The sequence below is a fragment of the Eptesicus fuscus genome, chromosome 16 (assembly GCF_027574615.1).
Source record: "Eptesicus fuscus isolate TK198812 chromosome 16, DD_ASM_mEF_20220401, whole genome shotgun sequence".
NCBI classification, from domain to species: Eukaryota; Metazoa; Chordata; class Mammalia; order Chiroptera; family Vespertilionidae; genus Eptesicus; species Eptesicus fuscus.
In genome coordinates, this window is record NC_072488.1 from 67,460,562 (window position 1) to 67,604,740 (window position 144,179).

General features: G+C 45.6%; 1 protein-coding gene and 1 long non-coding RNA gene across 2 annotated transcripts; both read left to right on the top strand.

Moving 5' to 3' along the window:
• Positions 1-17,873: 17,873 nt before the first annotated feature.
• SLC9A4 (solute carrier family 9 member A4) lies at positions 17,874-97,239 on the top strand. Its single transcript, XM_008153426.3, has 12 exons — positions 17,874-18,129; positions 23,127-23,590; positions 41,126-41,385; positions 43,037-43,254; positions 45,516-45,718; positions 46,569-46,655; positions 49,851-49,921; positions 51,163-51,324; positions 59,265-59,361; positions 87,188-87,319; positions 88,047-88,134; positions 96,893-97,239. The coding sequence occupies exons 1-12, from the start codon at positions 17,874-17,876 to the stop codon at positions 97,237-97,239; spliced, it is 2,385 nt and encodes a 794-aa protein (XP_008151648.3).
• Positions 97,240-132,437: 35,198 nt separating this feature from the next.
• On the top strand, positions 132,438-133,543 carry LOC129151811 (uncharacterized). The gene is made up of 3 exons (XR_008558455.1): positions 132,438-132,522; positions 133,235-133,311; positions 133,514-133,543. It is a non-coding gene; the product is annotated as an uncharacterized LOC129151811 (long non-coding RNA).
• Positions 133,544-144,179: the final 10,636 nt, after the last annotated feature.

Sequence of the window (144,179 nt, forward strand, 5' to 3'; positions counted from 1 at the left end):
TTAACTCAATTGGATCAAAGACATAAATATAAGACCCAAAACAATAAATTACATAGATGAGAGAATAGGTAAACTTATGGATCTGGGTCATAGAGAACATTTTATGGACTTGACTCCAAGAGACAAAAATCAATAAATGGAACAATAACAAACTAAAAAGCTCTGCACAACGAAAGAAATCCACAAGAAAACAAAGAGGCAGCTGACCAAATAGGAGATGATATTTGCAAACAATGGCTCCAACAAAGGTTTAATTTCCAAATTATATAAACAACTCATAAAATTCAACACCAGACAAACAACCCAATTTAAAAAATGGGCAGAGGACCTGACCAGACACCTCTCCCAAGAAGACATACAAACAGCCAATACCAGTAGATGTATGAGAAGATATTCAACCTCACTGGCAATTAGGGAAATGCAAATCAGAACTACGAAGCAGCTGAGGGTTGGGAGGTCTTTAAGACAGGCCCAAGATCACACAACTTCGTTTCTCTGCTCTACAAAACCCCTGTTTCCTGATGGAAGTTATCACAGTAGACTTGTAAGACCATGTCTTGTTCCAAAGCTCACATTCATGTTCACCACACCACCTGGGTGCCTGTCCTCTCCTCCTGAACTAGGGCATCTCCCAGAGTTGACTGCACCCTCCAGCTGCCCTCTCTGTTTCTTTCTTAGAAGTAGAAGATTTTGGGGAGCAAGAACAGAGCTCAGCTTTTCTGTCCCGAAAAACAGGGTCAAAGCTCTTGACTTCCCTCCAACTTGGGATGCAGGCTTTCAATTTAGGGGTATGCCGTGCCAGAACTCAATCCAAGGCCATCCAGCATAATTGCTAGCTATGGGCTTGGAAAGCAAATCATGTTTCTGGACAGCACTGACCAATTCTCTATCGCTGCTTTCTTTTTCTTCTTCTTTCTAAAAAAGGAATAGAAATTTGAGTCTCTATAAAGTAACAAGAGTTCAGGGACAAGCAACAGATACTTGTGTCCCAGAAGTGCTGCACAAACACTTTTCGGTAAAGTTGATTACCGCCACACGCTGTGGGAAGGAAGGAAAGATGTGCTGATCATTTTGTTTAAAACTGTTCTGAGGGTGACTGATTCATTATGCGCTGGCAAAGGAGAGTCAGCTGTGCTCTTGTCTCTGTCAGAGCTTTTCTAAGACAAAAGTTGCCTTGGGAACCTGAAGTCAAAAAGGGAAGAAAACAAAACCCCCAACTCAGTTTCCAGCTGTGTGCAGATGAAGCCCTGGATGGTGGGAGAGCCCCCTGTTGGGTGTACCCCCTCAATTAGTCTCATGAGGGTGGACTGGATATCGGTCATTCCTTCCCACACTGGAGGAGATGGGTTTCGAAGAGCAGATGACAAGGATCACAAGGATTTGAGGGGTCTGGCACCAAAGAGGGTCAGAACAGACCAGGTTTCTATTGCCAATATCATTTTCTGGATAATTAGACCAAAAGCTTCAGGTAAATCAGTAGCTTGCTACTGCCCTAAAATTCCAGAGTAATTCCTCTAAATCAGTAATTCCTCAAACTTTTTAAACAGGGGGCCAGTTCACTGTCCCTCAGATCATTGGAGGGCCGGACTATAGTTTAAAAAAAAAAAAAAACTATGAACAAATTTCTATGCACACTGCACATATCTTATTTTGAAGTAAAAAAACAAAATGGCAAAAACACCCGCATGTGGCCCGCGGGCCATAGTTTGAGGACGCCTACTCTAAATCCCTGCTTTGCAGGTGAAGGTTAGTTCTATTCTTCCCTTCACCTTGCAAATCTCTTTTTCTGTGAACAACTATAAACAGGCGAGTGTCCACCATCCTGTGGCGCCTGGAGACCTCAGTAATTGATCTTTCTCAAGGAATTAAGTTAACCAATAACTATAATTTGGATCTTATGACAATGTAGGCACATCAAGAAGAACTTGATTCAAATAAGCTATGAGGATCTAAGTAAAAGGCTCCTTCTTATCTATTGCCCTGACTCTTCCTCAATGTCTGCATCTTCTTGGTTCTAATCTGGGAACCCTGCACAACCCGAAGTGTGTTCTTGAAACTTCATATTCTCTTCCTGGCACAATATCCCCTCCTTTCTGTCATGCCCAGAACACATGGCAGTTAATGCTTTGTGTTTGTTGAACGAATGAAGAAAGCCCTCTTCATCATCATTCTGTCTCTCCCCCTTTTCTTAAACACATTTTTACTTAGTGATTCTTATGTGCCAGGAACTAAGCACTTTAAGAATATAAAATTATTTCATATTCAAAACACTTTTATGTTTATTACTTTCCCTACATTACAGGTAAAGAAACCAAGGCTGGGAAAGGTTACGTACCTGTCCCAAGGTCACACCGCCAGTAAATGGTAGAGCTGGGTTTGAACCCAGGTCTTCTGACTCTGGAACCTGTATTCTTAACCACCTTATGGTATTGTCTCACTGAGAATATTTCTCAGGATACAGCTTTTCCACCAGGATTTACTAGCTTGTCTTCCTTAATTTTGACCCTTTGAAGGAAATGGGTTTGCTGTGAAACTTGAAGAAGGAGTTTAATGTTCCCTTATTGAGGAAATCAGGTTGTGGCACAGCTGATGCCAGTGGGGAAACATTTTATTTCAGCATCTGTCAATCCTGGCAGCCCCTGCTCCAGGCCCTGTCCTGGGCACGGCCAGCTTGAAGATGAGCATGACGACTGCTGCTTTGAGGAGCTCACTGTCTGGTGGGAGGAGACAGGTTAACATAAATCTGAGGAGAAACTCTCTTCTGAGTGAAAAAAAAAAATGCGAGTACATCTTTCTGAGTGTTAACAAACCAGAATGCATCACTCAGAGGAAGGGCAGTGAGAGACAGGAGATAGAATTGGACAGGCACCCAGGTAGTGTGGTTTCAGGCCAAAGGAGCTGCGTTCATGCTGATGCAGATTTGAGGCTTCTTTCAGAAGAAAGATTGGAAGATGGAGGCAAAGTAGGTGGATCATGCTTGCAATGCCTCCCAGAACCAAACTGGAAATTACAACTAAATTGGGGAACCATCACCCTAAGTTCCCAAATGTAGACTATCTGAAATGGAGACTTTTAGCCACAGACTGGCAGGAGCCACCCTGATACTGCTTCGGACACCTCTCTGAGGGCCAGGGCCTCGTGGGCACCATCGGACATTGGCTTGCACCAGAGAACCTCCCTGGAGGACCAGAAGCAGCACACCAAGGGGCCGGCTCTGGACAACCTCAGGGCAGGATCAAACAAGCTTCACAGCAGCATATCCAAGGGGAGGTCACAGCAGGCACTAAACTCTGCTGAGGCAAACGCCACCTTTTCTTTTTATTATTTCCTTTATTTTTTCTTTTCTATTTTTTTTGTTTGTTTTTCTTTTTTCTTCTCTCTTTTATCTCATATTTATTTCCTTTCCTAATTGCATTTTTTCTTTCCTTGTTCTTTTTTTTTCCATTTTCTTTTCCTAATTCTTTATTTTTTCCTTGCTTTTCTTTCATATTCATTTTTCCTCTTTTTTACTTAATATTTTTTCTTCTGTCTTTATTATTCTTTTGTTTATTTTTTTGTTTATTTTTTGTTTTTATTTTTGTTGTTGGTGATGTTTTTGTTTTCTTTTGTTTCATTCTATCAACACCTGTAAAACAGTTGTCACATGATTGGGGTTGAGCCTCATAGTCAGTCAGCCAGCCTGAGGGCCAATCCAACCCACAAATGAGTCAATAGCAATCAAGATGCAATTACAACAGGAGGGCCCACATAACCCACACAGGGACATTTCTAGAGCACCCAGCTCAGGAGATCAAGGAGGCTGCACTGTTGTATCGAATTAAGGCGTCTTGTATCCCATCGAATGAGATACAAGATGCCTTAATGAGCCAGTTAATTAGGAGTCACTTATTCGTGCATTGCCCAGAGGGAGGTGTCTTTTCCAAATCTCTGAGCAACCCATACAGGAAGTTTTTCTGTATTTATATTTTTCAAGCCTCTTTGTTTGCAGATATTACAAATGGCTCTGTGTGAGTTATTGTTACAGACAGTTATAACCTTGAATATATAATGAGTTTGTACTTGGCATAAGAATATGGGAATTAATATCAGTATCAGTGTATCAGCCCCTTTAGATGGCTAGCTTGCAAGGTCAGACAGTTAAGTTTATCTTTTCTATTATCCAAGATAAAAACAAAGTTATTTTATAGTCTAAAAATAACAGAGTTGACCTACAGAATAAGAGACTGTCTAGAATAACAGAGTAGTTCAAACAGCAGGTTCAAACAGCAGTTTTTCCAAAGGAGGGACCACTATGCTTCATTTCCCACTGGTTTTATGTAAATGAGTCAAATCATTGACTCTTGTGGGTTGCTGTTGGGTAGGAAGTCATACCGGCTCCTGAGGATCATAAGCTTGATAGAATTAATTTTCTGTTGAATAAAGTTAGTAAACCAGTTTATAAGACAGGGGCCCGGAATGAGGGCCAGGAGTACATGTGAGAGAGTCTCAGCTTTAGTGGGTCTGATGAAGAATTCTGGATTCTCTATTCTGCCGGTGCTGCCTTAAGCCAGGTGTAATGAAGCCATGTCGGGATCCCGTTGACCTTGACTGCCATAGGGGTGGTCAAGATGACAGTGTGTGATCTCTCCAGGTAGGAGTCAGTCCTTGGGTGGTAATTTTTTTTACCCAAACAGAGTCACCAGGGTGGAAGGGATGAACCAGATCAGAAGTTGGTACAGGCAGAGTGTCTTGGCTGTGCTTCTGGATTGCTTCCTGGGTGGACTGTAAAACCTGTAAGAACTTGAGTAAAGATTGGTTATGGATTTCAGCTTTTCTAGATTGGGTTTCTGTGTAAGCTGGTGAGGTGGGTAGGTCAGGGTCTGGAAGAGTCACTAGAATCTATCGAGGCCCCACTGGTTTTAGGGCAGCCTCCTGGGCTGCTTCATCTGCAGCCTAGTTCCCGCTTGCTTCTGGTGAGTTCCCTTGTCTCACATACGTAGAGGTGGAAAGACTTAGTTACATCTGGTAGTGCCAGTTGGCCCATCGTCCTTGTTCTGCTCATGTCTGTCTAACTGCCTAAGATATTACCTCAAGGATCCTGGCTCTGAATTCTTTCAGGGAAAATAGAAGTTGGATTTCTTCTGCAATTAGTTCCTGCTGAAGGTGGATGGAGTTTTCTTTCAGAGCCAAGAGATCCTTGCTGTCTGTCAGAGGGATAATGAGGCCCTGGGCACAGAAGGAGGTGGGCTTGTGACCTGGCAGAGACAAACTGTAACAAATGGTCTGGTGGAAGGGAAAGAAAACATTTCAGTTTTAATAACTTCTATTGAAATAGAATTTTTCTCCTCAAAATTACCTCTATGTTTATCAAAAGAGCCAGATCAATATCAATTTATTTATTGTATTCAATTTGGCCTGATTGTTTGCATAAACAAGAATGGTAACTGACTACCTTTGCCAGAATTTCATGATTGAATCTTAATGTGCCCCGTAGGGCCAGGAAGCCAAGCCATCCAGCTGCTGTCAGGCCTGCCTGTAGTACCTGCTGAGTTAGGTGAATCCTCACCTGCAGCGACTCCACCTGGGCCCACGCCCTAGGCTTTAAGGCCCATCTCAGCAGCCCTCCTATTCGTTGCAGCCCAGAGTGTGTGGGGTTCCGCAGGGATGCAGAGGCGCCCTTATTGCTCCCCTTCTACTCTGACAAACTGCTGTAATGGTAGGGCCTGGGCCTGATGCTTCAGTGCCAGCTATTTTCAGGGCTACCAAGCAAGATACCAGGCTTTCTCCTATTGGCTTCAAGTCTTCAGAGCTCAGAAGGGCTCTTTAAAACATGATACTCCAGTCAAAGTTTCTGGTCAATAAAACCATTATTGGAAACTGGTCTTATTGAATCTATGCAAAGAAATGTATTGCCATGATTTATTAAACATTGCCAAATTTTGGAGGAATTATATAAGGAGAAAAATATACTGACCTGCTTTAAAATCTTCTGATTTTCCTTACCAGTCCTTTTTATGGATTCTTCAGAGTAATATTTTCTATAACAAAACAGTAACTGTCTTTAAATGGTAAGAAGAAATTCAAAATGTGTCTATATTCAAATAGACCAGGGGTCCTCAAACTTTTTAAACAGGGAGCCAGTTCACTGTCCCTCGGAGAGAAGGAGGGGAGTCGGAGAGTGCGGCGCACATTCCACAATGCGCACTGCGGGCCTGGGACAAGTTGGCTGCTAAGCAGGAAAGGCAGCGGCAGCAAAAACACCCGGCGGGCCGGATAAATGTCCTCGGCGGGCCGCATGTGGCCCGCGGGCCGTAGTTTGAAGACCCCTGAAATAGACAGTTACAACTGACCCTGTAATAGGGTTCCCCCTACTTGTCTTGTCCTTAAATTACATATGGTCTCTGGGAGGGGTGACTCACCCTCTCAGAACGGACTAAGGGAGCTTTATCCCTTCACAGGGTCTCACATGTCACAGAACCTCACCAGGTCTGTAATTCCTGTGACAGAGGGCTGGTACTTTCCATTCCCATCTGCTCCAAACAGGCCTCCCCCACTTTCCTAAAGTTGAGGTTTGTGCCAACCCTGACATGGGCATGGTCACACAGGCCTGCAAGGCAGTATACAGGCTGCCAGCTGTCTCTCAATAGAGACCAAAACCTGATGGGTGTTTTTCTTTGCCCATTTGGGCACCTGCCCTTTTAGCAACTGCATTCAAAACTGCAAGAGAATTAAAGATTAATATAACATATTAACATAATGAAGTACAATATTGGCACTGTGGCCACTTCAGGCAGCCAAATTTTCTGCTACCATATATGACACATGGTAGGGCCATACAAACAACTCAGGGAGGTGACTAAAGTCCATTTTTACCTTTCTACACAAAGCAAAATTGTCCTCATCTCTCTGGAGTCATGTCCATGAAGACGCAGGCCTCATCTAAGTCTATTATACAGTTTTCTATTATACTGTCAGGGATGTGCGTGGTGGCCAGTGCTTCCTTCTAGTCACAAACACAGTCTGTCCAATTTCCCTAAAGTGTATTCTGGCACGGGAGAAAGTTGTTTTGCTGTACACAGGCAGCTTAACCCCTACACAACTGGGCCTGGACCTCTGCCCAGCAAACTGCAGTCTGTAAGTTCAATATGCAGCCTCCGGGCCTCCTAACCCAGTGGTCGGCAAACTCCTTAGTCAACAGAGCCAAATATCAACAGTACAACGATTGAAATTTCTTTTGAGAGCCGAAAACCGACTTCTGCGCTTGGGCCACGAAGTTTCAATCGCACTGTACGTGCGTGCCCGCAAGTGGTATTTTGTGGAAGAGCCACACTCAAGGGGCCAAAGAGCCGCATGTGGCTCGCGAGCCGCAGTTTGTCGACCACTGTCCTAACCCAACTGGGGTCTCGGCCAGTCCCTCAGTCAGACTCCTCTTCTCTAAGAGCGTCTGAAAATCCTGAAGGCTCTCTGGTCTATGGAAAGTGCCTCCCCTTTACCCTCTCCTGTTAACCCTGTTTATCAGTTACAGGGCCTTGCCATCCCTGTCTCTCATCACTGCTTGGTTCCTAGTGGCGAGCCAAACACAGATGGGGCTACAGGGAGAGACGGTTTGCACATAGCAAGGCACTCCTGCAGTGGTGGCTTGGGCTTCAGGCCCTTGCCTACTCACCCGTCCTCTTTCCTGGCAGAGACTGCGGCCTTGATCTAGCACAACTCAGATAAGTGAGAAACCAAGGATGCAGCAGAGCGGCTTGCAGCCAGCAAAATCAACAAAAACTTATGTCTCCCTGCTGTCCCCACTGACGCCTCTCTGCATTAACCATTTACTCTGTAAGAACAGGGCATCCGCCTTCCCACCTCCTAACCAGGTGTCTTGGCTCACCCCTTAGTCTAAGGGGTTAAATCTTTTAGCTTCTCTGAGAGAGTTCAAGGCACTGGAAGGGGACAACATCCCCTCCTCTTCCAGCAGCAACAGGTACTGAACCCTTTCAGTACATTTGCAAATGGGAAGCTTTACAAGCTTTATTTCCGGTTACTTTCACAGATCCCAGGGTCTATTGCTTGTCTCCCTTTCCTATTGTGAGTCAGAGGAAGACAATTCCTATAGAGAGGAGAAATAGAAACAGTGGGAATTTCAGAGAAAACTACAGGCTGTCACTGTAGTAGTCCTCCCTCCCGGGGGCTAGGGTCCGACCTGTGGAGAAAAATGACTCTTAGTCAGACGGGAAAGATAGATGATGAGGATAAGGGTGTGTAGGGAGATTTCTTGCGGATCAAAATCCTGGAAGGTCCCCTGAAGGAAATGGTTTTCAATGCAATCACAGATACCACCAGGGGAGTAAGAAGGGGGGTGGAACCTATGTCTTCTAGGAGGGCCCTAATAAATGACTGAAAACCGCAAGTCAAACAAAACACACAACCACAAAGACAACGGACTGCACAAGATGCACAACCAGGGTTTATGGGGTCCATAGATAGCTGTTTATAATAATACTAGTTGGATTCCCTTCTCTTCAATGTCCCACAATTTATTTTGCTAGGCTTGGAGCCAGAAACCTCCTATTTCAGTTTTAGTTCCACCTTGGGTGGCTCGCATGGGACTATGATGTCACAGGCAGGGGCAGGGGCCTGTAAATCTCTCGGCCCTGTGGGAGTTTTTGGCAAGCCCTTCACCTGGAAGTCTCTGTCCACCAAAAGAGATAAGAAAAGCCATAAATAACAAGTTCTTTGTTCTTTGAAATTTACTACTTTGTTGCAAATAGTTAACTTAAAAAGACTTTTCTCTTGCTTTTCTTACAAGCAATCTCAGAACCAAGCAATCTTGGAACCTAGCCAGTCTTTGTTTTCTCTGGGTGAAACCCTTTCACAAATTTATAGCTTTAAATCTACCCCAGAACTTCAAAATTTCAAGTTAATACAGCAAATTCACAACTCAGGGAAGAGCAACCGATAGACAGAAATTCTTATTAGCTAAGTGGGCTGATTCCCTCAGTAAAAGAGCAAACATCCCTGAGAAAAATAACTCTCAGCAGCGCTGCTTGAGACTTTTGCAGATTATCATGGGTTCAGCCTATAATAAATCAAACATTTTAGCCAGATGAATCAACAGAAGTGCTGAATAAATCAAAGTAGCTTTCGCTTTTACACAGGCTCTTACACTTATATTTATAGACCAGTTAATGAACAGATAATTTTTCCAAGACAGACAAATATCCGTACTCACACTTTCTCAGTAGACTAGCCTGAATGGGAGCTGAGCAAATAATTGAAACAATGCCCAACTCTCCAAATGGACATGGGGGCACTCCCGGCACCCACGCCCCAAAATTCTTGGCCAACGCCTCAGTGAGAACCTACAGGAGGAGTTAAGACTGCGTCCAGTCCCCTTTCTTGGTAACAAAGTGGCTAGTTCCAAACAGCAGACAGCAAAATGAACTCAAAATTTCTTAATCGAATTTGAATTCACTCACCTCCAGAGGGTTTTTCTGATGACTCCAAAAGAATGCAGAGGCATGTCAGGTCTCCCTTGTCTGGCTGTCATACACAGAGAAGTGTCTCTGGAGCCTTGGAACTTCATCAGGTGGCACCTCCCCTAGAGATCCTCAGGGCCTGGCAGCCAGGCAGGGGAGGCCTCCATCCCAGGTGTCCGAGACTAGGTGTGGGTAGGCATCTGTTTCTGATCTCACTGGTGCCTCCAAATGTTGTATTATAAATCATCCAATGAGATATAAGATGCCTTAATGAGCCAATTAATTAGGAGTCAATTATTCGCGTGAGGCCCAGAGGGAGGTGTCTTTTCCAAATCTCTGAGCAACCCATACAGGAAGTTTTTCCATATTTATACTTTTCAAGCCTCTTTGTTTGCAGATATTACAAAGATCTTTGTGTGAGTTATTGTTACAGACAGTTGTAACCTTGAATACATAATGAGTTAGTACTTGGCATAAGAATATGGGAATTAATATCAGTATCAGTGTATCAGCCCCTTTAGATGGCTAGCTTGCAAGGTCAGACAGTTATTTTTTCTATTATTCAAGATAAAAAACAAAGTTATTTTACAGTCTAAAAATAACGAAGTTGACCTACAGAATAAGAGACTGTCTAGGAATAACATAGTAGTTCAAACAGCAGTTTTTCCAAAGGAGGGATCCCTATGCTTCAGCACCACTGAGTCCCGGAGCACACCTACTACATAAGGCCACAGGATACACAGTCTGGGAGTCACAGCACTTCCATCTAACACACAGAAACAAACACAAAGAGACAGCTAAAATGGAGATGTAAAGAAACAAGCCCCAAATGAAAGAACAGGAAGAATCTCTAGAAAAATATTTAAATAAAATAGAGGTAAGAAATTTATCAGATATAGCCCTTTGAATGCCATAAGCGGACACAAGCAGATGACCTCCCCCACACGCCAAGCGTGTCTATAGCCGCAAACCTTGCATGTAAACTCTGGTCGCCCAATTTTAAAATCAGACTTGTTAGTGACATCTCTGGGTTTGTAAAAGAAAATTAGGGTAACTTAAATTCATAAATATTCGAGCACATATGGAAGAAATGGGGATGGTTTCCATTTTGGACACATGGCAGTTAACTGATTAAAGCTCAAAGTAATGGTTGAAAGGATGCTCAAGGAACTTAGTGAGAACTGCAAGGAACTTGTAGGAACTTAATGGAAATAACAACTGCCTGAAAAACACACACATAAAAACCATAAATAACAACCGGTTGGAAATGAAGAATACCATATCTGACATCAAGACTACACTGGAAGGAATTTAAAAGTAGGTTGGATGAAACAGAGGATAAAATCAGTGATTTGGAAGCAAGGTGGGAAAAAAAGCAATTAGTGCAGGAAAAAAAGAATTAAAACAAATGAGGATAGTTTAAGCGAACTTTGGGACAACATGAAATATAACATCCACATCGTAGGGTGCTAGAAAGAGAAGAAATTGAGCAAAGGATAGAGAACCTGTTTGAAGAAATAATGGCAGAAAACTTGCCTAAAATAGTGAAGGAAAATGTCACACAAGTTCAAGATGCACAGAGAACCCCAATCAAGATGAACACAAAGAGACACACACCAAGACACATCATAATTTAAATGGCAAAGTTTAAAGACAAAAAGTGAATCTTAAAGGCAGCAAGAGAGAAATAGTTAGTTACATACAAGGGAGCTCCCAGAAGTCTAGCAGCTGATTTCTCAACAGAACCACTTCAGGCCAGAAGGGATTGGCATGAAGTATTTAAAGTAATGAAAAACAAGGACATGAAACCAAGATTACTCTATCCAGTGAGGCTATTGCTTAAAATTGAAGGCAAAATAAAAAGTTTCTTAGACAAAAAAAGACTAAAGAAGTTCATTACCATTAAACTACCATTGCAAGAAATGTTAATGGACTGCTTTAGGAAGAAAAAGAAATATATACAGAGAAGAACATAGGCATAAATAAAAAATGGCAATAAGTACCTATCAATAGTAACCTTAAATGTAAATGCTCCAAACAAAAGACACAGGGTAGCAGAATGGATAAGAAAACATGACCCATGTATATGTTGTCTACCAGAGACCCATCTAAGAACAAAGATTCAGACAGGCTGAAAGTAAAGGGGTAGAAAAGAATTTCATGCAAATGGAAACAGAAAAGAAGCTCAGGTAGCAATACTTATATGTGACAAAATAGACTTTAAAACAAAAGCCATAATGAGAGACAAATAAGGTCACTATATAATACTAAAGGAATCTATCCAACAAGAGGATATAACCCTGCAAAACATACATGCACCAATAAAGGAGCACTTAAATATATAAAGAAAAATCTTGGTGGACTTTAAGGGAGAGATTGACTGCAATACCATCATAGTAGGGGACTTTAACATGCACTGTCATCAATGGATAGATCTTTCAGATAAAAAAAAAAATTACAAGGAAACAGAAACTTTAAATGACATGCTATATCAGATAGATTTAATTGATATTTACAGAATATTTCACCCCAAAGCAGCAAAATATACATTCTTATCAAGTGCACATGGAACATTCTCAAAGATAGACTATATGTACAGACACGAAACAAATCTTAACAAATTCAAGAAATTGAAATCGTATCAAGCATCTCGAATCACAATGGCATGAAACTAGAGATCAACTACAATTAAAAAAGCTCAAAATCATCCAAACATATAGAGGCTAAATAGCATGTTATTAAACAATGAATGGGTTACCAATGAGAGCAAGGAAGATATCAAAAATTACCTGGAAAAAAAGATGAAAATGAACATAGAGCAACACAAAATCTATGGGACATAGTGAAAGCAGTCCTGAAGGGAAGTTTATAGCGTTACAGGCATACCTCAAGAAGAAAAAAAAAAAAATCTCAAATAAATATCTAACCCTAGACCTAAAAGAACAACAAGAAAAGCCCATAGAAATAGAAGGAAGGAAATAATAAACATCAGAGCAGAAATGACTGGCACAGAGACTAAAAAAAATAAAATAAAATACAAAATATCAATGAAATCAAGAGCTGTTTTTTTGAATAGATAAACAAGATTGATGAACCATTAGCCAGACTCAAAAAGAAACAAAGAGAGAAGATCCAAATAAATAAAATCAGAAACAAAAGTGGAGCAGTAACAACTGACACCACAGAAATACAAAGTTTTGTAAGAAAAGACTATATTGGTAAACAGCTACATGCCAACAAGCTGGACTATCTGGAGGGAATAGACAAATTCCTAAAATAAAATACAATCTCCCAATCAGGAAGACTCAGAAAATTTGAATAGGCCAGTAGCAACTGAGGAAATAGAAGCAGTAATCAAAAAACTCCCAGCAAACAAAAGCTCAGGTCTGGATGGCTTCAAAGAGGGGGGGGCGGGGGGGGAGGGTACCAAACATTCAAAGAAGAACTAACACCTATACTCCTCAAACAATTCCAAAAAATCCAAGAGGAAGTAACACTTTCAAGATTTTTTTTATGAAGCCAGCATTATCCTAATTCCAGAACTAGATAAAGATACTACAAAGAAAGAGAATTACAGGCCAATTTCTCTGATGAACATAGATGCTAAAATCCTCAACAAATATTAGCAAATTATATCCAGCAATATATTAAAAAGATCATACACGATGACCAAGTAGGATTTATTCCAGGATACAAGACTGGTACATTATTCTCAAATCAATAAACATCATACATCACATAAACAAATTGAATGACAAAAATTACATGATCATATCAATAGATGCAGAAAAAGCATTTGACAAAATCCAACACCCCCTTTTGATAAAAACTCTCAACAAAGTGGGAATAAAGGGATCATATCACAACATGATAAAGGCCATATATGACAAACCTACAGAAAACCTCATACTCAATGGGCAAAAGCTAAAACCATTTCCCATAATAACAGAAACAAGACAGGATGGCCACTTTCACCACTCTTATTCAACATAGTACTGGAAGTATTAGCCATAGCGTTCAGACAAGAAATAATAGGCATCCAAGTTGGAAAGGAGGAAGTAAAACATCATTATTCACAGATGACATGATATTGTACATAGAAAACCCTAAGTACTCCACCAAAAAATTACTAGATTTAATAAATAAATATGGCAATGTAGCAGGATACAAAATTAACACCCAGAAATCAATAGCATTTTATACATCAATAATGAATTCTCAGAAAGAGAAACTAAACAAACAATCCCATTTAACCACTGAAAATAAAAATTAAAATACTTAGAAATAAACTTAACCAAGGAGGTAAAAGACCTGTATTTGGAAAACTATAGAACATTGAAAAAAGAGATAGAAGAAGATATGAAGTAGAAGAATATACCGTGTTCATGGATTGGTAGAATCCACATCATTAAAATGTCCATACTACCCAAAGCAATCTACAAGATTCAATGCAATCCCTATTAAAATACCAACAGCATATTTCACAGATTTAGAACAAATGTTCCAGAAATTTATATGGAACCAAAAGAGAGCCCAAAGAGCTGCAGCAATCTTGAGAAAGAAGAACAAAGTTGGAGAAATCACAATACCACATATTAAGTTATAGTACACCTTGAAAGTTATACTACAAAGCCACTATAATCAAGAGCCTGTTACTGGCACTAGAACAGACAGAGATCAATGGAACAGAACAGAGAACCCATTATGCTCAATTAATATTTGACAAAGGAGGCAAGAGCATACAATGGTGTCAAGACAGTCTCTTCAATAAATGGTATTGGGAAAATTGGACAGATACATGCAAAAAATGAAACTAGACCACCAACTTACACCATACACAAGAGTAAACACAAAATGGATAAAGGACTTAAATGTTAGTCATAAAATTATGCAAATCCTAGAAGAAACCATAGGTAGCAAAATCTGAGACATTTCTCATAGTATGTTTAGAGATACAGCTCCTAGGGCAAAGGAAACTAAGGAGGAAATACACACATGGGACTACATCAAAATAAAGAGCTTCTGCACAGTAGTTTGCTTTCTTCCATTTCTTTCATTTGTGACATATTTCATTGTCTCTGCATTTTGGCTGCTTCCCTGTATTTGTTTCTATGTATTGGGTAGAGCTGCTAAGTCTCCTTGAGTTGGTAGAGTGGCCTTGTGTAGTAGGTGTCCTATTGGGTCCAGTGGCTCAGCCTCCCCAGTCACCTGATCTGGGAGCTCTAGATGCTCCCCTTTGTGGACTGTGAGCACAGTCTTGTTGTAGTTGAGCTTTGATTGCTGTTGGTGTCACTGGAAGGAATTGACCTCCAGGCCAACTGGCTGTGAGGATCAGCTGCGACTACAGTGGGAGAGCTGCTGTACAGGAGACACCCTTATGGAGAAGGACTTGCTTCAGTGGAGCTTTGGTGCTCACTGAGTCAGCCCCTTGAGTGTGTCGCTTATGGATGTGTAGAGTTGTAACCTGCTATGGTCTGACACTGACCACTGGGTACACTGGCTCTTGGGTCTCCAGGGAGGTGCAAAGTCAGCCACAGCTGGAGCCACCCAGCAAGAGCTACAGAGAGATCTGCAGATTCCTCCTCTTTGTATCAGGTTTGGAAGTGCCCAGATGAGGTCCAGCTATGAAGCAAGGCAGGCTGGTGCTGGTGCCAGATCTTGGACCTTTTATTGATAGGTTTGGGGCTCCCTGACCCAGCTACAGCTTATTTGAAAGATTTTAGCCTGAGCAAGGACAGGCCATTTATATGCAAAAGCCACTGCAGGCAGCTTGGGTGGGGTTGTAAATTTGATGAGGCAGGGTCTTAGGGAATCACAAGGGCAGAGCAAAAAGAAATGGCTGCCAGTCAGCCCTGCAACCAGGGAGGTCCCAGCATAGGAACAATGATCCCTATGAGCACTTCCCTCTGGGAGAAAGCTGCCCCCAAAGTTCCTGCCCCAATGCCAGATAATCCAGTTCCTCCTCATATGTATCTGGGTCCCTCAGAGCCTCGCCCTGGTGCTGGAGCTCAGAGGAAGCAGGACCTTGTAAGTTCAGTTGGTGGTGCCGGCCTTTTAAGAGGAGCAGCTGGGTCTCCAGCAGCCTCTGTGTCACTGAGCCCCAATCTGCACTGGTGTTTACAGCCCATAGTTCTTACTGCCCATAGGCACTTCTCTTCCTAGCTCTGGGACCCTGGGATGGGGGTCTGGTGTGGAGCTGGGACCCCCTGCTCCTCTGGGCAGCCTCCACAGAGATGATCACCCTCCCTATTAAAAAGGCAGCACACGTGGGTGCTGGGCCAGCCCATTACACGCCTCCACACTTCCGCACCTCCTGCCGGTCTCAATGTGCTTTCTTCTTTACTTCTCTAGTTGTAGGACTTCCAGCCAGCCAGCTTTCCAGCGGTTCTGGATGATGATTGTTCTGTATTTTAGTTGTAATTTTGATGTGGTTGTGGGAGGCAGCGAGTACAAGTGTTTACCTATATAAAGGATCTTCAAATCTCTCATGAGTTCTTTATACTTCCAGCATATAAATCCCTTATCAGATATATGATTTATTGTTTTTCTATTAGGTGGGTGTGTTTTTTACTTCCTTGATAACATAGTTTAGAGCAAAAGTTTTTTATTTTGATTTATCTATTTTTCCTTTTATTGTTTGTGGTTTTGTTGTTTATCAGAAAGGCTTTGCCTAATCCATTTGTGAGCATTTAATTCTACTTTCTTACCAAGAAGTTGCAACTAGATACTAGCCCTCTTTAACCCTTTCTGCCTCAATTTTCCAATGATTTTTATTGAGTTTGTTGAGGGAGAATTGTCTGCACTCACTAGAGTAAACTAAGAAAAGAAATATAAACCATCCTGCAGTTTGATATGAAGAGTGTTGAGGTAGTGACAGTGAATAGTAATTCTCGTTTTCTATTGAGCACTCTTTTTCTTAAATATGTTTTCATTGATATTATAGAGAGAGAAAGGGAGAGGGGGAGGGAGAGAGAGATAGAAACATCAATGAGAGAGAAGCATCATCAATCAGCTGCCTCCTGCATGTCCCCTCCTGGGGATCAAGCCTGCCACCTGGGCATGTGCCCTGACCCGGGATTCAAATTGGGGACCTCTTGGCTCCTGGGTTGATGCTCAACCACTGAGCCATGCCAGCTGGGCTGTTGAGCAGAGCACTCTGTCATTGCCACAGAATTCTTATTTCTCATATAGAATAAGAAATGTTCTTGAAAATAATAAATTTTAACATTAAATGCCAGATAGTGTATATTTGTTACCTCATTTACACTCCTAGTCACTGCATCAGGCAGCTATTATTATCCTCCCCTTCTCATATGAGGACACTTTGGCATGGTCCCCTGGCTTGATGTAGAGCTAGGAGTGGACCCACAGGATCCATCTCAGCATCCTTTCATACACTCTGCTGTGCTCCTTTTTTTAAACAAATATAATAACAAAATTCTTTACCCTGAACATTCAGATGTGCCAGGGAGTTTCTCAAAAAGTAGATTTTTACATGTAGTTTGGAGCTTGTTCTTCAGCTTATTGCTTTTTTTCCTTTTTTTTTTTTTTTGTGCTATGTAAAGTTTACAGAGAACTAGAACTTTTTTTCTTTGAATTACTGCTCAAATCCAGTAATGAGTCATACCTCCGCCTTTTCCTCCTCATTATAGAGACCATCTGAGCCGGGTGCCAGGACATTATAGAGACCATCTGACCCGGGTGCCAGGACCTTCCTGGTCTATACTGGGCCTGGCATGAATGGATAGCTTTCCTTACTCTCAGAGGGGCCCTGGTTCAGATGCTGGTCACAGGGCTGCCTGAGAGGTTTGTCATTGAAATGCCAAGGGGCCTATGGTGGCTGCCCACTAGGTGTCAGCAGTGTAACCCCCAGCGAGCACTCAGGAAAGTCCAATCAGGGAGAATAATTAGTGTCGATCAGAGCTACCTGCAGCCTTGCCACTCAGCACCGGCGACAGAAAGAGCCAGGAGGAGAGAAGGGGCAGGTGCGAGGCAGCAGCCCTCGCCCGAAGCTGGGAGAGGAGGGCCCCTCCTGGTAGAAGGACCCCAGCGATGTCTGAAAGGAGCCCGTGGCATCCTTTTCAATTTTGATTCCCAGGACCAAACCCGTGTGCCGTGCAGTGAGAGAGCTTTGAGCAAAGAGAGATTTTTCCCTTCACAGATGCGCTTCTCACAGTCAGGTAAAGGCCACACAGGTGCTCCCAGCGGGAACAAAGCTGCTGAATGACTGCGTGCCAGGCAGAAGCTGAGCTGCCTGGACGGAATCTCACCAAGGCCATTGGAGCGCATCTGCACTCGGGACTCGAGGCCGCACTCGGACCCTTGCTGGGCCTGTGGACTGTGCGCGCGTCCTTCTGACCGGCGGAGCCCTGTGCTCAGGACCCTGGAGGCAGGGCCCACAGTGCGAGGGGCAGGAGGAGGCCCAGCATGGGTTTCCAGGCACCGGGGCCACTTAGTGCTTGGCACTGGCTGCTGCTGCTAGTGGCCCTCAAGGGTTCGGAAGCAACGTCTGATTTGAACAAACCCACCAATCCCCCGGCCCAGCAGGAGCCTGGGGCTGGGTTCGCTGCTTCGGGCCCAGCGCTGGCCGAGAAGATCACTGTCTTTGCACTGGACTATGACTACGTGCAAGTCCCCTATGAAGTCACCCTCTGGATCCTTCTCGCTTCCCTCGCAAAAATAGGTGAGTCCCCAAACCCGGGCTGTGCGCGTTTCCCGCATGAGATGCTGCGTGTGGACGCGCCTGGGATGGGCGCCGGGTGGGTCTGACTGTGCTGCTGTCACGTCAGCTCTGCCCTGGTCCCGGGGCACCAGCTCTCCATGCAGCCGCTGGTGGAATGTAAAGGTGGACCTTCGGTCCTGGGTTGTTTTGATTTCTTCTCATTTCAGTGTGACAACCATGTGGCATTAGTTGGCGTGCAACAATCTCAAGGTTCTGTGCTTTAAAAATCACTAGAGAGTGAAGCACGCAGGTCCCAGGACGATGGCCAATGGGAATTTCACAAATCACATAAAGATTCTTCTGTAAAATATTCTCCCTTCATTCTTGGCCATGTAGCCAGGGGCTTCATCAATGGCTCCCACTGTGAAATCTGTAAAAGTGGGCTGTGCTCCTTGCAAATTGGCAGAGAGCAACTCTTAGGTCCCTCGGTGATGGGAAATGGGGATACAGGAGATTTTATCTGTCAATAGAATGTAGATTTACACATGAGCCAAGTGAAGCCAGTGGGGCACCCACACTTTCCTTTGTGAAATAAAGTGAATTCAAGTTGATGGATTAAATTCTAACCAAGGTTCTTTGTACCAAACCCAATGTAATGTTTTACACTCTGTGACCATTTATTTCCAAATGCCACCCCCTTTCTCCTTAAAACCAGCTCCTTAGAGCCAAGGCCAGGTGGCTCCGTTGGTTGAAGCATTATCCCAACACCAAAAGGTTGTGGGTTCAATTCTGGTCAGGGCACACGCCTAGGCTGCAGGTTCTATCTCCAATCAAGGCAAGCATGGGAGGCACCTGATTAATGTTTCTCTCTCACATCTCTCTCTCTCTCTCTCCCTCTCTCTGTCTTACTTCCTCTCTCTCTCTCTCAAATCCTCAGGTGAGGATTAAAAAATTTTTTTAAATAAAACCAGCTTATTCGAAAGTGGAAAACTGATACAATTATTTCAATTACTTTGTATAACATACCCTTTGCCACGGTTATGAAATTTGTCATTTGAATAGATAAATTGCTTTGTTAGAAACTATGGTGCCCATTTACATTAACCTCTAGGCTGGGTGGGAAATGGGTTGAGCCATGAGATCTGCCAGGTAATTCCTTGGCATCAGGACTGTGGGTTCTGTCTTCTCCTGACCCCCGGGGGTGTTGGGGTGCAGTGTATTAGTCAGATGCTCCTTCATAACTGCCATTCATTTTGAGCTAGTGAGGTATGGAGATTAAATGGATTGTTACCTTGAAGAACTCCTGTGTGATTTGTCAAATGGTTAAGTTATACAAAGGGTCTCACATCATCTCTAAGAAGTGCTCACATAAGAACAGGCTCAGCGTGGAGCTGAGGGCCCAGCACCTCTCAGGCAGCCACATGGACTGAGAACATCCAGGGGGTCTCAGTGGGTTTTAAATGTTCCTTTGTACACACGGGAGGGGTGCTCCCGCCCGCCCCTCCCCGGCACAGGAATGCTGAGGCTGTTCTGGGTCATGAACTAGATCTGCCGTGACTGGCTAGTAACTGTCTTTCTAAGCACCAGCTTGTTCATCTGTGAAACTATTTTTAAAACCCTTTTTTGGTGCAAATAAGGATTTTCTAATATAAAAGAGGCTTATGTTCTATGTCAGTAAACATCGAAATGCAGAAAGGATGTATTTTATCTTGATTTGATATTGGCATAAAACATAGATTGCTCTTTAGAGGTAGCATATGTGCCCAGACTCTCTATGTCTAGAAGTCTGGAGTGTTGTAGTGGTTTAAATGTTCTTGATTTTCAAATTGATATAATTCAACATACTTTAGGAAAAGAAAATAGCTTAAGTAGGTTTTCAGATGGATCATGCGCATTCAAGTACAATTTCATATTTGCTAGTCTTTCCAAATTCAAGCCAATTACTGGGCTTGTAGGTTTATATATGGTGGGCGGGGGCGGGGGCGGGGGGGGGGGGGGGGCGGGGGGAGCGTGGAGGAAGACATAAAACTTTAAGAAAACAAACCTATACAGACTTTTTTAGATTCCACATTATGAAATTTTAGTTAAGATACAATTAATAATCATTATTAGTATTCATTATTTCATTTATCATCCTAGCAAGCACACTCATTGAGCTCTGTGCAATGTGTGGAAATGACCATGGTCCCTGGCCGCAGGGACTGCGCTTCATGGGGAAGACGGGGGGTCTAACGCTGCCTGGCAGGCCTCTGCCAGGAAACATCAGACTCTCCCCAGTCCTTCTGATTTCAGTGTTTATTTATTTATTTAAACATGTCTTTACTGATTTTAGAGAAGATGAAGGGAGACGGAGAGAGAGGAACATCAATGAGAGAGAGAAACATTGATTGGCTGCCTCCTGCATACCCCCTCCTGGCGATGGAGACTGCAACCCAGGCATGTGCCCTGACAGGGAATCGAACTGGCAACCTCCTGGTGCCCCCCAGAGAACACCCAACCAACTGGGCCACACTGGCCAAGACTCCCCAATCCTTTGTAAAACACCAACTATGCACGTCGTAAAGTATGATATTACAGAACAAAGATAATACAAAGTCACCTCAGACTTGTTTATCTTTTATTCAGTTCCACTTCTTGTAAGTTTATAGAAGGATGTCCTGAATCCCTGGGCAGAATGGAATGGAGAACTCTCTTTGGCTTGTAGGTAGGACATTGTTATTTAAGTTTCAGTCACTGAAGCTAAAAACTCTCAAGTGACTGACTCTATTGTTGTCATGAAGGGGAGGAAGCTCTGGAGTGATGGACAGGCAGCACCGCCTTCTGGGCCCTGCGTGCAGGCGCCTCTCCCGGGCTGGGCAGGTGCACGCGCTGAAGGTAGGGCATGCTGCATCCATCTCAGGACACTGGAGTGCAGAAAGCAGGGCCGAACTGGGGAGACAGAGGGCCTAATAACACTGCATAGGGACTCTTCCACCTCTCTCACATTTAAAAAGTTCAATGTGGTTGAAATAAGCACTACAAGAAGAAGAAGAGGAAGGGGAGGGGGAGGGAAGAGGAGGAGAAAGTTCTCTTCAGAAACAGAGAGAGCAGGATCTTAGAAGGAGACCTTACGCTGGTTTTGAAGCCAGTGGACTAAGTGTGTGGTCTGGGATAATGTCTCTTGATGCTAATAATGTGCCCTTGTATGAACCAGCCTGCTATAGTGAATGGAGAAGTTCAAAGATATGGTCAGGGAAATGCACATGCTCCTTGGATGGCTGACCCTAAAATATTCCTAAGGAGACATTCAATGGCACCCCATGGTCTATGGGAGAAAAGCTACACTCCTTAACCTTGAATTCAAGGCCCCCATTATTTGGCTCAAAATCATCAGAGCATCTTTTTCCTATGCTCTTCCCAATTCCAAATTTGCCCCAGCCAGGTGGGTGCCCTCAATGAATCAAACATATCTGGCTGGGCCATTCCTATCTTTCTATTTTTCTCTTGGCATTCTCTCAGCCTGAAATATCTTCCATTTTGTCTATGTGAGTCATAAGCATTCTCCAACAGCCTGTTCAACTTCTACTTACCATGTAAAAGCTTTTCTCACAAACATGCAGCCTGCCCACCCATTCCCTTATACACGTGATTTTCCCAGCAGGCGGCGGGCCACTGTGCCGTAGACACCTGGAGGAGCGCATTGGCAGATGTCAAGATGTCTGCCATTCTGCCTCAGGCTGAGAAGCTTGGAGTTTAGTAGGGGAGATAAGCATGCACACAAAAATAGTGGGAAGGGATCATTGTTGTCAGACTGGTATGTATGAAATTTTATAATAATTCAGGGGAAGACATATTATTTCTTTTTAGAAGAGATCAGGAAAAGCTTAACCTCAAAGATTGAGCAGGACCAGAAAATTTTAACAAAGGACAATTCAGGCAGCAGCAACAGGGTGAGAAGATGCGAGGGGCGGCAGGTGCAAAAGTGTGTGGCTGGCTGTGGGACGGTGATTCCGAGAGAGCCCCAGGGTGACGTGCTACGCCTGGCTGCCCATCCTGTCTGCTGCCCATTGCATCCTGTCTCAATGTGTATTTAGTTGTACACTTACACATTTTGTTGTTGTTTTCTTATTATTTGTTAATGTCTTATTTCTAAAATGTTGTCAACGGTTGGAATTGTAGAAAACATGTTAGGCCCTCCGCCTCCCAGTACTTCCCCGTGGGTGGTTAGCAGGGATGCTTAACAAAAACCCTCAGTTTCAAACCCATGAGATGTGTGTGTACCCTCACATACCAGGTGGGGAATGGGGCCATCAGATACACGTGGTGTAGGGAAGTCCCCTGGCGGCAGGAGGGGGTGAGCGGGGGTTTGAGGGTGAGAAAGAAGGTCAGGAGGATAAGGCAGTAATTAGAAGAAGGAAGGGGCAGTCCTGAGCAGAGGTGGTGGCTGTGGGATTGGAGGGAAGGGGATGGACTGCAGGGGCAGCTGAAGAGAGACGTTACTGATGAAATAGGCAGCTGATTAAATAAAGGGGCAAAAGCAATGGGGGGTCATGAGAATGGGACTTGATTTCCCCTTAAGTGACTGAGTGGATGGCAATGTCCTTGATTAAATAAGGGGAATAAAGGACTTACATTTGTTTCTTTGTTTGGAGGAGAGGGAGGTGAGATGAGGTCAGTTTGGAACAAGCTGAGGGTCAGGCGACAGAAAAGACTCTGCATGAGCCTTGAAGGCAGTTTTGCATGAGCACAAACGGGCCCACCCGCTTCTCTCCTCTTCTCTCCAGTGCTCAGTCCTGTCAAATGGGGGAGCAGGAAGGACGAAGGGGCGACTGCTGCACAGAACACTGATTCCGCAGCCCGTGCTGGGCTGGCATGTGAAGCACGTGGTCCTGTGTAAGCCCCCACCGCGCCCAGGTCCTGCCGCACAGAGAGCGCGGCCAGCTGGCGCCGGCGCCATCTGCGTGGCTGTAGAGCCCTTGCGCACCGTCTCCTGGGGTCTCGGTAGCAAGCAGCTAACTGTGGCCTCTGCTCTTCCCCAGGCTTCCACCTCCACCACAGGCTGCCAGGCCTCATGCCGGAAAGCTGCCTGCTCATCATTGTGGGGGCTCTGGTGGGGGCCATCATTTTTGGCACTGACCACAAATCGCCTCCGGTCATGGACTCCAACATCTACTTCCTGTACCTCCTCCCTCCCATTGTCCTGGAGGGCGGCTACTTCATGCCCACCCGGCCCTTCTTTGAGAACATCGGCTCCATCCTGTGGTGGGCAGGCCTGGGGGCCCTGGTCAACGCCGTGGGCATCGGCCTCTCCCTCTACCTCATCTGCCAGATCAAGGCCTTTGGCCTCAGCGATGTCAACCTGCTTCAGAACCTGCTGTTCGGCAGCCTGATCTCCGCCGTGGACCCGGTGGCGGTGCTGGCTGTGTTCGAGGAGGCGCGCGTGAACGAGCCGCTGTACATGATGATCTTCGGGGAGGCCCTTCTCAATGACGGCATCAGTGTGGTGAGGTGGCCGGGCATGTCCCCGGGAGCGGGGCTCTGGTGTGCAGGCACCAGGAGACTGAGTCCAGGGCTAATGGAGAGGGCTGAGCAGGCCAGAGACTGAGTCCAGGGCTAAAGGAGAGGGCTGAGCAGGCCAGGAGACTGAGTCCAGGGCTAAAGGAGAGGGCTGAGCAGGCCAGGAGACTGAGTCCAGGGCTAATGGAGAGGGCTGAGCAGGCCAGGAGACTGAGTCCAGGGCTAAAGGAGAGGGCTGAGCAGGCCAGGAGACTGAGTCCAGGGCTAATGGAGAGGGCTGAGCAGGCCAGGAGACTGAGTCCAGGGCTAATGGAGAGGGCTGAGCAGGCCAGGAGACTGAGTCCAGGGCTAATGGAGAGGGCTGAGCAGGCCAGGAGACTGAGTCCAGGGCTAATGGAGAGGGCTGAGCAGGCCAGGAGACTGAGTCCAGGGCTAATGGAGAGGGCTGAGCAGGCCAGGAGACTGAGTCCAGGGCTAAAGGAGAGGGCTGAGCAGGCCAGAGACTGAGTCCAGGGCTAAAGGAGAGGGCTGAGCAGGCCAGAGACTGAGTCCAGGGCTAAAGGAGAGGGCTGAGCAGGCCAGAGACTGAGTCCAGGGCTAAAGGAGAGGGCTGAGCAGGCCAGAGACTGAGTCCAGGGCTAATGGAGAGGGCTGAGCAGGCCAGAGACTGAGTCCAGGGCTAATGGAGAGGGCTGAGCAGGCCAGGAGACTGAGTCCAGGGCTAAAGGAGAGGGCTGAGCAGGCCAGAGACTGAGTCCAGGGCTAATGGAGAGGGCTGAGCAGGCCAGAGACTGAGTCCAGGGCTAATGGAGAGGGCTGAGCAGGCCAGGAGACTGAGTCCAGGGCTAATGGAGAGGGCTGAGCAGGCCAGGAGACTGAGTCCAGGGCTAAAGGAGAGGGCTGAGCAGGCCAGAGACTGAGTCCAGGGCTAAAGGAGAGGGCTGAGCAGGCCAGAGACTGAGTCCAGGGCTAAAGGAGAGGGCTGAGCAGGCCAGAGACTGAGTCCAGGGCTAAAGGAGAGGGCTGAGCAGGCCAGAGACTGAGTCCAGGGCTAATGGAGAGGGCTGAGCAGGCCAGAGACTGAGTCCAGGGCTAATGGAGAGGGCTGAGCAGGCCAGGAGACTGAGTCCAGGGCTAAAGGAGAGGGCTGAGGAGGCCAGAGACTGAGTCCAGGGCTAAAGGAGAGGGCTGAGCAGGCCAGAGACTGAGTCCAGGGCTAATGGAGAGGGCTGAGCAGGCCAGAGACTGAGTCCAGGGCTAATGGAGAGGGCTGAGCAGGCCAGGAGACTGAGTCCAGGGCTAATGGAGAGGGCTGAGCAGGCCAGGAGACTGAGTCCAGGGCTAATGGAGAGGGCTGAGCAGGCCAGAGTCTGAGTCCAGGGCTAATGGAGAGGGCTGAGCAGGCCAGAGACTGAGTCCAGGGCTAATGGAGAGGGCTGAGCAGGCCAGAGACTGAGTCCAGGGCTAAAGGAGAGGGCTGAGCAGGCCAGGAGACTGAGTCCAGGGCTAATGGAGAGGGCTGAGCAGGCCAGGAGACTGAGTCCAGGGCTAAAGGAGAGGGCTGAGCAGGCCAGAGACTGAGTCCAGGGCTAATGGAGAGGGCTGAGCAGGCCAGAGACTGAGTCCAGGGCTAATGGAGAGGGCTGAGCAGGCCAGAGACTGAGTCCAGGGCTAATGGAGAGGGCTGAGCAGGCCAGGAGACTGAGTCCAGGGCTAAAGGAGAGGGCTGAGCAGGCCAGGAGACTGAGTCCAGGGCTAATGGAGAGGGCTGAGCAGGCCAGAGTCTGAGTCCAGGGCTAATGGAGAGGGCTGAGCAGGCCAGAGACTGAGTCCAGGGCTAAAGGAGAGGGCTGAGCAGGCCAGAGACTGAGTCCAGGACTAAGGGGGAGGGCTGAGCAGGCCAGAGACTGAGTCCAGGGCTAATGGAGAGGGCTGAGCAGGCCAGAGACTGAGTCCAGGGCTAAAGGAGAGGGCTGAGCAGGCCAGAGACTGAGTCCAGGGCTAAAGGAGAGGGCTGAGCAGGCCAGAGACTGAGTCCAGGGCTAAAGGAGAGGGCTGAGCAGGCCAGAGACTGAGTCCAGGGCTAATGGAGAGGGCTGAGCAGGCCAGAGACTGAGTCCAGGGCTAATGGAGAGGGCTGAGCAGGCCAGGAGACTGAGTCCAGGGCTAAAGGAGAGGGCTGAGCAGGCCAGAGACTGAGTCCAGGGCTAATGGAGAGGGCTGAGCAGGCCAGAGACTGAGTCCAGGGCTAATGGAGAGGGCTGAGCAGGCCAGAGACTGAGTCCAGGGCTAATGGAGAGGGCTGAGCAGGCCAGGAGACTGAGTCCATGGCTAAAGGAGAGGGCTGAGCAGGCCAGGAGACTGAGTCCAGGGCTAATGGAGAGGGCTGAGCAGGCCAGAGACTGAGTCCAGGGCTAATGGAGAGGGCTGAGCAGGCCAGGAGACTGAGTCCAGGGCTAAAGGAGAGGGCTGAGCAGGCCAGAGACTGAGTCCAGGGCTAAAGGAGAGGGCTGAGCAGGCCAGGAGACTGAGTCCAGGGCTAAAGGAGAGGGCTGAGCAGGCCAGAGACTGAGTCCAGGGCTAAAGGAGAGGGCTGAGCAGGCCAGAGACTGAGTCCAGGGCTAATGGAGAGGGCTGAGCAGGCCAGAGACTGAGTCCAGGGCTAAAGGAGAGGGCTGAGCAGGCCAGGAGACTGAGTCCAGGGCTAATGGAGAGGGCTGAGCAGGCCAGAGTCTGAGTCCAGGGCTAATGGAGAGGGCTGAGCAGGCCAGAGACTGAGTCCAGGGCTAATGGAGAGGGCTGAGCAGGCCAGAGACTGAGTCCAGGGCTAAAGGAGAGGGCTGAGCAGGCCAGGAGACTGAGTCCAGGGCTAAAGGAGAGGGCTGAGCAGGCCAGAGACTGAGTCCAGGGCTAATGGAGAGGGCTGAGCAGGCCAGAGACTGAGTCCAGGGCTAATGGAGAGGGCTGAGCAGGCCAGGAGACTGAGTCCAGGGCTAATGGAGAGGGCTGAGCAGGCCAGGAGACTGAGTCCAGGGCTAAAGGAGAGGGCTGAGCAGGCCAGAGACTGAGTCCAGGGCTAATGGAGAGGGCTGAGCAGGCCAGAGACTGAGTCCAGGGCTAATGGAGAGGGCTGAGCAGGCCAGAGACTGAGTCCAGGGCTAATGGAGAGGGCTGAGCAGGCCAGGAGACTGAGTCCAGGGCTAATGGAGAGGGCTGAGCAGGCCTGAGCCCGGGCAGGGCAGAGATTGGCTTTGGCCAGTGCGGGTTGCCCAAGTTTAGGTGACATTCCTTAGGATGACTGCTCACTAACACTGCTTGCCATTCAATTCCCAACTAGCTTCTTTTTCATTTTTTAATATCGTTTTATTGATTTCAGAGAGGAAGGGAGAGGGAGAGATAGAAACATCAATGATGAGAGAGAATCATTGATCAGCTGCCTCCTGCACGCCCCCCACTGGGGATCCAGCCTGCAGTCCAGGCATGTGCCCTTGACCAGAAATCAAACTATGACCTCCTGGTTCATACAGGTTGGGCCCAACTAGCTTCTTTAAAGAGTGGAAAAGGAGAGAGAACAAATCGTTCTGTAGTTAAACTCAGTGTATCACTGTGCTAACAGAAACTTGCTAAAGGCTTTTCCGGGATTGCTCACTGCAGGCTCACCGCAGGCTCTGTGTGCTAAGTACCTTGTCATGCTGCATGCGATGTGCCAGTGAATGAGAGAGGTGACAGAGGGCCGTGAAACGTGCCCCTTACGTGACAGTGAGGACTGCAGGCGTTCGGGAAATGTGAGAGCAGGGTTTTGCTGAGGAGCCCTTGGAGAGGAGCCAGAAGGACTGAGACTAGCTCAGACATCAAGGCCCAGAGATGCCCGTGGCTGCAGGTGCTAGAATGTTCCGGACTAGCCCTCCCATTGCTCAGTCTCTTACGTTACTGCAAACTTTCACCGGTTATTAGTCTGAGATTTTTGTGTATACTTTGATACACTTCTCTTATTTTGAAATTTGTAGCACATCACATAAGTAAAACTAGAATGATTTTCAGTGTGAAAGTCAAACCATACAAATTATACAGCTAAAGGCACCAAGCCTCCAGTGCCCTCTTCTCGCCCTGGATGAGACAACCCAATACACATGTAGACATATGTTATCTTACATACATTGGGTAAGATCACGTTATATTTTTGCTTTTGCAGGTTCTAGGAAGTGCCATCTCTGGGGTAAAAAGTAGGTACATTAAAAAAAAATTTAAGATGCTGCTGTTTTAATCACCACTTCTTTGTCTGATTGATGACGGAGGGACCCACTCCTGTCAGGGAATGACAGGTAATCCTGGCCAGATGAGCTCAATAAAGTCTAGGGAGGAGGGTAGGCACACACTCAGGGCCATGGGCCATACACATGGGGCCAAAGCACACACACAGGGCCACGGGCACACACGCAGGGCCACGGGCACACACACAGGGCCACAGTGGGGTGTGAGAGGCAGGCTGAGTAGTGCTGAGAGGAGGCTGCCTCCTGGCTCCCATGGACGATGAGGTTTGTTGTTTGAAGAAGTCCACCGGCTAACGGGGGCTGGAACCCACTACACAGGGAGATGCAGGAGCTGTGCCTGGTCCCCTCTATAGGAAGGTTATTGCTGGGGGACCTCATCCACAGGGTCAGAGCGGGGAGGGCCTTGCGGTTACCCACTGGAGACCCTCCGTGTTTTAGCACGTGTCAAGGTAGAATGCAATATTAGCTCTTACACCATGGCTGCAAATGTTTTTCAGAAGGTAGAGACCTTACGTTTCTGCAGACAGGGCACTGAGCATGTTTGCTGGCATCGCATCAACAAGGGGCATGTTTTCTTCGTGTTTCCCAGCCTGACGAGCAGAGGGAGCTCTGCCGGCGTTCACCCGTGGCACGTGGCAGTATCTTTCCAGTGGTTGTGGGTGATGGTTTCTCATGCTGAAAATTGGAAGCTTTACTCTTTGGGGGTTGCCATATTTAAAACAATACAGGACACCCAATTAAATTTGAATTTCATAGAAACTACAGATAATTTTTATAAGTATATTGCAAATGTTGAGTGTTGTCGATTTTTCTTGGGGACCGTTTATTGTTTTTATATTTAACTAGAGGCCTGTTGCATGAAAATTCATGCACTGGAGGGGGCGTCCCTTAGCCAAGCCTGCCCCCTCTCACAGTCTAGGAGCCCTCAGGGGCAGGAGTCTACCCGGCAATCAGGGGAAGGCAACACTCCCATCACCCCTCTGCTGCTGCCACTGCCAGCAGCACAAGCCTCAACTGGCCCTGGTTACCTGAGCCTCGGGCAGCCGTGGGTGGCTGGGAAGACACCATCTGAGGCTTGCCTGTGCCTCAGGCCAGCCCTGGGCAGCTGAGGGGCTAAGGGGACTGGGGGACTCTGAAGGCAGGCATGCAGAGTGACCAGACACCCCTGGTGGTGGGCCCAGCCATACCACACCACCTGCCACCCTGGCGGGGCTGAGGGGACTGGACGCCACCATCTTGTGGCTGTGGGCGCTGCCATCTTTGAGGGTGTGGCAGTTAATTAACATATCCCCTCCTTATTGGCTGTGGGTGCCACCATCTTTGTGAGGGTGTGATGGTCAATTAGCATATTCCTTCTTTATTAGATAGGATTTGTAAGAACTCATTAAATTATTTGCATTTTAAACTCCTCAATATTGCATAAAAATCAAGCATTTCCTCACATTCTGTTATTTTTTAAAATTATGGTATCCATTATTCTATACAAGGTTTAAATTTTTATAAGGTCAAATCTAACTGAAGCATTCCTTCATTGCCTTGGGGTTCTTACCTTCCTTAGGATTGTGCCTAGCCAAAAGACAGGCAGCCATACTGTTTTCTATTTCCCCTTTACAATTCCTTATTCAGTCACCCGTCACATAGCATTTTATCCTGAGGACTTACTTCCCAAAACTAGAAAGTGTGGGGGAACGGAAGCTCTTGAGAAGTAGCCCGAGCTTTGGGGGTGGATTCCGCGGGGAAGGAGGCGCGCCGTGAAGTGGGAAGGGAATTTATTTATTCATAAGCACGATCTTTAGCCGATGAACAGAGTACCAGAGTCGCCAGCCTGCGCCCACTTTCCCGCTGGACAAGGTCCCTGAGAGCCCAGGTGTCGGGAAGTTGCTAGGGAGCTGGGGCTCCAGGCGCCCACAGATGTGCCCTTTGCCCAGTGCGGCCCTGGGCCCTCAGCATGACTCCTTGGAGGGCCCGCCCACCCAGACCTGCGGCCCAGGCTCTCAGGGAGGGAACTTGGGGTCTGTGTGTGCAGCAGGCCCTGGGGTGCTGGCTCGCCTGGAGAGCCACTGCTCTGGCTGAGTGAGGTCTGTGTGGAAGGAGGACCTCCTTGGAGGGGCACTGAGTCTCTGAGCCGCTCCGCGCCTTCTCCCTCGGCTATTTTCACATTTCCGTCTTGTTACAATGGAGTGAGTGTCCTCCACTGGGACTTTGCTGCGAGGCCTGGTGTGTTCATTTCATAGTGAGTCTCCCAGATGTCCTCGTCTGTCACTGACGTCTAAGCTCTTCGGGCGCCTAGTTCGCTGGAACCCCCTCCACGGGCAACCCCCTGAGTGACAGCCTCAGGCCGCACTGGGCTGCCATGGAGTAACTTCTCATCTCAGCCTTCCCTCATAAGGGGGGCTCCCTGCGCCCCAGTGGACGGGGCCTGCACGCTGGTGCTGAGAAGGAGCCCCTGTCACCGCAGGGGAGCCTTTGCCTCCGTGGCCGGTGCCGCCCTGGGCGCCAGCCTCCCTTGGGATCAACACGGACAGCCAGTCGCAGCTGGGCTTCCGTTGCTTTGTTTTTCTAGCAACATCTGTTTGACTTTCCAAAGTTTAATTGCTTCCACTTGGACATTTTTTAAATGACAATTTACTAGCAAAGTGCCCAGGGCACTGCCCTGACCTCCAGGGCCGCCGTCCTGGCTCAGAGATTGCCCACGCACCACTGGGGTGCCCTCGGTCGCCCACAGCACAGGGATGTGCAGCGTGCGCCGGCCGGCGTTCCTGCGGGTCGAGCAGCCAGGGCAGATTAGAAAGCAGCTAATGTGGGCGCAGCCGGTAGTAATGTGGCCCAGCTGCCTGGTGAGCGAAGGCCGGCCTCGCCCTTCCACGGGGAGGGAGCCTTCCCAGGCCGCGGTCACAGCAGGCCCTTCCGCAGTCTGAGTCACCCGGGGCGGCCTGTGATTGTGGTTCCATGCGACAAGGCTCAGATGTGTGTGCACTAAGAGCTGCCTTCTCACCGCGGAGAAGGGGCTCCGGCAGAACTGCCATCATCTTAACAAATCGGACCCTCCGGCCTCTCCTCCCGCTGACTTCTCCCTCCTGCTCAGTGTTTTGTTTGACTCTTATCACCAGAACTTACTCTTAATTGTGGGCGAAGGGAGCAGAGACGAACCCATTGCTTACAAATAGGTAGTGTCTCCAGCTGACGGCATGGCACGAGCACAGCGGGAAGGAAGGAGCCTTAGCTCCTGGCCTGTCAGGTCACCTTCACACCGGTTATTATATTGAATCTTTACATGTTACTCTGAGGATGAATCTTACCCGCATTTCACAGATGGAGAAAGCAAAGTAAGTTAAAATACACTGAATGAGGACAAACTTCCAGCCAGTGACAGACAGCACGGCGCTCTGGGCCGCCTGGTCCCAATCTCTTCCTTTCGTCCCTGCCTTTGACTTTCCACTCAGGGCCCTGGCGGGGGGCGGGGGAGGGGGGGGAACAGCCAGTGGTGCTGACAGGGAGGTGGGGCTCACATCCACTTGGTGCAGCAGAACTCTGTCCACGGCAGAACTGCCTGGCTTGGCCACATCCAGTGTGTTGGCCCTGGAAAGACGCTGAGTCTCTGCCTTTCTGTGAAAGCGACATGCTGATATAAGCTAGCTCACAGAGCCCCTGGGACCCACACTGAGCTCTCCGCACAGGGAGAGGCCAGGCCCAGCAGCGTGACTGCTCCGGGCCAGCTCGCGGACTGGCATGGTGGCCGGCGTTCTCTTCACAGCACCTGCTGTTCACTGTGGAGCCACATCGTTCATGGGGCAGACTGTCCTCAAGCTCCTTCTTGGTTTTCCTGGATCCGGCTGCTGAATAAGCCACAGAGGATCTGTAAAGCCCCTCCCTCTCCCCTCGCTCACTCACTCTCTGACAGTCCAAAGGGCCCAGTGGGCCGGCTGAGATCTGGCGCGGCACCCGGGCTGCAGAGACTCTCCCTCCCGCCCGCAGTCCATTCTCTAGGAAGGGGGTGAGAGAGAGTCTGGAGGGGCACGAACTGCCAGGCCTGGGGCAGAGAAGTCACTTAATGTATCACATGTGACTTCCGTGTGGCTCCGTGTCCAGCACACACTGAAGAGCTGCCCTCGCTCTTTCCCGCCAGCAGTGAGAGGGCGGCTCCGAGCAGAGACCGAGTAACCTTTGGTTTGGTTTGGTTCTTTCTTTCTTTCTTTCTTTCTTTCTTTCTTTCTTTCTTTCTTTCTTTCTTCCTTTCTTCCTTTCTTCCTTTCTTCCTTTCTTCCTTTCTTCCTTCCTTCCTTCCTTCCTTCCTTCCTTCCTTTCTTCCTTCCTTCCTTCCTTCCTTCTTTCTTTCTTTCCTTTCTTTCTTTCTTTCTTTCTTTCTTTCTTCCTTTCTTCCTTCCTTCCTTCCTTCCTTTCTTTCTTTCTTTCTTTCTTTCTTTCTTTCTTTCTTTCTTTCTTTCTTCCTTTCTTCCTTTCTTCCTTTCTTCCTTCCTTTCTTCCTTCCTTCCTTCCTTTCTTTCTTTCTTTCTTTCTTTCTTTCTTTCTTTCTTTCTTTCTTTCTTTCTTTGTTTTTGTGTTTTGTTAATCCTCACCCCAGGATACTTTTCCATTGATTCTTAGAGAGTGCGGAAAGGAGGGGGAGAGACAGCGAGAAACATCCATGTAGAGAGACAAATGGATTGGTTGCCTCCACATGTGCCCTGACCAGGGCCGGAGTTCAAGCCACAACCGGTACATGCCCTTGACCGGAATCGAACCCGGGACCCTTCAGTCCGCAGGCTGACACTCTATCCGCTGAGCCACACCAGCCAGCGCGAGCCTTACCCTCTGTCCGACTTGCCCTCCAAGATGCATGCTTATTGCTGCGCTGGATCCCAAGTCCCAGCCCCTTATGCTGGAGTGTCTTCACTCTCCTCTGCTCTGCCCTCCCCACCCCTTCAGCAGCCTCTGGCCGCCTGGCTGCCAGTGGAGCCTGGGCTTCCTCTCCAGCAGCTCCCCATCGCCACGGGCCGCGTGTAGCACTGAGCGCTGCTGAGGAGTCCCGGTGGCAGGGACGGCTGTAGGAGACAGAGCCGCAAGCAGCAGAGGCCCCAGAGGCTGCTGGCCTCGAGAGTGACACTCCGCTTGAGAGTGGATTGGCCAGAGCAGCCGTGAGCGGGGCTGTTTCCTCCTGAGAGTTAAGTGCCTCCCCTGAACTTCAAATTGCCCGAGCCTACACGCTGGGGTGGGGTGGCGGTGGGGCGGGTGGGGTGGGGGTTGCGGTGGGGTGGGTGTGGGGGTACAGAGAGCGCAGCGTCCTCCCTTCCCACCCGGCGGGGCGCCGTCTGCCCTGGCACTGCGCTGGGCGCTGGGCATGTAAAGGCGAATGCGCTGGTCAGCCGCAGGCAGTGGCTGTGACGAGGGCCAGGCCTGGGCCCTGGAAGCGGTGAGGACAGGTGACGGTGCCGCCCAGGGGGCGATGGGCACAGCTCGCCAGGGAAGCTGCCTGCGACCCGAGGAGCATGGAAGGCCACTTGGGGTGAGCCTCCTTCAGAACCCTCTGTGGCTCGCCTGTCCCTCCTCCGCGGGGTCCTGGCGGCAGTGGCGGCCCCCAGTGCAGTGAGGCGGCCCAGAGCCGGCGAGGCTCAGCCTCAGTGCCTCCTGGCTGCGACCTGCAGCTGTGGCTTTCGGGTCACACCCCTCCCCTCCCCCCTGTCTGGGTCTCGGTCCCGTTCTGGGGGGACGTAGCTGTGAGAGGGTGGACGTACGTCTTTACCCTGAGGCGCTTAAACAGCAGCTGGAGCGTGAGCATGTGGTGGCTGGGCTGCCGCCCCGGCCTGGGGGCTCCGCCTCCCTCCAGCCACTGCAGCCCCCCCTCCCGTTCGCCCAGCAGCTGGCTCCGGCCCGGCCCTCCCGTGGGCAGCGCTGTGCACGCACCTGGCCACGTGTGAGGGGGCGCAGGCAGCGTCTCCTTTCCTCTCGTGGCCTCTCGTCTTACTGGGGCTCCCGGGGTCGGAGGTGAGATGCTCCGGCCCCTCTGTGATGGAACGTTCTTCCAGCCAGGACGGTGAGGAGCTCGGTGTCTAGGAGGGCTTGAACCCCCAACTGTGTGACCTGGAGCAAGCGCTCCACCCTTTTGTGCCTCAGTTTCTCTAACCTCGGAGGGTCGTTTGGAGGAGGGTGTGCACTGAGACTCAGGCGCCTGGCGGCCTCCGGCCGGGAGAGGCAGGACCCAGAACCAGGCAACCCGCTGGCGTCTGCTGCAAAGTGGGACCGAGCCCGAAACCCAGGCCAGGGCCGCGCAGCCTCGCCAGCTTCGCCCTGTGCCGGGAGGGCCCCACCGGCCGCTTCTGACCCACGGGGGGCCGGCAGGTGTCTGCCCACCCAGCCCAGGACCCAGACCTTTTCCTGCGCACCTGCAGCAGCCACAGCTTTCCGGGCTTTGCCGGTGTGCTGCCCCCGCCACACCTGCCATTGGCAGTGAGCTGTGGTGCTGGCTGTTCGGGTCTGTGGTGGGGAGGGGCCGTGTTATGAGTTTGTGGGTCTAAGTCTGTGTGCATGTGAGTGTGTGAGTGAGTGTGTGTGTATGTGTGTACGCCTGATACACACACACGAATAGCTTGGGATGCTGTGGGTCAGGCAGGAGGTGGGAGGAGCTGGGAGGAGCGTGGGCAGAAGGCAGCCAGTGTTGGCAGGTCCCACGAACAAGGGAGTTGGCGGCAATGAGCCCCACCTGCCCGGAGGGGCAGACCTGACTGCCAGCCTGCCCAGCTGGGAAGGTGGTGACCCCGTCCCCACACGCCTGGGTGTCCGCTGCAGACCCCCTCCCCAGCCTGCACAGGGCTCCACGCCATTCACCCCCAGAGGCCTGCGGAGGCCACGGGCCAGCCACCGCGGCACTAGGACCCTCACAGTGGGTTCGTAGGCACGTGTTTGGGCCATGTTCTCCCGGCGGAGGAAACAGACGACTGAGATGGGAATGACACAGACAGCTTTCCCAGCCGCTGCAGCTCCCGGGGCGCTGAGAGCTCACCTAGTCGCACGTGCAGGACGGGAGGGAGAGCCTGCGGGTTTGGAGGCCCTCTTCAGGAAGCCAGGCGCAGCCCTGGAGGTGGATTTGAAAAAACACACTTACGGAGAAAAGCCAACTCTCTTCAGGCTTTAGGGAATCGTCAACATGAGAACAAAGCATGTGGAAGCTGCTCTGTGGGCGCGGGCCGCCTGCGCTGCCCCAGCCGAGGGCCTCGCAGGGCCCCGGGCACACCCCGCCTTGGCGGAGCCACACCTCCGAACGTCTCACTTTTCTCTTTTCTCTGTAAGTTCTTCCTCCCTTACAGTCACCCAGGACCTACTTCTGGATCTTCTTAAGGTCCTTTCAAGCCACAGAGCTCTCCTGGGAGGGCACGTGCAGGAAAGCCCACAACCTCAGGCAAGGCTTGCGCAGTCAGGGGCTGTCAGCAGCCTGCCCTCCCCACAGCACGTGTGCACACCTTCTCAGGGCGTGGTGGGCCCTGCTATGGAAAAAATACGCTCCGAATTATGTGAAAAGCCCCATAATCTGGCTGTTTGGGGAGAGCTACTTGACAGATAGCTTTTCTACAGCTTCCTGTGAGGACGTAATGAAATTTACCCAGCAGAACCTGCTACCCCACCCGCTCTGTACCATCAGGGCCAGGTTATGGGTCAGAGGCAGAGCCATCGTTCTGGCCCCGGCTGCGGTTGTCTGTGTCACTCCTGACCAACCAGGACCAGCAATGGGTCATCAGTGAGTTTTAAACTCACAGCATGGGAGGAAACAGAGATCATGAAGTCCAACTCCTTCAGATTGGAGATAAAGTTCAGTCCAGTTTGATTGAGCCTGAGCTCAAAGTGTTTATTTGAGGCCCGGTGCATGAAATTCAAGCACAGGCAGGGTCCCTAGGCCTGGCCAGCAATCAGGGCCGATCAGGGCCTTCTGGCTGCCAGCAGGGGCCTCCCTTCGTTCCTCACAGCCCCCTGGTGGTCAGTAGTGAGCAGTCGAATTCCCGAGGGGACAATTTGCATATTAGCCTTTCATAATCTTCAGCTCAACTCCTCCCTGGAGGTCAGGGGTAGGGGGCGGGGCGGGATCAAAATTCACATCCTTCTAAATCCCATAACTGGGTACTCTGGCAACCAGCCCCCATCCTGAAGCTATCACCTCATTAGCATAAGCTTAGGTAAGGTTGCCCTCATTATGGATAGCAACAGGTCCTCTCACCTGTCACTCAGGAAGTCACAAGCTCTGCCTGGCTGGTAGCTCCTTGGTCGGAGTGTTGTCAGTACACCGAAGGGTGGGGGATTCCATTCCCAGGTGGGGCACATACCCAGGTTTCAGGGTGGATCCCTGGTTGAGGTGCATATGGATGCAACTAATCAATGTTTTTCTCTCTTTCTCTTCCTCTCTCTAAAATCAATGGAAAACATATCATTAGATGGGGATTTTTTTTAAATGGCTTTTAGGGGTGGAGCGTGGGGGGAGGGGCAGTGTGGCAGGGGCGGGAGGGAAGGACTGCGCCCTCCCCCACCCTTTGCCTGATACCTCAGGCTGTTTCTGAGTTGAATCCTTTATATGAAAACAAACCAGTAATAAGAAGTAAACTTCAACCGTGTTTGTGTCTGTGTCAGGAGACAAAGACAAAACATATATATCACACACACACACACACACACACATATACACTGAGTGGCCAGATTATGATCTCTGAACGCATAATAATCTGGCCACTCAGTGTGTGTGTGTGTGTGTGTGTGTGTGTGTGTGTGTGTGTGTATATATATATATATATATATATATATATATATATATATACATATATATTAGAGGATTAGAGGCCCAGTGCATGAATTCATGCATGGGTGGGTCCGGCCAGCCTGGCCAGGGGGAGGGGACATGGGTGGTTTGCCGGCCTGCCTGCTGGTCGAAATCCTGGTCGAGGGGACAATTTGCATATTAGCCTTTTATTACATAGGATATACACTGAGTGGCCAGATTATTACGTGTTCAGAGATCATAATAACCTGGCCACTCAGTGTATATATCTTATTACATCACCATATCGCACCCCACACCGAGTAAAGAGGGCCAGTGATCTGGGTCCCATTCGTGCTGTGGACTGGTTTGAGATTTAGCCTTGGCTACCTTGCCCTCCACTGTGTGAAAATACATGCACATCACTGTACGTCAAAATGAGTCCAAAGAAAATCTTCACAACGATGACAGCCAGAGCCTGGTAATCTGAAAGATAAGAATTGGTTTGTATGTAGTCAATACGCATTGTGTCTATAAATGTGGTCTTGTGCATTAGATGCACCGCTTTAACTTCTGAAACTGCTGTGGCATCTTCCGGGCAGGCACCGTGGCATCCAGGGACAGGGCTGACCTGAATGGCTTTCCCAGGCTCTGAACAGACTGGGTCGCTACTTCTAACCTGGAGAGCCATGCAAAGGAGTTTTTGTGTGGCAACAACATGCAAATCTTTGAGTCTCAGTTGAATTCCCTGCGTTTTCTCTGAGTTTGAGAGTCAAATAAATTCCCAGGCCCCACCTGGGTGCATCCAGTCCCGCCTTGTCAGGTCAGTGGAAGCGTCTGGCGCCTCCACTTGGCTTAGCTCATTGGAATATGAGCACAGCACCCAGGGCCTCCAGACCCGTGTGTGGGTTGCTCTGAGGTCAGGCAAAAAGTGGAATTGGACTAAACAAACTCACAGAGTTGTGATACAACCACTAAGTGTCGTTTGGCTTTGTCACAATTTCTTTTTCTTAAAACGGGGCTTCATTTTGCTTAAATAAAGTAGACCCGTATTATACCAGTTTGCAAAACATGGTTGATACGTAAACAGATTGTTGACCCCATTTCCTTGAGGTTTAGCCTCTTCCCCATCTGATTGTTGTCTTTGCTGTGGAATAAGAAGCAAAGGCTACAAGGTGAACTGTGAGCCCAGGCTCTGGGCCTGGCCTTCCCTCTCAGAGCTCCTGCTTCACTTCTCCCTGCCTCAGAGCGGCCTCTCTGCAGAGGTTCGGTGCCAGTTCTGGACTCGCCAGTGGCATGACCGCAACCAGCAGATCGCCGCAACTTCACAGAAATGTGAACTAAGTAGAGAAATGAGAAGCATTGGGAGTAGGCATCACATGGGCTAGGGATTTTCTGGGGAGTGGGGTCAGTGAGAAAGTGTAGCCAGTGGGGTCCAATCAGGGAAGAGAAAACCACAAGTAGGCTAAACAGCATATGTGAACACTAATGAACAAAACAAACTTAGAAACAGACTCATAGAGACAGGCAGCAGCTGACACCTGCTAGAAGGGAGGGGTGGGGAGCTGGTGAGAAAGGTGAAGGGATTAAGCAAAAAAAAAAAAAAAAAAAATCTCAGAGACACAGACAACAGTATTGTGGTTACTAGAGGGAGAGGTGAGGGGAGGTAGGAGAGGGTAAAGGGGGATAAATGGTGATGGAAGGAGACTTGACTTTGGATGGTGAACACACAACACAATATACAACATATTGTAGAATTGTACACCTGAAATCTATATAATTTTATTAACAAACTAGAGGCCTGGTGCACAAAATTTGTGCACTGAGGGGAGGTGCCTCAGCCCACCCTGGCCCCTCTCACAGTCCAGGAGCCCTCAGGGGATGTCCTACTGATGGCTTAGGCCCGCTGCCTTCGGGCCTAAGCCATCAGTAGGCCTCCCTCTGCAGGAGGCAATCTGGCTGATCAGGGGAAGGCGCCACCCCCATCACCCCACTGCTGCTGCCACTGCTGGCCGTTGCAGCTGCCAAGGTGTTTTCATAAACACAGACTCCAGTCCCTTCACCATGAAAAAATGACAACTTTCTTTAGGCATTTTTAAGATGTCTCTTTCATAGGATATGACATTTCGTTCTTTCTTTTTTTTTTTTTTATCCTCACCTGAGGATATGTTTCCATTGATTTTTAGAGAGTAGAGAAGAGAGAGGGAAAGACAGAGAGAAACATCAATGTGAGAGGGACACTTTGATTGGTTGCCTCCTGCATGAGCCCTGACCTGGGCCCCGGCCAGGGAGGAGCCTGCAACCTAGGTCCATGCCCTTGATCAGAATCTAACCCAGACCCTACAGTCGGCAGGCTGAGGCTCTATCCACTGAGCCAAACCTGCTAGGGCAGGATATGACATTTCTTAGCCCCTCCAGCAGTGGACCTTCGTTTATTCCTCCAGGAGTGAGGTGGAAAAGCCCTAGATCACCTTCTTGGATTCTTATTAGGCAAGTTACCAAGAACACTGCGAGTAGCATACAGGGAGCTTAGCCAATGAGTGGTCATAAAAGGTGTTCCCTCTGCAGCTCACATGCAGAGGTAGAACTGCTGGCGAGGGCCTGCCCTTGGCTGCGAACGGGCTCTCTCCCTTTCCCTCTCCCTCTCCCTCTGGTCCACTCTCTCTAAAAAGCAGTGAAAAAAATATCCTCTGATGAGTATTAAAAAACAAAACACAGAATAACAGGCCTCCTCCTTGGAGATGCTGAATATGTAGGCCTGAAAGAGAATTCTTGGCTCTGTGATGATCCTTACATGAATTTTATTAACAATATTTGGAAAATTAGCCTAAGCCACACCAATGATTCAAGTTTGTGCTTTTCTGTGTTCCAGGGAAGAATCAAATGATCTTTTGTTTTATTGTGTCAAAACAAAATTTTGCATGTGTTAAATACATAATTCTTATTCAAATACATACTAGCAGATGCAAAAGTTCTGTTTAACTCAGTGAAGGGACTGGCAGGATGATAATGCTGTTCAAATGAGATTGCCAAAGATGAAAGCCTGAAGTAAAACTGCTAAATTAGATACAATCTGGCTAATGTCCTATAGGACAATAAAACCATCACTTTTTGAATTGGTTTGTCTTCTAGACAGAAATTAGTTGCATCTTTAAAAGCCTAAAAATTCTTTTCATCTTCTCACTTTGCTGATCATTATATGTAACTTCCCAGGGCTGTAAAATGTCAAAATATATGGAACTTATTTAATTGTAAATAGTGTGTCAGAGTTATGTGTTTCCTAGAAAAGGAAATGATCATTCTGTGGGCCTCTAATGCCCCAATTATACTGAAAGGACTTGCTGTCAATGTTTTACTCCGGGCCTGCAATCGGCCAGCCCTTGCCTCTCAGGGACTGTTATTGGCCGCGGAGGCTGTGGGCCAGCCCCCCGTCCCTGTCTGAGTCCGCTCAGGGCCTCACATGCACGCACAACCTCCTCCTGTCCGATTGTGACCCATTACGGTGTCCAGGCCTAATTTGCATATTATCTCTCTCTCTCTCTCTCTCTCTCTCTCTCTCTCTCTATATATATATATATATATATATATATAGATAGATACATGATATAGATATGACCCTAATAAATTCAATGAAAATTTAAAAAACTGCATTAAAGGAAAGCCTATAAGATATAAGGGACTCCCTGTGGTAGCCTCAGGCTGAGAGATGGCCTGCAAAGAAGGACAGAGTTAGAAGGGGTTTCAGTCTCGCTGGACAAGGCGTGGATGGGGCACTGGGCCCGGAGAAGCTGCGGGTTAGCCGGGCTGGAGCTGGTGAGGAGTTGCTGGGCAGACGATAGACCACCCTCCCAGGGGCGGACAGGAGCAGTCAGCGGAGCACCTACCTGCAGGGGATCCTGCTCTCGGGAGGGGAAGGCAGGCAGACAGAGAAGGGCTGCTCGAGGGCACCCCTGGCCACCGCCCACTGCACAGGCCTGCTTGAGCGATCACCAGGCAAACTATGTGAAGTTGCAGAGGGACCACTTTCAGGGCTCGTGGCTCTGGTAGGATCCACACGAAGTCCTCCTTCCCGCACGCTGACTCTCCCAGGCTGTGACGAAGTTGCGGGAAGCCCCTTCCTCCTCCATGTCCCTCTGCTGAGAGAGCTCCACATGGTGCTCACGTTAAAGAAGAAACGCTTATAGGAGTTTCATGGTTGGCTGTAGAGCCTGTATTGAAGGGTGCATTTGGAGCTGAGAGGAGATAAACTGGTAATGACAGGGAACTGAGCAAGAAACTGGCACATAGTAGGTGCTCAGTGATTGAAAGCTGTGAATATGATAGTTATTCAGAAAAACTGGATACATTTAAATTAGTTGGAATATGTTTAAAATTAAGCAGCTGTGTTCATCTTAATTGTCATGTCATTTGTTGTTGTGAATTATTTAACTAGACACAAAGTTAAGAATCTGTGTGTGAAATAGTGCTCATCTCTAATTCATGTTTCTTTTCTTTTCTTGATTTTCTGTTTGCCCAGGTCTTATACAATATACTAATCGCCTTCACAAAGATGCACAAGTTTGAAAGCATAGAGCCTGTCGACATTTTGGCTGGATGTGCCCGATTCATTATTGTGGGGGTTGGGGGAGTCTTTTTCGGCATTATTTTTGGATTTGTTTCTGCGTTTATCACACGTTTCACTCAGAATATCTCTGCAATTGAACCGCTCATCGTCTTCATGTTCAGCTATTTGTCTTACTTATCTGCTGAGACCCTCTATCTCTCTGGCATCCTGGCGTGAGTATAACTAAGGACCAACTCTCATAGCAATAAAAGAGCATTTAGACCCACGTCCTGTGGACCAGCCTCTGGTGAAGCTGGGCTGATGATGTTAATTCTCAGAGGTGTGGCAGGATTCGGGTTTATCAGGCACACGTGAAATCTGATGCAGGTCCTTTGCCAAATACTCTTTCCAGCATTTGTGTGTGCTCTCTTCTCGTGATCGCCTGAGGAGAGCACAGCAAGTACAAGGTCACTTAAAAATAATCAGAAAAGCTGCTGCTGACAAAATCTGGGAGACAGTACTTTTTTTCTTTGAAAAATTCACTCTTTGAGTTAAGGGGAAGCATGCCATGTGGGACTGTCTTCTGCTATCGGGCTCTGCCTTCTGCATTTTCTTCAAACCGCATCGCAGCTCCAGGACCTTCAGGGCAGAGTGAAACCAGGCTGATGGGATAATACTGGAAATCCAGGTCTCTTTTTTCTTAATGAAAAACATCGTGTAAACATTTATTCTTGTGTCGGTCTTGGAATGAGGCTTCTCAAGGTGGCCCTTACACCTGGTCATGTTGTTTTCTCTCTGACATTATTCTCATACTAGTAGCCCAGTGCACGAAATTTGTGCATGGGGGGAGGGGAGGGGTTCCCTCAGCCCAGCCTGCAACCTCTCCAATTGGGAACCCCTTGGGGGATGTCCAACCACAATCTGGGACCGCTGGCTCCTAACCACTCACCTGCCTGCCTGCCTGAGCGCCCCTAACTTCCTCTGCCTGCCTGCCTGACCACCCCTAACTGCCCTCTCCTGCTGGCCTGACCTCACCCCCAACTGCCTCTGCCTGCCTGATCACCCCTAACTGCCCTCCCTTGCCGGCCTGATCTCGCCCCCAACTGCCCTCCCCTGCTGACCTGATCACCCCTACCAGCCTCTGCCTTGGCCCCCACCACCATGGCTTTGTCTGAAAGGAAGTCGGACATCTGGAAGATGGCCGGTCGACCGGTCTAATTAGCATATTACCCTTTTATTAGTATAGATGAAGCTACTTGGGCAGCAATAGTTAATTTTATTGTACAGAGATAACTACTTTAATTAAATATAACAGTGTTCCAGCTAGGAACGCCTATTTCCCACCTTAAAAACTATCAGAACTACTAAGACAAGGCAAAGTTCTCTTTACCCACACCCTTCCTAAGTGGATCTAGACCAGAAATATTTTAAATGAAAACTTTCTCATTAAATTATTGGAAGAAATGCTGCTCAGGGGCAGACACTGGGGGACCATGTTGAATGACTCTTCCTAGGGAACCGCCGTGGATTTATTTGGGTTAAAAAGGCAGAGTGAAGTAGAGAGTGAGGGGATCGGCAGAGTTCTAGGAAGGGAGGGCAAGATAGAAAGAGCTGGGCTTCCAGTGTGGCATGAACTGCCTGCCATTGTGCTGTGGGAAGGCCACGGCCTTCTCCTCCCACCACATTCAAGTCCCGCAAACCCCTAGGGAAGAAGAAGAGGCAGAAAGAGAATCTGTGGAAAGGCTGCAGCCAGAGAGAGGATGGAGACGTTTTCTCGGGATAAATACAGGGGTTGTGTGTCTGTGGCATCAGCAATAGGTGAAGGTGGGTTTGTGGGGAGGGGCAAGCCCTCTGCTTCTCGCTGAGACTCGGCTCCTCCTGCAGCATCACGGCCTGTGCAGTGACAATGAAAAAGTACGTGGAAGAAAACGTGTCCCAGACGTCCTACACGACCATCAAGTACTTCATGAAGATGCTGAGCAGTGTCAGCGAGACCCTGATCTTCATCTTCATGGGCGTGTCCACCGTGGGGAAGAACCACGAGTGGAACTGGGCCTTCGTCGGCTTCACGCTGGCCTTCTGCCTCATCTGGAGAGCCATCAGTAAGGGGCTGGGGGCCCAGGAGCCCCGCCTGCTGTTTCTATGTTCCCTTATCCCTTCCTGAGTGCCCGAGCACAGCCTGAGGTGATGCCAACTGGTTCTACTGGTTCGGGGAGTATGGGCACCTTGTGGCCTGGAATGCTGTTTACTCCTTCACTCAGTTCAAAGTCCTTAGTGGCTGATAAGGCTCTGCCCGGAGCAAGAAGCATTATTTGTTAATTGGAGGAAGAACTTCCACATCTCACATTAAATATAGCAGCGCCTTTCTCCCTGCTCCGCACAGCTGCTGTTGCTTTGCCCTCTTGCACCTGAGTCAGATATAGACGCAAGCTGGGAGCTGAGGGCATTTACGCTTTTGTCACAGGAAAAGTGAGATGTCACAAATTGTGACCTATGTAAGGCAAGTACTGTTAAAAATGTTTTCCTAAATAACACCGATGCTTTCAGCTGAGGGGTGAGTCTGATGTACAGAAATCAAGGACCAGGAATGAATCTTTACTTATAAAAAGTGCTTGGTATTAAGTAATAAAGACAACTCTATACATGATGTAACTGGCACCACCCCTATAAAATATGCCTAACTTAAAAAGTGAGATGTTTTGACTAATGGCTGCTGATTTATTTTGTTTTATGTTTCTGGAGCTAGAAAAACATTAAGCGCTGAACTACAATGTAGGTGTTGACTTTTGACTAGAAGCAATTATATTTTAAAATGATTTGACTAATATTTAAAGCATTTTTAAATGATTTTGATCAATATTATCAAGCCAATTACTCAAGGGGAAATTAGGAGAAATGGCTGAGAACTTATTAAGCATTAAATTAATTTAGGATAGGTTTTAGGATCTTGAAAGGAATAAGAATGAAGAAATATTAAAATATTCATAAAACTTACTCTGAACATGTGTGTCTCAAGAGGAAAAAATTTAAGGAGACTTTGATAGAAATGTGTAATCCCACATCAAATCCTGGCACTATTACTAAACTGCTATTCGACTTTGGACAGATATTTAACTACTCCAAATATTCCTCCTCAACCACAAACTGTGGGTGTGGACAGCTTTGCAAGTCCCCTGTCAGTGTTCATGCTGTAGGAATGCAGCGTTAGGAAAGCTAACAGGAGAGAAGTGACATGATTGAGCTCTGGCCCAGCCAGCAATACCAACCATCAGGGGGTGACACTGGGGCCCCTTCAACACCACTGACCTTGGCAACCACCCAGCCGACTCCCTCCTCTGACAGTGAGGGCAGAGCCAGGATGCCCTTCTCCCACCCCCAGCCTGGCTCATTGCAATTCATACTAGTTCACACTCATGGAGGTACATAACACATAGGCCCTGCTCTATAATTACTTATAGCTATGACATTAACTTCAACCCACAGCCCCCTTCTGCTGGAAATACGATTAGTACCTTCCTTAAGCAGATGCGACATCGAGGACATGACACAATTAAGAGCCTTGCCCGAAGTCTCATGATTCATAAGAATGCGGAGGAGCCAGGACAAACAACAGGAAGTGAAAAAGGGAATGTGACTGTCTGGAGCTACCAGTGTGCCTGTAATCAAAGGTTGGGTGCCATGAAGTCTGGTGATTAGAAGTCACATGACGATGCTGAGAGCTGGAGTGTTAGTGCAGGGACCTCTCGCACCAGGAACCACTGCACTGATGGCAGTAGGTCACGGGGTCACCTGCTGGAGGTGGAAAATCAATGTGGTAGAAAGTACCTCTGTTTTAAATAAGTTCTCCCGCCCTTCACCCTCCACTTACAGCAAGAACCCTCCTCTTGAATTCTTGCCAACATCCTTTTTTGTTTGCATAGAATCTCAAGAAGAACCAAACCAACCACAACAGATGTGCTCACCCTGTAGAGACCACAGTCACAGAGAAGACTCCTTTTACACTGAAAATTACACACCTTCTTTGGTTACTCAGTGAGAACATGAGATGATAGAAATGTTTTATTCCCCAGACAATACTCTGGCTTTATCTTGTTTTGAAAGGCAGAGCAAAACCATGAGCATAGATTAGCAAGTCTAGGTCATGTATCATATCAAAAAGTATAAAAATGTTATGACGTTAACTGCACACACTCAGAGGACTCTAGGAAACTACTGATCTGGAGCACTGCTGTGCGGGACGGGTGTCACGGGTAGAAGGAATGAGGGTGCCAGCTTTGAAGGCACCGGCACGACGTGGTTCTGTAGCATTGTACCTCCAGTCGCTCACGACCCTCTGCTCTAACACATGTCTCCCCCTTTGCAGGCGTATTTGCTCTCTTCTACGTCTGTAACCACTTCCGGACTTTCCCCTTCTCCACCAAGGACCAGTGCATCATATTCTACAGCGGCGTTCGAGGAGCTGGGAGCTTTTCTCTTGCATTTTTGCTGCCCCTGTCTCTGTTTCCTAGGAAGAACATGTTCGTCACTGCTACTTTAGTAGTTATATATTTCACTGTATTTATTCAGGTTGGTAGATTTTATTCTTATTTGAAATAAGTAGATTCTTTCAGGATTATGCATTAAATTACTATAATACCAAAAAAGTACACTTTATTTGATTCTCAGACATGATTTTCTATCTCTATATCTTCTGTTTATTATTTTTAGAAATTAGATAATATATCCAAACTAAATTCCCAAATATTTCTTTTTTTTTAAATATATTTTATTGATTTTTTACAGAGAGGAAGAGAGAGGAATAGAGAGTTAGAAACATCGATGAGAGAGAAACATCGATCAGCTGCCTCCTACACACCCCCTACTGGGGATGTGCCCGCAACCAAGGTACATGCCCTTGACCGGAATCGAACCTGGGACCCCCAAGTCCGCAGGCCGACGCTCTATCCACTGAGCCAAACCGGTTTCGGCCCCAAATATTTCTAAATCATGTTTGTGGTATCCTTCAACCTCTAAAATATGTTGGTTTTTAACCAGTAAAATATTCATCAAAATATTCCTGGGTAACAGGTGAATTATAGCTACTCTATGGTGTGTTGCTAAAAATGATATTCCAATTAATACTCAATAGCACAAATTTTTATTTTAGCTCGAGCTACTTTTCAGCAAAGTAATAAGAGGTTATTTGAAGGGAGGAAACTAAACTCCTGCTTTAAAAATAGTGGCATAATGCCTATTTTTATTACATAATTTAAAAGAATTAAATAATAACTAAAGAGTGAAGCATTTAGCCAATAGAAGCTAGTAAAAAACAAAGACATAAAAATTGGGAGTTCTAGCAGCTTCATTAATAGACTTGTTCTCTATTATGACAATCTTCACTACAACAAAACCCTTTATTTTCTTACTTATGCTCTAGGGAATCACAATTGGCCCTCTGGTCAGATATCTGGATGTTAAAAAAACAAATAAAAAAGAATCCATCAATGAAGAGCTTCACATCCGTGTAAGTTAATTCTGTCATAATTAGTAAGTTAGTGAAATGCGTTCCACTTGCCGCCTCTGGGAGTAACCTAGGGCTTTGATGAAACGTGTGTGCATTCCCTAGACATAGCCTCTTTCCTCTCAGCTCTATCAAGAGTGGCGTACTAACTCCCTATCGCTGCTGTGAGAAGTCACTACAAACTCAGTGGTTTTAAAAAAAAAACACAGTTATTATCTTATATTTCTGGAAGTCAGTAATTCAAAATGGCTCTCGATGGGCTAAAATCAAGATGTTGTAGGGCTGCATTCCTTTCTGGAGGTTTTAGGGAAGAACCTATTTCCCTGCCTTGTCCAGCTTCTAGAAGCTGCTGGCATTCGTTGGCTTCCTGGACCCCTTCCTCTTCGTAGCTAGTGGTGGCCGGGCAGGGCTTTCTCATGCTGTGTCACTCCAATACTGACTCTGCTGCCTTCCCCTTCCATATTAAAGACTTTCATGATTATATTGGGCCATGTGGATAATTTAGGATATTCTATCTTAAAGTCAGCTTACTGGCAACCCTAAATCCATCTGCTCTTAATTCATCTTTGCATATGTAGTAATGTGCTCACAGCCTCTGGGGATTGAGACATGACATCTTTGGAGACCATTATTCTGCCTACCACAGTCTGTCCTCTGCCCTACAAAGGTTCATGTCTATTCCACATGCAAAATACATTAGCTCTATCCCAACATCCTAAAAGTTTCAATACATTATTTTAACTCAAAGACCAAAAATCTTATCTAAATCTTATCAGTTTAGAAGTCCCAAAGATGATCATCACAGTCATCTAAATCAGGCATGGATGGAGCCCTGGGTATAATCCATCCTGAGGCCAAATTCCTCTCCAGTTCTGAACCTGTGACACTCAAGAAGTAAGTTATCTGCTTCCAAAACACACTGGTGGGAAAGTCATAAGATAACAGCTGTAGATATTCATTTTCAAAAGGGAGGAGAAATGGAAGGAAAAAAGGAGTCACCCGTCCCAAGCATATCTCTCAGTTCACCTGGGAAAACTATTTGGTTTCAAAGCCTGAGAACAATCTTCTGTGATTCTTTGTTCTACCTTCTTGGTTTTAAACTCCACCCTCTGAGTCATACTCCTTTTTTCATCCAAGGTGGCCTGTTTGGAGCTCATTAATTTGATCAGCCTGTTTCTTGCCTGTAGAGTTTCGGGGATCTCAAAGCCTTCTTTATTTTGTCTTTCCTCTCTCCCTTTTGGTCCAAGCTGGCAGTGTTTCTGAGGAGAAAAGCAGAAGCAGTAGGAAATATATATTAAGACCTTTGTTACAAGGAATTGGCTTGTCTACTGTGGGGACTGGCTAGGCATGTCCAAAATCTATAAATAGGTCATTAAGTTCTAAAGCTGGGAAACTGCTGTGTCACTCCAATACTGACTCTTCTGTCTTCCTCTTCCCTAGTAAAGACTTCCATGATTACACTGGGCATGAGCTACAGCTTCTGTGCTCAAGTAACAACCTCAGCTCTACTCTTCAGTCCTTGCAACTGATCAAATCAGGCCCCTCCACATTTTCTAGAGTGCTCTCCTTTACTTAAAGTAGCTGGCTCTGGACGTTAATCACATCTGCAAAATGCCTTCGCTACAATGTCGAGATGGTGTTAGCAATAACTGGGGACTTGCCTAGATAACGGCACTTCAGAAAACTATCACTGTGGCTAATGTGGAGAGTTGTCCTACTTGACTGTAAAGTCCTTGTTCCAGTGGCACCTGGTCCTCTGCTCTTCCTGGTGTTGGATTAGAAAGGGGTGAAGGATTCTACCTCCCCCGCAAATGGCTCCGTGGTGGAGTTCGTTGAAAATATCCACGTCTGACAAAGAGGAGAGTGAAGTTGAGCATGGCTTCTACCTGTTTATTTTATTGAAGTTCTATACAATCGTGAAGGAATGTCATTCTATGTGGCTCCAGGGAATAAAAATGAGAATGGGTATATGGAAGATATAGGGAAAGAGACTTCAGCTCCGTTAATAAAGAGCTCTCTGACTTGTTTCTTACATGGCACACCCAAAGCTAAATGGGGGTGTGCAAGCAATGATTGGGAACATGTGGCATAGATATTGTACAGGAGGTCGGAGGTCTGAGGGGATGATTGACTCAGGTAAATTTTAGGTTTCTTTCATCCTTGTGAATTCATGATGCTAAAGCTGGAGAAACTGCTGAAATCATTCAAAATCAGCCCTGAATTTCATGGCCAAAGTCACCTGAGGAAATAAAGCAATTAAATTTCAGAAAACCCAAAATAAAAATTTTCAAATTCATTAAAAAATATTCAATAGATGAGGATAAGGAGTATTTTAAAATAAGTAATGGTTTAACCTAATTTAAAAAATTTTGTTTCTATCTTTATCCCCTATGCTCATTATTTTGAGAAATTAGAGATTATATAGCTAAGACAATAGAAATTGGATATTTTCTTCTTATTTATTTTTCTCAAAAAAGTTATAATTATTAATAGAATATCCATCAATTAAATATTTCAGAATTAATTTAGTATTTTAATCTATTTTGCAAAGAAATTTTAGAAGCTACTATGAACCTTAGTGATCACAAATTTAAATTATATCAAGACTAATTTATAAATGTTTAAGAGATTATCCTTTCTCCCTAAATTCCTATGAACAATTTTTATAAATCAAATGTAGTATAATTGGCTTGGATGATGAAATGTAAATACTGAGACAAAATGTTAGATAAAAGAATAGAGACATGGGTAAATTTTATTGTTATATGTTTTTATAATAAATATTTGTAGTATTATATTTTAGAAACTGCATAAATTGGATATTATTATCTTTTCTTTTGCAATGAAATTAGAAGTAACAATTATTTACTAGGCTTTATATCCATGTGATTTCAATAATGAGATATTTCCTAGATCACCCTAGAAAAATATGATTCAAAGGAAATGGCAGGTAACCTGTTTTCATTGCAAGTTTGTGCATTATTAATGAACTTTTTTCAGCAGAGTCTTTCAATCACGAAATGAAGTTAAATCACTATGAAAAGAATGACACGTTTCAGTGGCATGAACAGAGTGAGAGAAGAGGCTAAGCTCCGAGAAATTAAGGCCTCCTTTGTGCCCGGGTGCACCAGCGTTCCCTGTGTGTCTTTTAGCGTTAACCTTTCACCAACAATCATTTTCTTGCATTTGGTTTGGCAGCTGATGGATCACTTGAAGGCGGGAATTGAAGATGTGTGTGGGCAATGGAGCCACTACCAAGTGCGAGACAAGTAAGGAGACAGGGTTTCACTCTCTAGAAAGGATGTTGATGGCATGGGAACCTCCAAAGGTTACACTGAAGCTGAGCATAAAGCTAGAAGGAATCTAGAGGAAGGGACCAGAAAGACTAAGGGTCTGGGAGCCAGGCCGTACAAGAAGCAGGGGAAGTAGACTGACTCTCAGACGTCCAGGTCCGGAGTGTAGGGCGGTAACAATGTCATGGAGCAATGTTTAGAATTAAATAATAGATTCTGTGTAAGATGTCTCAAATGCATTTCAGCACCCATTGTGGAATTTAGTCTCAGGTTTAAGAGTGAAATTGGGGCTAGAGGTAAAGGTTGTGAGTTGCCAGAGTGTTTGGTCACCAAAGCCATGGGCGTGGGTGAGGTCACCACAGAGGATGAGGAGGGGAAGCTGGCTGAGGACAGGACTCAGAGCCTCTGAGAAAGCAAAAGGGTGGAGGAGACTCCATGGAAGGGAAGCTGGTGTCCAGGAGGAGGCGGAGGGCACGGAGGAAAGGCCCAGTGCGCGCGGAGCCACGTGGCAAGTGGCAAGGGGAATGGCAGCAGGTAGAGCAGGCAGACCAGTTACTTCTGGAGTATAAAGTGATTGGAAGCGCCCAGCATTCCTACTCCAAACAATGGCCGGCTCCGAACATCAGCACACACGCAGGTCAGTCTGATGAGCCTGCCAGAGGTCCATATGACCGCCAGCCGCCAAGAGCGGCTCGAGCAGGTTCTCCGTCATGCGAGGTGTGTGTGGGCTTTCCCCTCCCCGCCCTCTCAGTTGGCAGGATCGAAAGTGACCTTCAGCACAATGGGCAGAAGGACTGCAACCACAAGGCCATTGAAACTGACCAGGTTTGGGGTGGAGAGTCCAGGATTGCTGTAGGACAGCTGCCACTGCTGCGAGCTATTAGAGTGAAACACTTGCTCAAAAGCCCCAAGCCCTCATTTCTTCTCTTACAATCGGAGCTGAGCGAGGCTGGCCCCCTGCTCCCCACTTATGCACACTTTTTGTCCTGATTGCTTGTCCCTTCCTTTTGTTTCATTGATTCTTCCTTTATTTTAAAAAATGCATTAATTCTATGATTATAAATTTTTTAAAACATGTGTTCAGTGGCTATGAATTCCAGGCTCTGTCCTGGAGTTTCTCAGACTAAAGTTAAGTAGTAATTTGTTTAAGAAAAATACATAGTTACATAACATGCACAGAAAATAAACATTTCCAAAATGTTGGTTTTCATTTTTAGGTTTAAGAAGTTTGATCATAAATATTTACGGAAAATCCTAATCAGAGAGAACCTGCCGAGATCCAGCATCGTTTCCTTGTACAAGAAGCTGGAAGTGAAGCAAGCTCTGGAGATGGCAGAGACCGGGGCTCTAAGCGCCTCAGCCTTCGCCAGGCCCCATCCGTAAGTGCTAGCTGCGCTCTGATCTAGATTAGTTTTTCAGATGTAAAATGTTTTTCAATTACAGTTTACTTTAAATATTATGGGTATTAGTTTCAGGTGTACAGCAGAGTGGTTAGACAATCATATACTTTACAAAGTACCCACCTGACACCATGCATAGATATTATAATACTAGAGGCCCGGTGCATGAAATTCGTGCGCTTGCAGGGCGGGGGGGATCCCTCAGCCTGGCCTGCACCCTCTTACAGTCCAGGAGCCCTGGGGGGATGTCTGACTGACAGCTTAGTGGGCCTAAGCCATCAGTCAGACATCCTTAGCATTGCCATGGAGGCGGGAGAGGCTCCCACCACTGCTGCTGTGCTCGCCAGCTGTGAGCCCAGCTTCTGGCTGAGCAGCGCTCCCCCTGTTGGAGTGCACTGACCACCAGGGGCAGCTCCTGTGTTGAGTGTCTGCCCCCTGGTAGTCAGCACACATCATAGTGACTGGTCATTCCACCATTCAGTCATATGCATATTAGCCTTTTATTATATAGGATACTCTGTAGATGAGGCCTCTAGAACCATGAGAAATGCAAAAAGTTCACTGTTAACTCATTTTCGAATTGCCCCCACTTAAAATCAAATTGCACCCCCTTCCCCACGGGGGCATGTGCTGCACCTTGGGAACCAATGGGCTTGACACTTTTCCTCTCTGAGCTTCATTTCTGAATACATACGCATATACCATGGGAATTGTAATCTCTTCTCTGCCTACCTCACTGGTTGTCATGAGGAGGTTCTGAGCTAGTAAACCTAGAAATGTTTCATCAAGTAAGTGCTGTCTAAATGGGAAGGGGTTGTTATTTTTAAGCCCACGGGTACCCTCGCAGGTGCTGATTAGGGGAGGAGGGCATGATTGTCTCCTGGGACTGTAGCTATGGAAGCTTTGCACAGGGTTCTGCAGGCCTCGGAGGGGCGGGCTCTGGCCAGCAGCCCTGTAGTGGTGGTCTTTCCTGGAGGCGCTGGCAGGGGGCAGGGCATTAGGGGGTGTAAGAGGGTGGCGAGGCTGAAGGGGAGGTAACTGTCAAACCTTCCCGCTTGGCGCAATTGTTTAAATTGTACGTGGCTGTTTTATAGCTGTACCTATGCAGTGTGGGGCTCCAATCTCCTGGAGCGGGGTGGGGGCCGGGCCAAGGCAGAGACAGGTGGGCTAGGGGGGCAGGTTTAGCCGTGCCCCCAGCGAGGTTCAGCGTGCTTCCGCTGCAGAGACAGCACTGCTGCTGTCAGGCGGGGGGGTGGGGGAGGGTCTGACCCTGGGGGGCCACTCAGTCCTGCCTCCACACAGGTCTGGAGTTATAGGGAGGAGAGATGTGCCCGGCCCCACTGGAGGGGGCCCGGCAGCGGCAGACCACAGGCCCCAGGTGCCTCGGGGGTGCTGAAGAGTCGTCGCTGGTGTGCTATTGTTGTGGCAGGGGTGGTGGGGGAAGAGATTGGGAGTCGGAGGTGTGGGCTGCAGCTCCCCCCAAGGCTGGGTCTTCTCCCTGTCCGGTCAGCCTCCCCATCTCCCTAGGGGTGCGGGGGCTAAGGTAGGGTGTCCATGCAGGGGGATTGGAAGAGCTTCCCATGGCCGCTTCATCTTCCTTCTTTGCAGTCCGGGCTCCTGTCAGGCGCTCTCCTCAGACCCCCAGGAACTTGGCTCCAGCCACCCACCCCCTGCTGCAGGTGCATCCTCCTGCTGGTCTGTCAATATGTAAATTGGTCGTTACTGTGACACCATTAGGACCAATTAGCATATTACCTCTTTATATAGAGAGATTGTTGGCTATATTCCCTGTGCTGTACTTTACATCCCTGTGACTATTCTGTTACTACTAATTTGTACTTTTTAATCCTTTACCTTTTTCACCAGCCCCCCAGCCCCCTCCCCTCTGGCAACACTGATGTAGATGTTCAAGGTCAGGACTCGCAGGGGCACTGACTTGTTGCTTTACGGATGGGTAATCCTGGGCGTGAAAAGGTACACATATGAGGGAGGAATTGTGAAAAATAGACCATCTTGCTATTTTGTAGCTTGGCCATGACCAACCTGTTTCATCTAATTCCTGAAACTACTTTCCAGCAAAGGTTGCCTTCTTTGGAAGGGAGGGGCACGTGAATATTTAGAATTCTAGCATATTTTACAAGACTTTCTATTTCTCTTTCTAATTAGAAGTCTCTACCCTCTGACCCCTATTCACCTGATTCTGCTAATCCTGCCATTGCATTCCTCCCATGAGTCATTTTCCTTCCTCTCTTGTATGAAGTCAGCATTCTGAGGTACTAACTTGGATTTTGGGATGAGTGGGGCTAGCAAGAGGCATGATGGTTGGGAGATTATTTTAAAAGAAAGCTGTTTGTCATTGTGTCTAAGGCAAAAAAAAAAAAAAAAATCCGAGTGAGATTGTGAGATTTGCCTTGAGTCTGTGTGAGACTAGCTTGGAATAGGATTGGGAGGGGACAGGCTTCCTGTGGACCCGGGGCCTTAGGGAGTTGGTGGAGAGGCAGTGTGTGTGTGGAGGGCAGACCTACAGAAGTCCAGTATTATAAGATGATTCCTTTGGAGGCGTGGTGCTTCCATTGGAGCATCAGGAAACCAATTATCCTAAGAGCTGGCTCAATATATTTTTTATTGATTTCAGAGAGGAAGGGAGAGGGGGAGAGAGATAGAAACATCAGTGATGAGAAAGAATCATTGATCAGCTGCCTCCTGCACACCCCACCCTGGGGATCGAGCCTGCAACCCAGGTATGTGCCCTACAACCTCCTGGTTCATAGGTTGACGCTCAACCACTGAGCCACGCCAACTGGGTTCAATATTTTTTAAAGCTGTTTTAACTCTCTAACATTTAACAAGAGCCCCTTCAATATCACAAGAATGAATTCACCACCACCCTCCGATGCCCAGTTTTCTTCTAAGAAATGCCTTCTGGTTTGAGCAAATTAATCAGAACGTCTACTTAGAGTGCGGAACACCAGCCCCTCACCTGATCTACTCAGTTGGTAAGGACACTGGATCATGAGCTTTACTAATGTCCTCACATTGAGAGAAGAGCTAAGAATAGATGTTAATAAGATTGTCACCACGTCCGAGTGTTATTTCTCACCCCTAGTGAGTGGGCAGCACCTGGACTCGCTCCCATGGCCTTGCGTGAGCCCCGGGTCAGCAGGAAGCCGCCTGCCCATTTGTCAGTGGGACTGTTTTGAGGCTGATTAGTTTGTGTCAGTGCTGCCCATTGCATGGCTTCGAGGAAACTCAGGAAGCTAATAGAGGAAGTGCTAGCAAGTGTGTGCATTGGCAGCCATGCTGAGCCATGTGAGAGCCTGAAGCAGAAAGAACATTCAGTACTAGCAATCCTGTCCTTATTTAAGAGGTTGATACTTGATTCATCATGGATTCTTTGCATTGACCTTTATTTCCTAACGAACTGCATTCAAATCCCATCAGCTTGATTGCTGAGCTTCGGTGTGGAGGCAGGTGAAGGGAGGGGCACCCTCTTACCAGAGGCGAGTGCCTCCTGGGCCTTACTTTGGGCCCAGCCCTGTTCCTCAGGCACCTGTTATGTGAAAGCAGACGCAGTCCTGCCCTCATGGAGCTGTGTCATGACATTCATACAGAAGGTTATATTAATAAAGTCAAAGGTCACACACTGATAATCCTAAAGCCTGGGAGCTATGCGAGTATAGAGGTACAACTCACCTGGGTCCCAGCTCCGACCTGCTCACTGGAGGGAGGATGGGCGCTAACTCGGTGCACAGCAGGCGGGCTGGACAGGCTCTGGCAGGTTAGGCCTGGGGACTTCCTCATGTGGTTTGCTTACTAGTTAGGTGAGCACTTGGTCTAGGAATGCTTATCTCAGTGACAATCAGTCTATCCTGAGCTAAAGCTTAACCTGAATCTCTGTCTTACATGGCACTGGCATAAACAGTTGCCCCCACTTCTGGCCTGAAGGAATTCTAAGCCAGCTTTATTGGGGGGGGGGGGGGATGTCAGGGGGAGCTTCTGTTAAGGTTTTTATTTTTTTCAGACAGGTTTAAAACCTTGACTCAAGATTGATAAGAAAGCCTTCTAGGTGAGAGACAAATGTTTCCATCTATTGCCCAAATGGTGGAGAGGCTTTTTAAACTCATATTTCATTCAAGTTTAGTAGTTAAGTTGCATTTATTTGATCTCATCGGAAATATGTCGGACACCATGCAAAAAGGAATTCCGCTCCTAAGATCAAAGCAGCTAATTTCTTAATAAACAAACCTTCATACAATAATAGGAAAAAAGTGAGCTACATTCAGCTCACTTTTTATTATTCTGTATAAAATGAAAACAGCAAAATGCACATGTATTTTTTTTAGAAGTTAAGCGATTGTTCCTCAAGAGGCTTAGATTTGCGAACTGGGGCTCCAGGGGCACCTCCCCGAAGCTGTCCACAGCACGCTGCACTCAGTTGGTTCCAGGGCTTTCTCTGGTTTTACGTGAACCTCAGAACAGCCCCATGGAATAGGTAGAGTATGTCCTTGAATTATTATTTTAATGGGAGGCATCTCATTTTACCAGCAAGTAGTAAGCTCTTAGAAATACCAGAGAATAGAGGTTCAAATTGATTAAAACTGTGGAAGCTTTAAAAAATATTTGCTTAATATTTTAGAGCTATTGAAATATTTATAAATTTATAGGCATAACAAACTACAACTCTACAACTTAAAAATGTTATATTTTAAAATTTCCAAATAATTTTAATGTCATTTATAAAAGGTATAAAATTATTGTAGTTTAAATGCTTTTTATTTGATCACATGTTGACAGGCATGAGTTTAGCTGTATGCATTCTTATGCCAGAGACTCTGGAATGAAGACCCAATGCCATTTTCATTCTATAATGGAGCCTTGTTGAGGGAGTCAGGCCTGCTCCCTCACTCTTCACCCCTCCAGTGTGGGGACCTTCCTGAAGGCCATCCCAATGGTGTAATGGGAGAGACAGACACGGGCAGCCCACTCACAGGAGGCTGTTGGGCACATTGTTCGCTCAGTGAGCATGGCCTTCAGTATCTTAACATATTTCCCAGGGATTTCGTGTAGAAAGCTATTAAGAGGATGGATTCTTCTACATGAACCAGGGTATAACATTTTATTTGGGGGAATTAATATTATGGCATGAATATAACATCTACCAGATTTTATGTCTATATTACTTAGAATTGAAGCCTCTTTTTACATTATTCTGGCATTTTAAAAAGTTAGGAGAAATGTCAACGTTTTATTTGAATACATTTAGATTCATACTTTCCCATTCAATTTTTGTTTGTTTGTTAATCCTCACCCAAGGATATGTTTTATTTTTAGAGAGAGCGGAAGGGAAGAGAGAGAGAAACATTGATGTGAGAGAGAGAGACACGTGGATTGGTCGCCTCCCGCACATGCCCTGACCAGGGCCGGGACCAAGCCTGCAACCAAGGTACATGCCCTTGACAAGAATCAAATCCGAGACCCTTCAGTCCACAGGCCGATGCTCTATCCACCTAGCAAAACCAGCCAGGGCCCATTTGATTTTAATAGCCATGAAATTTCCATAGAACTTTTATTTAAGGTGACAGAGCTTTCTTTTATTGATAATGAATGAAGGTTCAACTGACAAAGATCTTTCAGTTCACAACTTTTCTTTTTTTGACCAAGAAATTATTAACATTTCATTTCTCTAAGGATTGTATCTCTCCTGTGCTCGTGAGGTTAGTATTTCAGGGGTGATTCTGCTAACCGAGTGGCTTGTGGGAAACTCCCAGTGTCACCTGCCCCTGTTAGCAGCTCATCTGCACAGCTTTGCGGCGCAGCTTCATGTGGATGAGTGAGAGGAGTGAGAGAGGACGCCCTGAGGGCCTGTGCCGTACATCCAGCGGCAGCCTGAACGCACTTTTAATTACGCTTGGCCCTTCCTAACGTGGTCAGTTGTAAACCAAGGAGTGTGCCAAGTTAGATCCACTGCTATCTGACAGTTTAACTTTAACGTTTCCTTTACCAATGGTGTTTTCCATTTGGTTGTTTTATGATGCATACAGAAAATGGAATTGTTTGATTAGCTGTTTTTTCTGCTTAGCAATAGATTACTTCCACCATAATATAGGCATGTGTTCAGATTGTTGGAACGTGTGGGTGTATCTAAATCAGAATAAATTTTATTTGAAGGACATTTAAACAGTTAAGTTGAAATGTCTTTACGATAATGTTCAGTTCTCCAAGGGTGGTAACTGCATATCAATAGTGTTGACAGTTGTAGTGCTAAGCTATGGAGACTCTGGTTCAGCGATTCTGTAGAAAGAGCATTAGTTAGTGTGCAGACAGCATTGCTAAGCCCACCCTAGCATACTGTGATGGCCAGTAGTCACATCTTTAACACTCTTACCAATTGAAAATTAATTACAGGACATCCTTGCTATTTATGGCTATACTAGAGGCCCGGTGCACGGATTCATGTACCGGTGGGGTCCCTCAGCCTGGTCTGAGCCCTCTCACAATCCGGGACCCCATGGGGGATGTCAGACTGACAGTTTAGGCCCAATCCCTACAGGCCAGGCTGAGGAACCCCACCAGTGTAAGAATCCATGCACTGGGCCTCTAGCATGCATATAAGATCTTTGGTTAATCTTTTCCCACCCTCCCCTCTCCCCTTCCCTCTGAGATTCATCAGTCTGTTCCATGTTTCCATGCCTGTGCATTGAGTGTCTGCCCCTTGGTGGTCAGTATGCATCATATCTACCGGTCAAACGGTCGCTTAGGCTTTTATATAGATAGATAGCTACCAATGCTTGGGGAAATTGTTTAAAAGTGGCCTGTTTGGAAACTAGTAACTACTCATCTCTGTGATCAATTACCCTAAGACTTGCTTTGCAAGCAGCTGTTAGCACATTCAGAAGAGCTGCAGCCAGAGAGAGAAAAAAGAAGTCAAAACTCTGTAAGGGTTTATACCAAGTGTTAAGGTAATAGTATTAAAACAGGAAGAAATAGTAATAAAAGATGGGTTTAATTTCCTTAGTGCTCTCTTTTTCATTCTTTTGTTCTGTAGTGAACATACATTACTCGTGCAATAGTAATAGAAATTACCTCCCCTAAATTCAAATGACTGAAATCAGATACATTTCTCAATGTGATGCCATGACTTGGAAATCCTCAGAGGACAATTGTGCATTGAGGCTGACCTGAGCATGACTTGGTTTTTGAGCCCTCTCCGGGGGGTGCTGGGGGGACTCAGGATGAAGGAAACTGTGGGGAGCTGGTCTGTGCAGAGGCAGTGAGCAGTCAACTGTTTCTAGAATCTCACTGAGTCCCAGTGTCTCAGAACTGGGCTGGCTTTTTCATGATGAAAACGTCCCAATTCTCCTTGTAAAATATGATACTAGTTTCTTACAAGGTCCTTTAACTGGAGATAAAATTCCTAAAGGAGCAGTCCCTCGGTAGAGGGACTCATAAAGGCACACATAACACGGTCATGCTCTTAGCTTAGTGCTGCTGAAAGGTGGCGTGTGGAGAGCGCTGCCAGGAGCGTGGCTCACGCCCACAACAAGCACAAGGCAGGTCAAGAACAGCCTTGACTGGGGAGTCTTATTGCTGTTGAATCGAACAGTAAAATATTTGGTTTGCATTTTATAGTATTTTTACATTTTTTATTTTCCAATAATTGACTTTGTATTTTACAAACATGTTTGATCATAGCAGATACGAAGGGAATAAAATGAGTTGTATTTTCAACATAAAAGCTAAAAGGCATAGAAACTATATTTTCAAAGTGTGAGTCAAGACATGCGATGCCCTCTCTCTCACGGCTTGGGCAGCAGCGGAGGGCTGATGAGAAGCTTCTGGAGCTCCCACGAGCCCGTGATGCTTTCAGGCTCCCTTCCAAGGTGGGGAAATAATGCCTGCCTTTCTCCAATGGCTCCCAGGGCCCAGCAGACACAGGGAACCAAGAGGCTTTCCCCTGAAGACGTGGCGTCCATGAGGGACCTTCTGACACGCAACATGTACCAAGTTCGGCAGAGGGTGAGTAGGGCCGCCCGGCTGCTCCTGCTGGCGTCCGGGAGCCAACCTCCGGCCGCCCCGCCAGGCCATCCACTCTAAGCAGCCTCTCTGCTGGACCATTGCCCCCTGCTTGTTGTGGAGAACAGAGCGCTAATTGTTAAGTTTCTGCTGCAGAGTTGGATCTGTGGCAGGAGAAGAAATGAAAAGCCAGTGGCTGGCCGCAGGAGTCAGGCCCCTCCCACCCGAGGGCAAGTGTGGGGCCCGGGCCGCCACAGACAGGACGGCCTGAGTTGGCCACCTCCAGCTGAGCGACTGTAAGGGAGCTCAGGAGGCTGAGAGGGTTTGACAAGAAAGCTGGAAGCCTCTACCTTGAAACGGAGCTGTGTTGGGCGTGTGGCTTCCCAGTTTGGGAAAAGGGTGTGGAGTCCCCCGCACTTGGGAACGGTCCCCGGTGCACAGGAAGGCCAGTTCTGAGTCAGGGGGTGGGCTCTCCGAGAATCTGACTTGGTCCAAGGACAGGCAAACCTGCGTCCTCTCATAGGGGTTTAAGTTTGAGGTTTCAATTGAACTTCCCAAGTCTGAGGATGATTATAAGCGAGTTGTTCATGAGGGCCTTGGTTTTTGTGACTATGTCAACAGTTAGTCTTGATGGGACCGAAAAAACCGTCTAGTAGAAAATAGGGAGTTGTTGGCCCGACTGTGGAAGGTCACAAAACAAACACATGAGCCCGGCCCTCTGCCTGCTGCCCGCGCTCCTCCCACGTGGGCTGTGTGTTCACAGGGCGCGGGCATGAGGGCTCTGGCTGCCTGTGGGGCAGTGGCTGCGGGCACGGTGTCCTGGTGGTCTCTGCACCTGCTGGAGGAACACAGCTGAGCAGCCCCCTAGCTCGCTCAGGGCACATGCGGCAGCTCCCACTCCTTCCAAGTGAAACTGTTTCCGTCCGAGTATCACATTCTGCCTTCGCTCAATAGTTAAGAACGTACCGGTTTAAAGAACATGGGCTACCTTGTGCTCAGCCTTTCCCCAGGTTGATGAAGGTTGAATTTAGGGAAAGCTCCGGAAATAGAGACAGAGACCCTGGGTCTCCAGCCCAGTCTCCATGGAGGCTAGCTGCCAGTCTCCCTTTGTTTCCGTGTGTGGTCACCCAGGGGCCTCCTGCCGGTCCCGTGTCCTACAGGCATCTCCCTCTAAGCTGTGGCTTCCTTGTTGTCCCCAAATAAGCAGCTCGGCGTGGAAAGTCACATGGGGAGACCACAAATAATAACCACAGGGCGTTCCAAGCCTCCAAGGGGGCTTTTGCCTCCACTTTTGCTACTTTGAGAGAGTGGAACTTCCTGTCCTTCCTAGGTCATGTGACTCCTCACCTCCTCCACGGTCCTCTTGCTCTCTTGGAGGAAATAGAGCTCTAAAGATGCCACCAGAACAGCCATTTGACTGCTTTGTTCCTAGTGGGCAATCTACAGTTTTGAGGATTGTCACAAAAGGTGACATCTGTAGCCCTCTAGCCTGGGTGATAGGTCACCAGGCCCCTCACAGGTGCTGGGACATTGCTCAGTCCCCTTCTTGGAAGAGGCCACCTTGGCAGTCAGGAGTCACGTCTGGGCAGGGCCGGATGAGCACAGGGCTGGACTCTGGAGGATCGTAGTTCGGGGATCTGAAAGCAGGCCCTGCGAGGTCTGTTCTCCCTGGGAGCGCTCTGGCTACTCCCGTTTGAAGCTATACGCTCAGCACATCTAGTGCAAGGTCTTCACTGGTAGGGAGCTGAAGAACTCACCCCTGGAGATCCTCAGTGGGACAACCGCAGCACAAGTGCTCCGAATGAAGTGGGGATGGACACGGAGAAACATCCCACATCACACGGGAAAAGATCAGCCTTCACCCAGGCCCCAGAATAAGTCAGAGACTGATGGGCAGTCCCTGGGCTGGCCTAAATGATGAGGTCACACTCAGAATTTCAATACGCTTTATTTTTCTTTTCTATTAAATTTATTGGGGTGACATTGGTTAATATGATCCTACCAGAGGCCCGGTGAATGAAATTTGTGCACAGGGGGGTGGTGTCCCTCAGCCCAGCCTGCACCCTCTCCAATCTGGGACTCCTCAAGGGATGTCCGACTGCCTGTTTAGGACATCCCTCTCACAATCCAGGACTGCTGGCTCCCAACCGCTCACCTGCCTGCCTGCCTGATTGCCCCTAACCACTCTGCTTTCCAGCCTGATCACCCGCTAACCACTACCCTGCTGGCCCAATCGCCCCCAACTGGCCTCCCCTGCTGGCCTGGTCACCCCTAACTGCCCTTCCCTGCCATCCTGGTCGCCCCTAACTGCCCTGCCCTGCAGGCCTGGTCCCCTCAACTGTCCTCCCCTGCAGGCCTGGTCCCCCCCAACTGCCCTCCCCTGCAGGCCTGGTCCCCCCAACTGCCCTGTCCTGCAGACCTGGTCCCCCCTAACTTCCATCCCCTGCAGGCCTGATCCCCCCCAACTGCTCTGATAGCCCCCAACTGCCCTCCCTTGCAGGCCTGGTCCCTCCCAACTGCCCTGCCCTGCTGGCCATCTTGTGTCCACATGGGGGCGGCCATCTTTGACCATCTTGTGTGTTGGAGTGATGGTCAATTTTCATATTACCTCTTTGTTATATAGGATAGGTTTCAGGTGTGGGTTTCGATGTTACAAGATATGTATGTGCTCACCACCCAAAGTCAAATCGCCCATCACCATATTTATTTATTTATTTATTTTTATTGTTTAAAGTATTACATGGGTCTCCTTTTTCCCCATTGACCCCCCACACACACCCGAGGGCAAGCCCCCACGACCCCAGTGTCTATGCTAATATGCATGCATACAAGTCCTTTGGTTGATCCCTAACACTCCCCCTCCCCTGCCCCTTGTCTCTGGAACTACTTTTGTTCATCAGTTTATGTTGATCATTATATCCCATATATGAGTGAGATCATGTGATATTTACCTTTCTCCGACTGGCTTATTTCGCTTAGCATAATGCTCTCCAGTTCCATCCATGTTGTTGCAAATGGTAAGAATTCCTTCTTTTTTACAGCAGCGTAGTATTCCATTGTGTAGATGTACCATCATTTTTTTAATCCACTCATCTGATGATGGGCACTTACGCTGTTTCCAAATCTTAGCTATTGTAAATTGTGCTGCTATGAACATAGGGGTGCATATGTCCTTTATGATTGGTGTTTCTGGTTTCTTGGGATATATTCCTAGAAGTGGGATTACTGGGTCAAATGGGAGTTCCATTTTTAACTTTTTAAGGAAAAGCCATACTGTTCTCCACAGTGGCTGCACCAGTCTGCATTCCCATCAGCAGTGAAGGAGGGTTCCTTTTTCTCCACATCCTCTCCAGCACGTGTCATTTGTCGATTTGTTGATGATAGCCATTCTGACAGGTGTGAGATGGTACTGCATTGTTGTTTTGATTTGCATCTCTTGGATGATTAGTGACTTTGAGCATGTTTTCATATGTCTCTCAGCCTTCTGTATGTCCTCTTCCGAAAAGTGTCTATTTAGATCCTTTGCCCATTTTCTGATTGTTTATCTTCCTTTTGTTAAGTTGTATGAGTTCCCTATAAATTTTGGAGATTAAACCCTTACCGAAGATAACATTGGCAAATATGTTCTCCCATGCAGTGGGCTTCCTTGTTGTTTTGTTGATGGTTTCTTTTGCTGTGCAGCTTTTTATTTTGATGTAGTCCCATTTGTTCATTTTTTCCTTAGTTTCCATTGCCCTAGGAGCTGTATCGTAAATATATTTTAATGATGTTGATTCTACTAATCCATGAACACAGTATGTTCTTCCATTTGTTTACATCTTCCTCTATCTGTTTTTTAAATGTCCTGTAGTTTTCTGAGCACAGGTCTTTTACCTTCCTCTTTCATTAAGTTTATTCCTAGGTATCTTAATTTTTGTGTGTGTGTGTGCAATGGTAAATGGGATTGTTTTTATAGTTTCTCTTTCTATAAGTTCATTACTGGTGTATAAAAAAGCCATAAATTTCTGGATGTTAATTTTGTATCCTGCTACATCGCCGAATTCATTTATTAAGTCTAGTAGTTCTTTGATGGAGTCTTTTGGGTTTTCTATGTATAGTATCATGTCATCTGTGAATAAGGACAGTTTTACTTCTTCTTTTCCAATTTGGAAGCCTTTTATTTCTTCTTCTTGGCTGATTGCTATTGCTACACTTCCAGTACTATATCGAACAGTGAAAGTGGGCATCCCTGTCTTGTTCCTATCCTTAGGGGAAATGGGTTTAGTTTTTGCCCATTGAGTATGACTTTGGCTGGAGGTTTTGAATATAAGGCTTTTATTATGTTGAGTTATGACCCCTCTATTCCCACCTTGCTGAGAGTTTTTATCAGGAAAGGGTATTGGATTTTTTTCAAATGCTTTTTCTGGATCGATTGATCTGATTATGTGATTTTTGTCTCTCAGTATGTTTATGTGATATATCACATTTATTGATTTGCGGATATTGTACCATCTTTGCATCCCCGGAATAAATCCCACTTGATCATGGTGAATGATCTTTCTAATGTAATATTGGATCCGATTGGCTAGAATTTTGTTGAGGATTTATGTTTCTTTGCTGACTTTTTGTTTGGAGGATTTATCCAGTGATGTCAATGGGGTATTAAAGTCCCCTACTATGACTGTATTGCTGTTGATCTCTCCCTTGATATCTTCCAGAAGTTGTTTTATGTATTTGGGTGCTCCTGTATTGGGTGCTTGTATGTTTGCCATAGTTATATCCTCTTGCTGAATTGCTCCCTTTAGCTTTATGAAGTGGCCCTCCTTATCTCTTGTTATGGCCTTCACTTTGAGGTCTAATTTGTCAGATATAAGTATTGCTACCCCAGATATATATATTTTTTCATTTCCATTCGCCTGAAAATTTTTTTTCCATTCCTTCACCCTCAGTCTGTGTGAGTCTTTTGTCCCAAGGTGGGTGTCTTGTAGACAGCAGATATATGGGTCATCTTTTCTTATCCATTCAGCTACCTTATGTCTTTTGATTGGAGCATTTAATCCATTTACATTTAAGTTTATATTGATAGGTACTTGTTTGTCGCCATTTTTATTCTTTACACCTGTGTTCCTTCTTCCCTTCCTATTTCTTCTTTTTACAGCAGACTCTTTAGCATTTCTTGCATTGTTAGTTTGGTGGTAATAAACTCCCTTAGCCCTTTTTTGTCTGTGAAGCTCTTGATTTCACCTTCAATTTTGAATGATAGCCTTGCTGGGTATAGTATTTTTGGATTCAGTCCCTTGCTTTGCATCACTTTGTATATTTCATTCCATTCCCTTCTGGTCTGATGTGTTTCTGTTGAGAAATCAGTTCATAGTCTAATGGGAGATACCTTGTAGGTAATTTTCTGTCCATCTCTGGCAGCCTTTAAGATTCTTACTTTGTCTTTGGTGTTTGCCAGTTTAATTATGATGTGTCTTGGTGTCAGTATTTTAGGGTTCATCTTGTTTGGGATTCTGTGAGCTTTTTGGACTTGTGTGAGTTTTTTCTTCCCAACATCAGGAAAGTTTTCTGTCATTATTTCTTTAAACAGGTTTTCTATTCCTTGCTCAGTTTCCTTTTTTTCTGGCACCCCTATAATGCAGATGTTGTTTCATTTTGTGTTGTCCCAAAGCTCCCTTAGGCTCTCCTGTTTCTTTAAGTTTTTCCAGTTGCTGCTCTGGTTGGGTATTTTTTTCCTCCCTAGTCTTCTAGCTCACTGATGTGGTCCTCAGCTTCTTCTATCTACTGTTGATGCTTTTTATTGAGTTTTTTATTGCAGTGATGTCATTCTTCATTTCTTCTTGGTTCTCCTTCATTTCCTCTTGGTTCTTACACATGTTGTTGAATTTGTCTTCCATCCTTTTCAGCATCCTTATGATCATTGCTCTGAATTATTTCTCTGACAAAGTGCTTGCCTCAATTTCATTTACTTTCTTTCCCAGTGATTCCTCCTTTTCTTTCATATGGGGACTTTTTCTTTGTCTCCCCATTTTTGCTCCTCTCGAAGTGTCTGGTTATGTGGCTCACTCTCTACTGCATTGACCAAAAGGTACAAAATACAACTGGACAAGACACAACACAGAGGGAACAAAACACGAATGTATTCATGATACCAATAACCCCAAATAAAGGTCACCCCCAGAGAAAAGATAATTAGGGGAGAGAAAGAGCACCAAAATGATATTGATAAAAGGAAAAGAGATAAGAGAGAAAAGAAAAAGAAGAAAAAAGAAGAGGAGAAATATATACATATATGGGGAGATAACTCCACAAAACCAACAACTTAACACCCAGAAAAAAAGGAAGGAAGCTGAATATGAAGAGGCAGAGCTTATTTCCAGAAGGAATTGAATGAATGGGGGAATGGCCACAATTCAGTATAGAGGAGGTAGAAATAGAATGAGTGTATAAGAAGAAAAGTAAAGAACAAAATACTCAATTAAAATAATAATAATAAAGAATAATAATTAAAAATGATAATTAAAATATATTTAAATATATATATAAGAAAATTTTTTTATATAAAAATAAAAAAATATTTTCCTTTCTTTAATCTATCTATATATTCATCTATTTTTGGAAAAGGAGAATAGAGTAGACAGCATATAGGCCTGAGTTTGGTGAGTGAAACTAATTAAGCTATTAGTATCAGAAGAGAATGAGGAGAGGAAAAACAAAAGCATAAAATAAAAAATAAAAATACTAACAAACAAACAACAAGGAAAAAATTGGCTAACGATGAAAGAGAAAAGAGAAGTGTGCATGGACTTGGAGCAGAAGAGAGGAAATTAGACATATGAGTAAGCCAACAGAGACTACTATAATAGTAATGCATCAATAAAGCAGATAAAGAAGATCAATTTTTTAACAAGGAGTAAAAAGAAAGAGAGAGAAAAATTAAAGCAGGAACAGAGAGAAACAGGATGAAAAAGGGAGAAGTGTGGAAGAAAGGGTTGGCATAAAGGAAAAAATGAGATAGAGTAAAATAATGATAAAAAATAAAAATAGAATGTAGAACACTAATCCATCAAAGATAAAAATTTTAAAAATGAAAGATTAAAAAAATAATCCCACATAATAAAATCCTAATATGCAAATCAACCAAACAGTGGCATAACTGGTCAGGGGGGTGGGGCCAATGAGCAGGCAGCACCAGGCCAGCCAAAGCGGGTGCCAGCGGGCAGAGGGAGGGAACTATGATCGGGGAAGGGGGGGGGGGCAGTGGTTACCAGCAGCTGCAGAGGGACAATCAGGGGGTGGCCGGCTGGTGGCACAGCGATGGGCCCACCTGTAGCCTACCACAGAGGGAGGCCACTGGCCATGATGGCAGAGCAATGGGGGGTGGGGCCAGCTGCTCACTGGCCAGCACCATTCCCCAATCAGCCTGCTGGTTGCCTCCCACAGAGGGAGGCCAGACTGTGGCTTAGGCCCGATCCCCATGAGCTCCATACTGCAAGATGGTGCAGGCCAGGCTTAGAGACCCCCCCCCCAAGTGCACAAATTTTTGTACACCAGGCCTCTAGTAATAACAATAAATAAAAATAATTTTAAAAGTAAAATAAAGAAAAGAGAAAAATTTTTTGGTTTCTTAAGTAAAAGATAAAAAATAAAATATGAAGTAGTGAAATTTGTTTGCTTCAGCTGAGTTTTTATGTCATATGGGGCTGGTTTAAGACCCCTCTCTACTGTTCTGCCTGCCACGTCTCAGTTTCTTGTTAAGTAGTCAGCACCATGTTGAAGTTCCCAGCAATCCACTGCTCCTCTTTGTCAGATGCCACAACCTTGGTTTCAGGCAGATGGGATCAATCTACCCACTTTGTTTTTCTGCCTGCTTTCAGTTGTATTTACACAAGTGTCTATTTCTGACATGGCCTCTAGGTAGCAGTGTTTCTGTATTAGTTTCCAGAACCAAATGGCCCCTCATCCCAGTATTTAGAATCTTTGTTTCCCTGCCTAGCTCAAGGCTGGGTGTGGCTGCGCTGCCAGGAGGGGTCTGGTCTTCAGGAGGAAAGTGTCTGTTCAGGGTTGGAGGGATGGACTGTCCCAGAGCTGGCTTCCTGGTTGGCTCTCCCTATTCTGCTCCCCAGCTTCCACAAAACCACCTTCCCCTGCACCGCAGCCTCGGTGAGTGTTAGTAATTGAAAGACCCTATGCACTGGGTTTAGCGAGTAAAAGCAAGGATATTATTAAAAAAAAAAAAAAAAAAGCAACCACACTTCTCTCTCCCCCAGCACTGTGCAGCCAGTGCAGAACTTCAGGCTGCCTTTCTGGGCACAGCCTCCCATGGCCGTGGGCTTAGATCTAGAGTCCCCAGTTGTCAGCAGCCCTGTGGACCCCCTTCCACAGTCGATCACTACCCTGTCCCCAAGGGACACGGATTTGGTGCAGCACAGTTTCCCTCTGAGACTCAAGTCCAGGCTGCATGCGTTTCTCCCTCCAGCTCAGATCCCCAATCCCACCACTCTCCAGGTGACCTCTGACCTTTCTGTTCATGGATTGCCTCACCAGCTGTGTTTAATTTGCCAATTACGGGTGGATGTTATTCAATTCAGCTGTCTCTTCTATCTGCTCTGTGAGAAGGCACAGGACCCGACTGCATATTTGGCTGCCATTTTGTCTCCCCCTCAGAAAAACTTCTAGAAGCCTGAGGCCAGGGAGGCTGGAGTCCCTGTGTTTGTGGGTTCTTAGCCAAGGCAGCTGGGCCCTGGCTGGTGTGGCTGTGGGGTCTCGGGCAGTGTCCCAGATCTCCCCAGGTGGAGTGAGGCTGGGCTCCCAGTCACAGCTGCTCTCCCCTTCGAGATGGCGTAGTCTCTGTGGCAGAGCCAGCTGTTGTGGGAGAGATTTCAGGGGTAGTAGAGGCAGCCCAGCTAGGGGAGCCTGGTCCTACAGTCCTGTGGAATATAACTACCCCTCACTTACACACGCACACATGCCCCACATGTCCACACACTCCCTTTTCACTCCCTCACTCACTCACACTCTCTTTCTCACTGCTGTCTTATTGGCCGCCATCTTGGATCCTCCATCACCATATATTAAGACCCTTAACCCCCTTACCCCTGGCAATCAACACACTGCTGTTTGTATTCATGAGTTTCAGTTTTATATCCCACATATGAGTGAAATCATATGGTTCTTAACTTTTTCTGACTGACTTATTTCATTCAGCATGTTCTCAAGGTCCATCCATGTTGTTGCAAATAGTGCTATTTCATCCTTTCTTATGGCTGAGTAGTATTCTGTTGTGTATATGGACCACGTCTTCTTTACCCAGTCCTCTATTGCAGGGCACTTTGGTTTCCATGTATTGGCCACTGTGAATAATGCTGCAGTGAACACAGGGATGCATATATCTTTGCAAATGCATGATTTTGAGTTTTTTGGGTAAATACCCAGGAGTGGGATTGCTGGGTCGTATGGTAGCTCTATTCTTAATTTTTTGAGGAATCACCAGCCTGTTTTCCATAGTGGCTATAACATCTACATTCCCTCCAGCAGTGAATGAGGGTCCCTTTTTCCACAATCTCTCCAACACTTGTCATTACTTGTCTTGTTGATAAGGGCGCTCTAACAGGTGTGAGGTGGTATCTCAATGTAGTTTTGATTTGCATTTCCCTAATGGCCAGTGAGATTGAACATCTTCTCATATATCTATTGGCTGTTCATATGTCTTCTTAGGAGAGTTGTATGGTATTTTCACGTCCTCTGCCCACTTTTTTATTGGATTGTTTATTTGTTTGGTGTTGAGTTTTTTGAGGTCTTTATATATTTTGGAAATTAAACCTTTGTTGGAGCTACTGTTTGCAAATATCACCTCCCATCTGGTTGGCTGCCTCTGTGTTTTGTTGTCAATTTCTTTTGCTGTGCAGAAGATTTTGAGTTTGATGTAGTCCCATTCATTTATTTTCGCCTTTACTTCCCTTGCCTTTGAGGTCAAGTTCATAAAATGTTCTCTGTTACCAAGATCCAAAAGGTTGGTACCTATATTTTCTTCTATGTGACTTATTGTTTCAGTTCTTATATTTAGGTCTTTGATCCAATTTGAATTAATTTTTGTACCTGGGGACAAACTGTAATCCAGTTTCATTTGTTTGCAAGTGGCTCTCTAGTTTCCCCAGCATTATTTATTGAAGAGACTATCTTTACTCCATTGTGTGCTTCTGGCTCCTTTATCAAAAATTATCTGTCCATATATGCATGTGGTTTTATAGCTGGGCTCTCTGTTCTGTTCCATTGATCTATGTGTCTATTTCCCTGCCAATACTATGCAGTTTTGATTATTGTAGCTCGGTAATATAATTTGATACCTCCAACTTCGTACTTTTTTCTCAGGATTGAATTGGCTATTCGGGGTCCCTTGTGGTTCCATACAAATCTGATAATTTCTTATTCTATTTCTTTAAAAAATGACATTGGGATTTTGATGGAAATTGAATTAAATCTGTATATTGCTTCGGGTAATATGGCCATTTTAACTATGTTGATTCTTCCAATGCATGAACACAGAATATTTTTCCATTTTGTTGTGTCTTTTTCAATCTCTTTTAATAATGCTTTGTAATTTTTAGTATATAGGTCTTTCATGTTCTTTGTTAAGTTTATTCCTAGGTATTTTATTCTTTTGGTTGCAATTGCAAAAGGAATTTTTTTTTTCATTTATTTTTCTGAAGTTTTGTTGTTAGTATACAAAAAGGCAATGGACTTTTTTTTTTTCTTTTAGGTCAAAATTTAATAGTATGAAGAGGTTTACAAAAATAGATTGATGCCATTTTGGGGAACAATGCGGTAATTTTTTCTCAATGTGGTTTTGAGAAATTGTACCTGATTTTACGAAAATTACCTCAAATTCAAACTTGACTATATAAAAAAGGGAGAGATGAAATGAACTCAGCTAGATGGCAGCTCTGACAAAATGTAAGAATGAAACAAGGCTACTTAGGGCACTTACTCATGCCCAGGTGTAGAGACCATTCTCAGCCAGTAGCTTATATTCTTCCATAAGCAATCACAGGTTTGGAGTCGGTCATGCAGTACAAAGCCACATGGTCAAATCTTTCTGATGCAACACAAAAAGGTGGTTTCTGTTTTCTTATTAAAATGCCAACTGGTTGTCTATTTTTCTTTATCCCATTTATTTGTAGTCACAAGTTACCAAAAAACATCAACAATCATTGGAGGTGAAGTAGGGTATTGCTGGATCAAAGTCTCTCTATAAGACGCCTTTACTGATTGAATCAGAACCCTCACACCTGTTTTACCTGTTTGATATTTTACTTTAGCTTTGGCTCTCTTCTCTGCATCAAAACACTGAACAGTTATTGTGTACCTTGTAGCATATGCTGGTTGTACTTCAGCAATGGATTTTTTTACATTGACTTTGTATCCTGCAACTTTACTGTATTTGTTTATTGTTTCTAATAGTTGTTTGGTGGATTCTTTAGAATTTTCTATACACAGAATCATGTCATCTGCAAAAAGTGACAGTTTTACTCCTTTCTTCCCAATTTGGATGACTTTTATTTATTTATCTTGCCTCATTGCTCTGGCTAGTACTTCCAACACTATCAATATATATATAAAGAGCCAGTGTCTGTAACATCCAAAACAACCAAAGGCTCGACCGAACACCAGGCTGGGTGCGCAGCATGCCAAGCGGGCTGAACTGCTGAACTCTCGGAGAGAGAGAGAGGTGGGGACTTGTAGCAGGGACTTGCGTGAGGCTGCCTCATGGCACCCTGCATCCCTCCATGACCGACCACTGTGACTCCAAGCCAGCGAGGGCCACCTCCAGGCCGCAGCCCCAGGTCCCTAGCCCCCACCCCAGGCCCAGCGCTGGGCAAGGCCACCCGGGGGTCCAGGAATGCAGTGCGAGAGGCCAGCATGGCATGGGGGGGCTGTGTTTACACCAGCAAGTTCCCCGCCCACACATCTCTCCTCCCTCCCCTCAGCAGCCCAGCTCCTGCCTATATGCATGCCCATGCTGGGCAGGCCTGACTACACCGGGAGTGAGCATGGACGGCCACTTCCTGGGACGGGACGGCCAGGCCACGGCGATTCATGAAGGCAAAGAGACCCACCAGGCACATGCAGCCCTCGGGCAGTGGGGACGGCCAGCCAAGCCAAGTCTGGCTTCAATGGGGCCAGTGGGAGCCCGAGGCCACCCCAGCCCCCACAGGTCCTGGGCCGGACGGTGGCTCAGCGGCAAATGGTGTCTCCATGCACGGTGCCCAGGGGTGGCGACGAGCTGCTGTGACCCCACCCCACGCTTCAGGGAGGAGGAGGAGGCTCATGGCCACCAGCGCCCTAGGTCTCACCACCTGTGCTGCTGCCTGCCAGGCTGGCAGGGTCCAGAGGGGGCGAGGTGCTCCCAGCCCCCTCCACCCCCCGGTGGTGGAACAGGAAGGAGGGCACTGGGTGCAGGGAGGGGACCTCAGCCGAGATCCTCCCGGCGCGGGGTAGGGGCCCTGCCTGGGCCTGGTGGGGAGCTTAGGAAGTCTGGCTGAGCAGGCACTGGTTCATACCAACTCTTACTCTGCCATCTTCCTCCAGCTCGCCAAGCTAGCCCCCCGCCCCACCTGCCCGGGGACCTCCCCGAGTGCAGACTGTGGACCCAGAGACCTCAACGAAGAGTGCCTGGTGGGGCCCGGATGGGGGCCGGTGCACAACTACCAGGGAAGAGCTGCTTCGGTGTCTCAGTGCAGTTTGCAACAGGCCCAAGGAGGAAACCAAGAGGGGAAAGGCCGGGAGGCAAGAATTCCTAGCACTTTAGCCACTTGAAAACAGCCCCTCTTGTAATGTGAGGTGGCTGTACGTTCAGCTGGGCTCCTGTCAGTCCAAGGCCGGAGCATCCACCACAATAAGGAAATAATGGAGGGAGGGGCCTGGAGGAAGGGAGGACAATTGAAGGAAACCCTGTTTAGACTTTTCCCAGCCCTCTCTCTCTTTCTGCTGCCTACAAAAGCCCCAGGCCCGGCCACAGCTATGTCTCCACCTTTTAGTCCCCTGTTCTCCAACCACAGAGGAAAGAAATAAGGAAGGAGTTCGTGCTGCCTTCAGAAAGTATCTATATACCTGATCAGCCGGTTGCCTCCCACAGAGGGAGGCCCTAAGCTGTCAGTAGGACATCCCATGAGGGCTTCTGGACTGTGAGAGGAGGCAGGCCGGGCTGAGGGTCACCTCCCTCCCTAGTACACGAACTTTCGTGCACCGGGTCACTAGTGTTTAATAAGAGTGATGAGAGTGGACATGCTTGTCTTGTTCCTGATCTTAGAGGAAAAGAAAGCTTTCAGTTTTTCACCCTTGAGCGTGATATTAGCTGAGGGTTATATGGTTTTTATTACATTGAAGTACTTTCCTTCTATTTCTATTTTATTGGTTGTTTTATTTTTTATTTCTTTTTTTATTTTTATTTTTATTGTTTAAGGTATTACATATAGTAGTACATATATCTCCTTTTTTCCCCCATTGACCTTCCCCCAGCCTCCCCTACTCCCTGGCACATGCCCTCATCCCCCTCACCCCCCCCCCACCCCCAGTGTCTTGTGTCCATTGGTGTGCTTATATGCACGCATACAAGTCCTTCGGTTGATCTCTTTCCCTGCTCCCCAAAACTTCCCAGCCTTTCCACTGTAATTTGACAGTCTGTTCGATGCTTTACTGCCTCTGTATCTATCTTTTTGTTCATCAAGTTATAATGTACTTTATTTTCCATAAATGAGTGAGATCATGTGGTATTTTTCTTTCATTGCCTGGCTTATTTCACTTAACATAATGCTCTTCAGTTCCATCCATGCTGCTGCAAATGGTAAGAATTCCTTCTTTTTTATAGCAGCGTAGTATTCCATCATGTAGATGTACCAAAGTTTTCTAATCCACTCATCTGCTGATGGGCATTTAGACTGTTTCCAAATCTTAGCTTTCGTGAATTGTGCTGCTATGAACATAGGGGTGCATATATCCTTTTCTGATTAATGTTTCTAGTTTCTTGGGATATATTCCTAGAAGTGGGATTACTGATTCAAATGGGAGTTCCATTTTTAGTTTTTTGAGGAAATTCCATACTGTTCTCCACAGTGGCTGCACCAGTCTGCAGTCCCACCAGCAGGGTTTCTTTTTCTCCGCATCCTCTCCAGCACTCATCATTTGTCGATTTGTTGATGATAGTCATTCTGACAGGTGTGAGATGGTACGGCATTGTTGTTTTGATTTGCATCTCTTGGATGGTTAGTGACTTTGAGAATGTTTTCATATGTCTCTTGGCCTTCCTTCTGTCTTCTTTCGAAAAGTATCTATTTAGGACCATTGCCATTTTTTTATTGGATCATTTATCTTCCTTTTATTAAGTTGTATGAGTTCCCTGTAAATGTTGGAGATTAAACCCTTATCAGTGATGACATTGGCAAATGTGTTCTCCCATACAGTGGGCTTTCTTGTTGTTTTGTTGATGGTTTCTTTTGCTGTGCAAAAGCTTTTTATTTTGATGTAGTCCCATTTGTTTATTTTCTCTTTAGTTTCCTTTGCCCTAGGAGCGGTATCAGTGAAGAAATTGCTTCGGCATATGTCTGAGATTTCACTGACTGTGAATTCCTCTAGCATTTTTATGGTTTCTTGTCTTATGTTTAAGTCCTTTATCCATTTTGAGTTTATTTTTGTGTATGGTGTAAGTTGGTGGTCTAGTTTCATTTTTTTGCATGTATCTGTCCAATTTTCCCAACACCATTTATTGAAGAGACTGCCTTGACTCCATTGTATGTCCATGCCTCCTTTGTCAAATATTAATTGAGCATAGTGGTTTGGGTCGATATCTGGGTTCTTTATTCTATTCCATTGGTCTATATGTCTGTTCTTGTGCCAGTACCAGGCTGTTTTTAGAACAGTGGCTTTCTAATACAGCTTGATATCTGGTATTGAGATCCCACCTACTTTGTTCTTCTTTCTCAGGATTGCTGTGGCTATTCGGGGTCTTTTTTTAGTCCATATGAATTTTTGGAGAGTTCTTTCTCGGTCTGTGAAATATGTCATTGGTATTTTAATGGGGGGTGCATTAAATCTATAGATTGCTTTGGGTACTATGAACATTTTAATGTTGATTCTACCAATCCATGAAAATGGGGTTTGTTCTTCCATCTGTTTATGTCTTCCTCTATCTCTTTTTTCAGTGTCCTGTAGTTTTCTACGTATAGGTCTTTTACCTCCTTAGTTAAGTTTATTCCTAGGTATCTTAATTTTTTTGGTGCGATGGTAAATGGGATTGCTTTTTTAGTATCTCTTTCTGTAAGTTCACTATTGGAGTATAGAAATGCCATAGATTTCTTGGCATTAATTTTGTATCCTGCTACATTGCCGAATTCATTTTTTATGGAATCTTTTGGGTTTTTTATGTACAATATCATGTCATCTGCAAATAAGGACAGTTTTAATTCTTTTCCAACTTAGATGGCTTTTATTTCTTCTTCTTGTCTAATCGCAATGGCTAATACTTCCAGTACTATGTCAAACAGGAGTGGTGAGAGTGGGCATCCCTGTCTTGTTCCTGTTCTTAGGGGAAATGGTTTTAGTTTTTGTCCATTGAGTATGATTTTGGCTGTGGATTTGTCATATATGGCTTTTATTATGTTGAGGTATGATCCTTCTATTACCTCCTTGCTGATAGTTTTTATCAAAAATGGGTGTTGGATTTTGTCAAATGCTTTTTCTGTGACAATTGATATGACTCTGTGGTTTTTATCTCTTAATTTGTTTATGTGATGTATCACGTTTATTGATTTGTGGATATTGTACCATCCTTGCACCCCTGGGATAAATCCTACTTGGTCATGGTGTATGATCTTTCTGATGTACTGCTGGATCCGATTTGCTAGAATTTTGTTGAGGATTTTGGCATCTATGTTCATGAGGGATATTGGTCTGTAATTCTCTTTCATTGTGTGTCTTTATCTGGTTTTGGTATTAGGGTGATGCTGGCTTCATAGAATGAGCTTGGAAGTATTCCTTCCTCTTGAATTTTTTGGAATAGTCTGAGGAGAATAGGTTTTAGTTCTTCCTTGAATGTTTGGTCAAACTCCCCTGTGAAGCCATCTGGCCCTGGACTTTTGTTTGCTGGAAGCTTTTTGATGACTGATTCAATTTCTTCCATAGTTATTGGCCTATTGAGATGTTTAGATTCCTCCTGATTGAGTTTTGGAAGGTTGTATTTTTCTAGGAATATGTCCATTTCCTCCAGGTTGTCCAGTTTTTTGGAATAGAGTTGTTCATAGTATTTTTTAACAATCCTTTGTATTTCTGTGAGGTCTGTTGTTATTTCTCCTCTTTCATTTCTGATTTTGTTTATTTGGGTTCTCTCTCTTTGCTTCTTGGTGATCTTGGCTACAGGTTCATCAATCTTGTTGATCCTTTCAAAGAACCAGCTCTTGGTTTTGTTGATCTTTTGTATTGTTTTGTTGTTGTTTTCCTCTATGTTGTTTATCTCCTCTCTGATCTTTATTATTTCCTTCCTTCTGCTTACACTGGGTTTTTCTTGTTGTTCTCTTTCTAACTCTTTGAGTTTTAGGGTTAGGTAATTTATTACCATTGTTTCTTGTTTTTTGCAGTAGGCTTGTAGAGCTATGAACTTCCCTCTCAAGACTGCTTTCGCTGTGTCTCATATATTTTGGATTGTTGCGTTTTCGATGACATTTGTTGCAATGGTGTTTTTATTCCTTCTTTAATCTCTCTGGTAACCCAGTCATTGTTTAATAGCATGCTATTTAGTCTCCATGTGTTTGATTTTTTTTGGATTGTTTTTATTGTAGTTGATTTCCAGTTTTATGCCATCATGATCTGAGAAGATGCTTGATATGATTTCTATCTTCTTGAATTTGAAGAGACTTTGCCTGTGACCCAATATATGCTCAATCTTTGAAAATGACCCATGTGCACTTGAGAAGAAAGTATATTCTGTGGCTTTGGGGTGAAATGTTCTGAAGATGTCAATTAATTCCATCTGGTCTAGTGAGTCATTTAGGATTGATGTTTCTTTGCTGATCTTTTGTTTAGACGATTTGTCCAATGGTGACAGTGGGGTATTAAAGTCCCCATACTATGATTGTATTGCTGTCAATCTCTCCCTTGATATCTTCCAGGAGTTTTTTTTTTTTATGTATTTGGGTGCTCTTGTATTGGGTGCATATATGTTCACCAGAGTTATTTCTTCTTGTTGGATTGCTCCCTTTAGAATTATGAAGTGGACTTCCTTATCTCTTTTTATGTCCTTCACTTTGAGATCTAATTTGTCAGATATAAGTATTGCTACCCCAGCTTTCTTTTTCCTTTCCATTCGCCTGAAAAACCTTTTTCCATCCCTTCACCCTCAGTCTGTGTGCATCTTTTTTTCTGAGGTGGGATTCCTGTAGACAGCAGATATATGGGTCATGTTTTCTTATCCAGTCAGTTACCCTATGTCTTTTGATTGGGACATTTAATCCAATTACATTTAAAGTTATTATTGATAGGTACTTGTTTGTCACCATTTTTATTCTTTACCCCTGTGTTCCTTCTTCGCTTCCTAGTTCTTCTTTTTACAGCAGACCCTTTAGCATTCCTTGCATTGATGGTTTGGTGGTAATAAACTCCCTTAGTCATTTTTTGTCTGTGAAGCTCCTGATTTCACCCTCCATTTTGGTTGAGGGTACACTATTCTTGGATTCAGACCCTTCCTTTGCACAACTTTGTATATTTCATTCCATTCCCTTCTGTCCTGATGTGTTTCTGTTGAGAAATCAGTTGCTAGTCTGATGGGGGATCCTTTGTAAGTAACTTTCTGTTTCTCTCTGGCTGCTTTTAAGATTCTTGCTTTTTCGTTGGTGTTTGCCAATCCTATCTAATAAAAGAGTAATATACAAATTAACCATCACTCCGCTACACCCACAAGCTACACCCACCAGCCCATCAGGAGCAAGTATGCAAATTAATCCCAACCAAGATGGCTGTGGCCACTGAAAGCGTAGGAGATTGGGTTTCCCAGGCAGTGGAGGAAGCCAAGCTTTCCACACACCCTGGAGGGCCCAGGTCTCCACTCAAGGCTACAAAGTTTCAATTATAGAAGATAAATAAATCCCAACAAAAATGGCTGCGGCCATGGAGCGAGCAGGAGGCTTGGCTCTGCTCCAGGCTATAAAATTTCAATTATAGAAGATAAATAAATCCCAGATACCAGGGCCTCCGCTTGGGTCACTGGGGGGGCGTGACCAGCCTGCAAACCACCACAGGTCCGTCGCCCAGGCTGCCCCACGCCCCAAGGGAACCCCCACCCTGATCTTGGACACCCTTCAGGGCAAACCAACTGGCCCCCACCCATGCACCAGGCCTCTATCCTATCTAGTAAAAGAGTAATATGAAAATTGACTGTCACTCCAACACACAAGATGGTTGCCCCTATGTGGTCAAAGATCCTGCCCCCATGTGGACGCAAGATGGCCACCACAAGATGGCCATCAGGGGAGGACAGTTGGGAGGGACTAGGCCTGCAAGGGAGGGCAGTTGGGGGCGATCAGGCCAGCAGGGGAGGGTAATTGGGAGGGACCAGGCCTGCAAGGGAGGGCCGTTGGGGGTGATCAAGCCTAGAGGGGAGGGCAATTAGGGGTGACCAGGCTGGCAGAGGAGGGAAGTTTGGGGCGACTGGGCCTGCAGGGAAGGGCAGTTAGGGGGGACCCAGGCCTGCAGGGGAGAGTAGTTGCGGGGGACCAGGTCTGCAGGGGAGGGCAGTTAGGGGCAAACAGGCTGGCAGGGGAGCAGTTAGGCATCAATCAGGCTGGCAGGGAAGTGTTTAGAGAGTGATCAGCCTGGCAGGCAGAAGCGGTTAGGGACAATCAGGAAGGCAGGCAGTCAAGCAGTTGGGAGCCAGCAGTACTGGATTGTGAGAGGGATGTCCGACTGTACATAGGATCGGGCCTACACGGGCAGTCAGACATCCCTCGAGGGGTCCCAGATTGGAGAGGGTGCAAGCTGGTCTGAGGGACACACCCCATCCGTGCATGAATTTCATGCACCAGGCCTCTAGTTTAATTATAATGTGCCTTGGTGTTGGTTTGGGGGGGTTTATTTTGTTTGGGACTCTGTGGGCTTTTTGGATTTGTGTGGGGTTTTCTTCCCTATATCAGGGATGTTTTCTGTCATTATTTCTTCAAACGGGTTTTCTATTTCTTGCTCAGTTTCCTCTCTTTCTGGCACCCCTATTATGCAGATGTTGTTTCATTTCATGTTGTCCCAAAGTTCCCTTAGGCTCTCCTCCTGCTTTTTGATTTTTTTTCTAGAATCTGCTCTACTTGAGTATTTTTTTCCTACCTTGTCTTCTAGCTCTCTGATGAGGTCCTCTGCTTCTTCTAGTCTACTCTTGATGCTTTCTATTGAGTTCTTTATAGCAACAATATCATTTTTCATTTCTTCTTGGTTATTCTTCATTTTCTCTTGGTTCTTACACATATTGTTGAATATGTCTTCCATTCTTTTCATCCACCTTATGACCATTTCTCTGAATTCTTTCTCTGACAGGTTGCTTTCCTCCATTTCATTTACTTCCTTTTCTGGTGATGCCTGCTTTTCTTTCATACGTGGGCTGTTTCTTGGTCTCCCAATGATCTCTCTTCTCCGGGTGTCTGGTTATGTAGTTCTCTCTTTCCTGTGTTGATTTAAAGGCACAAAATGCAACACAACAAGGCACAATGCACAAGGCACTGAACACAAATGTATTCATGATACTAATAACCCCAAATAAAGGTGACCACCAGAGAAAAGCGAATTAAAGGAGAAGAAAGAAAGAAAAGAAAGAAAGAAAGAAAGAAAGAAAGAAAGAAAGAAAGAAAGGAGAGGAAAAATGGAGTGCAAAAATAAAATTGGGAAAAGGGGGAAAAAGTAAGAGAGAAAAGAAAGAGAATAAGAAAGAAGAGGGGGGAAAACTATTTATATGGGGTGAAACTCCAATAGAACAGCCACTAATCCCAACAAATGCCAGCAACAAATACCTAGAGATTAATGCAAACTACAAACAACAACTAATATCAAGTGAGGCGAGGGAAAACAGAAGCAAAAAACAAAAAAAGAAAAACAATATCACAGACAAGCATTAAAAAAAAAACAAAAAACGATAAAATCGACAATCCAGCAAACAACAACAAAAGGACAGACAGAAAAAAAATTGGATAGTGAAGAAAGAGAAGAGAGAGGTGTGTATGGACTTGGAGCAGGGGATTGGAAGTTAGATATATAAGTAGGGTGAAATTTTAACAGGGGGTAAAAAGAAGGAATAGGGAAAATCTAAAGCAGGAATAGGGTAAGAGAAACAGGACAACAAAAGGGGAAAAGTGAGGAAGAGAGTGTTGGCATAAAGGTAAAGCTGAGATAGAGTAAAATGATGCTAAAGGAAAGATGAAAATAAAATGTGGAACACTAATCCCAAAGTAAAATAAAGAGAAAATAAAATGACACTTTTTTAAAAAGGGTAAAATAGTAATAGTAATAATACTGATTGAAAATAAAAATATAATAATTAAAAAGGTAAAATCAAGTGAGGAAAAAAGAAAAAAATTAGTTTCTTAAGTAAAAGATGAAAAAAAAATAAAAATAAAAATGTGCAGAAGTGAAGGTCATTCACTTCCTCTACTGTCCTGTTTGGCACGCCTGTTTCCTAGTCAGGACAGTATTGCAGTTCCCTGCGTTCCACTGCCCCTCAATGTTGTAAGCCAGTCCTGATTTTCAAACAGGCAGTATGTCTTTATTTCTCATAGTCCTTTATTTGTGTTTACACAAGAGTTAATTTGTGATTCAACCCCTGGGTGGCAGTGTTTCTGGATTGACCTCCGGGTCTATAGGTCCTCTCTAGCTAGAGTTTAGATTTTGTTTTCTTTGTGGCACTTAATACCGGTTTGGGGGAATGGGCTGACCCAGAGCTGGTTCTCTGATCGTTATTCCCCGCTCTGATTCCCTTGCAGTCTCTTAGAGTGTCCCCATTTGGGTGATCCTATGTATTGGGCTTAGTAATCAGAAGCAAGGATTTAAAAAGGAAAAAAATAAAAACAAAAATAAAAATAAACAAGAGCCAGAGTAAGTGTGCGAACTCCGGCGCTGAGGTGCAAGTCTGTGCAGTCTTTTTTCCCCTTGGGTCTAAGCAGCCGGCACACTGTTAAAATTTTTAGACTGTCCTTTTGCGCCCAGATCAAAATGGGTTGCTTTTTAGAGTTCCCTTCTGTTAGCAGCTCTGCAGATCCCCTTCCACATTCACGGATCACGCCAGCCCCAACACCTGTGGATTTTTCTGGGTGCAGACTTCCCCAGGTCTTCCAGCTCCCGCCCTGTGCGTTCTCTCTCCTGCCCAGACCACAGACCTCACCTTATGCCAGGCGAAATCTGACCTTTCCGTGAGGAGGCGCAGAGCTCCTCCGAATCCGCATGCTCGTGCCACTTGGGGACCAATGTTCTCGGGTTCACAGCTGTTTGCTGGGTGCCATAGTTGTAGATTCCTGGGGTTTTCAGGCTTCCGACAACATCCACTCTCCCTTTCAAGATGGCGTGGTCTCCGTGTCAGAGCCAGTCGCTCTGGGAGGGATCCCAGCAGCAGTGGAGGCTGCCCGATCAGGAGAACCCCGTCCAGCAGTCCCCCACAGTCCCTCAACTCACCAACAAACACTCCCCGTGCGACCACACACTCTCCCTTTGTTCTCTCACTCATGCACTATCTTGCAGTCTGCCTTCCGTCAGCAGCCGTCTTCCAACCTTCACCCTTTATTGGTCGTTTTAATCATAAATGGCTGTGGTATCTTATCAAATGCTTTTTCTGCATCTATTGATAAGATCATATGATTTTTACCCTTTTTTTGTTTTGTTAATGTGGTGTATTGCATTGATTGATTTGTGTATGTTGAACCATCCCTGTGCCCCTGGAATGAACCTCACTTGATTGTGATGTATTGTTTTTGATGCACTGTTATATTCTATTTGCTAGTATTTTATTTAGGACTTTTGCATCTGTGTTCATCAGAGATATTTGTCTGTAGTTTTCTTTTTTGTGTGTTATCCTGGCCAGGATCTGGTATCAGGTTTATGTTGGCCTCATAAAATGTGTTAGCAAGTATTGCTTCTTCTTCCATTTTTCGAAGAGTCTGAGAAGGACAGGTTTTAAATGTTCTTTGAAAGTTTGGTAGAATTCACTGGTGAAGCCATCTGGTCATGGACTTATTTTTTGGGAGGTTTTTTCATGGTTGTTTCAATATTCTCACTGCTGATCAGTCTGCATAGATTTTCAGTTCTTCATGATTTAGTCTAGGAAGGTTATATATTTCTAGGACCTTACCATTTCTTCTAGGTTATTGAATGTGGTGGTATATAGTTTTTTATAATTTCTAGTATGATCTTTTGTATATCTGTGATGTCAATGGTAACTTCTCTCTCATTTCTGATTTTGTTTATATGGGTCTTTTCCCTTTTTTCCTTTAGTGAGTCTAGCCAGGGTTTTGCCAATTTTTTTAATCTTTTCAAAGAACCAGCTCTTTGTTTTATTAATTTTTGTATGAACTTTTTGTTCTCTATTTCATTCAATTCTGCTCTATTTTATTTTCTTTCTTCTGCTAACTTTGGGTTGCTTTTGTTCTTTTTCTAATTCTTTAATATGTGATGTTAGGTTGTTTATTTGGGGTTTCTCTTGTTTCTTGAGATAGGCATGTAATGATATAAATTTTCCTCTTATCACTGCTTTTGCTGCATCCCATAGGCTGTGATATGTTATATTGTCATTCTCATTTGTCTCTATATATCTTTTGCTCTCATTTTTTACTTCTTCTTTGACTCAGTCAGTTTTTAGTAGTACATTGTTTAATTTCTACCTATTTGTGGGTTTCTTACTTCCTTTTTGCAGTTGATTTCTAATTTCAAGGCATTGTGGTCAGAGAATATGCTTGGTATAATTTCAGTCTTCTTGAATTTGTGCTAGTTTTGTGACCCAACATATGGTTTATCCTTGATAATGTCCCATGCGCGCTGGAAAAGGATGTATAATCTGATGTTCTGGGATGAAATGTTCTGTTAAAGTCAATTGTGTCTATTTGGTCTAGTGTTTCATTTAAAGCCAGTATTTCTTTACTGATTTTCTGTTTGGTTGGTGTGTCTAGAGTATTAAGTGGAGTATTAAGGTCCCCAACTATAACTGTGCTTTGATTGTCCCTTTAGTTCTGTTAGTAGCTGTTTTGTATAATATGGTGCTCCCTGGTTGGGTGCATATGTATTAAGAAGTGTTATATTTTCTTGATGAAGTGTCCCCTTTATCATTATAAAGTGCCCATCTTTGTCTGCTGTTATCTTGAAATCTATTTCATCAGATATAAATATGGCTACATCTGCTTTTCTGTGGATGTTACCTGCGTGGAGAATAATTTTCCACCCCTTTACTTTGAATCTAACTTTGCCTTTGCATCTTAGATGTGTCTCTTGTAGGAGCATATAGTTGGGTTTGGTTTTGATCCACTCTGCTACTCAGCCTCTTTATTGGTGAATTCAGACTATTTACATTTAGGGCAATTATTGATGTATAAGGATTTTTTAAAAATATATTTATTGTTGAGATTATTACAGATGTATCTCTTTCTTCCCCCCATAGCTCCCCTCCACCCAATTCCCCCCCAACCCCAGGCCTTTGCCACCCTATTGTCTGTGTCCATAGGTAATGCATACATGCATATAAGGTCTTTGCTTAATCTCTTCCCACCATCCTTCCCTCTGAGAATCGTCAGTCTGTTCCATTTCCATGCCTCTGATTCTATTTTATTCACCAGTTTATTCTGTTCATTAGATTTCTTATTTGTTTGATTTTTAAATTCAATTGTTGATAGATACGTATTTGCTGGCATTTTGTTGTTTATATTTTTTATCTTTACCTTTTTCTTCTTCTTTCTCTTCTTAAAGAATACCCTTCAGCATTTCATATAATACTGGTTTGGTGGTGATGAACTCCTTTAGCTTTTTCTTGTCTGTAAAGCTCTTTATCTGACCTTCAATTCTAAATGATAGCTTTGCTGGTTGAAGGTCCTTGATATTCATCACTTTGAATATTTCTTGCCACTCCCGTCTGGCCTACATAGTTTCTGTTGAGAAATCAGCTGACAGTCGTATAAGCATTCACTTGTAGATAACTAACTGCTTTTCTCTTGCTGCTTTTAAGATTCTCTCTTTGTCTTTTTCTCTTGGCATTTTAATTATGATGTGTCTTGGTATAGTCCACTTTGGATTCTTCTTGTTTGGGGTTCTCTGTGCTTCCTGGACTGGTAAGTCTATTTCTTTCACTAGGTAGGGGAAGTTTTCTGTCATTATTTCTTCAAATAGGTTTTCAATATCTTGCTCTCTCTCTCTCTCTCTTCTGGCACCCCCATAACTCGAACATTGGTATGCTTAAAGTTGTCCCAGAGGCTCCTTACACTATCTTCATATTTTTGGATTTTTTTTTTCTTTTTGCTCTTCTGGTTGGGTGTTTTTTGCTTCCTCATATTTCAAATCGTTGATTTGATTCTCAGGACCCTCTAGTCTACTATTGAATCCCTGTATATTATTCTTAATTTCAGTCAGTGTGTGCTTAATTTCTGACTGGTCCTTTTCCATTATTTTGGCATTTTCACTAAGATCCTCAAAAATCTCACTAAGTTTCTTGGAGGTTTCTAGAAGATTCTAGAGTAACCATATAACTGTGGTTTTGAAGTCTATATCCAGTAGTTTGCTTTCCTCCATTTCTTTCATTTGTGACATGTTTCTATGTCTCCGCATTTTGGCTGCTTCCCTGTGTTTGTTTCTATGTATTGGGCAGAGCTGCTAAGTTTCCTTGAGTTGATAGAGTGGCCTTGTGTGGTAAGTGTCCTATAGAGCCCAGTGTCTCAGCCTTCCCACTTACCTGAGGTGAACACTCTAGGTGCTCTGTCAGATGTCTGCTGGCTCAACCACTGTCCCCTTCACTGGCCGTGCTGGACTCCCTCCCCACTTTTGCCCCCCAGCTGTCAGTTCCTCCCATCTGAAGGAAGCACCTGCTACTGCTGGCTTCCTCCCCTCTCCAGGCCCAGCCAAGAGCTCCTGGCTGTATGGCTGCATCTGAAGACCATCTGTGCTTTCCTCCCTTCTCATCTCCCTCTTTATTCCCAGTTGCCCACCTTAGATGTTTCAGTGAGTGGGTCTCTCAGGCATGCCTCTGTATTGAGTAGGGATTTCTTTGTTGAATTATAGTTGGTTACATTTTTGAAATTTCAGGGGGAGATGCCAGGGGGATCTCTCACACTGCCATTCCTCTGATGTCACTCCTCAATATACTTTCAAAGGATATAGTTTCAATTTATTTAGCTTCAGTTCCCTTCAGCAATGATATGCACATCTATAATGCACATCTTTATCCCATAGAGCTCAAATTTTAGTGGGAAATACAGGTTTTAAACAGTCACCAACTCCTCATTAAAAGTCAGAAAAGGAGGAAGGAAAGGAAAAAAACTTAAATATACATTATATGCATAGCACCTCCTATGCTCCCTGCAGACAGGGAAACTGGACAAGCACATGAGTGATGTGATATGAGGCAAAATAGAAACAAAGCGTTTGAATTTTTGTTAAAGTACAACCTTCTCTCAAATCAAGGTGTAGGAAAATCCTACTAGCAATATATATATATATATATATACATATATATATATATATATATATATATATAAAAGTACACACACATATATGTATACATATACTCTGAGTGGCCAGATTATTATGATCTCTGAACACATAATAATCTGGCCACTCAGTGTGTATATATAAATATTAGAGGCCCGGTGCATGAATTCGTGCATGGGTGGGGTCCAGCCAGCTTGGCCAGGGGAGGGGACATGGGCGGTTGGCCGGCCTGCCTGCTGATCGAACTCCTGGTTGAGGGGACAATTTGCATATTAGCCTTTTATTATATAGGATATACACTGAGTGGCCAGATTATTATGCATTCAGAGATCATAATAATCTGGCCACTCAGTGTATATGTATATGTGTGTAAACACACACACACTGAGTTCAGTTTTGTGTGAACTTAACATTGATAAAAAATTATAAAAGTTTGTCTTAGTATTCTAGATGTTTATTTTTAAAATATTTTATGATAGTGTTATATGTCTTTCTTTAATGTCTCAACATATAAAATACCAGAAGCCCAGCACGCAAAATCACACAGACGCCCACCCCCGCAAGCCCTGCCGTGCTCACAGCCCCACCCACCCGCACCAGTCTTTGGTTGTTAGGGCCACTGGGTTTTTACAATATAGATACTTAGGTTGAGGTCCATCATTAGTGATGGTAGATAAAAACCCATATTTCAAACTGTCTTTAAAATTCAACTTTTTGGACAAGTTCTTGTCACATTGGTTAATTTGTCAAGAGTGGCTGTCAAAGCTCTCCCATCAGCACAAAGAGAAAGCTGGCTTTGCTAATTCACCTTTGTTTCCTTGACCAACCCTCCCCCCCAACCTATGCCTTTTTTATGGAACTATTTTTAGACAATTGCCATTTTATGAGGCTTAATAACTGTGATTGAGTTAATAGATGATAAAGACCACAAATATACTTCACTGGATATACATACATTAAAATACAAACACTAGACAACTGATTGCCTTTTGCCTGTCCTCCATACTCCCTGCACACCCCAACATCTTCTCACTTACCTGAGTACATAACAGTATATACTTATGTGTATAACTCCCTCAGTAGACTAGAACCCTTTGAAGATCATAATTCTAACTTAACCATTTTTTAAAAGTTCATGTCTATCATGGCACCTGTACATAGACATTTGCTCTTTTGCTATTGAATTGAATGTTCTGTTAAAGCATTGGTTAGCCAAGAGTGATCACATCTTCAGTCCTGGTCCCATTATTTAAGAGACCTACTAACCCTCAGGAAACAGGGCATTCACTGGTAACGTTGAGTGAAAAGAAGGGAGAGAAGAAGTGCCAGTTAAGCACTTTGTAAACATCTGAGGACTGATGTTGGTCTATGGTACAACAGAGGTTTTTCCTGGCCTTGATAAGGACAAGGAAGTAATTTTTCATAAAGCTAAATTGATTCAGTTTGAAGGACTATTCCTTTTTATTTTCTTTATTGATTAAGGTATTACATATGTGTCCTCATCCCCCCCCATTGCTCCCCCACCCACCCTGCTCATGCCCTCACCCCCCTGGTGTCTGTGTCCATTGGTTATGCTTATATGCATGATCTCTCCCTCTTACCCCCACCCTCCCCTGCCTTCCCTCTGAGGTTTGATGGTTTGATCAATGCTTCTCTGTCTCTGGATCTGTTTCTTTATCTGAGATGATATATTTGGTTGATTTTTTAAATTTATCTTTAGTTGGCAAAATTAAAAAATAGCAACCTTATAGAAATTCCCAACGTAGTTCTGACATTTTCCTGATTCATTAAATTCAGTAACCACTGGCCTAGTATAAAAAACACTAGGAAAGAAATTGTGTGTATGGGGCAGCACAAGTCTGTGAACATTGGGGGTACCTGCAAGGGTAACAGAGGGACAGGACAGGGGAGAGCACCGCTCTGTGAGCCAGGAGGCACCACTCCAACCACAGGAGTCCCAAAAGGGGTGACCACAGTCACGGACTTTTCTTTTGGGGGCCACAGCCTGCTCCCCTGTGATTGAGGAAAATGCTCAGACGACTTGCATGGTGTCTTCTTGCTCTAGTAGTCTTAATTTGTGATACTTTTATAACCTCCTGAGGATGACAGTTTTACTGGAGATTCCCTTCGTATTTGATGTTTCCTCTTCCTGCAGACACCGTCCTATAACAAATACAACCTCAAACCCCGAACAATTGAGAAGCAGGCTAAGGAGATCCTGATCCGCCGCCAGAACACCTTACGGGAGAGTATGAGGAAAGGCCACAGCCTGCCCTGGGGAACGCCGGTAAGGGGGCTTGTAAGGTGGACACACCTGAGAGCTGGCTCATCCCAGGACAGGGCCTCCTCAGGTGACTACCATTGACACTTAAACAAACAAAACCACTGCCTTGTTGACAGAGAAATGCAAAAGCAGTGGGGCAGGACACACACTCAGGTATCCCTCTTGGAGTCCAGGACCTTAGGAACCCAAGGGATCTCTCCTCCAGGAGGGGTAAGCGACGGCAGCGTACGTGCTGTGTCCTGAGTCTGGACCGAACTCCATGGTGGCCAGGACTGAACGAGCCTGGACCTCCGGGAACCAGCGCCCCTGGCTCTAGGAAGCTTACACCTCTCCCAGCGAAGAGGTTGTTTTAGCCAAGACACTTGGACCTTATTTCCATATTATCCGCTGTGCATCTGAGCTAGTCCATTTGAGGCCATATCAAAGCAGCCTTACCGGGACCAATGGATGGAGTTGGGTCTGGGGTAGGTCCTCCTCTCCGCCCTAATCTCAGTGAGGCTGTGGGAATAACTTCGAGAGGGTTATCATGGTCAGTTTTATCACGACAAGGAAAGCACATAAACAGTATATTAAAGGCTGAAGCAGTCTGTGTTTTTAAACAAAAATAACGGAAAGCCAGTGATCCAAAAAAGATGCCACAGTGTAAGTCTGTGTCCTCCACTTTGTTTGCCACGTGAAACTTCAAATCGCAGTAGCTAACTCTGCCTTTATTTCTGCTTGTTCCCTACAGGCCGGTGCCAAAAACATCCGCTACCTCTCCTTTCCCTACAGCCATCCTCAGCCGGCAAGGGGAGACGGGGAGGCCGCTGCCCGCCAAGGTGACTTGCGTGTCTGGCTGCTGTCCTCTTTTCTGGAAAGAGCCAGATGATATATATTTTGGGGCTTGGAGGCCAGAATGAAAAATCAAGACTATTATATAGGTACTTCTAGAACCAAAAAGAGGGAGAGAGAGAGGAAAAAAAAAACAACTTTTTTATTAATCTAATTCAAAAATTCATTGATGGACACTGAAATTTGAATTTCCTATCATTTTACTTGTCATGAAATATTCTTTTAATTTTTTCAGCCATTTAAAAATGTAACAACCATTTTCAGTTCACAGGTTGCAGACTGAATATAGCCCAAGGCTCCTAATTTGTTAACCCCCGTCTTAGAAAAACAAAAAAAATGGGCACATTTTTAAAGTCACAGAATTCACCCATGGTTTAAAAATTTCCAGAATTCTCCAAAGTTGGTTAAATTTTACTAAAATAATTTCATCAAATTTACTGATTAAATATTTCCCTTTTAATATCTGTATGCACACATACATATGCATACATATCAATTTAAATTTTCCTAAAATTTCAAGATTTTAAATCACATTTGAAATTCCAATGACCTAAACATATATGATTTTATTTTATTTTATATATATTTGTATTGATTTCAGAGAGGGAGAGGGAGCAAGAGATAAAAACATCAATGATGAGAAAGAATCATTGATTGGCTGCTGGGGATGAAGCCCAAAACCCGGGCATGTGCCCTGACCAGAAATTGAACCCATGACCTCCCAGTTCATAGGTAGATGCTCAACCACTGAGCCATGCCGGCTGGACACATATAGGTTTTTAGAATTAAATCTTTGAAAAGTGAATATATTATTCTTTAAAATTAATTTTTTTATTTCTGATTTTAAAACTTGTTTGATATAAAAACAAAATCAACCAGTATTGAAAGGAATAAAAAGAAAGTTAAAAGTACTTGAAACCCCAAACCCAGATATAATCACTATATAATCCCATAATTCTCTCTACACCCTCCTGATCCAGACCTGATACAAAAAAACACACAAAAACAAAAGTCACAAACCACCAGCACCATCATATACATAAAATCATAGCATAGTCACTGTTCTGTAACTTTTATAAATTGTCTAATTCACTCAACCATATGTTGTGGACATCTTCCCTTGTCAATAGATATGAACCTTTTGATCATTTTTAATGACTTAATAAAAATAAATTACATAAGAGCACCATGATTTATTTAGTTAAATCCTTATTGACCAATATTTAAGGTAGTTCCAATTTTTTTGTGAATATAAGCAATGATATATAATAAGTGCCTTGGATCACTTGTGATGGATTTTTGCACAAACATGCAATTATTTTCTTAGTACTTTTTCCTGGAAGTAAAAATTTTGGCTAAAAAATTATATATATTTAAATTTATGTACATCAAAAGTCTGTGAGAAAGGTCATTGCTGAACACTTTTACCACCACTGGCTATTGTCAAACTTTTGAGTAATCTATGATATGATAGGATAAAATTTAATTTTCGTGAGTCCTTTTATTTTTAGTGCGGTTGAGCATCATTTCATAATTTTAGAACCATCTGTCTTTCTTTTGAGGAAGCTTCTGTGTTTCCTTGGCCCATTGTTTTCTATTTGGTTGCTGGTTTCCTTAAATGAATTTGGAGAACATTCTATAACTAAGACATCATCTATTGTCTCGTATTTGTTGTTAATGCTTTTTCCTCAAGTTTCACAGTTATCTTTTAGTTTTTGGACACACTTGCCATTCAGATTCTGATGAATCAAATTTACTTGATTTCCGAAGAAAAATTAGGAAATGACTTACAGTGGAACCTTGGTTCTCAAACTTAATTCATTCTGGAAGTCTGTTCAGGAAGTGATTTGTTTGAAAACCGAATCATTTTTTTCCCTTAGAAATAATGTAAATTGAATTAACTCATTCCAGACCCCCTAATGATTCCCTGTTTTAACCTTTCTTATATATGGTACATGTCTAATGTACTGTTTAACCTATAAACACACACTTCTCTTAAATTTATCAAACCACCCCCTTCAGCACGGGTCCCAGGGGTGTCTTTCAGGGCTGCGGCACCTTCGCTTGACACACACCACTGCCTGGAAATGCTGCCAGGGGCTAACTGCTGTGCCTTCACCCAAATCAGCCACAGTTTTCCTGCCTCTCCAATGGCCTGTGGTCATTGTTTCTTTCACACCCTTAGCAACATTAGCACGCTTGGTGACCGCTTTATGTTTTAAAATTGTGCTAATCATCCATTTCATCAGCAACAAAAGCAACCCCCCCCCCCACAAACACACACACACACACACATCTCCCCTAAAAAATATTCATGGCACAATTTCCTGAGATAACAAGCAAGGTGTAGTGGTAAACTGACTCACATCCTCTCCTTTTTTTGTGGCCTGAGGGACACTTTTTTGTCATGCTGTTGTATCAGCAAGAAAGGGTTATGAGGTTGAGAACTGAAATTCCACAACTTGAGACATTATTTCTATAAACAGCCTGGTTTGAGGACCAGGGTTTGACTAGACCCAATATTTTTCATCTAGAACTTTAATAGCTTGACTTTCTCATATATCTTTCAAATCATCTGAGATTTATCTTTGTGTAGATTAAGATAGAGATTGTTTTCAAATGGTTATGTTCCTGTCCCCACACCATTTTTCTCTTTAAAATGAAATGCCATCTTTGTTGTACTAAAGCCACTCATCCTGAGAGAGTTTTGAACTCTCAATTCTGTCTCATTGGTCTAGTATCTCTCAGATCACAGTCTCGTGACTAGTATCATTTTATGTTATGAAAGCGCTATTCCACAGACAAAAGCAAACAAAAGGAGCCCCAGTACAGGGTGCATAATAGATTAATTCTAAAGCCCTTCCTGCGCTGACTCATCGGTGCTGTTTATGTTGTGAGAGTGAACAGAAGACACGAAGCCTCACAGAAAGGACTGGTGCTATGAACCCAATACCACCTGCTAAGGCAGCAGCAAACGGCTTTCCTGAGCACTAATGCACAAATCTTAATAAAGCATTAGACACAAAATACAGCCGAACAGCCTAGATGGTTTGGCTCAGTGGATAGAGCATTGGCCCAAGTTCGATTCTGGTCAAGGGCACATACCCAGGTTGTGGGCTTGATCCCCGAGGGCGGGGGGGGGGGGGGGGGATGCAGGTGGCAGCTGATCAATGATTCTCTCTCATCATTGATGTTTCTAGCTCTCTTTCCCTCTCCCTTCCTCTCTGAAATCAATAACAATATATTTTTTAAAAATACAGCAGAACGTTAAAGCAATACTGCACCTTACAAAGTGGAATGTACTCCGGACGTGTGGTTGTTGAACATTTGGAAATGTGTTTACATTATTCACCAGATTACCAGGTCAAAAGAGCATATCCTTGCAATCGATGTCCTAAAAGGCAGCTCACTGGAAGATCTACCCAGGACTTACATGAAGAAAACATCAAACCCCACTTCTTCGCGCTGCCATTCCATCTGTAAGGGCAGGGTCCTGGTCCTTTCCGCATGCAGAGTGTGGCCTGTGGCCCCAAGGGAAGCCAGTGGGCTCACAGAAAGCTCTGGGAACAGGGGGGGACGCCAGCGCCAGCGAATGCGCCGGAGCACCAGCGGTTGTGTTACTCATGGAGAGGGCGAGAGGACGGGCCGGGAGGTGGAGAGGATCCTGGGAAGGAAGACAGCACAGCAGAAACGTCAGCTCCCTGTGAACGGATGGAGCAGTGAAGTGACGTCCTCCGCCCAGTGGTTTTCCTTTCAGATGTGCGGCTGGCGCACCTGGAAATCTGAGAGGGAAAAGCAGTGAAGGCGACTTATCCTTAACGCGTTTTAACGGATTATAATCACCATCCTGGTGAGACTGAGACAGTCCTCGGTGTGTATCTGGGCACAAGTACTGAAATCCTCGAGGCCTTCGGGCCGAACAAGGTCAGGGAATGGCGGAGGGGCTTTGGGGAGCAGCCGGAGGGGCGGCCAGCAGGCCTTCCCGCCTCCGGCCCTCGCCTTCCAGGGGCAGAGCAGCCCTGGCTCTGGGTGTCTGGGAGCTCCCTGCTGCTTTGGGGGGTCGCCACCTCCTCTTCCCAGGCTCCTTCGCCCTTGGGGTTCACCTGATGCTACAGGACAGAGGCCCTGCCTGGACAGCCTTCTATGGCTGAGACTGGCACCAGAGCAGGCGGGGAGATGCGGCGCTCTGGATGGAGTGCCCCTGGCTGTGGAGCACGGAGCAGGCACCCCGTGCCACAGACCTGTGCACCCAAAAATGCTTAAAATGAAAAAGGGCTAAAATGCTAATTGTATGTGACGTGTATTTTACCACAACTAAACCTACCACAGGGCCAGGAGGGCGTGGGGAGGGCGGCCCTGCCTCTAGGTCTGCACCGGACTCAGCTCCCAGCCCAGTAGCGGGCTCCGGCCTGAGCAGAGGCCCGGCCTGCCCTGCTTCTCCTTCCTGCCTCCCGCCTGGTGCAGGTCCAGAAGGGAGGTCCCCTGTGGCAGATGGAAGCCCAGATGTTCACATCTTACTGCTGAGGAGACTTCTCTACGCCCTCCCCTGGCATTGCGCTCTCCCTGCCCTCCCCTCCCCTCCCCCTGGCACTGAGCTCTCCCTGCCCTCCCCTCCCCATGGCACTGCGCTCTCCCTCCCCCACCTCCCCATGGCACTGTGCTCTCCCTGCCCTCCCCATGGCACTGCGCTCTCCCTCCCCCACCTCCCCCGGCACTGCGCTCTCCCTCCCCCACCTCCCCATGGCACTGTGCTCTCCCTGCCCTCCCTTCCCCTCCCCCTGGCACTGTGCTCTCCCTGCCCTCCCCTCCCCTCCCCCTGGCACTGCGCTCTCCATGCCCTCCCCTCCCCTCCCCCTGGCACTGCACTCTACCTCCCCTCCCCTCCCCCCGGCAATGTGCTCTCCCTCCCCCACCTCCCCTCCCCATGGCACTGTGCTCTCCCTGCCCTCCCCTCCCCCTGGCACTGTGTTCTCCCTCCCCTCCCCTCCCTATGGCACTGTGCTCTCCCTCCCCTCCCCTCCCCCTGGCACTGCGCTCTCCCTGCCCTCCCCTCCCCCTGGCACTGCGCTCTCCCTGCTCTCCCCTCCCCTCCCCCTGGCACTGTGCTCTCCCTTCCCTCCCCTCCCCCTGGCACTGAGCTCTCACTCCCCTCCCCTCCCCATGGCACTGCGCTCTCCCTCCCCCACCTCCCCATGGCACTGTGCTCTCCCTGCCCTCCCCATGGCACTGCGCTCTCCCTCCCCCACCTCCCCATACCACTGCGCTCTCCCTCCCCTCCCCTCCCCTCCCCTCCCCTTGGCACTGTGCTCTCCCTCCCCTCCCCTCCCCATGGCACTGTGCTCTCCCTGCCCTCCCCTCCCCTCCCCTCCCCCTGGCACTGTGCTCTCCCTCCCCTCCCCTCCCCCTGGCACTGCCCTCCCCTCCCTTCCCCTCCCCTTGGCACTGCGCTCTCCCTCCCCGACCTCCCCCTGGCACTGCGCTCTCCCTGCCCTCCACTCCCCTCCCCTCCCCTTGGCACTGCGCTCTCCCTCCCCGACCTCCCCATGGCACTGCACTCTCCCTGCCCTCCCCTCCCCTCCCCCTGGCACTGTGCTCTCCCTGCCCTCCCCTCCCCCTGGCACTGTGCTCTCCCTCCCCTCCCCTCCCCCTGGCACTGCGCTCTCCCTGCCCTCCCCTCCCCCTGGCACTGCGCTCACCCTCCCCTCCCCTCCCCCTGGCACTGTGCTCTCCCTCCCCTCCCCTCCCCCTGGCACTGCACTCTCCCTGCCCTCCCCTCCCCCTGTCACTGTGCTCTCCCTCCCCTCTCCTCCCCCTGGCACTGCGCTCTCCCTCCCCGACCTCCCCCTGGCACTGCGCTCTCCCTGCCCTCCCCTCCCCCTGGCACTGCGCTAACCCTAACCCTCCCCTCCCCCTGGCACTGCGCTCTCCCTCCCCTCCCCTCCCCCTAGCACTGCGCTCTCCCTCCCCGTGCCTCCCCCTAGCACTGCGCTCTCCCTCCCCGCGCCTCCCCCTAGCACTGCGCTCTCCCTCCCCGCACCTCCCCCTGGCACTGCGCTCTCCCTCCCCTCCCCTCCCCCTGGCACTGCGCTCTCCCTCCCCTCCCCTCCCCCTGGCACTGCGCTCTCCCTCCCCTCGCCTCCCCCTAGCACTGCGCTCTCCCTCCCCTTGCCTCCCCCTAGCACTGCGCTCTCCCTCCCCTCCCCTCCCCCTGGCACTGCGCTCTCCCTCCCCTCCCCTCCCCCTGGCACTGCGCTCTCCCTCCCCTCCCCTCCCCCTGGCACTGCGCTCTCCCTGCCCTCCCCTCCCCTCCCCCTTGCACTGAGCTCTCCCTCCCCTCCCCTACCCCTGGCACTGTGCTGCCTGGGTGTGGGAGGATGGGTGTGCAAATGGGACAGAGAGTCGTCCCCACTCTCCTCCTCCCCCCACTTTCCACGGAACTACTTTCTCCCATTTTGGACAGATCTCATGTCCAAAGTTGCCTTCCCAAGCCTCTTCCTCGTGCATAGAACCCACTTTCTAATAACCAGAAGGTGGTCAGGAGAGGGCAAGGAGAGCCTGCCCACTGATGAAGCACATGTTAGAAAGGAGTGGTTGGAAGCCGGGGTGGGGCGGGGGGGGGGGAGGCTGGGCGCTGGGGGAGACACATGGACTGTGCTTTCTTAGGTGTTTAGGTAGTGTTCCAAGCACCAAAGAATAAAGGGATCTCTGCTTCCAGGCCAATTGTAGAGCACAAATTAAAGGGGAGTCATTAAAAATGAACAAGTAATCCTATGTAATAAAAGGCTAATATGCAAATAGACCTAACGGCAGAACAACCAGTCGCTATGACACGCACTGACCACCAGGGGGCAGACACTCGATGCAGGAGCTGCCCCCTGGTGGTCAGTGTGCTCCCACAGCCAGAGCGCTGGTCAGCCAGAGCCGGGCTCACAGCTGGTGAGCACAGCAGAGGTGTGGGAGCCTCTCCCACCTCTGCAACAGTGCTAAGGATGTCCTACTGCTGGCTTAGGCCCACTCCCCCGTCAGTCAGATATCCCCAAGGGCTCCCGGACTGCAAGAGGGCACAGGCCGCGCTGAGGGATTCGCTCCCTCCCCCCCCTGCATAAATTTCGTGCACCGAGCCTCTAGTATACTATGTTTTCTTTATTCAAAGCGTTGATCCCAGCTTTTGTCCCCCTCATCTTCCAGACCACCTCCTCAGGATAAACTGGTCACATTTCGGGAAGACGTCATTGAACAGGGCATTTAAGATTTTGTGATGTCCCAGGTGCTAACCACATGGGGTCAGGTGTAAGCCTGTGTGCATGTTAGCACTAGCTCTGGGGATTCTGTTTTTTGTCTTGCTTTTTAGAAGGGAGAAGAAAGTGGGAGAAAGAACTTGATTTCAGGTTTAAAAAGGGCCTTAAAATACCTCAATTCTCAGGAGGATATTTAAAGGAAAATGAATGTCTGAGGTTAACATTTTGAGAAAATGAGAATTAAAGATCTTGTGAAAAATACCCTTCGAGGGTGTGTGCACAGTGAAGGAAAGGCCATGTCCTGGGCACCTTGCAGCTCTTTGTGAGGGCAGCCAAGAGGGGACATTGCCTGGGTCCCCAGTGGCTTTCCCCGTCTCCTGATGCAGCTGTCCGGACCGCACGTGACATTGTAAGGTGACAGCCTGGTACAGGGGGAGAGCCAGGCAGAAAGTCACTTACCCTCTGAAGCCTTCGCCTGGGAAATGAGCGCCACACTCTTTCTCCTCACAAAGGGTCATGATAAGGATCCGATGGCATAATAATAGATGCAGGATGGTTAGCACAGTGGCAGACACATAATATGTTTCCAACAAATGGACTTTGTCCTCATTGTCATGGCCATTGTGTGCCAGCCTCGATCTGTTCCCCTTCTTCCCTCTTTTGAAATGAGAGCATCTGGTCATAGTTGCTTTGCCACACATGGCTGTCTACTGTGCTCGCACTCTGACCCTGTTTCTCTGAAATTGGCTAGTTCAAGGTTAAAAGGGAAAAAACTCAGATTTAACTGGCAACACTGATTAAAAAACAAACCTAGCTAAAGACAGTCATTTTCATGTCACAGAATCATTACCCTTCAGTTTAGCATCAGTCTTTGACAACACAAAGGACCAATTGTTCTGATTTTGTAAAAAAAACACTCCCTACTTACCTGGAGGAGACAAGCTTACCTGGAGGAGACAAGCTTAATACACAGGTTAATGACACTGCACATAGAGCTTCTCCAGTTGATCCTTGAACAACTCAGGTGTGAACTGCATGGGTCCACTTACTAGCATATGTGGATTTTTAAATAACTATGTAAAGTAATTTTCTCTTCCGTATGATTTTCTTAATGGCATTTTATTTTCTCTAGCTAACTTTATTTTAAGACTACAGTTCTAGGAATACATCTAACAGACAAAACATGTGTCAATCAATGTTTGGGTTACTGGTGAGGCTTCCAGTCAACAGTAGGCAATTAGTAAAGTTTTGGGGAGTCAACAGTTTTCATGGATTTTTGACTGTGCAGGCCGTTGGTGCCCCTCATCCCCATGCTACTCAAGAGTCAACTGTACTCTACTCTCCCGCTGGGGTAGCAGACCTGAGGGAGAAGGTCATGCTGATAAGAATGTTGAGTGTCAGAACTGGACCCTCAAAAAGGCCTGCTTCACACTGAGCTCTCGCCATCGGGATTTCTCTTCTCTCTGACCTGGTCTTGCTCTTACCTCTTCTCGTCATGCTTTCCTAGATGCAGACAGCAGCGATTCAGAACTCTCCTTCATCATGTTTGACGCACACTCTCAAACACGGTCGCTGCAAGAGAGACAACGGACACAACAAATAACCACAATGAAGAGTTTAAACAGAGGAGGGAAGCCGTCCAGCTCTGGTTATCAAATAAGTCCAAGCCAAGAAGAGCATGTTGGCCGGAGCAAAAAGGCTTTGAGGCCCAAACCACTATTTCACACCGTGGATGAGGAGCGTGAATCTGGAGAGGAGAGTGGGGAAGAGGCCTCAGCCCTGGGCGCCAGACAGTCGGCTGAGCACAGGAGGGAGCCCGGCAGGTCTCGCAGGCCTTTGCTCCAAAGGAAATAGTTGTGTTGGGCACAGGGTTGCTCGTGCACTCCTCCTGAGCCATCTCCCTACTGTGTGGGTGGAGGGTTTTCAGAATTCTGAAGAAAGCTACTGAGCTTGCTTTTTTGAAGCTGTGAGTCAGGCATAAGAGGCAGGGGGTTTGGAGGATGTGAGCACTAACCTGCAAGAGGTGCCATATTCTTAGCTGATATACTTTGTAGATGCTTTCATATGAGTCAAAGACCTTTATCACCCCAGAAATTATTCACTAAGGATTTCTAAGAGTGTGTGATCCATTTAATTTATTGAGTTACAATGTGGTTGGTAATTTACCTTGACAATATGCATGTACAATTTATAATCAAGGTAGACCTCAGAGGAGCCCTAGAAATATTCTGACCCAACTCCGTGAGGTTACAAATGAGGACATCTTGCCCAAGGTCACATGGTGAGTTGCTGCTTCATAAGCTAATTGACCTCTCTCCCAGGAGCATGCATTTGATTTTGATTTTGATTCGCACTATTCAGTAATTATAGGGAGAGGTAAAACCTATCATAGCATTGCTATACTTAATCAATAACAACAATAGATACAGACTAAAGAATTAATCTGCAGACAATGAGCTTGTCTATATTATAATTGGAATATTTCTTTCAAAAACAAATATTAGAAACAAAATAGCCATAATCAAGCTTTAAATAGCAATTATATAACAGGCATTTATTAGATGTGCATTTTTAAGGTATGGTATTTTGCCCTAAGGATTGAAACTATTCTCCAATTTAATTTTCCATCTTCATTGTCCCCAAACTTGACCTTGAATTTCACACTCAAGCTCACCAACTTTGCTCTATGGCTTTATCTTTCCTCCCTCTTTCCCCTCTTTTCCTCTTCTCTGTCTTCTGGCCTCCTAGATACTTAAGATTTATGAGGTACTATTTATTGTGCCAAATGGCTAATCTATAATGATAAATTAACCATATGTCCTTTATCGCTGCTATTTTTGACATCTCTGAGCATCACCAACTGATTTAAACCTGTACATCATTAAAGGTCGCCCAGCTCCCCAGAGCCTTGTCCTATGGTGTTACCCCATGCAGGTGGCTGATGAAAATGCAGGACTTCCCACGGGTTTATAGTTTGTGAATGGCACTCACTCAGGTTCCGCTGCAGTGGTAAAAATGGCAAAAGAACCATTTGTCTTTCTTCTTCTGAATCTAAAATACAAGACTGGTGACAGAACCAAGATGGCGGCAAAGTTAAAAAACTAAACTGCGCCGCACACAACAATTTCAAAAATACAACTAAAAGACAAAGCGTCTACCACCCAGAACCATGGGAAAGCTGGCTGAATGGTAGATTTACAAGTAAGAAGGAAAAAGAAAGAACAAACGTGGAAGGGCTGAGGTACGGAGGCGCATGAATTGGGCTGGTGGCGGGCAATGGGACGCGCAGCTTTTTTTCCAACCCAAAGGGAGATAAGCTCCCGATCACTCTGAAATCCAGTTTCTGGGGATGCGCAGGGGACCCAGACACCTATGGGGAGAAGTGAGACTCTCGGCCATCGTGTCGGAAAGTGAGAGTGACTTTCTTGCAGAGGTGCGCCCAGCAATCAGTGTTTACTGCGCTGGAGCGTGGGACGCAGGGACTTGGAAACGGGAAAGGCAGAAAAGGCAGACTAGCAGCCATTGCTGTTTGCCACGCCCTAGCCTAGTGACGCCTGAGACCCCGCCCCACCCTGAGACCCGCCCCGTACATTCTACAAACCCGCCCAGGCTCCAAACAGCAACTTTTGCATATAAATGGCCTGCCCTGTGGCAGCTTAACCAAATAAACTGCAGTTCCAGTCAGACTGCTCCAAAACCACTCAAGCAAAGAGGAGAAAACTGCAGTTTTTGCTGTAACTCCTGCTGAGTGGCCTCAGACAGTAGCTGACCTGCACCCCATTGGAGACCCAGAAACAAGGGCATCTTGTGGTTGGTGTGAGACGACACCAGATTTCAACCACTCGCATAAGGGACACATTCAAGAGGCAGACTCAGTGAGCACCAAAGCCCTACTGGAACAAGTCCCGGCCCATAAACGTGTCTCCAGCACAGCAATTCTTCCTTTATAGATACAGCGGGTCCTCACAGCCAATTGGCCTGGAGGTCAATTCCTCCCAGAGACACCAACAACAATCAAGACTGAACCAATAGGACACAAAGTTACCCTACCAACTCAGAGAAGCAGCGAAAATGAGGAGGCAAGGAAACAGATCCCAAACAAAAGAAATGGAGGAGAACAAATGATTGGACATAGAGTTCAAAACCACGGTTATAAGATTTTTCAAGAATTTCATGGAAAAAGCCAATAAATTTAATGAGACCCTCAAGGATATGAAAAAGGTCCAACTAGAAATGAAACATACACTGACTGAGATAAAAAATATTATACAGAGACCCAGCAGCAGACTAGAGGAACACAAGAATCAAGTCAAAGATTTGGAATACAAAGAGGCAAAGGACACACCTCCAGAAAAGCAAGAAGAGAAGAGAATTCAGAAAGTAGAAGATAGTGTAAGAAGCCTCTGTGACAACTTCAAGCGTACCAGCATCCGAATTTTTGGGGTGCCAAAAGAAAAGAGAGAGCAAGATGCTGAAAACCTACTTGAAGAAATAATGACCGAAAACTTCCCCCACCTGGTAAAAGAAATAGACTTACAAGTCCAGGAAGCCCACAGAACCCCAAACAAAAGGAATCCAAAGAGGACCACACCAAGACACATCATAATTAAAATGCCAAGGGCAAAAGACAAAGAGAGAATCTTACAAGCAGCAAGAGAAAAACAGTTAGTTACTTACAAGGGAGCACCCATACGATTATCAGCTGATTTCTCAACAGAAACTATGCAGGCCAGACGGGAATGGCAAGAAATATTCAAAGTGTTGAATAGCAAGAACCTACAACCAAGACTACTCTACCCAGAAAAGTTATCATTCAGAATTGAAGGGCAGATAAAGAGCTTCACAGATAAGAAAAAGCTAAAGGAGTTCATCACCACCAAACCAGTATTACATGAAATGCTGAAAGGTATCATTTAAAAGGAGGAAAAAGAAGAAAAAAGTAAAGATAAAAATTATGAACAACAAATACATACCTATCAACAAATGAATCTAAAAGTCAAGTGAATTAAAAATCTAAAGAACAGAATACACTGATGAACATAATAGAATCAGGGGCATAGAATGAGAGTGGATTGATAATTCTCAGGGGAAGAGGGTGTCTGTGTGGGGGGTACGGGAAGAGACTGGACAATATCATACACCTATGGATAAGGACAGCGAGGGGGGGAGGTAAGGGCAGAGGGAAGGGTGGGAACCAGGAGGAGGGGATTTATGCGGGGGGGGGGGGTGAAGGAGAAACAATTGTAATAATCTGAACAATAAAGATTTATTTTAAAAATAAATAAATAAATAAAAAAAATTAAAAAAAATAATAAAATAAAATAAAATTCAAGACTGCTTCCAAGTTGTCTAAATATTTGGATCTTAATAAAATTGTATACTACCACGTAAAAGCAATCAGCCCAAAGGGACGAAGCGCATTGAAGACTCAGAGATCTCCAGCCTTTTCTTTTTAGTTAAACAAACCAGCCGTCAAAGCCACAGAAAAATACCTGTGGCCCTGGAGAGGGTGTCAGTGAGTCACTACCCTTAACCGGTAGATGGAGAGGCAGAAACAGAGAGGGGTGGTCAGAAACACCTTTCCAAATCCACACGCAGGCAAGTTCTTGAGAGGGAGGGAGTGGCCTGGTCCCTCACTGGACTTTCCACACAGCGCCAGAGCCCGCCCTGCGGAGGCCCTCCCAGGGCTGCCGCGGTGCTGCTGGGAGTCCCCTGACTATGTTATGGAACGTGGAATCTATGACACTGGCGCTGAAGTGACCATCGGACACTGAGTTTGGGAAAGAGCCTTTAATTAAAGCAACGCTGCTGGTTCAGGGGACGCTGAGATCCAGGTCTTGAACGACCTGGCCAATGAAATTTCCTCTATATATATTGAAGGGGTCAAAAAGAACAAAACAGGGCAGAGAAAGACTTACTTAGCAGCGATCCTGCAGAAAGCTTGCAGCCTTGAGCACAGCATAGCTCAGGTAAGCAGGAGACACCTGGCATGGGAGGAACCAAGGACGGACCAGACCCGTCTCCCACATTCTTTCACAAATGGAGTAAACTATCGGCTAGCAAGAGAGTGCAGTAGAAAGCAGGTTCCTGGGACTAATTCCGATTGCTAGCCCCCCGAAAATGTCTCATTTTCCCTATCAACTATGCTTCTTCTCGGAGAGGCTGGCTCCATCAGGGAGACGGTTAGGGTTAGAGAGCACATTGGAACATTCTCCTTTAACTGGTGGAAACCATAATGGAGTTGTTTTCTCTGAGGACTTTGCTCACCTAGACACTGTCTGGTCAGGGCTGCCCATGTCTGAGAAGCAGCCCTGGGGTGTGCCCGGAAGGCACGGCAGGCGAGGAGCAAGCAGTCCTGGTGGCTCTGGTAGACTCTGAGAGCTCGTGGTGGGCTGGCCTCTTTGTTTACCATCCAAGATGGCTTCCAAATGCAGTGTGATCTGATCTTCGTTCCTTTCGTGACTCGGGATGACGTGAGGGTCTAACAGGCGCCCGAGGGATGCTCTAGTTTCCCAGGACAAGTGTTTTGAGCAGACACCACACAAGTCAGCAGCAAAAGTTTCCTCTGGAGTGCTGAGGAAGATCTGGCTCTTCTTCCTTCCTCGGCTCCGGGAGGGCAGCAATCCCATGAGGGATGCTCTCCCAGGCCTGCGGCTCCGGGCCTGGCTGCTCCGGGCCTGGCTGCTGGCCCCCTGAGCAGTCTACCTACTCCACCAGGGGCAGAATTTGCCCTTTTATCTTTAACCTCAAAAAATCAGACACATAGCCCACAGAATCTTAATTTTCTCTGTAAGTTGTTTGCTTTGCTTTTGTTTTTGTTTTCTCAGACCTATTTATATTGCTAGGCTGAATGGTTTTGTGTTTCCATGAATTCTGAAGTTGGATAAAGTAGCGTTTCCTTGTATTCACCTATACAGAGGCTTTCCACCTTAAGGTTTTTTCACATGTTTTCTGCTTCTTATGGTAAATGTTCGTATTCATCTTCCCCAGCCGTGATGTGATGCCACGGCACCGCTCTCATCTCACTCTGCTAACAGGGAAACGCTGGCCAGCGGTTGCAGAGGGATCTGCTAGGACAAAGTGGAGAGGAGATTCTGGGCGTTGTGTTATGCTTCCGTCATGCTTTTCTCTTGCTCATGAAGGCCATGTACTTCTGTTTTCTCTTCTTGGAAATGTTAAAGCATCATGGGAGGTAGGGCTAGAATTACCACCCGAATTCAGTGATAGAGTGACCATTACTGTATGGCAGGTGCCTGCTCAGGAAGGTGTGTGGCAGACTCAGCTCTTCAGCTGAGAGAGCTGGTTTCAGCCCACAGGGAAGCCCTCATACCTCCTTACCTGTTTGGATGCCTGCCGCTCAGATCATTTAGATTTTAAAATCAATATAATTAGTTCAGAGCTCAGACTCTGAAGTCAGACCACTCCTAGCTATAGGACTTTGGGCAACTTAACTATCTTCCCTAAGCTGAACATTACTGATTATATTCTAAGGTATTAATTTCATCTACTTCATAAGATGATAACAAAGATTAAATAAAATAACTTGGAAGATTCTTAGCTTTGTGCTTCTTTTATGCTAAGAGCTGGATGACTAACAGCTATAACTATTTAGGCTAAAATATCTATTCCTGAGAAAAGGCATACAGGGATTGGATAACATGAGGAGGCATAAATAACAGAAATCTGAGACTTTCCTGAGAGACATTGGGTTGTAATAGAGGACACTTGGGGGCCTGGTGAGAGGATGTGGCAGAAACAGAAAGCACTGAAACATGACCACCTGGCCATGTCTCTACCAGCACCCCTCCGTCCACAGCAAAACCAGAGAAGAGATCTGAACATAGATGCATGTTTCTCAATCACAGCTTGTTTATTTCTGTGTAGTTCCCTCAAAATCATTGCATGTCCTACGTTGGGGACAGTTACCCTGGTGTCCAATTTTAACGACAGTTTATTTCCAAAGAGACCGTGAATTCCCAAGGCCTGCCTCTGTAACCCTCGGTAGGCCAGTACAGGAAGGGAGTGCTCCTCTGGCAGGGCAGAGGGTGTGGCTCCACTCCTCAGCTCCGGGTCTTCTCCATAAGAGGACTTCCCTCAAAAAGAGTGGTGTTTTTAATGTATGGATATAAAATAGAGGGATACATTTTCAAGGATTTTCAGCAGGGAAAAAATAGTTTCTAGTGATGTTTCATAACTTTCTAAAATTAGGAAAAGTAATTTTTTAAAAATAAAGTCAATAAATATATGTTGGTGTTGTCTAAGGTTTTTGCAAGTATATTTTATCCACAAATAAGACAGATGGTTTATTGTAGACTAGAGGCCCAGTGCACAAAATTCGTGCATGGGTGTGGTCCCTAGGCCTGGCCGGTGATTGAAGCACGAGCATCTGGCATGGAAGGGCAGGTTCCAGCTGACCTCTGGGCCCTGGGCAGTACCTGGGCCCCCGGGCCCCCTCGTGCCCACTTCCACCTGAGTCATGGCACCCGAGTCCCCACGCAGAGATGCGGTAAACATAGCCAGATGCCACAGGCCAGGGCATAGCATGGGCCTCTGGGCCACCCAGCGGTGCCACACGGAAGCCAGGTGGGCAGCACATTCTCTCCCAGTTGGCCTCAGCAGACCGGCTCCTGCGTGAACCCATGGTGAGCCTGACTGGCCCCTGAGGTCCTGGCAGCTGCAGCCCTGCTCACCCAGAAGCTCACGGGGACTGACAGTGCCTCCACTGCTGCCCACTGCCAGTGCCTCATCGCTGACGCCTGCCATGTTCTGTGCCGCCCCCTGGTGGTCAGCGCATGTCATAGCGAGCAGTCAAACTCCCGATGGAACTCCCGATCAAGGGGACAATTTGCATATTAGGCTTTTATTATATAGTATATCTTTCATTGATTTCAGAGAGGAAGGGAAAGGGAGAGAGGGATAGAAACATCACTGATGACAGAGAATCATGGATCAGCTGCCTCCTGCATGCCCCACACTGGGGATCTAGACCACAACCAGGGCATGTGTCCTGACAGGGAGCCAAACCTTGACCTCCTGAGTCATAGTTGATGTTCAACCACTGAGCCACGCCCACCGGGCTCTTGTTCTCATTTTAAAGGAGAGAGAATTAACACTCCAGAGGTCGACTTGCCCAAAACAACCAAGTTACTCAGTGGCAGAGTCGGAGGGAGGGAGGGGGACCAGTTCTAAACACGCACTCATGAGGCCTCTGTGTTAAAGGGTTCATCCAGGGGGGCCGAGTAGACAGATGCTGTCTCTGGCTCTTCAAGCAGCACTTCCTTGAGGCCCTCAGATTCCCCACATGACCCCCCACCCGCCCTACCTGCCATGGGAGCTGAGGAGGGTGGAGGTTGGGAAGGGCCTGGGAGGGGATGGGAGAGGGTGGGAGGGGCAGAGCTGGGAACACCACAGACCCCGGGTGGGAGTTAGAGGCAGCGATCTGGATGCTGATCGCCCTGTCCCAGCGTCTCAGGAGCATTTCTTTCTCTGGAAGCACCGCAAACATTGCCTTAGGCCACGGGACTTGGGGCTGGTCTTGGCCCTTCTGTTCTGTGGTGCGGGATCCTCTCTGCCCTGGAACTGGAGTCGGGGATTAGAGTCAGACCACCTGGGCAAGCCTTTGCATTGGACCCTGAGCCCTTTTGTGTCACGTGTGACCCGGGTTCCGGGCACAGCTGATCTATGTGTCCACAAGGGGGCTTCATTTTCCTAGTTTTCAACATTTGCTTTCCATAATACTGTACATTCTGTTTTATTGTTTTTTTGTACCAAAAATAAAACCATTTGCTTGTTTCCAATAAGTACTTGTCATCACTGAAGTGAGCCTGGGGGAGGCGGTGGGGCGTGGAGGGATTAGGGCAGCCAGACAGAAATGACCCGCCTCCTGGACCTCAGGGTGGGAGGCTGGTCATGAACATCCATGTCCCTCATGTGGAGCTCAAACTAAGGTCTGGGTTTTACAGTCAGACCCTCGAAACGGATGGGATCTGACCCCAGGCCCCCTGCCGGCAGCTGCCGGAGACCCTGCCTTCCCAGAGGCCAAGCTGAGCATGGGGCCTCCTCCTCACCCCCCCCCACCCCCCATAGTTCCTCATGCTCTGGCTTCCCTCCAGCACACCCCAAAGCCACCACTTCAGCTACCACAGTTTCCACTGTCTCCGCATCGCCCTCGGGGAGGGTGCTGTCGCCTCCTGCTGTCTCCCTGCTTCCTTTTCCCCCTCAGTCTGCTCCTGACACAGAAGCCAGAGGGTCTGTCCCCACTAAGTCAGTCCAGCTGGTCCTCACCTACAGCCCCGGCGCCTCCCCCTGCACTCAGGGGACGCCAGGTTCTCACAGGCCCTCAATCCCTGCAGGATGTGCCCCCTAACCCAGCCTTGACCCCCTTCCACTTGGTCTCTTCTTTGTCCTGCTGCCCCATCTGTGGGCTGTCCCCTCTGCCCAATGCCCTTCTCCAGGCCTCTGCCTGCTCTCCTCCATCTGTCCACTTTCCCTCAGTGAGCCTCCCTTTGCCCCTCCCTAGTGGAGCCCCCATGTGGCTCTATTCCCATGTTTTCACGGTGCCCATGCCCTCTAACAGCTGCACCTCACGTCTCTCTGAGGCTGTTTCCTCCCCGCACCCCCGTCCTCTCCTGGTGGAACGCACGCTCAGTAGGACAGGGCTGCTGGCTCCCTGCTGCTCTATGAGCACCTGGGCACCGCCTAGGACATGGCAGGTGCTCAGTCAGTGACACGGGTGCTCAGGCAGTGAAACAGGTGCTCAGGCAGTGATACGGGTGCTCAGGCAGCAATACAGGTGCTCAGGCAGCGATATGGGTGCTCAGGCAGTGATAGAGTGCTCAGGCAGTGATATGGGTCCTCAGTCAGTGACACGGGTGCTCAGGCAGCGATACGGGTGCTCAGGCAGCGATACGGGTGCTCAGGCAGTGACATGGGTGCTCAGGCAGTGATACAGGTGCTCAGGCAGCAATACGGGTGCTCAGGCAGCGATACGGGTGCTCAGGCAGTGACACAGGTGCTCAGGCAGTGATACGGGTGCTCAGTCAGTGACACGGGTGCTCAGGCAGTGACACGGGTGCTCAGTCAGTGACACGGGTGCTCAGTCAGTGACACGGGTGCTCAGTCAGTGGTACAGGTGCTCAGTCAGTGACACGGTTGAGTAAGATGCTCAGGCAGCAGCATTAGGTGTAAAGGCCGTTGGAGGGCAGACTCACTTGGAGCCAAGGTCCCATGAGCTCTCCGCAAAGCGCTCAGGGCGGGCCATGGGAACCAGTTGTTCCTTTTCTTGAAAGAAGGCAGGACGAAGAGAATGAAAAAGAAGCAGTGTGTGTTTGCCCTCAACTGCTTAAAAGCTGATGATCTCATTCCATTCTTAAAGCTGTGAATAGAAACCCTTAGATCAACCCTGTGAGATGGGTTCCGGGATTATCTGAGGTTCCGTGGAGAGTGTGTGGCCTTCGCCTGCCACAAGGACAGTGCGTAGTAACCACCAGCTTTTAGTGCTGTGATTCGTGCACTGGTGAGGGGTGGCCTGCAGGATCAGCCACTGTGGGAGCTCCGCTCATCCTGGTCAGCCGAGAGGCTGTGGACCTGCCCTCTGAGCAGCTGCTCCTGCTCTGGGAGCGCCACACACTGACCACCAGGGAGCAGCTTCTGCATTGAGCGTCTGGTCAAACGGTCATTCTGGTCATTCTGCCATTCCGTCGCTGGGCTTTTGTTATATAGGATTTTAATTTCTCCTGACTGAACTCTGTCAAGCTGCTTATTTATAACTCCTCCTGGAAAGCCCAGGAGGGCAGGTGGGAAGCGCCCTCAGGCACCAGACACTGTTCACGGCTAGCCGGCTAGCCGAGCAGTAAGCAGAACAGACAGCTGCCTGCGCTGGTGCTGTTCTCACCCTTAATTAGTGAGAGACATGTGGTTTCATCTCTGCACAATATCTGATTAATAAGTTTTTTTCTGAGACACTAATGAGCTTCCAAGCCAGGAGTGCTCACGTAAGTAGGAAAGGTTAGCAATAAAGTTTCCCACTGCCTGGCCTTCTTCAAGTTAAGGTTTGTTCAGCAAGTAGCTGGAACCAGGTGGTAAACAACCAAGATGATCATTATTACTTCCAGGCACAGAAATACAGACCCTCAGATCGAATGGATGGTCCCGAAGGCAAGGTTTACACTGTGTGTTCGGAGAAATCAGTCTTGACTAGAGCAAGAATGGCAGCCAACATTATAGAGCGCCTGTTCTATGCCAGGCACTACTCAAGACACTTCGCATACGCAGTGCAGCCTCACGCTGCCTGAAATGACAAGGGGCAGGGTTAGAGAGGTTAAGTAACAGGTGCAAGGTCACCCTGCTACCAAGGAAGACCCTGGAAATCAGGTTTGTCTGGTTCATAACCACCAAACTAAACCATCTCCCCGAGAAGAACTGGGAATTTAATGACTCAGATCCACATGCTTCCTTCTCACCTCAGAGGGAACCTGTGGGAGGAGCAGAATCTCCATCTGACCAGAAAGAACTTTGCTGGAATATGGGCAAATCGATTCAGTGCAAGACGATGGGATTTCGAAAATATGATTTTTCAACTTAATGGATGACCTAAAATTAGATGATGATGGGTTGATCATTTATGTCATGAATATTATTTTTTCAGACAAATAAAATGTATTCTGTCTGATTTTATTTATTTACTTATTTATTTTATTAAATGCATTGGGGTAATATTGATTGATAAAATTACATAGGTTTCCAGTGTACGATTCTTTAGTACATCATATGTATATTGCATTGTGTCAATTAGATGTTGTTTTCAAAAAACGTAGTTCTTGGTTATCAAATGAATTCTCTGTGGACAAAAAGCAGGCCATGTGCTGACCTGACAGCTCAGGGGAGGCCTGCATGGCAGTCTTGCAAACTCAGAGACCTAAAGGAACCACAAAGGATGGTCTGAAATTAAACTGTAACTAAAAGCAGTTACAGTGGGTGATCATGTCCTAGACCACCCACTTTACCTTCCCTGATAAAAGTCAGTGTTTACCTTAACTGAGCCTATTGTCTTTTTGCATCTAGGATAATAACATCCTTGTGAAATGTCAGAGTAACTTGTAACTTCCCTTTTTCCAGACCCTTCAGGGCACAACCAAATGCCCTGGGCGCCAGGACAGAGACCACAACTTCCTTCATTGATGTTGTCATCCTGTTAACTGCTGACGGTTAACTGTCCTGCACCCACCTAAGGAAAAGAAGCATGTGTCTATCATCTTACTTTTTATCCAATCCCAGGGGTGTCCCCCTCCTTCCCCCACTTTGTGTTCTCCTGCCTCCCTAATCCATCACCAGTGGATTTCATGTACCGCACCTACGTCCCCTCCTTTGACTGTCATGTATAAAACAAGGTGAAAACCTGCCATTCTCTGCCTCATTATCCCAATCCGTTGAGATTCTGCTTCCCGGCAATTGTCAACAGTTTGGCTCAAATAAACTCACAAAAATTCTTTACAGGTTTCAATGTTTTATGTTGACAGCTCCAAGCAGACAATCTCGCAGTCATGGCAGCTTGGAGACACTGCACTGTGACGGTGCTGACGATGGAAATACAGCGACAGCCACTGAGGGCCAAGACCATGCCTTGCCTGGGAGCTCATGGTGAGCAACGTGCCATTCATTGAAAACGTGCTGTGCCAGGCATTTTACTAAGAGCTTTACCTACATGCTTTTAAAAATTTAATTCTTACAACAATCTTATGAAGTGATTATTATAGATGAAGAAATTGAGTCTCAGAAAATCGTTTTTCATCGAGGACACAAATGGCAGCACATTAACCTTTAGAGCGTCGCTCCGGAGCCACTGACCCCTGACGCTGCCCACTGGGCTCAGAGCTGCTGCCTAGGATGCACCCGCGACCCGCAAGGGAATGCGTGCTCATGCCCCCATCCCAGTGCTCCTGGCCATCATCCACGTGGTCACTCCTGGGGGCACCGCTACCCCTCCCTTCCATTTCCTTGACAGGAAAGCGACAGCTGGGAGCCAGAGTGGTTATGCTCACCCCTGGTCCGGAGCCTGCATCTTGGATTAAGTATAAGGAAGTGAGAACAGTCACTACAACCATTTTTTAAGACTTTCAGTGTTTTTATCGCTATTGGACTTTATCTTTGAACTAATGGAAATAGTATAGAATCAGTTAGAGACTTAAAATCAGAGCTCACCTAGCGCCATGACCCTGGAGCAGTGCAGAGGGAAGGGAGGCCCCGCCCCACAGGCTTCCTTCAGGGATTTTCTGGGTGACCGAGCTGTCAACATAAAACATTGAAACCTGTAAAGAATGTTTGTGAGTTTATTTGAGCCTAACTGCTGACAATTGCCGGGAAGCAGAATCTCAACGATTGGGATAGTGCTCAGGAGAAAGGCGGGTTTTTCATATATTTTTTTACATCACAGTCAAAGGAGGAGACTTAGGTGGGTTACATGAAACCCATTGGTGATGAATTAGAGAAAGCAAAGCGAGGGAAACCTCTGGGATTGGATAAAAAGTCAAATGATAGACACATGCTTCTTTTCCTTAGGTGGGTGCAGGATAGGTAACCGTCAGCAGTTAACAGGATGACAACATCAATGAAGGAAGTTGTGGTCTCTGTCCCGGTGCCCAGGCACACTTGGTTGTGCCCCAAGGGGTCCGGAAAAAGGGAAGTTACAAGTTACCCTCACATTTCAGTGATATGTTATCATAGATGCAAAAGGACAATGGGCTCAGTTAAGGTAAAGGTTGACCTTGTCAGGGAAGATACCGGCCTAGGAGGTGACTACCCACCATCGCTATTTTTAGTTAAAGTTTAATTTCAGACCATCCTTTGTGGTTCCTTTAGGTCTCTGAGTCTGCAAGACCGTCATGCAGGCCTCCCCTGAGCTGTCAGGTCAGCATGTGGCCCCTTTCGTCCACAGAGAGCAAGTGGAGCTGGGCTGGGTGTCCCCTGGGTGTCACCGGCAGCGCCCTCTGCGGAGTCAGGCTGGAGGACCCAGCAGGGCCTGCTTCCGGCTCCGCCACCAGCACACGGGCTGTGCGTGGGGAGAAGGCTGTCCCCGGAGGTACATATGCCGAAGGGAAAAGCCAACCAATCGGAAAGATGAAAGGAAGATCAATATTTGACCTCCTATAAGGGGATATTCTTAAAAGAAGGGGACAAAAGGACGGGGGTCACCCGGGAAACGCCCCTGGGAGTGGCCCAGAGCCCAGCAGGAGGGCAGTATCAGAGCCTGGGCCTGGGCCTGGGCCAGCATGGGACTGCACTCCACCCGCACCTCTGGGGCTGGATCTCAGGTTCTGAGTGTAGACAATAGAGCTGGAATTTCTGCAGTTTTACTACTCAGCACATGGAGTGTCAGGCTCTCTGTTAAAAATATCTGGAAAAATAGTGAAAGGATTAAATGAATATTTGAAAAGTAAAAAGCATCCATGGGGAGTTCCTCAAGGCCGAATGAGAGGAAATAAGCCATTTGGAGAGTCCTTGCAAGCAGGGTAGTGATTTCGTAACAACTGGAGGAGGTGGGATGAGTTCCTTGGAGGAGAAAAGGTTTGCTTGTGATCACATCATACCACTAGACGCTCCCTGCACTTGGAGACACTCGGGGAAAATCCACACATTTACACTTGACACATTATTTGCAAGCCTTCTAGACTAAAAAAGCTCTTCAGATGCCCAACACAGAGAGCCCTGGGGACGCGATGCTGCATTCAAAGGACTGAGTAAGTCCCAGTGGTCAGATGGTGGCTGAGCACGCCAGGCCCAGTTCTTCCAGGGCTTCCGGTTCTCCCAGGACTCAGCGAGGACTGTCACCTGGCGGTACCACCTGTCTGGGGATGACCCAGCAGCCACCTCCTCCCACAGAGCCACAAGGAAGAATTTCAGAATCGGAAGGCTGGGTTGGAGTGCCAGCTCCATCCCTCGCGCGTGCGTGATGCTACCCCAGCCCTTTGACCTCTCAAGTTAGTTCTTATCATTAAGTTGAGGGTAGACATCTTCTCTACCTCCCTCTTGAAGTGGTTGTGATTTTGGAATGAGGTCAAGAGTTGAGCAAATTCAGAAGTAGAGAGGCGTGCTTCAGTCTTGAGCCTGTTTAGGGCAGTCGTACATCCCTCTCACAATCCAGAACTACTGGCTCCCAACTGCCTGCCTGCCTGATTGTCCCTAACTGCTTCTTCCTGCCAGCCTGAACACTCCCTAACCACTCCCCTGCCAGCCTGATTGACACCTAACTGCCCCCTGCAGGCCCAATTGCCCCTAACTGCCCTCCCCTGAAGGCCTAGTCACCCCTAAGTGCACTCCCCTGCCAGCCTGGTCACCCCTAAAAGTCCTCCCCTGCAGGCCCAGTCACCCCCAACTGCCCTCCCCTGCATGCCTGGTCCCCCCAAACTGCCCTCCCCTGCAGGCCTGGCCCCCCAAAACTGCCCTCCCCTGCAGGCCTGATCACACCTAACTACCCTCCCCTGCAGGCCTGGTTCCCCCAAACTGTCCTCCCCAGCAGGCCTGGTCACCCCCAACTGTCCTCCCCTGCAGGCCTGATCGCCCCCAACTGCCCTCCCTTGCAGGCCTGGTCCCTCCCAACTGCCCTCCCCTGCTGGCCATCTTGTGGCAGCCATCTTGTGTCCACATGGGGGCAGCCATCTTGTGTGTTGGAGTGATGGTCAATTTGCATATTAATCTTTTATTAGATAGGATACATTTCATTTAATGTGCTTCATATAATATTGGTTTAGGATGTGGTATCAAATTACAGCCGTGTAACATTCAAACTATGGTAATTTAGACAAGTTACCAAAATAAATAAGTAATGCATGTAAAACCCCAGGCAAAAATACATGTAAAATCTATCAAGCCCAAATAAAATAAGAAACAGCTACCCTTATTCTTTATTTATCCAGGAGCATGTGTGTGTGTGTGTGTGTGTGTGTGTGTGTGTGTGTGTGTGTGAAAGAGAGAGAGAGAGAGAGAAAGAGAGAGAGAGAGAGAGAGAGAGAGAGAGATTAAGGTACTAACAATATTTTCTTCGTATTACTGGTTCAGCGAACTCTGACCTACTCCTTGAATGAGATTTCTGCACAGGCCCATTGACCTCTAGGGATTGGTTGTGAAATAGGAAAGATAGCAAATATGGACAATTTTCCTCATACTTCCTAAAGAGAGGAAGCTATTTAATTGTTGACAGCACTGCTAAAACTGAACCAGTAATTTTCCATTTGTTTTTGCTACCTTTCAAGATGAAAAACAAACAAAATAAAATAGCAATGAGCTCTTTGGTATAAGACAATCCATTATGACCTAACTGGAACTTGCCTGGCCTGGGAATCGCCTACCTGTGTAGACTTCTCCACTCAAGGTCACACAGCTCCCAGTTCTGCACCACTTGCTTCAGTTGACCTACCTTTTTTCTATCACTGGTTAAATTTCTTTTGTTGGTGCTAGGATTAAGAGAACAACTTTCTAATATCAGAAATTGTAATGTAGACAAAACTAATAAAAAGACTATAATTAGTTGAAGGGTATCCATCCTCAGATTCAGTGAATATTAATGTAGACCAACTTTACTTCAGCTGTGCCCTCACCCCTGGGCATCTCATCATCCAGGCTATTTTGTGGAAAATCTCAGAGAGCACATCAATTTACCTGTGAGCATTCAGTATGCATCACTAAAAACACAGTATTTTGAGAACCAAACTAAAAAAAATATGTTAGCACTTTACATAGAGATTGACTAGGATTTGATCAGAGTTTAAAAAATTTAAAGATTAAATTAATATATAATTCTTACCTTTTTCTATATGACAGCTGTGCATAAAACATATAACCCATTTGAAAAAACAGAACAATTTTTACATCCTTGCATGTGTTCTTTCTTTATCCCAATTCCTGCTTCTCTACTGTGCCCTGTGATGGCCCATATTCTAAATTTTACATTTATTTTTCTATGTTTATGCTTTTATTCCAAATGTGTGCATTCTTATATGATATATTGTTCCACTTTCTTTTCAAACTTTATAGAAGTGGTGTTATGTCATATGTAGTCTTTTGAAACTGTTATTTGTTTACTACATATTATGTTCCTAAGATGCCTCTATCCTATCTAATAAAAGAGTAATATGCAAATTGACCATACATCCGCTACACCCAAAAGCCATGCCCACCAGCCAATCAGGAGTGAGCAAATTAACCCAACCAAGATGGATGCAGCCATGGAGTGAGCAGGTGGCTTGGGTTTCCCTGGTAATGGAGGAAGCTAAGCTTTCCACACACCCTGGCCGGCCTAGGCTTCCACTCAAGGCTACAAAGTTTCAATTATAGAAGATAAATAAATCCCAACAAAAATGGCTGTGGCCATGGAGCAAGCAGGAGGCTTGCCTCCACTCCAGGCTACAAAGTTTCAATTATAGAAGATAAATAAATCCCAGATACCAGGGTCTCCCCTTGGGTCGCTGGGGGGCGTGGCCAGCCTGCAAACCACCACAGGCCCCTCGCTCAGGCCACCCCATGCCCCAAGGGAACCCCCACCCTGATCCGGGACACCCTTCCAGGCAAACCAGCTGGCCCCCACCCATGCACCAGGCCTCTATCCTATCTAATAAAAGAGTAATATGAAAATTTATCATCACTCCAACACACAAGATTGATGCCCCCATGTGGTCAAAGATGGCTTCCCCCCCCCAAAAGGGACCAGGCCTGCAAGGGAGGGCAGTTGGGGGTGACCAGGCTGGCAGAGGAGGGAAGTTGGGGGCGACCGGCCCTGCAGGGAAGGGCAGTTGGGGGGGACTCAGACCTTCAGGGGAGAGCAGTTAGGGGCAAACAGGCTGGCAGGGGAGCACTAAGGCATTAATCAGGCTGGCATGGGAGTGGTTAGGGGGTGATCAGGCTGGCAGGCAGAAGCGGTTAGGGGCAATCAGGAAGTCAGGCAGGCGAGTGGTTGGGAGCCAGCAGTCCTGGATTGTGAGCGGGATGTCCGACTGCCTGTTTAGGCCCGATTCTACTGGGACCGGGCCTAAACGGGCAGTCGGACATCCCTCAAGGGGTCCCAAATTGGAGAGGGTGCAGGCTGGGCTGAGGGACACAGCCCCCCATGCACAAATTTTGTGCACCGGGCCTCTAGTATTATTATATTTAGCTACATAGTTCCTTCATTTTTACTTCTGCAGATTATTCCATTGTGAAAATACACCACAATTTGCTTACCATGTCTAAAAACTATCCAATATTTTCTAGAAAATACAATTACTAAATCATAGAGTATGTGAGCAGTAAAATTTAAAATATGTTACCAAATAGTACAGAAATTTACATAAGCACTAAAAGTGTATTAGTGTTTTTGTTATTTCATATTTATACTATTATTTGGTACTAGAGGCCCAGTGCATGAAATTCATGAATGGGGGCGGGGGCATGTCCCTCAGCCCAGTCTGCACCCTCTCCAATCTGGGACCCCTCGAGGGATGTCTGACTGCCGGTTTTGGCCTGATCCCAGTAGAATCGGGCCTAAACGTGCAGTCGGACATCCCTCTCACAATCCAGGACTGCTGGCTACCAACTGCTCGCCTGCCTGCCTTCCTAATTGCCCCTAACCGCTTCTGCCTGCCAGCCTGATCACTCCCTAACCACTCCCCTGCCAGCCTGATTGAGGTCTAACTGCTCCCCTGCCAGCCTGCTTGCCCCCAACTTCCCTCCTCTGCCGGCCTGGTCACCCTTAACTGCCCTCCCCTGCAGGGTTGATCGCCTCCAGCTGCCCTCCCTTGCAGGCCTGGTCCCTCTTAACTGCCCTCCCTTGCAGGCCTGGTGCCTCCCAACTGCCCTCCCCTGCTGGCCATCTTGTGGTAGCCATCTTGTGTCCACATGGGGGCAGGATCATTGACCACACGGGGGCAGCTATATTGTGTGTTGAAGTGATGGTCAATCTGTATATCACTCTTTTATTAGATAGGATAGAAGCCTGGTGCATGGGTGGGGGCCAGCTGGTTTGCCCGGAAGGGTGTCCCGGATCAGGGTAGGGGTTCCCTTGGGGCATGGGGTGGCCTGAGCGAGGGGCCTGTGGTGGTTTTCAGGCCAGCCACGACCCCTGGTGACCCAAGCAGAGGCCCTGGTATCTGGAATTTATTTACCTTCTACAATTGAAACTTTGTATCCTGGAGCAGAGCCAAGCCTCCTGCTCGCTCCATGGCTGGCAGCCATTTCTGTTTGGATTTGTTTACCTTCTATAATTGAAACTTTGTAGCCTTGAGTGGAGGCTTAGGCCAGCAGGGCAGGGGAAAGCTTGGCTTCTTCTATCGCCTTGGAAACCCAAGCCTCCCTCCTACTTTCTCCACAGCTGTAGCCATCTTGGTTGGGTTAATTTGCATACTCCCTCGGATTGGCTGGTGGGCGTGGTTTGTGGGTGTGGCTTGTGGGTGTGGCGGAGTTAGGGTCAATTTGCATATTACTCTTTTATTAGGTAGGATTATTGGACATTTTCCCCTCTAAAATAAGTAGTGTACAAGATCATTTTAGAGAAAATTATGAAAATTGTTGGGACAAAATTAATAAGGACTCAAAGTTAGAAGATAGACAGAAATACTCAACATAATCCTATATAATAAAGAGCAAATATGCAAATGTTCATCACACCCTCACGTTGTCATGCCCTCACACCATCACACCATAACTGCTCAGACACTCAACACTGGGGAAAGAGAAATGGGAACCAGCCAGGTACAAATGAGCTCCCAAGAGAGGAATGGGGACCAGCCAGGCTGCAGCCCAGGAGAGGAACAAGCCGCCCACCCAGCGGTGCTGGGCGCCAGTGGCTGAGCCTGTACCTGCGGCCCAGGAGAGGGACAAGCCACCTGCCCTGTGGTCCCCTGCAGCTGTGGCCAGCCTAGGTGAAGCTGGCCCAGGTCCTGGGTGCCTGCAGCCAGCAAGAAGGAAGGAAGCCCAGGTCCCAGGTGCCTGCGATTGGCCGGAGGAGGGAATCCTGGGTCCTGGGTGCAGGGTGAGGCAGAGGTGGTTAGGGGCAATCAGGCCAGCAGGGGAGCAGTTAGGGACAATCAGGAAGGTAGGCAGAAGGTGAGGGGCAATCAGGCAGGCAGGCAAGTGAGCCGTTAGGAACCACAGGTTCCAAATTGGGAGAGGCAGTTGGACATCCCCGCAGGGTCCTGGATTGGAGAGGGTGCAGGCCAGGCTGAGAGACCCCTCCCCATGCACCAATTTCATGCACTGGGCTACTAGTAAATATAATAATTCTTCCTGAAGCCATCTATATATTTAATAAAATTTAAATAGAAATCTAAACATATTCAATATTTATAGAAATTTTAAAGTTTTAAATTTAAAAGAATATTTTAAAATTCATAAAAATGCAAATGCTCAAGAATCAATAAGACACTGAAGAAGAAGAAGGAGAAGGAGAGGGAAAGAGAGCTTGCTCAGTGAGGAACTCTCTATCTTCAGCTTGGTCATCAAAAAGAATCAGTAGCAATTGTTTAATATTGTACCTGCCCAAGGCTATTCAATACCATTTGAATAGAAAATAAGAACTAGCCAAAAATTTTTAAAGAAGATCTTGGAAATAGGATAGTCATAGGGTTTTTTAAAGCTATGACATTCCTGGGGATTTAGAAGTCCTCACACATGTGTACAATAGACCTGAAAAAGTCCCAGTTACTCTTGTCATCTTAAAATTCCTTCACAAGCAGAAAATAAAGGCTAAGGCAGACTTGTAAACTGCCTGAGCATTGAAGGCATGAGTCAACAAACAAACAAAGTCACTGGAAGATTTGCTAGCTTGAGGCATTTGTAGAAATTTCTGACCAATTATCACTAAGCTAATAGAACAGAGACTTCAATGGATGCACACTATAGGAAATACACACTTTATCAAATAATCCAGGGAACTCACTAAACCAGTGATGGGCAACCTTTTGAGCTTGGTGTGTCAAACTTCGCCAAAAAACTGAGCATAACTCGGGTAGTGTGTCACTTTGAGGAAAAAACATTATTTCGCAAATGTTTCATCCTCAGGAGCAGCAAATGTTTCATCCTCGGCATGCGGCCGCCTCAGCAACCACGTGTCATCAGAAATGGCTACGCATGTCAGTGCTGACACATGTGTCATAGGTTCGCCATCACTGCACTAAACAAACAGCCAAAACAAACAAAAAAACTGCAAACTGCAATAACAAAAATTTCGGATGGGAGGGATTTTCAGAGTTGACACATTATGCTACCTGAAATGTTTGGTTTTCAACAACAACAACAAAAAATTATGAGACACAAAGAGAAACGAGGGTATGGTTATACACTGGGGAATAAGGCGTTACCAAAATTATCCCTGAAGTGGATCCAATGCTTGACTTACTAGACAAAGACTTTAAATCAGCTATTATAAATATGTTCAAAAATATAAAGAAAAACATGACTAAAGAATTAAATAAAATATGATAATAATATATAAGCAAATACAGACTATCAATAAAACAACAGAAATTATTATTTTTAAAAAGAACCAAATAGAAATTCTGGAGTTTAATAGTATAATACCCAAAGTGAAAAATTCACTAGCAATAATCAACAGCTGATTTAAGCTATTATAAGATAAAAAGTCAGCAAATTTGTAAATAAGTCAATAAATATTGTCCAATATAATGAACATAAAGAAAAAAATGAAGAAAAATAAACAGATCCTCAGAGACCTATGAGACACCATCAAATGTGTCAAGTTATGAATAATGACAGCTCCAGAAGAGAAAAGTATTTTAATAAATAATTACTGAGACTTTCCCAAATTTAGTGAAAAACATTAATCTACACATTCAAGATGCTCAAAGAACTCAAAATAGGATGAATCAAAGATGTCCATATTGAGACACATCTTAGTCAAATTGTCAAAAAACAAAGACAAAGAGGTAACCCTGAAAGCAGAAAGAGACAAATGACTTATCACATGCACAGGGTCCTCAATAGATTAACAGCTGATTTCCCATCATAAACCATGTAGGTCCAAGGCAGTTGTATGACATATTCAAAGTGCTTAAAGAAATAAACTGTCAATCAAAGATTTTAACCCCTCAATACTGCCTTTTAAAAATGACGAGAAATTAAGATGTTCTTAGGTAATTAAAACTGGGAGAAGTCATTGATAGTGGACTTGCCATTCAAGCAATACTAAAGGGAGTCCTTCAGGCTGAAATGAAAGGACACTAGATATAACTCAAATCCACATGAGGAAACATACAATAAATTGCTATCCAGTGAGAGTAAATCATCATTACTTCACGATAAAAGATTTTCAATTTAATAAACTGGATGATATACTGGGATTGGGTACTTTGGGTTGGTCACATCCTGAGCAAGTGAAGCACTCAGGACTGGTGATAAATCAGTTTTGATGAAGAAAATTTCCCATTATTTAGCTCATACATAGTTTCTGTTCCTGTTTTCATGAAAAATTTTCCATGCAATTACCAAGTAATAATAAAGGAAATTGGGATTGCTGATGTCCTGAATTCTTCTTCATCTGGTTACTTAGAGCTTCTGTAATATATTTTTGCTGAGTATTTTTAAAAAATCTTTATTATTGAGAGTATTATAGATGTCCTCTTTTTCCCCTCATTGTCCCCCTCCACTTGGTTCCCACCCCACCCCAGGCCTTCACCACCTTATTGTCTGTCTCCATAGGTAATGCTCCCCTCTCCCCTTCCCTCTAAGATTCATCAGTTGGTACCATGTTTCTGTGCCTCTAGTTCCATGTTATTCTTCCGTTTATTTTATTCATTAGATTCCTTGTTTATTTATTTTGAGATTCAATTATTGATAGATATATATTTATTGCCTTTTTATCATTCATATTTCTTCTTCTTCTTCTTCTTCTTCTTGTTCTTCTTCTTCTTCTTCTTCTTCTTCTTCTTCTTCTTCTTCTCCTTTTTCTTCTTCCTCTTCTTCTTCTTCTTCTTCTTCTTCTTCTTCTTCTTCTTCTTCTTCTCCTTGTTCTTCTTCTTCTTCTTCTTCTTCTTCTTCTTCTTCTTCTTCTTCTTCTTCTTCTTCTTTTCCTTTTTCTTCTTCCTCTTCTTAAAGAATACCATTCAACATTTCATGTAATACTGGTTTGGTGGTGGTGAACTCCTTTAGCTTTTTCTTGTCTGTAAAGCTCTTTATCTCACCCCCAATTCTAAATGAGAGCTTTTCTGAGTAGAGTAATCTTGGATGTAGGTCCTTACTACTCATCACTTTGAATATTTCTTGCTACTCCCTTCTGGCCTGCAAAAGTTTCTGTTGAGAAATCAGCTGACAGTTGTATGGGTGCTCCTTTGTAGGTAACTAACTGCTTTTCTCTTGCTGCTTTTTAGATTCTCTCTTTGTCTTTAACCTTTTGCATTTTATTTATGATGTGGCTTGGTGTGGGCCTCTTTGTGTTCATCTTATTTGAGACTCTCTGTGCTTCCTGGACTTGTAAGTCTATTTCTTTCATCAGGTAGGGGAAGTTTTCTGTCATTATTTCCTCAAATATGTATTCAATATCTTGCTCTTTCTTTCTCCCTCTTCTGGCACCACCATAATGTGAATGTTGGTACACTTGAAGTTTTCCCCGAGGCCCCTTACACTTTCTTCACATTTTTGGATTCCTTTTTCTTTCTGTTGTTCTGTTTGGGTGTATTTTGCTTTCTCATATTCCAAATCATTGATTAGAGTCTCAGAATCCTCTACTCTACTGTTGAATCTCTGTATAATATTCTTTATTTCAGTTAGTGTATGCTCAATTTCAGACTGGTTCTTTTTCATGTCTTTGACATTCTCACTAAGACCCTTGAAATTCTCACTAAGTCCCTTGCAGCTCTCGTTGAAGGTCCTTGAACATCCTTACCACCATTGATTTGCCCTCCATATCTAATAGCAGCCACAGCCTTGGAAGAGCACAGTGAGCAATGGTCCAAAGCCATCAGGAATGTGGGTCTGAGCTCCCCCCCTAGAAAAGCTACCTAGATGCACAGAATTTTATGTGACAATCACATGGGAAGGGTATTAGTTGCAAATCCAAGACTGATGCAGGAGTGGGGGCCACAATTTATCCACTAACCTGTCTCCCTCTTTAAAGATTCTCCAAGAACCCTGGAGCAGATGTTCCCAAATAGGTTACCTTGTTATATAAGGCAAGTGGATTCAAGTGATGCAAAGAGTGAACTTCATCACATTTTATTGTACCATTTTGTTTTATTTATTTATTTTTGTTGTTGTTGTGGTTGTTGTTAATTCTCACCTGAAGATATTTTTCCATTGATTTTTAGGGAGAGTGGAAGAGAGAAGGAAAGACAGAGAGAAACATCAATGTGAGAGAATTGCACAAACCCTGACCAGGGCCTACACTGGGGAGGATACAGTAACCAAGGTAAGTGCCCTTGACCAGAATTGAACCTGGAACCCTTTGGTCCACAGGCCGATGCTCTATCCACTGAGCCAAATCAGCTAGGGCTCACCATTTTGTTTTAAACTATAACACTTCAGTTTTATTCCATAAATTAGGCTACAAGGACTTTGGCTATTTTATCATCCTGCAGGACATACTGGTCCATTACATCAATGACATGCTGATAAGGCTAACTGATCTGGAAATAGCAAGGATCTTAGATGTCTTATTAAGAAGTAGATGTTTAAGAGAATGGGAGATCCACCTGATGAAGAGTTGAGGGTCATCTGCATCAGTGAGATTCTGGAGACGACTCGTCTGAGACAGGTAATTCTTCCCTGTGCTCCTCGGGATTCTTTCAGGAAACCATGAGACCCTCAAATATTGGTCATTAAGGATTGTTTGGGGAAGGATCTACTTATAAAGCTGAAGACAAAGTTAGACATGTCAACAAGGTGGGGCTAGCAAAGGGGTGTCATTTCCATCCCTGGACTGAAGGGCCTGGAGATGCAGTCACGTGCCACCTGCGTGGGCAGTTTTTGTGCCCACGGGGCCCTGTCAGGCCTGGTCCCAGGTACACCGATTTGATGTTTTCATTTTGCTCAGCCCACCTAACTTTCTGGCTCAATGGAGGTCTGATGGAACTCAGTTCATGACAGACATGTTGGCAGCACAGTTATTTGCTATCCCACGGTTAGATGCTCTAGGATCACAGTGGGATGCCAAGATTTTAAAAAGCTGTTTTAAAAATAATGTGACATTTTCTGCTGCAGATGGTATGGCTAGGGTGTTAAATTGTGGCTCTTCTACAGTCTTGCCGTAGACTCCATATCGCATTTTTCCTGCAACAGGCATCTGTACTGCCACAGGCTTCCTCTGTGAGGGCAACACCGCTTGGCGCTATTGAGAGCCCTTCTCTGAGCTGAGTCCCACTAACACTTGGCACCCTTCTGTGCCACTTGGCAGCCGGGTCAGATAAGTATTCCTAACTGAGGAATACGCTGGCTCTAAAACCCAAAGAGGCCTGTCCACCAGCCCTCGTGCTTGCTTCTTAGTGACGAGAGGTGCAAACATGTGTGTCCTCTCTGTTGGAAGGGATTGTCTCACATGCCCCAGGTCTCTGGGCAGAAACTCTTCACTGATGTGGCAGGTTAGGGACCTCAGCTGCAAGGAACAGAGTCCACTATCTAGTTTATGGGAATATATTAATTGCTGTTCTACAGGTCCTAGCATCATTGGGAAAGACAGAGAGATGGGCTTGGGGTTAAATGCTCACATAGGATGCCTACAACCCCCAGAGGGGGCCTATGAGGAAGCTGCTGTTCCTGCTGCTGCTGCTTTCGGCTGCAGCCATCATGGTGGCAGATGCTGGAAGCCAGGACTTTGCTGGAACTCAAACGCATTAGCGTTGATGCCACTTTTGTATCAGGGGCTGGACTTCACAGTCCCCAAAGAACATTGCTTACACTGCCTTCATCAGTCAACAGGAGTGTCAGCAGACCAAGCTCCTCCCTTTGCTCCCTTCCAACTCCAGCGCCACACCAGGGCCCTGGCTGGAGGAGCCCAGTTCCCCTGTCTCAATGACAAGGGGCAAGATGGAGTGATGTCTGACATAGCAGGTGGCTATCACATCACAGGAATGCACTGCTTTTTGAAGGGTGATGCATATCTCAAATTTTAAAAATTAAATAATCCATTACATCTTTACAACATGAAAAACATATTTATAATATGATGATAGTGGTAAAAAAGCAGAGAATACCATGATAAATAGGTTAATTTATTTGCTTATTCATGTATTTATTGTTTGTTTCTTCTGTCTATAGTGTAATCTTCATGAGGTCTAGAAGTGCTGTGTTTGTGGATTTCTCTGCTAGCTTTAGCTAGGACGGTCAGAACTGTAATAAATGTCCAGTAAATTGTTCTTGAATGGATTAAGAAATAAATGATTGAACATCATCTAACTAGGCTTCTTGATATATGGCCTGCCAAGTGGCATTCCAATGAGTGCAAAGTTTACTGTTGCTTTGTTAGAATAATGCAGTGCTTGAATTCATTGTGATCACTATTTCAAAGTAGGACAAATACTATTGTTTTACATTTAATACAATGACTTGCCCCCTATTGGGAATGTGCCCTCAACCAAGGTGCATGCCCTTGACTGGAATCGAACCTGGGACCCTTCAGTCCTCAGGCCAGCGCTCTATCCACTGAGCCAAACCAGTTAGGGCCCTTATGGTTTCTTTATCCACCTTCAAGAAAGTAAAAATCACACTTTATTCAGTCAAAATAACATTTTACTCAATTACCAATTATACAATACTGTATCTACATTTTTCATTTAACATTACAAGTATTTGTCTCATGTTATTAATTTTTCTGTAAACAATCTTAATGGTTGATTTCTGTACTATATATTTTCCTTTTTATGTATCATTGTCCCCTTATGTGTCATTAAATACCTTATATATAAAAAAATAAAATAAAATAAAATAAAAAAATAAAATGACTTGCCTGAGACTACCCAGTTAGTGGAAGCATGTGACTTTGGTGTTACAAATGCAAATTCTGCAGTCAGAATTTTTGTATTAAAAGTGTGGTTTCATCCCCTGCCAGCGAGGTGGCTCTGAGCAAGTTACCATTCTTCTCTGTGTCTCAGTTTTTTCTATATGGACTGAGGGTGATAATAGCAATAATAATAATATCTACTTCATAAGATTGTGGTGATTTTTAAAAATTAAACTTAAAGACCCTAAAACTATGTCTGTCACTTGGTAGGCATTCGACTGTTATTGGCTATTTTTACAAATGGCCAAGTCGTTCCATCTTCATATATGGAGATGTGGCTCCTGCAGGGATAGGTTTCTTGCTTCTCTGGCTGGGTTTCCCTTCCCTAGACATTTGCTAAATGCATGGGATTCACAAGGTCCATTAACAAATCTGCCACTGAATCATTCGCTACCAAGTCTTATTCATCTTTGTTCCTCTAAAGCCTGATATAGTGCCTAACACATTTAGCAAAATGATTTCAGCTTTACCGTAAACATGCTCAGATAAAGGAGCCACATAGATCAAGTTCTGCTCCATCAATCTTGGTTAAATATAAGACTTTGTAAATGTTCTGAGGGAATGTTTGGTTTTGTATAAGATAAGGAAATGAGCATGAGTTTCTCTGAAACTTAGATATCTCATACAAAGGAGAATAAGGAAACCAAAAATAAGAATGGTAAATATGACTCAGAAAGAGCAGTAAGAAAGCATATTCAGAAAATGTAACAACCTATCCTTGCACAGGCTGGTAACAAGGAAAGTGTATGGTTGAGTACAGGGTGGGGAAGTGTTTGTTAAAGGATGGAAGAAAAATGAGAAGGGTGTTTTTATATTTATGTGATGTTTAGAGAACATGTGCCTCAGTATTTTGCAAATAATTCTGCAGTCAGAATTTTTGTATTAAAAGTGTGGTTTCATCCCCTGACACACACCCAATGACACATGTATAAATGGACAGCAGATTTGAACATAATTTAATGAAAGCTTTCTCAGATACATATACCTTATGGCTGCTGGGGTTTACTTTATTAAATTTATCTTTATTGTTGAAAATGTCCCCTCTTTTCCCAGTAACCCCCCTCCACCCTACCTCCAACCCCCCATCCAGGCCTTCACCACACTATTGTCTGTATCCATGCATATATGCATATAAATTCTTTGGTTAATCTCTCCCCATCTCCCCTCCCCACTTCCCTCTGAGATTAATCAGTCTGTCCATACTTCTGTGTCTGCATCTATTTTGTTCATTAGTTTATTTTGTTCCTTAGATTCCATATATGAGTGAGATCATGTGATACTTGCCTTTCTCTGATGGGCTTATTTTACTTAGCATAATACTGTCTAGGTCCCTCCATGCTGTCTCAAACTAAGTCTCTACAAGTTCAAGAAGACTGAAATTATACCAAGCATCTCAGATCACAATGGCATGAAACTAGAAATCAACTACAGTAGAAAAAAAACACTCAAAAACATTCAAACACATGGAGACCAAATAGCATGCTATTAAACAATGAAGGGGTACCAATCAGATCAGGGGAGAAATTAAAAACTTCTTGGAAACGAATGAAAATGAACACACAACAACCCAAAATCTATGAGACACAGCAGTCCTGAGCGGGAAGTTCATAGCACTGCAGGCCTACCTCAAGAAACAAAAAAATTGCTGGGGCTTACTTTTAAAGTGGTGTGTCAAGTAGGAAATGTAACAAGAATTGCTGAGATCAAACATGGGGGAATAAGTGCCAAGAAGAGGAGGTGTCAAAATGTTCCTTTTGGGGGAGGTAGATAAAGACTAGTGGTTTCGAGTGTGGGCTCTGGGGCCCGACTACCTGGGTTTTTATATCAGCTTTTACGTTTATAATGTTGGGGAATTACTCTTCATTTCCCATCTCAAAGATGATGATGAGGGGCATGTGAGTTGGGAAAATAAGAGATATACTTCCTGGAAAGCATATAAGGTTTTGCTCATCAATAGTAACTGCTCAACACATGTTAATTGCTATGATTATTTCCAAACAAAATATGCCTCTTTCAAACTTCCTTTGGACTCGCAATGATGCTGATTGAAGGAATGGCCTTTGTTTATAAGCATTGCCTGCTCTATCCCCATGCCTGCAACACAGCAGGTACTCAGCCCACGCTCATTGAACTGATCTATGCCTCATTTTAAGTGTTTTTCATTCTGATGTGCTTCTCTTCATTGTCTGAACTTACTCTCTTTCCCTGCATAGATTCCATAATACCCTTTTGCTTTTCTCTGTGTATTTGGAATTAAATAATTATAATAATGTAACCTGCACAAAGCCAAAATGGCTTGTTCTGATCTCAAAACTCATCCCGCCACAGACTTGGAGTCAAAGATAAAATAAATAGTCAAGCAATAAAACAAATAACTGAAAAATAATTTTGTTCTTACTTTTCTCTTGTAAAAAGGTTAAATATGAAGAACATTCAAAGATAAATGTATCAAACACTTTAAAACTCAATTGCATATTTTTCTTATTCTTAGGACCTACTACAGTATGCTGGTACTCAAAATCATTCTTTTATCCAAGGCTCCCAAAAGGTCAACTATGCAAGGTCTAGATTCCTTTTTCATACTTTCTGTTTCTTTCCACATCTAATCTTTCTTCTCTGCAACAAGTAATCTTTCTTCCTTTTTAAGTTTTCACTCCTTACTCTTTACCCAGTCTGTGTACTAAGCTCCAGGAATCAATGTGTAGCTAAGGGAGGCCTGAATGCCATTCGTCAAGGATGCATTTCCCCTGGAAGGTAGGGGTGAGCAAAGCAGTTGTGACACTCTGGTTTTATATTAATGTTTGTCCCTCTCACACTAAAGGTTATCAGCCACCTATTGTGTTTACCAAACTTTTAATTTTCTCACAGATATAATTCTCATCTAGCTCTTGGGACTGAGCCAGATAATGATCTCTGGTAGTGTTATAGACCTCTCTCTCTCTCTCTCTCTCTCTCTCTCTCTCTCTCTCTCTCTCTCCATATATATATTTTATGATTAGTTTTATAATTTTAACCTTGTGTTCATCATACACAAGGTTAAAATTATAAAACTAATCATAAAATATGTTAGGAAATATAGTAGAATTATTATTCCTTTTCTTAATATAACATTAATCCTTTTTCTTTTGAATTATAAAATGTCACATTAACAAACCAAGACTTTATTTTACAGCTCTTCTTTTCTGGTGCCTTAAGCATAGGACAAGCCTCCCTTTTGGCTTATGTATCTCTGTCTCAAAGGTAGGTATTGTTTCCATTTAATAAATAAATAAACTAAAAATCAGAGCAATTATCACCTGCCTAAGATGACACAGTTGGTAAGTGACAGAACAAGGATTAAAACCCAGATAATTTCATCATTTGAGACTAAGCTCACTTGTACTTTACTTTATTTTTTATTTTTTTCTATAATTTTGCCCAGTTGGTTGGTTGGTGGTGACGTGTTGCTTGGTTCCTGTTCTTGTCTTCCATTGTACCCGCAGTACCTAGAACTCATCTTACCATTGGGTTCTACCCTGTCTTTGGACGACTCCCAAACTCTACTTTTCTAATTATAAGATCAGTAAATTTTTGTTCCTAAAATTATCTACCTGGAATTTCAGAGTCTAGCTAATCCTTCCTGTGAAACAAAACAATGGGCTCTTCTGTTCTTTTGAGCTTTATTTTAACATGATCCCCGACATTTATGTCTGGCAATAGCAAAGATTATGTGGGTAAAAAGTGAGGGCTGAAATGACTAGTTAAGGTAGCTTGGAAAACATGACCAGTTCTTACGAAAGGAGCTCTCTAGTTAATCATCCACATGTGTCCCAAGGAATCAGCCTCAAATAGCTCTCTAGGCAGCCTCTTAACAGTTTTCAACTTAATCGCAACGTCAGCAGAATGACTGTGAAAACTGAGATGTAGTCACAAAGCCTGAGAGGAGAGGAGTATTCAAGCAGGTGTCATTTCTCAGGAAGAGGAAGAATGGCCTTGAAAATAAATGTATGATTCCATCAGGTCCAAAGATCTTCAGAGTAAAATAAATAAATATTATATATCTTAGGAGCCAAAGAAACATACAATCTAATTCTCTCTGCATCACGGTGCCACTTCTGGGGGGACCCTTTTCCTAATGACTCGTCTCTGCAAAATTAGTTCTACCTCTGGGACTACCTGGCACCTCCTTTGAGTAACGGTGCTGTAGGTGGTGAGAATGGCCACAGTGTTAGACCGGTGGGGTTGGACCAGACCTGGGTTCAGCAACCTTGGTACTTGAGTTCAGGCTAGGAAAGAATTCAAAGCCAAGACTCTAACTATCAGAGAACATTTGTTTATAAAACCATAGAGGTAGAAGGAGCAATTCCTAAAATAAATGGGCTTAGGAAACAAGTTATAGAGGCAAAGGAAGGGCCTAGGAGCTTGAGAGCGAGAAAGATAGTGGTAAGTCACCTGGGGGATGGGAGGGAAGGGGGAAAGGCGGGAGTTGGGGGGTGGGGAAGGAGGAGGAAAGGGAGAGGGAAAGGTTCAGGCGTCTCCCTGGAGGAATAGTGCGCTGGGTCCTCAGTCCTAAGTGTTTTAGGGTGATCTTAGGGGAGGTCCTAGGGGAAGATCTCAATAGGACAGTCAGCAGCTTTCCAAGTGTGTCCCTTCAGGGTCATGGTCTCCACTGATTGATTAGTCAGTGCCAGGGGGGTCATTATTCAATGTAGCTGGGCCTGACGTCAGCCGTGGGGTCACTTGTCTGGTTTTGCTGCTCTTCTGGGCCTGGAGCTGAACTACAACTGAGGCCCAGATGTTACCTCTGGGGAGGAAAGGTCAGGGGGTCTAAAGTAATATGCTCGGGGAGGAAGGTCACCCAGGGGATGAGGTCACCCCCTACAGTTGTCCTTGGCTAGGCACCCGGGGCTGTCCACCTGGTGACCTGTACCTGGCCTGTCGTCCTTGCCCTGCTCATGTCTGCCCACCACAATGGAGTTATTAATTCAGCCAAAAATAGGGTCGGGCACACCCCATAGGGTCAGAGACAAGGACCAGCCGCATGTTGCCTGAAATCGATGAGTATTAACACTCACCACGTTGAGAAGTGTTGTGTGACATATCATATTTCCTCAGTGGGTAAATGTCTTTCAATGGTGGGAAGACTAAAACTATAGAAATACTTGTGAAATCTAATCTGTGGTATTAATATCTTTGAATTAATGAGTTTGTGCATAATTGATAATTTACATATCTGTATTATTTAAGATAAACTGTTAGAGACAACAGATTAACTTTATAGTTCTAATATAAAATGAATATCTAAGCAATTTAAATAATCCCGAGATTTTCAAGTAGACATCTTAATGAGACTGCAAATAGCAATGGAGAGTTTAAGAGAATTTAAGTTTCTCAATAATTATAAATTTGATTAATCAAATATGGGCTGACTATAAAAGTTTAGAGAAAAAACTGTATTCAAATTGAAATTTATAACATTAGTAATTTATTATCAACTTTTAAAAGCCAAAGTAAACTTCATAATAGCTTTTCCATGTAAAATGCTGCCCTGCAGGGCACAAAGTGTGAACTAATTTAATGAGAGCTAATCTCATGCTAAGCTTTCTGCCTGTTTGACTTTCCATTTGGCTCCTAGAGTGCCTTCAGGCTTGGGGTGGCAGTGAGCTGAGGAGACACCTGAAGACAGTGGAGGGTCACCGGAGGGGCGAGCACCCCCAGCCTGGGAGCTGGGAGAGACCCAGAGGCCTGTGGGGAGTCCTCAGAGCCCTGCCCACAATTTGGAGAGCACCGAGGTTTAGTCCCAGGCGCCCTGCACCCCTCCCCATGGGCTCCAGTCCCAGTGTTTGCTCTCGTTCTCCTGGGGAGGAAGGGAGACCTCAGTGTGGGGTGGCGCTGGCGCCGGGTGGAGGCTGGCTTTGGAGATTGCTTTCTGTGAGTCCTTGCTTGGTGGGCTCTGCCTTCCGAAGGGCACATTCCCCAGCACGTGGCTCCCCCTCCGCCCCCACAGCCGCTGTAGCTGGCAGAGGAACTGAGTGAAATCTGAGATTGGCTTTCTGGGTGAGGTTCCTGTTTGTTCAAAGCCACCTCCTATCTCTCCCTTCTGAAGCCACCAAAGAAAACTCTGAAAGTCCTCGCGTGACCTTCCTTAAGGCTCTCAGGGAGGAGCTGCAGAGCAGCGAAGAGAAGGCCTCTCCTCTTCGGTGGCAAATGCAGTGTGGCTGAGGCGTTGTATGGCCTCATCGCTGCTCCCTGGCTTGGCCTGTCATCTGGGCAGAGTGAGGCAATCTTTCCTCGGCCCTTTTAGACAAGAGGCTACATTTTGAGCGAATGGTTCCACTAGCTCTGGTAGCTATCCTCCTGCCAGCACTAGCCATCACCTCCAAAGGGCTGTTCTCTGGGGGCGGGGGCAGGGGCAGGGGGCAGGGAAAGAAGGGCGTCCTCCCACTTTCTTCTTCCAAAGAAATGTGATGGCTCAGATCTGTGTACAAATCCAACCCCCCCCCCCCAAAAAAAAAAAAAAAAAGTGGGTCTGAACAAGTGCTTCAGCAGAACTTGACACGACTCGGAGCCCCGCTTTAAGCAGGACTGAGCGCTGAGTGCCTCCAAGCTGAGTGGACAGGACAAGCAATGTGCCATCTTGCTTTTGGCCACGCAATTTCCAATTGTCTTCTGGGCGGGGGGGCGGGGAGGCTTTCATTAGAGGCCATTGGACAAGTGAAAGGTTTAAAAGGTTATTTTCTGGACAACTGGGCACACTAAATGTTTTCTTAAAGAGCAAGAATAATCCCTTGTAAAATAACACTTATTATGCCAACATTTATCTTAATGATTCTCAAACTTCCTTATGCGTAAGAGTCACTTGGGAATTTGTCAGAGCACAGATTTCTGCACACCTTCCCTCTCCTCCCACGTGACCGATCGGTCTGTGCTGGGTCGGGGAATGGGAGCTGTGAGGTGCAGGAAGCACCCACCTGGGCCAGCAGGGCGCACGGAACCGGGCCACGGAGCGGCTCTGACTCCGGCTCCTGCTCCCGCGCTGCCCTCCGGGCGCCGCTTGGGGAGCCGCACAGCGCAGCCCTGCGTGGCCAGGGCCTCCCTCCGGCCAGTGCGGCCACTCAGGACACAAGTTCCCTCTTGCTGCGGCTTCAGTTCTCCCAGGGAAGCTTTTTATCTTGGAGAAAATGGCCCACCTAGAACATTGTCCTGTGAGCCCGGCTGCCACACTTGAAGAAAAACAGCAGATCTGGAAAAGAAACGCTAAGATTGAAATGTACGAGGTGGCCGTGCGAGGCGGAATGAGTAGATCAGAGCTACCATTCCCATCAGGCTATGCTCTCCGGCATTCCTGTGTTCTCAGAAGCGTGGACTGGTTGGCACCGCCATTATCGGTGGGGGCTCCGTGTGCCCACGGGTTGCGATGCCCGGAGGAAAGGAGGACTGGGTATCGCAGAAAGCTCTCTGTGTGAGCACACCCCTGAGTTGCCAGGCCCCGGCCCGCCGTCCCACCTCGGGAGCGGTCCCACTCCGCCCCCGGCAGACCTAAGGCCACGCCGCTGCCCCATTTCCTCCCAGGTCTGCACAGGCCAGCGCAGCACCGCCGGCCCCGGGCCTGTGTTCCCAGCTGCAGCCACCAGGCCGCCGGGTGCGGGTCCCCTGGACGGCCGTGCGGCCGCGAAGGACACGGCGCCTCCAGGGAGCCCCGGAGAGCCTGCAGAGTGAGAACCCCTTGTCTGTGATTAGTGTCCCCACATTTGGGGGCTTGCAGTGTCCCTGCGCCCTCTGGCCAACGATCTCTGTTTCAGGTTTGACTGACAGGCACCTTGCCTATGTCACCCCAATTTCACTGCTCCTGCACCCATCTCCCCTTTGTCCAGCCCTTCCCCGTGACTCTCAGGAATGGGGGTGGTTCCCTGGAGCGGGTGTGGTGCGGCCCCCTCTGTCCCTTCCTCCCACTTAACCAGCTAACGACACTGCATCCCGGCGGACCCAGAGCCAGCCTCTCACCTCAGAGAAACTGAGACATCTGTGAATAAGGACAAAGCCGCTGCCTTCTCAGAGGAAAAGGCCTCGCCCCGCTTGGAAGAGAACATTTTGGGAGATAAAAATATGTATACTTTACCCATAAATTACCAACAAATAAGTTATATAAAAGATTTTAAGAACATTCTTGAGACATTTACGTGTGCTGGATATATGAAGAAATAGTTAAGGAAAATTATGTGTGTTTGGACTATTTTCTAACATTTCAAAGAGACCAGTATCATCTCTCCCAGAGGTTTTTCTTTCCTTTTTTTGTTTAATCCTCACTCGAGAATGCTCCAACCAACTGAGCCACACGGGCCGGGGCGGGATTTTTTTCTTTACTTGTTTCTTTACTCTCTGGCTTGCTAAACCAGACAGTCCTTCTCCAACCAACAGCTAGAAGGAAGCCTCGCCGGGGCTGTAAGGTAACACACACCCTCAGACAAGAAAGCAGGGCATGCAGCTCTCCGCGTGCCCCGTGTCGCTGGGCGATAAAGTCTGTCTGTGCCCAGACACAGCCCAGCTCCGCACAGCCAATAGAATGCTCTGGAGTTGGAGAGAGGGCCCCACACTGTGAGAAGCAGAAGAGTCTAATAAGTCTCTAGGGATAAAAATCGGGATCTAGAGCCACACTTTTTAACGGCTTTATGCCTTAATTTCTTTATATAGCACACTAGAGGCCCAGTGCACAAAATCTGTGCAAGGGGCTCAGCCCTCAAAGCCCTGGCTTTGTCCAGAAGGTTGTCCGGAAGGACATCCGGAAGGTCGTTTGACTGTCGGGTCTAATTAGCATATTACCCTTTTATTATTAAAGATAGAGATGATGATGCAATTCCTACTTCATAAGGTTAAGATTTGATTAATGTGTGTAAAATGTATGACATCCAGTATAAATGCTTAACATCTTTATCATCCTGTACCTTTCCTTTTGAATGTTTTCCATCATGCCTGACTTTCCGTTAACCTGGCTAACTCTTACCCCCCAAAACCCTGCTCACATCCCACCTTGCTCAGGAAGTGGCCCTGCTTGCAGACTTGGTGTGGAGCGCATTACTGTCAGCGTGACCCCCTGGCCTGTGGTCTCCTCACTGGTCTCCAGGCTCTTTGAGAACAGAGAGCAGGATTATTTGACTGTGTCCCAGGCCTACCAGCATGCTCAACACTTAGTAAGTATCAAGCAAATATTTCTCTATTAAATGAATGGATTTTCTTAAGTAGGGAAGGTGTGACTTTATACTCAGTCTCAAAGTTCAGGTAGAATGCTAATGCACAGAAATGGGAGGGAAACCAATTCCAATAAATGAAAAACTATTCGTTTATATTAAGGTGACCAGACGTCCTGCTTTTGGCGGGACAGTCCCGATTTTTAACAATTTGTCCCGCGTCCTGCGGCGTTTTAAAAAAGTCCCGATTTTTTGAAAGAATGCACGACAAGCTAGGGAACGGCGGGAGAACGGAAAGGGAATATACGGTTTTCAGCGGCCATGTGGCTATTTAGCCAGGATATGAGTTTTATATTATTTTTGTTAATTTTATAATATTAAACTTTAATAATAACAAATAATTGTTGAGAATTGATTATCGAGAACTGCTTATCAAAGTCCGCGTTGTGGATCAGTTGTTAGAATTCGACCACCATTGTTTGGACTTAATGAACAATGGCATTTTTTGGGATTGGCAACGACGAAAACATTTTGTAACTGTCTCTCAGACGATACACATCGTACTGCGTGCTAGTGAGCTAGTTAAACAAGTGATGTCATTACAAATCAGCTATTCAGATAATTTAGGTAAGGTATTTATTTATTTATTTATTTCATAAATACATAAATTTTCTTGAATTTAGCAGACAGTACTCGTATTATTTATATTTTATAGTGGCGGCAAAAAGTCTAGTGCCAGCCTTGAAAGTGACACGACTTACGTTACGGCAAATTCGGAGGAAAATAATACAAGTTAGTATTGTTATTATTTAGAAAGAAATATAGGATTAAAATTAAAATAATTTTTAAAATATAGTTACTTTATAACAATCAAATTAATTTAATTTAAAAACTAACAATAAAATATGTTCATGTAATTATGTACCTACTTACTGTGTTTTTAAGCAATATGTATATAATAATTTATAATATAATTTTAAATTATTTTTTTTAGATTTTTAACATAATGAGTAAGAAAAGAGGATGCAAATTCAATGATGATCTAAGAAGTGAATTTCCTTTTATTAAAAAAAACAAAAGCGATTACAATATAGACCACATTTTTAATCAAGAACCCCCCCACCCCACCACCCCCCCCGGCCGAAACCGGTTTGGCTCAGTGGATAGAGCGTTGGCCTGCGGACTCTAGGGTCCCAGGTTCGATTCCCATCAAGGGCATGTACCTTGGTTGCGGGCACATCCCCAGTAGGGGGTGTGCAAGAGGCAGCTGATCGATGTTTCTCTCTCATCGATGTTTCTAACTCTCTATCCCTCCCTCTTCCTCTCTGTAAAAAAATCAATAAAATATATTAAAAAAAAAAAAAGACACCCCCCGCCCCCGGTCAATGGTGTCCCGCTTTACCAGTGTTAAAATCTGGGCACCTTATTTATATGCACCTTCAAAGAGTTACAATCCCTATTCCTGCTGGTTCTGGTTCTTCTGTTGGAAATTGATTTGCAGGAGTGCAATTTTAGTTTGCGTGCTGATCTCTAGCTAGTTGCTCCTTCACCTAACTAATTTAAAGGGGCTTCACACAATTTTCCCTTCATAAGGTTGTTATTGTTATTAAATCTAACAATAAATACTTAGAACAAGCATGTCAAACTCAAAGGCTAACACGGGCCAAATAAACAAGGTTAAAGTTTATGTGGGTCACAAAAAGCAAAAGCTTCAATTTTCATAGAAAGGTAGGTTTATTTCGATAGAGACATGCTGAGTACAAAGGGCTGAAATAAATGAGTCATCATTAACATAAAATAATAGAACATTTTAATAAAAATCAATATTTTTAACATTAACTTACCAGACACTGAATAACTGCACTAATTAATAAGCGTAACACAAATAAACCTATTTTTCTTGTTCTCTGAAAGCGAAATAGTTCCTGTTGCGCACACCAAACAAGACAGGCCAAGACTAATGAGGTGGCCATCGGCCACTAAAATATTCGCTGCTGGTGTCAATGGAGAGAAATGGTGTGCCTGCATGTAAGATGCATAAGGGAAATTAATGCAACACGATTATAGTCATCAGTCGTTAGCGAACCTTGTAATTTGTTATTAATAATTATGTATAACAGGATATTGTAAAAATTAAGTTACGAAATTTTTATTAAAACGTTACATTGGCTGAGCCGCAAAAAATTGTCGTTGTGGGCTGCGAGTTTGACATGCTTGCCTTAGAAGCATAGTGACCCAAAATTAGTGCCTAGCAGTTATGTTAACCTAACACTTCCTTCTGCCGGATGCTTTGGAAGATGAGCCCCAAGAATGCAGGGGCTGTTTTTGTTTCTGTTCTCCCACCATATAATGTGCATCTGGAAGTGTCTGGTCAAAGTCGCTGCTCAATAGACATAGGCTGATTGAATAAATGAGTGAATGTCTGGGTAAAGGGTATGAATATTTTGTTCTTGACAAAATGATATCTTTTCACTTCCCCAACATACTTTCTATATGCATGTATTTCTCCCATTGATTATCTGCATTCTACAGCTGGTGAACCTACTTTACACAAATATCTGCCTGCTGACATTATGTTCTAAATTGTCATTTATTCTAGAGTTACTAAACCCCCAATACAAGTTATTGTCTCTCTATCTTAAGTCCCATAATAATCACCACCTCCAAAGATTGCACTCTGTTTGACTTTGCTTATCCTTACCCAGTTCTTAAGTCATTTCATCGTTGTGCCTTGAGCTTTGAGTCCACTCATTCTTGATCAAATTCATAGCACAAAAATGTTCCATGTTGCTTCATATATAATTTTTTTAACATATTTTATTGATTTTCCACAGAGAGGAAGGGAGAGGGATAGAGAGCTAGAAACATCGATGAGAGAGAAACATCGACCAGCTGCCTCCTGCACACCCCCCACCGGGGATGTGCCCGCAACCAAGGTACATGCCCGTGACCGGAATCAAACCTGGGACCTCAGTCCGCAGACGACGCTCTATCCACTGAGCCAAACCGGTTTCGGCCATATGTAATTTTTAAATTATAAAATTAATACTCTTATCATGTTGAAAATATCTTAGCAGTACCTTATATGTAGATTCAATTATTTTCCAAATATTTTTACTTGTGGATATTTAAATAAATATACACCCTTGCCCTGGTTTTTAATTTTCATTTCAAGGAAAGGTTTTACTTTTTGTGGATTTCCTCTGTATTTATAAATAGTTCTATTATTTTCAAATTTTATTTTTTTCTCATGTTTTTGAACCAAAATATTACAAACCTCATGCATTATATTAATATTACCTCGTTGCTATTACTTAGGACATGAATTTTAAAAAGCCTTTGTAATTAGCATCAAATTATTTTTCCAGCACACTCTGCCACTCCATGTGGTCTCCAGCAATGGAGACACTGCTAACTTCACCTGCACTACACACTCATTTTAAAATAACATTTTAAACAGGAAATGAACATTAGATGAACATTGAGATCTTTCACTATAAATAAAGTTGAACAAGTTTCAATTTACTTACACATTCTTATTTACTTTTCACATAGTTTGTCCATAGTGTAATGGAAATATCTAACAATTTTTATGAATTAAAAATAATTGCCACAGATTTTAATAAACTAAATGTTTAAAACAACCTTTAATAATACCGATTTCATCATGTAGTTAGTAACCACTGCTTAAAGCTCACTGCAGTGGGAGAGTAGCCATTCACTTAGGGGAGAAGTGATAACAACCAGGTCATGTGCCTCCAGTCTTTTGCGATGAAAACCAATGACTGCGCTGCCATTGGAGGCCTCCCATCAGCACCTGTTATCAATCACAAACCCAACTCAGAGGAAGGGAGGGCCCTTATCTGGGAACACGCTAATCACACTGCTCCTATCCCTAGTCCACCTTTGTTTACTTACTTAACCGGGCAACAGCACTTGATTAATCACGCCGAAAACTCTGCTCCGGCTGTATTGACACAGAACATTTCATATGCCTGCCTATCATTACTGGCAGCCTCCCCTTCATTTCCTCCAAGCCCTCTGCCACAGCACGCTGCATTCCTCCTGAAATCTCTGTTTAGAACCAATGGCCTCCATTTGTCAGGCAGTTCCCACGAAATAGACTTTTAAATAGCATTTACAAAGTCTCACTTTTGGTGTTGGAGAGCACAGTCTGAAGACACCCGAGGGCAAGGGCCCAGTCTCGGCTGCACAACGGACTCCAGAATACAAATGGCCAAGCCCCACCCCAAGGTTCTGACGTCATTGGCCTGGGATGAGGCCCGGGCACCGGGAATTTTTACAGCCCCTCAACCGATATTGAGAACCAGGAAGCACTCTAGGGGGTGATAATGGTAGGGTCTGACTGTTACCTGCTGTAGGGACTCCCATTAATAAAAGATGGATATTAACATATATCAGTTTATTTCTCAAAGGAAGAGATTCATGAGGACTTCTTGTCTGTTTGCTTGTTTGAAAAATGCCCACAAAATGTTTTGAAATATAGAAAGGATAAAAATGATGCAAGTTAACCCTTTGCACTCGCTTGCTTTTTTCTCGATACCTTTATTCTAATGCTAACCGTGTCGAGTCACACTCAACATCCGAGTGCAAAAGTTTAATCATATAGAGATAGAGATGGAGATGGAGATGGAGATGGAGATGGAGATGGAGATGGAGATGGAGATGGAGATGGAGATGGAGATGGAGATAGAGATATACCTATGTCTCTCTCTCTCTCTCTCTCTCTCTCTCTCTCTCTATATATATATATATATATATATATATATATATATTACTAGAGGCCTGGTACATGAATTTCTGCATGGGTGGGGTCCAACCGGCCCACCCCAATGGGGGCCCTCCAGGCCAGATCGGTGGGGGGGAGGGGCCAATTGGGGCCTGGATCAGGCTGGTTGGCTGCTGCAGTGCACATCATAGCCACTGGTCATTTCAGTCATTCTGGTCATTCTGCTATTCCGGTCACTGGGCTTTTATATATATAGACTAGTGGCCCAGTGCACAAAATTCGTGCACAGAGGGGTGTTCCCTTAGCCCAGCCTGCACCCTCTCCAATCAGGGACCCCTTGGAGGATATCCTACTGTCAGTTTAGACCCGATCCCACAGGGATCGGGCCTAAACCAGCAGTCGGACACCCACTCACAATCTGGGACCGCTGGCTCCTAACCGCTCACCTGCCTGCCTGCCTGATCATCCTAACTGCCTCTGCCTGCCTGCCTGATCAGCCCTAACTGCCCTTCCCTGTTGGCGTGATTTCACCCCTAACGGCCCTCCCCTGCTGGCCTGATCTCACCCCAACTGCCCTCCCCTGCCAGCCTGATCTCGCCCCAACTGCCTCTGCCTGCATGATCACCCCTAACTTCCCTCCCCTGCAGGCCTGATCTTGCCCCCAACTGCCCTCCCCTGCCAGCCAATTTGGTTCTGATTGGCTGGTTTCTATGCCAGTTAGTGTCAAAAGCTCTGCCTCCTAGGCAGCCATTGGCTCCTCACAGTTCCCCCAGATTTGGTTCTGATCGGTTGGTTTCTATGCCAATCAGCATCAAAAGCTCCGCCTCCTAGACAGCAATTGGCTCCTCACAGTTCACCCAGATTTGGTTCTGATTGGTCAGTTTCTATGCCAGTCAGCATCTCCAGGCCTATCTCTGGGCCTGATCAGAGAGGCAGGACTGATTAGCAGCCCCCACGGAAGCCCGGAGAGAAACAGAGGTGTAGCTGCTAGCGAAGCCCAGAGAGAAAGAGAGAGGCAACAGCTGATCAACAGCTGCCACGGAGGCTACGAATCAGACCCTGCCTCTCTCTCTGGGCCCCTCTTGGGGCCTGATCCACAGGCCCTTCGGCAGTCACTGACTGCAGGACTGACTTCCCATGTTCGGTTGAGCCTTCGGTCAGTTGTTATGGACCCTGGGTTTTTATATATTAGGACTAGAGGCCCAGTGCATGAAATTTGTGCATGGGGTTGTGTGTCCCTCAGCTCAGCCTGCACCCTCTCCAATCTGGGACCCCTCAAGGGATGTCCAACTGCCCGTTTAGGCCCGATCCTGGGCCTAAACGGGCAGTCAGACATCCCTCTCACAATCCAGGACTGCTGGCTCCCAACTGCTCACCTGCCTGCCTTCCTGATTGCCCCTAACCACTTCTGCCTGCCAGCCTGATCAACCCCTAACCACTCCCCTGCCAGCCTGATTAATGCATAACTGCTCCCCTGCCAGCCTGTTTGTCCCTAACTGCCCTCCCCTGCAGGCCTGGTCACCACTAACTGCCCTCCCCTGCAGGCCTGGTCATTCCTAACTGCCTTCCCCTGCAGGCCTGGGTCCCCCTCAATTGCCCTTCCCTGCAGGCCCGGTCACTCCCAACTTTCCTCTTCTGCCAGCCTGGTAACCCCTAACTGCCCTCCCCTGCAGGTTTGATTGCCCCCAACTGCCCTCCCTTGCAGGCCTGGTCCCTCCCAACTGCCCTCCCCTATTGGTCATCTTGTGGTGGCCATCTTGTGTCCACATGGGGTCAGTCATCTTTGACCACATGGGGGCAGCCATCTTGTGTGTTGGAGTGATGGTCAATTTGCATATTATTCTTGGATTAGATAGGATTAAATAGGATAGAGGCCTGGTGCATGGGTGGGGGCCAGCTGGTTTGCTCTGAAAGGTGTCTTAGATCAGGGTGGGGGTTCCTTTGGGGCATGGGGAGGCCTGGGTGAGGGGCCTGTGGTGGTTTGCAGGCCAGCCACACCCCCCGGTGACCCAAGCGGAGGCCCTGATATCTGGGATTTATTTATCTTCTATAATTGAAACTTTGTAGCCTTAAGCAGAGGCCAAGGCAGGCCATGGCTGCAGAAACTTGGCTTCCTCCATTGCCAGGGGCAACTCAAGCCTCCTGCTCTCTCCAGCTTCGTGGCTGCCACCATTTTTGTTGGGATTGATTTATCTTCTATAATTGAAACTTTGTAGCCATAAGCGGAGGCCAAGGCAGGCCAGGGCAGGCGGAAAGCTTGGCTTCCTCCATTGCCAGGGAAACCCGAGCCTCCTGCTCTCTCTGTGGCTGCAGCCATCTTGGTTGGGTTAATTTGCATACTTGCTCCTGATTGGCTGGTGGGCATGGCTTGTGGGTGTAGTGGAGGTATGGTCAATTTGCATATTACTCTTTTATTAGATAGGATTGTTGACAGTATTACAGATGTCTTCCATTCCCCACCTCAACCCTTCTCCACCCAGCCCCTTTACTCCCACCCAAGGTCTTCACCACCCTATTGTCCATGTCCATAGGCTATGCATATAAGTATATAAGTTATTTGGTTGATCACTTCTCATCCCCCCAACCTTACATCAAAGTGCCTCCATGCTTCGGATATTATTTTGTTGATCAATTAATTTTGTTCATTAAATTCCACAAATAAATTATTCCAAGAGCTGGTTCTTTAAAAAGATAAACAAGATTGATTAACCGTTAGCCAGACTCATCAGAAAACAAAGAGAGAGGACCCAAATAAATAAAATCAGAAATGAAAGAGGTGATATTACAACCGACACCACATAAATACAAAGGATTGTAAGCAAATACTATGAACAAATATATACCAACAAACTGGACAACTTGGCTGAAATGGACAAATTCCTAGAAAAATACAATTTTCCAAACCTAATCAGGAGGAATCAGAAAACCTGACTAAACTGATAACAACTAATGAAATTAAGGGAGTAAAAAACAAAACAAAAACAAAACTCCCAGCAAACAAAAGTCCTCGACTAGACAGCTTCACAGTTTGACCAAATATTCAAAGAAGAACTAATAATTATCCCCCTAAAACTATTCTAAAGGAACTCAAGAGGAGGGAAGACCTCCAGGCCCCTCCATGCTGTCCCAATGGGTAAGAGATCCCTCTTTTTACAGCTGCACAGTATCCCATGGTGTAAATGTCCCACAGCTTCTTTATCCACTCATCTACTGATGGATGGGCACTTGGGCTGTTTCCAGATCTTAGCCATTGTAAATTGTGCTGCTATGAACATAGGGGTGCATACATTCTTTCTGATCAGTGTTTCGAGGTTTATATTCCCAGAAGTAGGATCACTGGATCAAATGGTAGTTCCATTTTTAATTTTTTGAGGAAACTCCCTACTGTTTTCCATAGTGGCTGCACAGTCTGCATTACCACCAGCAGTGAACTAGGGTTCCCTTTTCCCCACATCTTCACCAGCATTTGTCATTTGTTGATTTATTGATGATAGCCATTCTGACAGGTGTGAGGTGATATCTCATTGTCATTTTAATTTGCATCTCTCTGATGATTAGTGACTTTAAGCATTTTTTCTTGTGTCTCTTGGTCATCTGTATGTCAATTTAGGTCCTTTGCCCATTTTTTAATTGGGTTGTTTGTCTTCTTTTTGTTGAGTTGTATGAGTACTTTATAAATTTTAGAGATTAACCCTTTATCAGACATATCATTGGCAAATATGTTCTCCCATATATATGGTGGGTTCCCTTTTTATTTTGATAGTGGTTTCTCTTGCTGTGCAGAAGCTTTCTATTTTGATGTAATCTTATTTGTTTATTTTTCCTTTGTTTCTCTTGCCGTAGGGCCTAAGAGATGTTTTGGCAAAAATTCTGCTACAAGAGATGTATGAGATTTTACTGCCCATGTTTTCTTCTATGATTTTTATGATTTTAAGTCTTATAGTTAAGTCTTTTACCCATTTATTTTTCTTGTCTATGGTGTAAGTTGGTTGCCTAGTTTCAGCTTTTTTAGTTTATTCTTGTGTGTGGTGTAAATTGGTGGTCTAGTTTCAGCTTTTTGCATGTGTCTGTCCAGTTTCCCAACACCATTTGTTGAAGATACTTCCTTGACTCCATTGTATACTCTTGCCTCCTTTGTCAAATATTAATTGACTGTAATGGTGTGGGTCAATTTCTGGGGTTTCTGTTCTGTTCCATTGGTCTATATGCTTATTCTTATGCCAGTACCAGGCTATTTTGGTTATAATGGTTTTCAGGTATAGTTTGATATCCAGTATTGTGATTCCTCTAACATTGTTCTTGTTTCTCAAGATTGCTGCAGCTATTCTGATTTTTTATGGTTCCATATAAATTTTTGGAGTATTTTTTTCTAATTCTGTGAAGTATAGTATTGGTATTTTAATAAGATTGTGTTGAATCTATAAATTGCCTTGGGCAGTATGGACTTTTTCATGATGTTAATTCTTCCCATCCATGAATATGGTATATAGTTCCATTTGTTTGTATCTTACTCTATTTCTTTTTTCAATGTCCTATATTTACCTCGTTGGTTAAGTTTATTCCTAGGCATCTTATTTTTTTGTTGTTGTTACAATGGTAAATGGGATTGGTTTTTTTAGTTTCTCTTTCTGAGAGTTCATTATTGGTGTATAAAAATGCCATGGATTTCTGGATGTTGATTTTTAAATCTGCTACCTTGCTGAATTCATTTATTAAATCAAGTAGTTTTTTGGTGGAGTCTTTTTATGTATAATATCATGTCATCTGTGAATAATATCATGTCATGTTTACTTTCTCCTTTCCAATTTGGATGCCTTTTATCTTTTGTCTGAATGCTGTGGCGAGGACTTCTAGTACTTTGTTGAATAAGAGTTATGAAAGCAGACATCCTTGTCTTGTTCCTGTTCTTAAGAGAAACACTTTTACTTTTTTCCCATTGAGTACTATGTTAGCTGTAGGTTTGTCACATATGGCCTTTATTATGCTGAGTTATGATCAATCGATTCTCACTTTGCTGAGAGTTGTTATCAAAAACAGGTGCTGGATTTTGTCAAATGCTTTTTCTGCATCTATTGATATGACTATGTGATTTTTATCTTTCATTTTGTTTATGGGAGGTATCACCTTTATTGATTTGCGAATATTGTACCAACCTTACATCCCTGAAATAGACCCCACTTAGTCCAAGTGTATGATCTTATTATAATGTATTGCTGGATCTGATTTGCTAATATATTGTTGAGGATTTTTAGCATCTGTGTTCATCAGGGATATTGGCCTGTAATTCTCTTCCTTTGTGGTGTCAATCTTGTTTATCTTTTTAAAGAACCAGCTCTTGGAATAATTAATCTTTTGTACTACTGTTTTAGTCTCTGTCATTTATTTCTGCTCTGATCTTTATTATTTCCTTCCTCCTACTTCCTCTGGACTTTCTTGCTGTTCTCTTTCTAATCCATTTAGCTGTAGGGTTAGGTAGTTTATTAGTACTATCTCTTGTTTCTTGAGGTAGAACTGTAATGCTATGAACTTCACTCTCAAGATTGCTTTTGCTGTACCCCATAGGTTTTGTTTGTTTATGTGTTCATGTAGATTTGTTTTAAGGAAACATTTTATTTCTTGCTTGATTACATTGGGAACCCATTCATTGTTTAATAACATGCTATTTAGCCTTGATGTATTTGAGTGTTTTTGAGGTAATTTTTTTTAATTGTAGTTGATTTATAACTTCATGCCATTGTGATCTGAGATGCTTGGTATGATGTCAATCTTCTTGAATTTGTATAGTTTTTCTTGTTTCTGTTTTGTTTTGTTTTAGACTTGTTTTGTGTTCTAACATGTGGTCTATCTTTGAGAATATTGAATCTTCACTTGAAAAGAATGTATATTCTTTGTTTGGGGTGAAATGTTCTGTAAATAACAGTTAGATCCATCTGATCTGGTGTGTCATTTAAGGCCTCTGTTTCCTTGTTGATTTTTTGTCTGGAAGATCTATCCACTGATGTCAGTGGAGTGTTAAAGTCCCCTATTCTGACTGTATTGCTGTTGATGTCTCCCTTAAAGTCCATCAAGAGGGTTTTTTTTAATATATATTTGGGTGTTCCTGTATTTTTATAAAGGTTATATTTTCTTGTTGAATTATTCCATTTAGCATTATGTAGTGGCCTTCTTTGCCTCTTGTTATGGCCTTTGTATTGAAGTCTATTTTGTCAGATATGAGTATTGCTACCCCAGCTTTTATTTCCTTTCCATTTGCATGGAAGATTTTTCTCCATCCCTTCACTTTTAGTCCGTGTGTATCTTTTGATCTGAGGTGGGTCCCTTGTAGATAGCATATATATAGGTAATGTTTGTTGTTGTTTTTTTAAATATATTTTTATTGATTTCAGTGAGGAAGAGAGAGGGAGAGAAAAATAGAAACATCAACAATGAGAGAGAATCATTGATTGGCTGCCTCCTGCATGCCCCACACCAGGGATCAAGCCCACAACCTGAGCATGCCCTGACCAGGAATTGAACCATGACCTTCTGATTCATAGATTGATGCTCAACCACTGAGCCATGCTGGCCCAGCTGAGTAATGTTTTTTATCCATTCAGTCTCAGTCACCCTATATCTTTTGGAGCATTTACTCCATTTACTTTTAAAGTTATTATTGATAGGTATTTATTTATTGCCATATTTATTTTCTTTATGCCTCTTTCTTGTCTTCTTAAAGCAATCCCTTTAACATTTTTTGCATTGCTTTTTTGGTGGTAATGTATTCCTTTAACCATTTGTTTGTTTGTTTGTTTGTTTGTTTGTTTGTTTGAAAGCTTTTTATTTCACCTTCAATTTTAGGCCCTTGCTTTTCATTACTTTGAATACTTCATGCCACTCCCTTCTGGCCTGAAGTGTTTCTATTGAGAAGTCA

Excerpts from the sequence above, each read along its gene's own strand:
- SLC9A4 (XM_008153426.3), top strand. The coding sequence starts at position 17,874 with ATGGGTTTCCAGGCACCGGGGCCACTTAGTGCTTGGCACTGGCTGCTG. Across the intron at positions 23,591-41,125 it reads TCAATGACGGCATCAGTGTG|GTCTTATACAATATACTAAT; the intron begins GTGAGGTGGCCG and ends CTGTTTGCCCAG. Across the intron at positions 45,719-46,568 it reads ATTTCACTGTATTTATTCAG|GGAATCACAATTGGCCCTCT; the intron begins GTTGGTAGATTT and ends CTTATGCTCTAG.